At 38.9% G+C, this 123,705-nt stretch overlaps 1 protein-coding gene across 1 annotated transcript; it reads right to left on the reverse strand.

Moving 5' to 3' along the window:
- Nucleotides 1-26,164: 26,164 nt before the first annotated feature.
- Nucleotides 26,165-120,088, reverse strand: SYT1 (synaptotagmin I). Its single transcript, XM_010189687.1, has 8 exons — nt 120,082-120,088; nt 119,542-119,768; nt 106,087-106,209; nt 102,255-102,422; nt 99,001-99,168; nt 76,424-76,541; nt 32,137-32,270; nt 26,165-27,624 (listed from the first exon to the last, which is right to left on the reverse strand). Exons 1-8 carry the CDS (start codon nt 120,086-120,088, stop codon nt 27,418-27,420), a joined length of 1,152 nt encoding a protein of 383 aa, XP_010187989.1. The 3' UTR covers nt 26,165-27,417.
- Nucleotides 120,089-123,705: the final 3,617 nt, after the last annotated feature.

Raw genomic sequence — 123,705 nt, forward strand, 5'->3', positions numbered from 1 at the left:
ACAGAGAATTAGCTGTGGACATATTTATGATTGCCATAAGCATTACAAAAGATACTGGGGTTTCAATATGTTGGAAACAACTGATTAACCTACATCAAAACTCTTTTCAACTTGTCTGGTATCATTGCAGCTTGGAAACTTGCTACCATGAAAGAAAACAAAAGGAATACAGGAGATAAAATTACTTTTAACATCACTTAGATCATCATTTCCATCTTGAATTAAAACAAAACAGTATTAGTAGCCAAGGGGAAAGGTAATAACTGTGGATACCTTTAATATATGTCAGTATTTCTTGGGCTCAGACCCTTTACGAAAATGTCAGTTGAATCAGTCCGTTTGCATCAGTATTAATGTTCATAAAAATCTAACATTTTTAATAAGAAACAACTATTTTTATTGGAGAAATTACCATTACAAGCCATGCCTTAAAACCTTATACACTAAAAAAAATTCTTCCAGGTACTGTAGCTGCTGAAACTAAGCAGCTAAGGATTATCCTTAAAAGTTTTGTTAAAAGTGAAACAAATGAATTCTGGATCTTGTCATTTAATCTGGTAGAGAAGTTCACTACAGATCTGTTCCATGCCACCATTTCTAGAAGCATTTTTACTTCTGTTATTAAGCATTTATTCAGGACTGCTTAAAATATATGAAGGGCAAAAAGGACTTCAATATGTGTTTTAGTAGCATTCATGATCTTCTAAGCATGTTGGCTTACTGTAGCAAATCTCTGTCTACCATTTCTCCTTGTTCTGTAGCAGATATGTTTTACCTTGTTAATTTAATTCTTTTGCTTTTATTTCTGGTGTAACTGTTCTTGTTCAGGGCTAGCTGTGGTTTTTCTGTTCTGGAAAAATTGTGATAGTTGAGTGTTCCTCTGAAAATAGTCTCATAATCATAATGCAGAGTAATTTTTTTAAAATATCCATTTTATGCATTTAAAAAGTTGAAGCCTCATTAAGCTATAAATGACTAAATATCCATTTTAGTATTGAAGATTGACTAGTTGTGATATTATTTGTGATATCAGCTTAAAAATTATGTTGGTTCTTACTATTGCAGGTAAAAGATACATGTTTAACAATAAAGAACTGTGTGCCTGTGTCCAAATAAAACTTTTTTTTTTTTTTAAATCCAGGCTGACTATTTATTGTGTTTAAAGAAGAATTAATATTATCTGACTAAAATTCTAACTGGATTTGTCACCCATACTGGGAAGCTCCCAGCCTGAACTGCTACAATTATTTTTACATTCAGCTTCAGTTCAAGTGTGCATGTGTTTGCACACACACAAGAGAGAAATCTGCATCTTTCCACTATACTAATGTTCTGCTTCAGGAATTTAGTTAATATCTTTCCATCAGTGAGATGGAAATAACCTTTTCCCATAGCCCTTCCCAGGAAAAGGTAATGAAGTAACAGTGCTGCTTCCACTCAAAGTGAATTGACTTCACAGTAGATTCAGTTCCTGAGATTTCTATATGAATACATGCTCTCTTCTCCTGCACAGGCAGATTCATTAAGGACAACCTCCTTTTCATTCATTGCTGCAAACTGAACATAAAGATGCATGTCTCACAGTCCCAAATAGCACAGTTCTGTATGAGGTCTAGTGGTTTTCCACCTACATCTACAGGTTTGCAGCTGAGAGCCCTTCAAGTATCAAACCTGATGCTTACATTTCATTAGTTTTCCTTGAGCACGCAGGACTGATTACACACCCAATATCCATGTGTCTCTTGAGATAGTACCTCAGTAGGGATTGCAGTTTAAGTAAACCTGACAGCAAAATTGCTGGATTCACTCAAGACTTGAAGTAGATTAAGCATGTGACATTTGGATATTTGATTAGGAAATGGCTGGAGTCCTCTATACCATGTAAAAAGACAGCACTTTGTTTTCTTGGGCAATGTCAAGTCTCCTAGGCCTTTTCTTTAAGGGAAAGTTGCTCTCTCCAGAGAAGACTTTTAAATCTTACCACCTTTAACTGAGGCTCAAAGAATAACAGCAGTGTTCTAGAAAAGCTTGGGTCTAACAGTGCAAAACATGGTTAGTAATTAGTGATGGGATTGTAGTGGATGTTGCTAATGAAAAAGAAGGAAAAGTAGGATTATCTTTTTTTTGTATTTTAGGCTTTCTTCAAGAAATGTGTTAGTGATGGTAGTTGCCTAAAGGTTAAACAGTAAACTTCAGCAATAATTGTCTAAGTTTTAGAATCTTTGAGGTAAAAGATGCCATCTTTGATATTTTTAATTAGTACCTTTGGCTCATAGGCATTTGCGGTAAAGCTCTGTTGAAAGATAAAAGCCCTGTCTATAGTGTAGAGATAATAATCCAAGTCTATGCCTGAGTTTTAATCAATGTGCTATACATTTTAAAGAATGTTAAATAGCATAGGTATCAAACTTTGTTTTGAGATCTGGAATTTCTTTAGTAAGGGAGGTAATGAAAACATACATATACTTGATAATACTCTGCCGCCTTCTTCTGGTAAGCAGAAATGCTGTTGAAGATGAATCAGCTTTATAATTGATCTTCTCATTGCTGACTTCTTGAGGTGTTACAGCTAATAAGATCCATGCTTGCTAAATAGCATAAGGATGCACTTATACTGTGGTGACAGCAAAAATGAGAATTTAATCTCTGCTTAGTCTTTTAGGGCAGGAACTCAAGCCATTTTTATGGGTTTCCCTTGATTAAATGATATGAAGATATTGGGTATTACAGGCACATTCAACAAGCTATTGTGTAATCTCATGCAACAAAGCAGCATTAACTCTTGTCCTTTCTTTGTACCAGGGTATTTTCTAAGAAACCAAAGCATAATTTTAAAGAAAAACAGTGTTTTTCTGTTGCACAAGATTATATTTGAGAAAACTGCAGCTTGATAATTGGCATCTTGACGCATTCTCCATTAGTATTTATCTCTGGAAATCGGATTTTGTAGACGGAGAGCCTGTGGAATTAAATCTTTGTTTTTCTGTTTCTCAGAAATGTTAATCTCTGCTTTTGCCTGAAGGCTCATTACAGCAATGATGCATTTTAGAGTTTAAAAGTTTGATTGCAACAGTGTTAAGTGTGGTTACAGCCAGCTACCAAATATATTTAATGGGTGGGGACAATAAAAACCACTGAAGCTTTGCAAGTTGAGACTCTCTAGAAATAGCTCTCATATTTCTCTGTGCACCAGTTACGTAGAAAATGCTAATTGTTCCCAACTGAGTCGCTCTTTCTTCCCATTTAACTGCTGCTGCTCACTATAGTTAGTAATAAAATATCACTTAAAACTCCTGTAATTTTGTATGAGAAGTGACATTGAAAAAGACTGGTCACTTGCAATTTTCACTGTCCAGATTCTAGTATTCATAAAGATGTTAAAAAAGCAGGAAGAAAATAAGGAAAAAAAAAAGAAAATGTATGGGTTGAGACTGTGCAGGGTTGAATATTAGGAGAGGAATAGGTGTGTAAGGATGAAGAGAATGTACATTTACTCCAGCATTTTTTTCCACATAGTTTTCAACAGGTAAAGGATGACAAACTGGATAATTTATTTTATAAGGATCACATTTATAAGAATGCAAATTGCTATCTAAAATCACCACTTTGATCATGTCTTCCCTAGACCATGCTAGGCTGTAGGTGAGTAGACAGACATTTTGAACATTATTTTCCAAGTATTACCTAATTTGTGGCAGTACTGCAGTAGTGTGAGGTAGCACATTTGATGTTTGATTTGGGAATGTGTCGGGCTGGCCCCAGGTATTTAGATCTCTAGAAGAAATGTGAGAGAGCTGGTTCTCAGGATTTGGTGGGATTTCTTTGCTAAAGCATCGTTACCTTATGAGGGGCTTCAGATTTGATTGTGTTGGGAGCCCTGTTGCTGCACCCTGCAGATTTAAATATAACAAAATCTTCAGCAACTGCTAAGAGATTTGTGAGAAGCAAAAGACTGCTGCCTTTGCAGCATGCCACAGTGTAGTATGCAAGGGTTACAGAACAACAAAAAAAAGTGAAAAGCACATTGAATATAATATTACTGAGTGAAGTAATTTAATACATTTTCATGTATTAAATGAAATAAATGCTGTGCCTATTCTAAAGTGGTGGTGCTTGTATGATTTTAAAATAATTACAAATATTGGTATCATACGTTTATGTTTATGAGGTTAGAATGATAATTTATGTAACTGAAAACCTCTGTATTCAGGTGCTTCCTTTACATCCATTTAAATAGCTTAATAGTTTGTAAAATTTACTGTTTTGTTGCAGGAAATGCTAACTAGAATTAGCGGTTTGCTCTGCTGTAGTGATCCATCATTTTTTAATACTAAAAATTTTAATGCAGAAATTGATGGCTCAAAAGTCATGTTCCTGTAAGAACTGCAGTGGTTATTAACTGTATTATAAGTAATACCTAAGACTACTTAAAAATGAGGTAAAAGTAAACATTTACATTTTCCTACTTTCTTTAGTATTCAGTAACATTCGCTACTCTCTCAACTTAGTCCTGTTTCACTGAGGTTTCACATGTGTATTTTTGGTCGATCTGCATAGCAGCAGGAGAAAGATTGCTCCTCTGAGTGCACTTGATTGTAAAAACTCAGAACTGGATAAGGATCTTGAGAAAGGTGCTTCATATTTTGAAAGTGGCAGGTGAGGCTCTGAGCGTGTTCTTCACTCAGATGCCTTCTGTCAGCGGTTTCCACTGAGAAACTCTCTGTGCAGGAATCGCATCCTTTTCATTTGACAACCTGTCCACTGAGTTTACACAGCTTTTTGAATGCTGTTAATATTTTAGTGGAGGCAGTTGGGAGCAGATGGAATTGCACTGGCTTCCTTCTGTGGGAGTGCATTCCAGTACTTGGAAGCTGCTCCTGGCAGTAACTCTGTAACTTACTCCAGCAGTAGCAGAAAGCGGATTGCTCTTTGGGATTTGTAAGAATGGGTGGAAATGTTCACTGCCTCAGAGGCAGCGGTGGCTGGCAGGTGTTCACAGGGCTACCTCTAATGCAGACCATTAGAGATCCACAGGAAGGTTGTAAATTGGGTGTTAGCTCAGATGAGAGGTCAAAGAAGTATTTCAAGTAGAAATTAAACTCCTGTATCCAAAAGGGCAATGTATTACTGAAAGGGATGAATAAAGCTAATGTCTCTGGACTGTGTATTTTGTAGGTAAGTGATGGTGATGCTGACTTGGGTGTTTCGCTTTGATGCCTCTGTCTATGGGTAAGCAAAGACTCAGGCTTTTCAGGTATGTCAGTTCACTATCCTTTTTTCTTCAACAGCGTTGGATTATTTCTTAGGACACTTTAAACAAAGAGATGTTGATCTCATTTGACTACTTCAGGATACTACAGTAGAAGGGTGTAATTGTCATTTTTCTCAGTTTCATTTTCTTATTGCCTTACTGATACCTCCTGAGACTTTTAGTGCTTAAGCTGACATGCACAGTTCAGTTTACATTCTAAATCTAAGGAAGGTTATCCCAGCAGATTACTATTTACCTCTGCAATTGGAGTGTTCTGTGTATTTTATTCATTTTTTTTAATGTCCTGGATACAAAAACACTACACTGAAGGGTTCAGGAAATGCCTGTGTCGATGCTGCCAAATCCTGAATATTTTTATCTATTAGCAGTCTTTTCTGGCCCTGTGCTGCAGTCAGAGCTGTGCGATTGCAGAAAGTAAAGAGCTGCAGTACCTGTGCAGGGAGCAGGAGTTATAGGTAAGCACTTTCTGTTGGATTTTTTCCTCTCTGGGGCCATGCGATGGCTGATGCACTGTGCTGTCCACCAAGCTGCTGCAGCGAGACAGCTGAACCAACATATTTCAGGGCAGCATCATTAACTGCGAGTGCCGATACGAAAACCCACTGGACAGGATGAATCATCTTCCATTTATTTGCAAATTGGCAAAATGTCACGTTCCTCCTCTGCTCTTCTTCTGTGAAATTTGTACCTGGCTTTCCCACTGCTCTTTTGCGAATAACAGTGTGTCCTGGTACTCAGAAACAGGAAGGTTTTAAAGAAAGTCACCTATTGAATTGGCAGCTGCCTCGTACAGCACCGAGGCAGTGAGACACAGGATGCAGTTTTTACTAGGCGTTGGCACCAAGGAGAATTTTCCTCCTTGTAATTTGGCAAAATGCCATCAAAGAGATTGAAACAAAACATATTTTTCCTCATCATTATGCAAGAATTAAAATAACAAACTGCTCTGAGATCTTGGCAAGCGTTACTTTGGATTTTAATGAACTTTAGTCACCTTTTAAGGAAAGTAATAATTAAATTACTTTGAATAAAGCATCCAAATCTGAATTCACGAGCAGAACTTTCTCTCCCCCGTTTTGTCCCCTGCATAACGTTATGTTATTTAGCTTGTTAAACATTCTTGGCACATGGAAGAAGAGAGAAAATGACATTCTGAAGAGTGTTTCTTTTGGTGCTTAAGAAATCAGATCTCTATAAAATAATACCCTGGTGAGCACAGAATATAACTAAATGTTAAACCTTTTTCCAAACCAGGAAACACTTCTATTTAGCACAACTTCTGAGCAAGTTGTGTTCTGCCTGCAGCATTGCAAAGACCGAATACACAAGTACTGCTACGCTTCCTACTGACATGGCTCCAGGGTGCCAAACCAAGGGTGGGGAAGCGGCAAGGCCAGGGAAAGCTCCAAATTCAGTGTCATACGGTTGGGAAATGGCTGGGTGTGTTATATCGCCTTTTCTCTTTCTAACTGCACTTTTTATGATGCTCGACTTCATTGCATGTCTGCTATGGTATTTTTTGTTGGTGTGTGTCACGGTGAGAATTTAGGGTGTGTCGGCGAGAGACGGGGCCGCGAGCAAAGGTCAGGCTGGATGGCAGGTAGGGATGGAGGTGCTGGGAGGTACGCCTGCAAGGCGTATATTTGTACGAGATGATGATATTTGGCTTGGGAGGGGAAAAGACAGTGCTGTTTGGTTGATGTGTTGGCATGGAAATAGTTATCACAGTAGCTAGGCTGTGCTGAACCTGCGGAAAACGCTGTCATTTGAAAAGAAGTCCCCGTGCATACTGATTTTATCTTTTATTTCTTTAGTGCAGGAGAGAGCAATAGCTATGGGGTGCAAAGGAAGTGGAAAGGGACAGAAGAGGGGTCAGCATGTAAAAGAACAGGACATTGCAATGAGGCTTTAAAACAAAATGGGCACAGTGAGTCAAATGCGAGAGGAGGGTGGCTGGAGTCCTTCTGCCAGCAGACAGCCTGTCCCAGCACTCAGCAAAATAATAGCAGTCAACCAGAAAGGCATCCAGTCAACTTAGAAAGGCATCCAGACTATGGGCTATGAAAGGTGAGAGCTGGGAGATTCTTCCTTTTCAGGCAGATAAGCTTTTAAAGGCTTCAGCTTTTGTCGGTTTTCAGCTGATAAATCTACATGCTGTTATCAAGCCTGTATGATCTTTGGTAAACATTGCAGTACAAGGCTTAAAACATTACATATTTTGAGATGTATTTTGAACGTGTGTTTGGCACATGTAAGTTAAAAAATTGTCTCAGTGATTTGCTGAAAAATGAGAAAGTACGCACAGGCGATGAGGGCGGCTCAGCAGCAGCAGTAAATTGTGAGCTGTGAGTGTGTGTGCTGTTGTGTGCTCTGTCAGGTCTTTCCTTGAAGTCACCGTGTGGGTGAGTCTCTGATGCCGGCTGACAGCAGCTGCAGTTCGGGGGAGCTGCAGAGAAAAATGGGAGTTTGCAAACTTTGCAAGAGCCAGCCAGGATTCAAAAGGCAGTTCCTGAGGAGAGAACAGAGTGGCTGGGGTGGGATTTCCTTCACTGAAGAAAGGGGGAGTTTGGCTATGAGCAGCAGTAAGAACCCAGCACTGCAGACCGGTGTCAGTAGCAGTGATAACCTGCTCCTTTGAATCACAGCAAAGTAAGAGAGATACTAAAGATGAGCACGGGATGATCTTAGCAAGGAGTGGTTACTGTGCTCCGTGTTAAAAAAACCAAAAACCTGGGTAGCATCTAGTCCTTTGAAAAGATCCTTTAAAAGCAGGGAGAGATGCCATCATTCATGGCACCAGGTGCACTTGAGGGAAGCGGAGCTTTCCTTTCCCATCTCATCTGCTGTAGAAGGATTCTGATTTTATTTAAGAGGGACTTGTTTTTTCTATGAAGGGGATAGATCTGCTACTGTAAGGTTTTCCACAAGAACTCCTCAACTCTGGACTTCTCTGTGCTTTTTAACTCATGTTTGGTATTCAGAAAAATTAATGTTTTAGCTATGTAGACACTGTAAACACTTCTCATTCCTTCCCCTTTCTTCCAAATAGGGTAAAATGCTAGGGGACAGATTTGAAATAGTTATTTATTAGAAAGGGAGAGATGGGTTTAATGATCATTGCTAAGACTGTGGTTTAATGGCTTTTAGTGTTACTAGAGAGCTGGCTATTTTGGAAAACATGCCCAGAACTTTGGAAGGCCATTCTAGAGTCTGTTTTTAATGTATTTCTAAATTAGGAATTAAAACCAGATGCAACACAAGATTAATTAGTCTCCATGTACTTTCCCTTGTCACCATGCAGTCCTCCTGTGAGAGCTGTATGCCAGAAAGCCAGGAAGAGGGCAGTCTCACCACAAGTAATTTCATTGTACGAGAACAAAAACTAATTCCCAAGTTTCCTCCCAGATATAATGATGTTAAATAGAGGATCTGTTCAGGATTGTGTGACTACTTCTGTAGCAATTACACAAAATGCCTACATGGAAAAGCAACAGTGGGAAAGTGCCTGTGTTTCTAGCTTGTCTCTCTAGAAGCTTTCCTTTCCTTTTCTGTTAATTTAATAGAGATACAACTGTACAATTCATTTTTCTCTTCAGTACATTTTTTTCCCATTTGTTGTTTTTCTTTCTGAGTGAAATGAGTGGAGTCAGCTTGACAGAGCTAGCCAGCTTTCTGTAGACCAAGGCCGTGTGATTTGTGGCCCGCAGTTGGGAAACCACTGCCATTAAGTTGTTTATGAAATGTACTTGGGCAGCACGGTGACCAGAGAAGGATGCCAGCCCTCAGGAGGGACCAGGCTGGTTGTGGTGCTAAAGAGTGGGCAAGAGAGAAATCTCATGGCCTGCTTGACCACAGGCTGCTCGAATCACTCAAATTTTGGTTGAAACACTGACCTCTCTGGACGATTAATGATAGCTTCTTTCTGATAACTCTCTTTGCCCCCCTCAGTGGCTTGCTACTGAAGAAACAGGACCTCTATTCAGTTTATTACTGGATTGTATACCACAGGTGATACGAACTCCATCCTAAACCAGCATTTTTGTTTTCAGTAGCCTAGTTACTCTTTAGGTAGAGATATTTAGATATCTAGAGTTGATCTAATAGAGGTTGTCCCTACTCACTGCAGGAGGGTTGGACTAGATAAGAGTCCCTCTCAACCCAACACATTCTATGAGTCTCTATCTCAGTCCAGACTTTTCAGTCAGCTGTGGGGAGCAGCAGCTGGGGAATGAAATCAGGACCCAGTTCAACAATCCACTTTTTCACAAGAAAACAAATGAGATGGCTGAGAGCTTTCTGAGGGAGCTGAAGCAGAGGCCTGGGCAAGGAAGAAGAAAATCTGGTGGCAAGCTGCTGCCTGCATGTAAGATCCCATGGCTGAAAGGGACATAGCACAGTGGGGTGGTGGTGTGAAAAGCCCTGTCCAAATTAAGGGAAAAGAGGTCCCCCAGATGACTCTGATGGCCCTTGATGCAAGGTTAGGTAAAAAGGGAGCTGTGTGCTGAGTGTGAAGGGCCTCCCTACCTTGGCACAGTGAGAGACCAAGGCACCTGGTGAGATCCAGATGTCCAGCTCTGTGTGTAGTAAGGTTTTCTATTTGGAATAAGGTATTCCATTTGAATTTTTATTTTGAAATAGGAAAGGAAGACTTCTTTTGCTGGAGGCCAGGGCATTTCACAAGGCTTAGAGAGACCAAGATATCCTGGATGGAAACTTCTGTTTGGTGGCTCTAGGTGTTGGCAAGTTACTTTCTTACATGTATTGCGGTCTCTCTTGGGATTGCTGTTCAGGATCATCTGCTGTATCTCTCATCTGTATTTTTGCAGGCATAAGAGCTACTCTAACATCTATACAACTACTAGAGCTATGTAAATATGAAAAAATAGCAAAACAAACAGAACAATAAAGCCCCCCAAACCTAAGGGAGCCTAGTGTTATCTTCATTAAATATAGCAGACCGCTTGTTAGTTGAGGGACTTTGCAAGTTTTTCTCAGAAGGATGAAGTGGGGCTCACATTGTTTTGCCCAGATGATGACTCATGTGCCAGTTTAATTTAACGGGAATAAAAATTCATCATCTGTCTTCCCTCCTATACAGAACATTTTGTTGTATTTTCATTTCACAGAATATATTTCATAAACCAAAGTTGAACAGTTCTACCTAGTTCTTAGAAATGGAGCCATGAAGGTGTGCGAGGACACCATGTGCTGTTCTCCCAGCCGCCAAAATCCTCGAGATCCAGAGTTTGGATGAAGTCGCATCTCTTGGCTGGTCTGTTTGCTGTCTCCCATTTTCAACATTCTTCCCTTGACCTGCAGTGTTAGTTTATGAACTCCATCACAAATTCCAGTACTGCAGGTCAGTAGATGGGACAGAGGTTTTAAGTAATTTCAGGCTGGTTTGGCATGAGGTAGATATGGGTGTGTGATTGAACCAGATTCAAGTTAGGTGTGGTTTATCTTGAGTTTACTCAATTGAAGTGAAACAAAATGGCAAGGAGAAACATCCTAAAGTAATTGTAATCAACTTCTGGACAGTATGGACAATAAGTGCCAAACTTATGGTCACAGGAAACTAAAACGTTAATGAAGTTGCAGTATTGGAGCAGCATCTGTTCTCGACCTTACAGTGAACAGTAATTTCCAAGATAATTGAATTAGTATACATTTGTAAATAATTCTCATAATTCATTGCTGAAGAGTAACTATTGTTTATTTCTAAGGCTGTGAGCATTTTCAGGACAGTATTTTCTTACTGTAAACTTGGCTTTGATTGTGGTTTTAATGTTGGAGATGATAGAACTCTTCAGATCTACATTCATAAAGAACAGTTGAACCTAAAAACTGTTCCCTCCCACCCTGCCTTTTGCTGAAGGCTGAGACAGCAAAACCCTTCTGTCCTGGGGAGCTGAAAAAGGGCACTGGCTCTTCATTTGAAACCCATACTGTTCTGTTTCTTGGTTTTGCGTGAACCTGAACCATTTGGGGGTTGCCAGCTAGAAGGCAAGGCAGTCTGTCCCATCACCTATTCTCAGATCTACAGGGGGTTACACCAGGTAAAGCATTTGCTGTTCTGCAGGACCACTTATGATTTAAAATTTTAAAAGAGTGACTTCCAATCTGGTACCTGAAAATTGGCAGATTACTTTTGTTCAGAATGTTTTTGGACAGACGACTGGTTGCTGCTTGCCTGGCACTGGCCACTGGGAAGAAGTGAATCTACAGGAGTGCATTGTTATTGCTCCATTTGTCATCCCAGTGCTCCATGAAGATTATGGATGGGTATAAGGGAATAGGAAAGAAGTAATAAAAACCTACCAGAGTAAAATCTTTTGTAGCAGAAGCAGAAGCCAAAGAGTAGATAAACACTGTAATCTGAAATGTCATAAACCTTTAGGTCTACAATATACTGAACTCAGTTCTATTCTTAGCAATCAATATCTTCTCTTGAGTACCCTCCAAGGGAACCTGCAGAAATAAAAAGGTGCAACAGTCAAACACAATTTGCTCTGTGTTTCTTGGAGAAATGTTTTAATGATTTGCTTTAAAATCTATTTAGTCATTACAGACTTTGTTCTATCTATTACACAAATTTTAGCTTCAGGAAGGTGCTGGATTACATATCAGACATATGTCATGCTTGATCCCAGAGTTTTGTGGGGGTTTCTGTGTGCATGCATGGGTGTACAATGGCACACCTGCAGGTGTGTTGGTTTGAAGCATTGAGGTCTTAGTGGAATTGCTCTTCTGAAGTATTAAAAGAGCGAGTAAAGTAGATGAGAAAGATATTTTTAATTTTGAGATAAAGCATCAGAAACTTCATTTTCTATTTTTCCCAAATTGGCATTTTCCTTAAGTATGAAGTAATGACACGGTATTAGCAATGACATCTGTGCCTGTCAAGTGCTTTTAGATTGAACGTTTATTTCTGGGAGTTTGCCTTGTTTAGGCATCACCCCTGCCGCCCCTCCATTCACAGTTCGTGCCTGACATCTTCTGGTGGCATTTCCATACTGCACAGTAGCCTGTACGGCAATTAATGAGGAACATCATAGAGCCATAGAGCTTAAAAAAAGAAGCATAACTGCTTTTGAGAAATTGTTATCCTAAGGTTTCATAACCCTCAGAAATGTTGGCGTTGTCTTCTGCTCCATCACTTTATTTACATATGCAAAATCTTACACAAATTCTGTATTTGAAGTTATTCCTCTGGGTTTCCTTAGCACAATTCTTGATTTTTATGAATTTTTTTGAAAAATGTGGGAGGAGGGGAAGCATTGTTTAAAATAAGTATCAGATAGATACGATGCATTTCAAATGTATTGTGAACTCTAATGAACTTTTTAAATGCATTTGGCATCTAACTTGCAGCTTTGGGACTACTGTCACATAATAGCAGAGCCTCATAACAGTACAGGCTTTAGACCCATAAATTCCTTAAGTAAAGCTTAAAGAGATGGGGTTTTGGATGCTAGACCTCTGCCTCTCATATTTCCCTGGAACTTACCGAGATGCTATGTGTATATATACAAAGCAGTGCGAAGAGAGGTATGTGTTTAATTTAAAAGAAGCTGCTGGTTTTGTTTACAGGAATTACATTCTAGTCCTTCATCTCCATTCCTCTCTGCATTCCTTTCATTCAGAGGCTCAGACTGTTTACATGGTCCGCTTCCCTGGCGTTATGCTAAACCCTGGAAAGAAAGACGATTTCTCCAAAGAGATCTACTTGAGAAACTCCCCCCAAATGAATGGTCTGTGTGGAGAGCTGGGGGGAATTTAAAGCCCGAAACTGCCAGCATTAGCGTGGGGTGTTTGGCAGCAATCCTGAAACAAGGGCTGCTGCTCGTGCTCCAGATGCCTACTTCTTAACATGTTTGAGGTTATGGCATCCTTGGGCCTGAATGCACCCTAGCCACTTACTGGCTGTGTTTGTTCCTTGAATTTCCTTAAAGTAAACAAAGTATTTTCAAACACTTTCTCCTTTCAACAATGATTTCTTCAGCAGGCAGTCCAAGCCAGAGCTGCATGTGGTTCCCTGTTTCCATCAGCACTAATGCTGTCTTGCTGTAGGCCACAGCTACAGTCCTACTTGCACCATCCTTCAAGATTGTGTGTTTCCCTAAATTGTATGGATATACAGGAGGCATGCAGTTCTTCCTTTGGGTCACCGTTGGTTTTTCAGTGCTCTCCCTGCATGTGTTAGCCTGAGCCGACAGAGTTTTGTGTGTTACACTGCTGCAAGGTGTCCATCCCTTGATGCTACGTGCAGTCTTCAGAGCTCCATGTGGTAGAAGTTGAAGTACTCTTCTCAGCACTTTCCATGTCACATCAAAAATCTTGTTACTTCTTCCCCTTGCTGTTTGACTTTCTGAAAAGCCCTCAAGTGCCTTGTGATCTTGTCCAGAACATGTCTGTCTCCTGCTGCTCACAGAGCCTGGGCTTTCTCCTCAGACAAGGACATCCCTGAGATGAAATTACTGAGACAACAGAGTGATGGGTGAGCATTTCCAAGCACCTTAGCTGCTTTCATTTTTTTGTGCTGCATCTGGTTTGAGCACAGCCTACAAAGCATTAAAAGCATTGGCCCTAAAATCCAAAGCTGAGATAATGCCCTCACCTACTGAAAGGATAATCCAGCTCCCCTCTCTTCCTATTATTCTGACGTGGTTTTGATCAAATTGACGTGACCAGCACTTAGGGAGGCTTTACAGCTCTTGCCACAGTCTGACGTGACATGACCTTGCAATTAAGTGAGCATGCTCTGCTGAAGCACAGAATGGGGCCTGCACTGAGAGGGCTTCCTAAACCGCTTCACAGCCTCTTCAAAGCTAAGTGCCAAAATAACACTTTGTCCAACTTGTCAGAGGGCACGGCTTTGGGTGGTTTGAGAGAGATTTATTTTGTAACTGGCGTTAAACTGAGGTGCTCACTTACAGGTCTCTGCATGAGCACTGAGTGCCTGAACTCCCAGTGTAGTCACTGAAGCTCAGAGAGCGATGCTGTTCCGTAATGCACGCACCTGCTGCCTTATGCGTGAAATTGCTGTTCCATTGACCAAATCTCTGCTGTCTATACTTGAAATTATGCATCAGGTACAATGGTAGACACATGTATGTGGATACCTATAGTCAGGCATCTTAAGCCGAATCCTCACCCTCATTACAAAGTGAACTTGATATTGCAGCATCCAGAAGTACCATCATTTTTAAAAGTCAGTCTATTCCAAATTACCTGCCTTGAAAAATCATTTCAATTCTGTGCGGTCATGAGGTAGGCCTGTCAGAAATCCAGTCGTCTTCCACTGTATGGAAAACAGATTTTAAAAAGGATTTGTAAATATAATTTTTCTTATTAATTATATATTACCTTTAAAAGCATTCATAACTGTAGTCTCTGGACCCTCTAAACCATGCCATTTCAGCTCCAGCATTAACCCTAGAACTAGAGACTTTCCTGAGAGATGGAATGCATTATTTTCTATCAGAATATTCAATAGGGTACAGAACAGGTTGAAAAATCTTCCTCCTCCTTTATGAAAAATGAATCTGTGGTCAGGCAGTTTCCATGGCTGCATATGTAGATATATAGGAAATACATTTCCCTTCAGTTTTTTGCTTGCTATATTTTACAGTTGCCTTTTGTATATTTACAGCAAGGTAGGAGGAAGAAATACAGCAAGGTGTTGGGAAATATTTGAGTGCCTTTCAAATTGAAAAAGCATGAACAATGGTCTTGGTCCTTGCTGATCGTTGTTGGTTGATTCTGAAGGCCCACAGCTTTTATACATCTGCCAAGTTCAGACGCTACACAATCCAGCAGTGAACACACCTGGGTCACTCTCTGCTTTCCTCATCTTCCACAAAGTGGAGCTACAGCTGCACTAAGAGACAGGATTTTGGAAAAACAATTGAAGCATAAAGAAATAATATTCTGCACTGAAAAAAGTTGAAGCTTGACAGCTGAAAGTGAAGGAGAGATAATTCATCAATCTAGCTTTGCAGTGCTCTAGATCCAGAAATCATAGAGGCTTCTCATCTTAATCCATCTTGAGCGAGCAGTGAAGTGCATGTGCTGCTTGCACATGGCATACCCTCTCCTTGTCTTGGCACAGCTCTTACTGGGGGTGGTGGGTGGTGTCAGGACTGAAATGCTTATCACTGCTGCAGCCCTGTGTGTCGTATTGCTGACCTGAGGTCAGAAAACTGGTGCTCAGTTTCTGCCTACAGAGGAAGAGTAGTAACGCTTACCAGCTCATTAGTGAAATAATTCTTTAGATATGATGAAAAAAACACCAAAAGAGTTATTTAAGTTCCTAATTATGGACTTAATGGTACTGTTAATACATAACTCTGTTACATACTGCCTCTTCCTCAAAATCTCCAAGAGATAAAGACTCTTGTTTCTTAGTTACATACGTGGAAACAGAGGTAGCAGAAACACAAAGTAAATTACATAAGATTCTCTGACAAGAAAAGCCAGTCAGGAGTAAAACCTGATTGTCACAATGTAGCATTCTGCCAGTCAAGCCAGCAATTACTTAATTAGCTCCTAAGCACACAAGAGTTTAATTAACTGGGATGGTAAACCCAACAAAAAAAACAGCTGCAGCTGTGGCTGGGATTAGAGAAGGTTTGGAAAGTGCAGCCCTGGACTATAGAGCAGAAAAGAAAATAGACAGTACATCCAACTATGGGGTACATACACAGCCAGTGCTTTGCCCAATTTTTATTGTCAGAATCAGCACAGAACATGGATCAGCCATGCCTGAGCATGAACTGATGCTGACTGGTGTGTAGGTGAGAAGTCTGGGGAGGCTGAGCTAACACTCTGATGCAGCTGACAGGTGAGAGATGGTGGCTGATGGGGTCATGGGAATGGTGGGACTAATGCTGGACATCCCTGAAGTATGCATATTCTGGGTCTTTGCTGTTAAGTTTACCAGTAAACATACCAACTCCCTTGTGTGCCTTTTACGGCAAGTAGAGAGGAAGGGGAAGCAAAAGGGGCTGGTGCAAAATTCACTTCTGCCCAAGCTGAAGTCCTTAGCTGCCTCTTGGCAGGACCTTCTTCATTTCACCCTGCAGTTCTGGTGAAGACCTGACCTTAAGTCTTTGCTACATGAACTACACAAAACATGGGAAGACTGCCTGCGTGTATCCAGAAACCAAGCAAATAGCTCACTGGTCCTTATTAACTCCTTGGGTTGATGCTGTTCTGCACCTCCTGCCTGTCTCCAGGAGCCATGTGTTAGGAATCAGAATAATTTAGGTTGGAAAATTGACCTTTAAGATCATCAAGTCTAACCATTAACCTAACACTGCCAAGTCCACCACTAAACCACGTCCCTAAGCACCACATCTACACATCTTTTAAGTACCTCCAGGGATGGTGGCTCAGCCACTTCTCTGGGCAGCCTGTTCCAGTGCTTGACAACCCTTCAGTGAAGAAATTTTTCCTAATATCTAAGCTAAACCTCCCCTGCATTAAGCTCTAGACCCTTCACCAGCTTTGTTGCCCTTGAGATAACTGATTTTGTGCCCTTCTTGTGACACAGAATCAGTTATTTCATGGTATTATCCAGATCAGTAATTTCCAAAGTGCTGGGATGTTATTTTCCCCCCTGTGGCTGTGTTACCAGGCATGTGTTGAATCGTGTTGCATTGCAAGGCAGGCATCATGTTTCTGCTAATAAGACCAAATACACTCCACAGATAACTGTTCTAGAAAATTAACAAGATCAGATGTTTTTCATATGTTCTAAGTAGTTCAGATGAAAAGGATACAATTCTTGCAGGGTTTTGAAAACTGATCTAACACTGCAAACCCATGTCACAATAAGTGGCTGTTCTACAATGTGGAAATACATTGTTAATGAGATGGTTGGGAAATGGCATTGATCTCTTTTTTTTTCTTTTTCACTCTAAGGAAGAGTACAGCAACCTTTAAGGATATTGAAAATCCAGACAGCTTTTGAGTAAGATGAGGTGGCTCATGATAATATGATTGTTTAGCAGATTGTGTCAATGGTAACTTCACGTTTGCAGTGTTACAAGCTAGAGATCTTGAAGCCTTTTGCTGTGGCTTTGAAATGGGTATGGCTAGCATTTGCAGGATGGTAATGCCCAGATGCCCGAATTGTGGATCAGAAGTCTGCTGCAAACTCTAGGAAAAGATGTCAAACATGGAAACAGTGTGAGTGTAAATGAAGTGGGAAAGCGTGGTGTGTGCCTTGTAATATGCTCAACAAGGAATGGTGCATTGCTGCTTTCGTGTGAAGGCAACCTACTCTTTTCAAGGTGCTGAGGAACACAGTGTGCTGCTGTGTATTTGTATGTCATGGCTGCTAGTTGAGGAATATGCTGTGTAATTGTGCGGAGACATGAAATATTCTGTCATGAAGGACCTCCTCATCTATCCTTGAACGTATCAAGAGAGTGAGAGGATTTATGGAGCTGTCACCCAGGAGATAATGAATGCACACACATACCAAAGAAAGTGAAGAGACTATAAAACCGTTACCCTGGCTAGTGAGAAAATGAAAGACTTCCCTGGTAGTTAATGCTTTTAACTTGCTTATTCTTTCAATGCATTTTAAAATCTAGATTCCAGTGAAGTTTACTTTTATTTCACCTGCATTGACAGGTTTAGCATTTGCCATCTACTCTGTATCATGTAAATTTTGCCTTTTCAGATAACTGGAAGTAGGTATGAGGCAGTGGTGTGACCAAAAGTTTGCTACCCATGAGATACCTTAGAGAGAGAACGTGAGTCAAACCAGCCTAAGTTGGCTTGAGTAGAGGTAGTCCTCTCAGTGCGTGATCAGAGGAGAAGTATTTGTGCTGCCAATTTCAAACAAGGCTGGGAGGAGACTGACAGAGGCTAATGTGCAGTTCGTGTTGTGTTCAGCTACCTTCGTTATAATGAAATGGGCTTGTATTATGGTGAAAGGCAGAGAGAGCGGTTGCTCTCTCTTAGGAAAAGGGTTGCCAGAGATTTGATGAAGGCACTTGAGATGATGAGTGTTATTGTGGGAACTGATTTAGTATTTTTGGTGCAGGGAAAAAGAAGCCCTCAGTGTTGCCCAGTCCAACACATTTCTCCTCCATCAAAAGTGCTACTACACTTCAAAGAAGTGCTGGTGTGACTCATGGTTGCTGATAAGGTACTGAGTAAGATAATGATAAAAAGTATACTTTACATGGCAGGTGCACAGAGAGGTATTATGTTGTGGGAAACGATTAAACACTGTAGCATCTCTGTAATTTATATTCTGAAACAAGTACTAACTGGTTGCAAAGGCTTTTGCAGCTTCTGAACCCATGTTCCTAAGAGATTGTTAGGCACCAGTTGTCGCAGAGTGGCTGAATAAACTTTCAAAAGGAAAGTTGGCTAAGCAGAAGTGGAGCAAGGGAAGCATGAGAAGAACCAACAACAGAACAGATTGTGCTTAGCTGGATTAGGGAACACAGTAAATACAACATGAACAGTAGCAAACATGGGATCAGAAGTTTAGTTAGAAGAGATTTTGTGGCTCTGTTGACATAAAAGTGACATGGGGAAAGAGAAAAACATGTCAAACTGTGTGGGCTGGGGCAGTATGGCAAGAGACAAAGATTTAGTCCCCTGCTCTGCAAGGGATTTCTCTTTTTTTCCTCCATTTTTGCCAATTTATTCCCCTGCGTTATCTCTACTTTAAAATATGTCAGCTGGAGAAGCTTGCTTGCTGTTGTTGCATTACTAATTACTGCAGATTTAATTATGGTCATGGTGCTCAAACCTTTCAGGCAGCTATTTGTTTGTGTTAAATGCAAGGAGTGAGAACCAATTCGCCTCATGACGAGGCTCGAGTGGGAAATGTAATTCTTTGTGTGGGGAAAAGGGCTTTTTTTGGAAGCATGGAGCAAAGCAGCAGTGATAAGCTCAATCTTCTCAGGTTTGTATTCTGAAGGCTTGGAAGGCTCAAACACAAGGCAATATGTGGCCTAGGTCAGACTCATCTTGTCTCTGGTACAAATCTGTAGCTAGGTACTTTTTCTCTAGTATAGTAGAGCTCTGTAGCTAGGATACATATTTATTCATTTGGCCCACATTTATTTTTCTGTTCATTTATATAATATCCATAAATGTCTTACGTTTCTCTCGAGATAGGCTCTTTTTAGATTTACTTTTCACAACTTTTTCCTGCCAAGGACTCTCTCAGTTTCTGTTTATATCTTGTGTTTTAGCTACAAAGACTTACCTGATTCAGCTGCCATGGAGAGCTTTTTACTCGCTACCAGACCATATGACAGCTTCTACTGGGGAAGTATTTGCCAGTTTTCCAGTAGGTATTTCTGAAGGGTTAGTTTGATCTTTGAAAAGCACTTTTAGACATTTGTGTGGAGGGTGCTGTGTCCGGTGGCAGTAGTCACTGTAATGGAGAAATGCCCTCACTGAGGTCGGGCCGCATCCTGGCATCTGTACACAGTGCTGCACTGGGACACATGGACATGTTCTGTGAATATACCATGTATGTCTACAAATAAACATATTCCAAGTAACGTATATGAGGTCTAAGTATGGTTGTGAGGATTGTAATTTGAACATTCTTTGTGTACGCCCATTTAATCATAAGCTTTCGTTACATTTTTAGCGGCTACTGAGAAGACAAATCCGAGTTTCTGTCAGCAATTCCCGTAAAAAAAGAGGTTTTGCCTTCGTTTTCCTTAATGGCTTGACCAGCTCTCCTACTTTCTCTTCTCATTTGAAATCATCTTTACAGACATTTTTGTACTACTCTTCACAAATCTCTCCAGAATATCTGGGTGATCAATATCATTTCAGTTGAAGTGCCTGTCTGGGTACTTGATTCTCAATATATGAAATTACAAATGTCCTCATAATTTAGATCTGTTCCAGCTGAAACAATTTTATGTCACAGATAAATTTTGTCAACTCATTCATCTGTTTTCTAGATCATTAATAAATATTCATTTGCAACAATGAACCTCTTAGCACCCCACCCTTAATCTTACACTATGTTGAAATTTGGCCATTTAATCGTCATTTAATCCATGAAAAGGACTCTATCAGTCATTCTGATTACTTAATTTCCTTGATTGCTTTCTCTCAGGGCTTTTGTGTATCAATCAGTGTCAGAGCATGGTGTATGGTTGGAGAGGAGTGAGTGAAACGCTAAGGAGTTTGATGAAGCAAGAAGTTAAAGCCAATGAATTTTGCCACTTATTAATTTTGAAGTATTAGCTTAGAAATTATTAATGGAGTTTAACAATAGAGGCAACCTTATATTTGAAAGAAAGAAAATATATGAAAGCTGTTTTGACTCTGTGAATGTCACAGAAACTATCTCAAAAAGAATTGGTTGAATAATATTGTCAGTTTCATGAAGAAAAAAGCCATCTTGAGCGGGATGCAAGTTACCAAGCCTCAGAGTCTGTCTTTCCCCAGAAGGAGTGGATGACAATGTTTCTGACTAAGTGTGAGATAATTGCCTACAGAGTTGCAGTCCAGCGTCCAGCCTGTCACACTTTGAATCAGGATTTACAGCCAGAGATCCTCCTCCTTGTGATGAATGGTCCAAGGGAGAAGGAAAATACAGCTTAAACCCAATCTGGAAGTCTTCAATGACAGATCCACATCAGGGTTTTGGAACAACCTCTGGGTGTCAGTGAGTGCTGCTGCTTCTTAGGAAAGAGTCATGAAATCTTCAGGTACAAGTATGTGAATACAATAAATACAAGGAGAGAACTGTCCCTGGGCTCTGAGAGAATGTGAGCAAGATTAGGGAGATTTGTCCAGGATTGTAGGATAATCTTGATTAGCAGAGCAGATAATATTTTGCCACTTTTGTGCATTGGTCTTTTGGTATGAGAAAAAATGATGTTGGCTTTATTTGGTGTATAACATCAGTGCATCGCCTACTGCCTGCTCTCCTTGTTGTAAGTAATAAGAGGGTGTATGAAGATAGATATGAAATGGTTGACAAAGTAAATATGAGCTGTCAAACTGATGAGACTGGTTCTGTCAGAAGATGAAAGTCTTTTGGTTTGGGCTGGGGTTTTTTTGGGGGCTAAATGGCTGTTCAAAATCTCAGTATGTTATTGCACAGTGCATGCACACAACAAAAAGACTATACTATCTGCCCCCTCCACCTTCACTTCAAGAGCCTGGAAGAGCTGTCTTCACTTCTCCAACCTATTTATTTGGCCTCTTCATAAGCTCCATTAAGGATGTTTAGATCATTCCCTAGTTTGTAGAACTTCACTTTTTATGTTGAATACAACATAATCCTGAAATAATTATCTTCATATGGCTCTTGAAAATAGTCTGAAAATAGTGCTGCCAGTGTCAGTTACAAAGTACCACAGAGTTAAAGTTGTCTCTGTACTACTTTGTCAGATACTTTTGGAACTATGTTTTGGTGCAATTTTAAAAGTATCCTTTATATACAAAAGGATTTATAATCATAGAATCATTTAGGTTGGAAAGGATGTTTAAGAACATCAAGTCCAACCATTAAGCTAACACTGCCAAGTCTACTACCAAACCATGTCCCTAAGCGCCATATCTACACGTCTTTTAAATCCCTACAGGGCTGGTGACTCCACCACTTCCCTGGGCAGCCTGCTCCAGTGCTTGGCAACCCTTTCCGTGAATAAATTTTTCCTAATATGTAATCTAGACCTTCCCTGGTGCAGCTTGAGGCCATTTCCTCTTGTCCTATTGCTTGTTACTTGGGAGAAGAGACTGACCCCCACCTTGCTACACCTTCCTTTCAGGCAGTTGTAGAGAGTGATAAGGTCTCCCCTGAGCTGCCTTTTCTCCAGGCTAACCAACCCCAGCTCCCTCAGCTGCTCCTCATAAGACTTGTACTCTAGGCCCTTCACTAACTTTGCTGTCTTTCTTTGGATGTGCTCCAGTGCCTCAATGTCTTTCTTATAGTGAGGGGCCCAAAAGTGAAGACAGTATTCAAGGTGTGGCCTCACTGGTGCCAAGTACAGGGGAAAGATCACTTCCCTGCTCCTGCTGGCCACACTACTCCTGATATAAGCCAGGATGCCATTGGCCTTCTTGGCCACCTGAGCACACTGCTGGCTCATATTCAGTTGGCTGTCAACCAGCACCCCCAGATCACTCTCTAGCAAGCAGCTTTCCAGCCACTCATCTCCAATCCTGTAGCATTGTATGGGGTTGTTGTGACCCAAGTGCAAGATCCAACACTTAGCCTTGTTAAACCTCATGCAATTGGTCTCAGCCCATCGATCCAGCCTGTCCAGATCCCTCTTTAGAGTCCTCCTACTCTCAGGCAGATCAACACTCCCACTTGGTACCATCTGCAAACTTACTGAGAGTGCACTTGATCTCCTTGTCCATATCATTGATAAAGATATTAAACAGAACTGGAATTTACTGCATTTAAGATACATGTAACTAAGACTGGGTAAAAATTGTTGTGGTATGTACAGAAAACTCCTTTCCCATACTTACTTTAATGTCTGGATGAACAACAGTGTCTGAGGTGACACTGAAAATAGGGACATGAATTTGGTAGATGTATATATGTTCTGAAAAGCGGGACAGTATGTGTATAAGATACTAAACTGGCAGCCTGAAGTGAAAATGCTAATGTATAAAGAAATAAGGGAATTGACTGTTAGAGTAATCAGAAAATAAAATGTTCTAATTCTTGCTTTGCATAACTAACAGGCAATTAACTTTCATTGACTCATGATGTGAATAGAGATTGAGAGATGTAGATCCTTTGCTTTGGTAACAGTCTGTCAGCTGGGAAGAATGTTTTCCTTGACAGTTGATTAGGGGTTAAATGAGCTGAATAAAATTGGTAACTTTTTACTTAGTATAACAGCTATTATATGAAGCATTTTTCCTTACATTAGTTGTAACGACTGACTTTAACTGATTAGCCCTGTTGGAAGAACTGGTTTTGATTGACAAAGATGTCATTTTGGTATTCTCAAGATCTGAAAAAAACCCCCAGCTGATTCATATAGAACCTGGATCAAACTGTTTTTATTTATTGACTTGGATAGGTTTGGATCTGCTCTTAAGCAAACTACTTCTCCTAGGGAAGTACGTGCCTGGTCATGCAATGGCTTAGATGGTGAAGAAAGGAGCAAGAGCATCTCATACCTCCATAAAATGGTACCTGTTTGTATCTATGGGGAACTACATTGCACCCCAGGAGTGTTACCTCAGCTCCTGCAGACCAAGCAGGCATCACCTCACAGCAGATCTGTAAAGCCACAGGCTCCAGTCATTCCATTTTGTAAGAGTTAATGCTCCCCAAGTCACCAGGCCCACCAGGGGATGTTGGCCTGCTCCTGCTCCCTGAGAGTGGCATCAGTCCATTTGGTACTTACTGACTCTGTAAAAAAAAAGTAGCTGGGAGAAGAGAGCAGTGGGAACAGGGAAAAGGATCAACCCTGAAAACCCTTGCACTGAGCTCTAACTCTTAGTAAGGCCTTGTGTAAGCAACAGATGTGGTTAAACTGGTGCATATGCATAACTGCCACAGTGTGGTTCCCGAAAGGACTGGGCCTATTTCTTTTCAGAGGAGGTAAAAGCAAAGGTGAGGGGGATTGCTGTGGAAAATGGTTACATCAAACAAATATGGTTATAGGTTTGGGGTGCATTTTGGTTTGTTTTATTTTTGAGCTGTTTCTCCTTATATGCTTAGGAACTTAAATTGTTTCATAGCATAATGTTTTTTCATTTGTGGATTTACTTCCTCTCACACCTTCTTCCTCTCCCCACGCTATACAGTTTAAGGTCTTATTTAATGATCTTTAGTCTACAAGAGGCTTGATTTTATGGCCAGCTTAGAAGTAGCTCATGAATGTAAAGTTAAAGTATACCTTCTCTCTCCAAATGAAAACTTGAACCATGGCTCTAACACAACTGGCTTGAAGACTACTGATGTGTAGGTAACTACTTGGAGTCTTTGCCATGGCATAGAAACTAGTCCATGTTTTGTCAGAGAATGTTGTTTTTGAAGATAAATTATCAGTCTCCTTGGGAAAGCAGGGTAATAGTTCATCTAGAGGTGGAGAATTCATCTACTGGAGCACTGCTGGCTGTGACTATCTTACAGCAGACCACACTGATGAAAGCAGCTTTTCACAGCCCCTCAAAAAGTGCTGTGCTATTACACTTGCAATACTCTGAAGTTTATGACTGTGCTGAAGTCCTAGAGGGAAATGTCTTTCCAAAATTTTAGATCAAAAGAGAAACACTAGAACATCAACAGGAAATAAAACATTTTTATTGAATATCTGTGTAATATGTATGTTATTTTTAACGACAATTGGAAAACTCTACTGTGGGAAGTCACTACACAAAGTGAAACAAAATATAAACCACCTCATCAAAAATGAAGGTAAAATACGGCTAAAGTTGTCAGCTCGCGGGCCACGAGCGATATGGCAGGATAAAACACCCCAAACATTTCTACAAGATACAGAGAAAACCCACACAGAGAAACACTCAAGCAGGCAGTAAATATACACAAAGGCAACTAGGATCTTTCTACAGCATCAGATTCTAATACTTCACACAGCTTTGTCAGAAAGGTACATGTGGCTTCTTTGAGGATGAAATGTCATCTTGGTCACACGGCAGGTTCAGTCTCTGAGAATCATTGTGCCTTACAGATCAGCTCTAGGGTGACGGTCAGTCTGGCAGTGTAGGAAGAGAAAGCATTAAGAATACCTTAACATGACGAGTTAGTCCTGGCAGTTTGAACCTGCACCTATCCTGAATGAACAACTGAAAGTTGGAGACCATGAAGCTCTTACGCTGGAAAGCTGACTCTCTACTTTTTCTCTTTGGTGGTGTTTGGTCCTTAAGATTTTAAAGTATTCCAGCTTGATGCTTTGCATGTATGCGCCTGTCTCTGTCAGAAAATGTCTCACTTGTGTTTTTTCCATGTTTCGTGTAAAAAAGAAAAAAAAATGGGTCTTGCTACTCTCACTTTTGGAGGTGGAGAGAGATCCGGACTTTTATTCTCCTCCCACTTCTCTCCTGCTTCTTTTAACCCTAGTGTACTGAACTCACTGGTGGTTGGCCATGGCTGCACTGCGGTGGGGTTTAGGTTTCAGTACACAGTTCTCTCATTATATTCATCTTTGCTTTTAGTTTTCAGTAATTTCTGTTAGGCGCAGTTGCTAAGAACCCTAATGGTCAATTCTCATGCCTCCCTCCAAAAGGTATAGCATTTCCACATTTCTGGGGTTGCTTGCATTGCTGAAAATAATGAACTCTTCAAAGCATTATAAATATATTCACAGCTTGGAAAGGTAAGCAAGGGGCCTCGAAGGACGGTATATGAGATAGAAGTGATGCCCTAAATGACTTGATGAGATGGTACAAGCTGAGATGACATGCTGGCTAGCCATAAGATGACTATCTACAGTAAAGCAGCGGGGGGCGAGGGCGAGGGAGGGTGGAAATGTTGAGTATTGCACAGGGCTTGACAAAATGCTGCGTGGTCATCCCATTCAATATAGCATCCTTGTCCCCTGCATAGCTCTTCAGTTCTAAATTGGTCCGTAATAACTAGAACTGCTTGTGCTATGCGTTCCTTCGGCAGTGCAGTAGAAGGGAATGGCAGTATTATTACAATATCACTACGGAATAAATTGATTGCTATCCACTGAGAAAACTACATTTCTAAGCACACACGGCAGTCACAGTGATACACAGAGCAGTCTTTCAAGACTCTTATGGAATGACTAATAGCTTCATAATAGTGCCATTTACTACATAATAACATTGAAAACATTTAAAAACTCCTCCTGAAACGAGCATCTAGTATACAGAAGAGGTTGCTTCAGTTTTTCTAGAACTTGTTCTTTGTTTTCACTTTTTTTTTTTAAAGGACAAATTAAAACTTAAGTATAAATAGTATATAAAAGGTCACTAGCTGTTCTCTTTTGGCTTACTTTGAAGTGCATTTAGAACTATGGCTAAATTTTGTCATCTTCTGATGGGATTACAATACTGTCTGTTTACCATGAAACTATTTTGTATAATAAACTCACACGGCTGTGTCTAAAAAATATTCTGCATTCCTTCTAATCTGAGTTAGTATAATAAAATATTTTGTTACAAAGTCTAATGTGCAAACTCATTATAATGTGAAATCGTGGATGGAATTCACAGTATGCAAATTTTGTATAAAGGTGATAATGGAGAGCTACTCCTGTTTTCATGGCAGCATTTCGCTACTGCTGCGTCTCCCCCCTCCCTTCCCCCCCTCCCTGCACAACCTCTGCAACGCTCTTACTTTGTGTGTTAGCTGACAGCGTTGCCTCCTATGGAACTGCTTCCTCAACTTTCAATCTAAAGCCATTTCAGTCTGTTATGTGTTTGCTTTGGAATATATACAAAAAAATTATATCCTGGCTTCTGGCTACGTCTCCTTGAGGTCAGCCATGGAGCTGCTCAGATCATGCTAAGTTGCCTGTGAAAGAAGTCTACCCAATTGGATTTGCCCCTCCAAGATTCACTGTGGACGCGTAGCGTGTCATTAGGATGGTCCGGTTGAAAGCTCAGATTTAAGTTGTCCTTTAAGATGTCAGTGTAACACTACTAGTGCCTTACAAGTTGGAATTTTTTTTTTTTCTGGAATGCAGACGATACAATAGTTACCCTATAATATATTATCAGCTCTCCTATATCTCAGTCAATTTACATAATTTAAAATAGAACATCTTATTAAAAACATCTAGATATACACAGATTAGGAAACGCTTACAACATACAAATACACAAACTAGAAATAAATTCTCAGCATACTGGTGTATATATACAACTGTGTGATACAATAAATAATTTCTGTCATGCTCTATCTACACATCATATTGCTTAAAAGAAGAGTAGATCTGGGGGGGGCAGTGGTGAAATGAAGCGCCTTTAGAGGGCTCTCTACATTTAAATTTGTGCAAATTAAAATGGGAATTTAAAAGTACAACTGATCTGTGTCAGGAACACATGGCTGGAAATGAAAGGACCCATATTACTGAGGTATTTACAGATACTGACTAAAGAGCACTATGTGGGCAAATGCAGAAAGGCTTCTTCTTCTTCTTCTTCTTTTTCTTCTTCATAATTTAATTGAATTTAATTTACTTCTTGACTGCCAGCATGGCATCTACCTCCTCCTCAGGCTGTAAAGTGTGCCACTGTGCGATGGGCCGCCGAGGGTTGGCCAGCATGTCTGACCAATGCCGCAGCTCTGCGCCGGTGCTGTTGTAGCCCACAAAGACTTTCCCGATGGCATCGTTCTTGCCAATCTTGTCATAGTCCAAAACAGTCACAACAATTTGCACTTTCTACAATGAGAGAGAGAGAGAGAAAGACCAGTGACTGTTATAGCAAGGAGAAGGTGGGCATGGATAAATCTTGGGACAGACAATGCCAGTGGGGACTCCATGTACATGAAGAGGGGTCAGTGTGTGGCAGCCAGAGTAGGTTCTCCCAGCAAAAAAAAAAATTAAAAACTTTTGTCTTTGCTTCTTGTGAGCCTTCCAAATAAAATGAAGTTCACAACCCCCCTGCTGACTTGAAATTTGCCCCGTTTCATCAAAGAGCTTCATATGGGAATTGAGGTTGACTTTTTTCCTTTAACAGATTAACAACCTATGGATTATTTTGTTGTTGTTAATGAAGAATCAGACTGCTAGAAGTCTGTAGGGCTAAAAGTGAGATCTTAAGGTAAGCTAAGTCAAAAGTAGTGCAATTGAACACATCACTATTCTTTAAGTAAATAAGTAAAAAATAGCTAAAATTCAGATATGGTTCTACTCCAAGTTAATGTTTGCAATGTCATAATTCTATTAATTGCTTTTCTGCTGCTAAACAACTCTTACCCATCCATCCAGCATGCTAATCAGTTATTTTCAGATAAATTCAGAAGACAGCCTTGCAGTTGCTATATACATATATGCATGTGGACTCATCTGCATGTGTGTGTTTGCATGCCCACATCTAAGTATGTATATACTGTGTGTATTATATAAGTTTATACAGGAGCCAAGAAAACCAGCTGCGTGTTCAGGGGAGCTGGAAAGAAATATAAATACCCCCCTGTCTTGGGGCTCTGACACACCGGTGCTGCCTGTGATTGAGCCGGTGTTGAAGTGCCACTTCTGCTGTAGGAATGGTGACCTCTGGCAAACAGGGCTCACCTACTCCCACAAAATCTGCACGGGCCCATCTGTCACAGCTGGTAGACAATTTCCCATTCACTTCAACTGGGGCACACTGGGAGGTGATGTTCAAGCCAGGCATTTGCGTATGCACTTGCATGCACATGCCCACATTCCTCTCCATCAGGTCATTAATATTTGTCAGAACAGCTGTTCCTTCAGTGGAGTGGTGTTCTTCCCCAGTAGCACTTAAGACATTAACAGCCTTGGGCTGATTTTACTAAACTGTAAATACTTCTCCTTAGGGAGCTTTATTTTTGAAGATGAGCATACAGTTCTTGTCTTGATTCCTTTCCAGCCCATGGTAAATACACACAGCCCCTCATTCCAGTGTGAGTTTCCTGACCTGTAAGAAGAAAGGCCCTGAAACATATTTCTTCCAGAAATATCTTTTATTCTCAAGCATCAGGTTTTTTAAATTTAAGGCTTGTACAATGTACAATCTGGATTTCTTACTGGAATGATTAGTTTCAGTGCTTATCTTTTAAAAGTAACTAACACTTTTAAGCAACACCAGACTCATGTGGTCTATTTTATAGAGTCCATACCCTTACAAGACTGTACAATTCACTGAGCCAGAGAAAAAGATGATGCCAACAGGCACTAAAGTATTTATATAGTTGCTGATGACAAAAGTGTACATCAAACTCAACACTCTCTCTCCCCAGAGCACTCATGATAAAAGGCAATATCCTGAAGCAAGTATTTCTAGATGCCAAAAAATCACATTTCAGTGTTGCTGTTTCCAATATACTCACTTTTAATGTTGATGGTACCTCCCCAAATGAACATTTACGTTTTAGATGCGTGGTACAATCACAGATATAAAAAGTAAGCGTGAGACTATTATTTTACAGTATAAAAAGAAGTTGCTTGCTCTACCTAGAAGCTTGGGGGTAGTTACTATTGGCTTTTTTTTGGTGTTAATCATAAGACAACAATGAGCATGGTAAACAAAAGGGCCTTTTCCTGGCTCAGTAAAGATGTAAGAACAGCTAGCTCAGATGATTAACTCTGAAATTATTTTCACCTCATGAACTCTGGCTTAAACCTACAGAGAAATGCGAGCATCTCTTTGCCTTTATACCATGTATCAAAGGAAGACCTGCACTGCAAAACCCAACAGGTGCTAGTAGAAAGCACCACCTTTGCTAATAAACACTTGGATTAGCAGTTTCATTACGATTAGGCACTCTTTGAACTGAAAGGGCCTGGAGATGCTGCCACCTACAGAGACTATCTGTCTTGAAAACAGCAAAACACATGCTTGCTCTGTCTGTAGCAACAGAATTTGACTTCCTCATGGTTTTCTTCCACTACCTTTCAAGACTTTCTTCCCCTTAAGAGCCAGAACTCATATTCACTATTTAGTTTTTGAAAATGTTAATGTTTGGCCTATTTTAAGCTAGATAGGTGTGCTGCTATTGAGCTGCTTACCCTTCATGATCTCCCTTGTTTTTCCTCTCTAACCATCATGAAATATGTATAATCATTATTTTTTATTTGATTGTGAAAGTTTGCTTACTGGCTTTTACATAAATTACCCAAAAGTCACAGTGATTCTTACCCCATTAAGTCTAAATAACATTTAAAATGTGCTTTGCTAATGATGAAATCACTTCCGTAACTGTAATGAAATAATCTCTAATTATAGTCTTTTATAACTACAAAATACATTGGCATATGACCAAAGTCCATAATTACAGATTTTTTAATTGAGGCTATATATTGAAGTAAATAGCTATAAAGTCATTCTAATAAACTTATCAAAAAAGTGCAAAATACTAAACTGCTTTTAAAGGGTCTATATCCACCTTACAAAACTGACTTGGGATTAGAAGACAAAATAGCCAAGTAGCTTGATAATGTGCCCAATTCAGTTCCCCAGTCCTGTCCCTATTTGGAAATCAAGACATTCGGTGCCCAAATTGCCAGAAAGGCTCGATTTGATTGATTTTTTTTTTGCCTCTGGGTCTTTGATGCTTGTTATGAGATTTTTCACAAACAGACAGACTAGCTTTCATTAAAATCAATGGGAATTAGGCCCCACAGGATTTCCTCCTTTTTGATTCCCAGAGTCCACAGACACCAGTACACGCTGTGGGGCATGAAGAAACTCCTAAATGGGCTAGTCATACATCCAAGTTACTATTCCTACTGCCTCACCCTGTCTAGGTTTTATTATCTTTGTGGGTACCAAGATCATAAAAGCCAAGCACATAGTGTTAGTTGAAATGTAGGCCTTGGCTCCTGGGCTTCTCTCCAGTATAGTTGCTATCAAAATCCAAGACACAGAGGCTCAAACCCTATAACATGCTCTCATCTAATCAAGAGGTGTCTGTGTGTCCCTATTGCCTGGGTTTTTTTCCTGGCAGTGTCTTTTGGCTCCAAATTTGGCCCAAACTATTTAAAGCCTCATAGAAGCAATGCACCTAACTCCTACTTAGAGATCTCTTAGAAGCCGATGAATGCTCTAACAAGTGAGCAAAAGAACAAAATGGTTTAACACTAATAGTAAAGGATAAAAGGAAATGGAGGTGGCCTGTACCAACCGATCTTTATGTGGTTTACATTACCTAAATCAGACCAGAGACCAAAGCCACTCCATTTCCAAGCAAACCACCCAACAAACAGATGATCTTATGCTCTGTGGCCAAACATATAGTTATTATTAATGCAGAAATGATGTTGCACTCCCAGCACAAGCTATAGGCAGAGGTGACAAGAGTATTTGCTTAAGACATTAAAGAAATTCACTTATGGAGGGGAGTGAATTGGATGCAGGTTTCCCCTGCCCTGAGATGCCTTCTGAGATGGTTAAGAAGACCTCTCTTGTGAAAAAAAGCTAGTTAACATCAGAAGACATTAAATCTCACTCCCATGAGTGACAGATGATTTGCTTCCCAGTAGCCCAAAGGCAGGTAACTGAGTCCCCCAAAAAAATGTCATGATGCCTTGTCCTGGTATTTTCCATATAGGTGACTTCCAGCTCACTATGCTGACCTCTGAGGCCCCTAATTTTAGGCACTGAACTCTCTCGAGGAGTAGCACCTAGAGAACTGCTGGAGCTCCCTTGAGGTGCCAAGAAAACAGGCACTGCAGTACTGACCCCTGAGATTCTCAGATTTCTTTTTCCAAGGAACATAGGAATCACCAAAAATGTTTTCATGGTGTGGTGTATAACTGAAAGAAACTGACTGAATTATGCATGTGTTTCACTTAAGAGGGATGCTGCAGTACCTTCAACAAACAGGACCGATAAATGCACAGGGAACACAAATGTGCCTGATAATTTGGGGAAAATTGCTAGATAAGCCTTTTCTTTTATCTCTGTACTTTTTTTTCCTAGCACATTCCTTTGCTACCTCCCTGTGGATTTTTTTTTTGTCAAAATCCATTTCTGTTAACAGAAAATGTCAGTTATCCATTTCTCACTGATGAATCAAAGCTTCATAAGTACTGTGCATTTTATAATCTCTCTCTTGAAGCAGTCACACTCATCTCATGTAGCACAGGGCAGACACCCAGGTGCTAATGAAGGCATGCACACGTGATAATTAACAAGATTCCTGTTAAATATTTATAAGGGCTGAGAAATGGAATGCATAGGGAAGACAAAACACTGTTTGACATTACCTGAATTTGCTCGAATGGTACTTCAAAGCTGAAAGACTCATTGTAGTAGGGATTCAGAGTGTTCTTTTTAATTGTAGTCTTTTTCTTCTTCAGCCTCTTACCGTTCTGCATCAGATGGATCTTCACATAGGGATCTACGTAATCAAGAGAAGAAGTAGAGCTAAGCAACGCATTATCTACAGATTTTAATCCCTGAGATTGAAGACTCAGTAAGAAAAATAAAAATCTTTAGCAACAAACAGCTTGCATTTAAACAAAGTCCTAATTTCCACTATAGAGAAACGCCAGTATGATTGCAAAGTGTTTCCAATGGAAAAAGGTACAAAACATTTATTGCATTATCTCCTTAACACTGCGAGGGAGGGGTAAATTCTCACCTAACTCTGAAGCTCAATAACCATCCTGGAAACATTTTTACTTTAACATAATTATTTACTGCCAAAATTTCTTGGCAACAGGGCAGTAATACAAAGCGCCTGCCAGCCACAAGTCATCTGTGGCAAAAATTAAGAGAGCCTGAATGGGCTTCTCCTTTCTCTCCTGAGAAAAGGATGGGGCTACGGAAGAATGACAAATTAACACTGAAATTAAATATTATCACTATGAGCAAGCCATGCTTTATGACTCTGCAATGAAATTCATGCTTGGAGCGCCGAGAAGAGTAATTGCATTCTGCTACAGTCAAAATATGCTTTGCTGTGGAAGACCTAGGAGTTTGGGACAGTCACTATGATGTGATCACTGTCTACAGTACCTCTGAAGGGAGCACAATTTTGGTAGCGGACTCTTCAAGCCAGTAGACAAGGGTATAATAAAATCCAATGGCTGTGAGAAGGAACTAGACAAATCCTAACTTAGAAATAGGCAGATACTTTAGTAGTAAGACTACTGAAGCTGCTGGAGTAGCCCCTCAGTGTCTGTGGTGAACACTCTGTTACAGAGGGTTAAGATTCCTTCTCCCTCAAAAGACTCAAGTTCAAACAGAAATTAAATCTGGGTAGGTTTATGCTTGAGGCTAGACAGGGGGTTGCAAGGGTTCCTTTTGGCTGCACAATGTATGTGAGGAACAGAAATGCTCACAAAAATCCAACAGGGTTCTATTTCTTTTTAAATACTGAGTTCAACATCACTGCATACAGGGTTTTGAAGGTGGAAAACAGGTAAATCTGGACTTCTTCAACATTAGATGATAACTGAGAAAATGTAATCTACCTTACTATATTTGCTGAGGCTCCATGCTGAATGCCCAATTGTTTTGACATGGAAAATGATGGTTTAGGTATAGCTAATAGATAGTAAGAAAGTTCAGTAGTCAAGAAGCCATTGGCAGAGTGTTAAGATATGGAAGGGAGATAAGATGCTGTTAAAATATAATTTGAGTAACTAGAGTGAGCTGGGAGGCTAAACAGTGCAGTAATACATTATTATTAAGTGGATTAGAACTGAAGAATTCTATTAAAATAAATGCAGTTGATATAAGTCAATCTTTTACTGACCTGTGCTTGTGCACAGACAATATACATAGATTTGATGATTATTCATATGCCCATAAGGAAGCATATAGTAATGATTTATATAGTGATGCAGATATATTCCTATCTTGATAAACATTTCATATTTTGGAGTTTAACTAGATTTTAACCTAGAACTCAAGTGTATGTGAATGCTTGTGGTCTACATGTACATTCACTTCATGTGATTTGCTTCTATTTACCTTCTAGATTTTCTATCTTCGTGCTGGTATTGAAGCAAAATCTGACCCCAAATAACTCAAGGTCATGAGACAAGGCCCAGAAGCTAGCTCTCTGTGGTTTATTTTTTCATGTTTGTCTCTCTGGGGATTTGAGCTAGGCTCAGACAAATGCCAGGTTTTTAGTAGGAAAGATCCCAGTGGAACCGGATTGCCATGGTAGCACAGAACTGTCAGTGGCAGAGGTCCCAAACTGAGCACAGAAGAGGACACATCATATGATACAATATCCTATTTTTTTTTCTTCTAAGTGTAAAATTGTCATGCCAAACCACAAACAAATTGAGTGTCACCTAACTGAATTCATGTTCCCACTTTTCTAGTTTCAGAGGAAAGTATTAAATAAGTTTAGTCATCACAAAACCACTGCTGATCAGAACGGGTATCCAGCTCAAGTAACTGAGCTTCTCCTCATTAGACTACACATCCACTTCCTATTTCTTGAATATATCCTGGTCTTACCCAGTTTTCCCCTCTCTTCATTCTTCTGTGTCCCATATATGACCACCTCCACCACTGCATTATCTTCAGTTATGCTCTCCCGTATCTCATGCCATTATCCCTAACTCCCTCAACTCTCCAGTAATTTATTTGCTTGCAATCTATACAGACAACCTGATACCCAAGCACAGGTTATCTCATGACTCAATTAATAAATCTCTGAAAAAGACAGACTCTGTTTCAACAAATAACAGAAGCTGAACTGCTTTGAGTCAATTATTAGAAGAAGGGAGGATAATCAAAAGAAAGCAGAACTTCTGGGAAGTGTCAGTCTCCAGTGATTTTTTCCAAGATGAGGTTTAGTGCCAATGGAAACATCTCTTCTCTCTACTTGCAACATAACCTCAGTGCTGGCACCATTACTCATGTTGAGTAATACTTTAATATGCAAATAGTCTTACTTAATAAGAAAGACTAGTAAGGATGACAGGACTGATATTATGGCCTAGCAATGATAAATTGTCTGTTAAGTGCATAGCCTGGGCATAAGGGGCAGAATTCTTTTGACCAAGTAGAAACGTCTACATCTGACACCAATGAAAATATATAAGAACTTTTCTTTATATCTTTTCTGGATAGTTATCTCATTCCAGAGTAAATATCTCTCTTTGATCAAATAAATTGCACCCCAAAATATTTATTTCTGTCCACTGATAGAAGACAGCCTATTTTCTTTCACGTAATCAGACACACTGAAGAGATTTCAAGATAGAAGAGGTGAACATCACTCTGTTTTTTCCTCAAGTTTTATTGCTTTGAGGTAAACAGGGACTTAGAGCCACATCACATCCACAGGTATCTGTGGATGGACCTTGCCCATCTATCTGGAAGAAGGGATGTTGCATCCAGAGCACTGGGGATGTCCCTTCGCCAAAGGGGATAGAATGGCTGTGTGTCCTCTTGCTTAACAATTCATGTTAAGCAACATGTGGGATTAAATAAAATTCTGCTATTTATTCCCTCATTAACGCTCTAGCCATGAATGCTAAAAAGATGTGAAATTCATAACTAATTGTGCATTGTAGATTTAACAACAACATCTCAAGGGAGGCTGGCTGAACAGCTTTAAAAGCACTGGGGGACTGGCTGACACATTTTGTTTTCCTGACATTTGCAGTAAGATGCCAATACATTATTTAAAGGATAATTGAAATGGTATGTAATAGCAGGTAAAGACTTCTGGAGTCATTTGGACTGTGAAGCTTATATATACAACTAGAATCCTCTTAAAATAATGACTAGTTCATCATCATCATGTTGTAGGCAAGATGCACTTCATTATTGGAGGCTTTAAAAAAGCAAATTTACAGCTGAAAGAAAATACTGCAACTCAGAAGAATAAATTTGTGGCTAATTACAATATCTGATAAAAAAGTGGAACTTGAGAATGACTGCTTGTCAGTGGATTTTAAGATGAAATATTTGTTACGAGGATCAGTAGTTAATGAAAAATCATTTTCCGCCTTGGCAGGAGAGAATTCCACACAAAAATTTCCAACTGCATGGATCTTCAGCAGAAAAGTGTCAACACAGTGCTCCTCTTCGAATGGTTTTACTAAAGCGGTTTATTCTGAATGCAAACATACTGCTGGTGCCAAACTTTGACAAATATTTGTAAGGCTTCTGTAACCTAATCAAAATACGAAAAGCAAGTGCCTAGAAATTTGACAAATTCGAAAAATTATGAAAAAGGGATAACACTGGACTTGACTGGGTGTGCAATCACAGACCTGAGCCTGCAGGAAGGGGGAGCATAACAGTCTAAAGAAAAAAATCCCACACTGCTCTGTGCGGTGGGATCAAAGAAAACCCTCTGCAAGCCTTGCATAAGCCTAACATGATTAATAGTAAAAAAATTGAGCCAGTACAAACTAATCATAGATACAAGCTGAATAAAGTTTCACATGACAAAACACTGTAGTAAGAAGATGTTCTCAACTCAAATGCAGAAACCGAGAAGAAATACAGTGCCAGAACTGCCTCCAGCTGAATTTTTGTCTTCAAAATGTTCAGGATAACTGGCTGCTAATTAGCATGTTCTTCCCCATCAGAAGAAAATTTATGCCAAACCCGTGCCAAGGCACACATCACTGACATTCAGAGCAAAGGTGTCAGCAGACAGGAGAGTCTCCATTCCAGGAAGCAGAACGAGTTCCTGAAGAGCTCGGCAATTGATCCAATAACTGAAGAAAATCAGGTTTGGAAATGCAGCCTTATAAAAGGCTCAGAAAGCACGGTCAGGACAGAAGTGACTCGCAGGGTGGATCGTTAGTTCCATGCTAAAGAACCATAATCACTCTCATCCTGCAACAGTGCAGCAGGGTGGAAAGCCAAGGAAAGGCCAAGCCAGAGCCTTAGACAGGAGCAGAGGCAGTGCTAGATTCAATATCACACCCTAACCTGTTCCTATTCTGTGCAAACACCCTTCAGACAAAGCTTTTTTGGCTTTCCAGAGTGGCAGGGGGAAGAAGAGCAATTTTATACAGCAAACAACTTGATTTTCTATAGAGGTTGTGCCAGGGATGAAGGCTGAGAGCATCACCAGTACCTGCACACTTGCTTCTGCTTTTGGAGAGCGGCAGGCGACACAGCTGCACTATGGAAAGCAGCAGGGTCCCGAGAGCAGAGCAAAACAGCATGAACTTTCCTGGGAGTTCCCATGGATTTGCTGATTTTTCCCAAGGATCATGGGACATGCTCCCTCCGTGGGCACATAAACTCTTCTCTCCCAAGAGGGGGATGATTCACATGATGCCTGTGGCGTCCGGGCCATGGATAATTTGCCTTTTTTTTTTAACTTCTGTTTATTCATGTATGGATGAGAGGGGCCAATTAAAGTCTCTGAAATAATGAGTTTAGAGTGATATTGTGCCTGGATTGTCTAAACTAGTATTTTTCAGATGAACAGAAAGCTTCAAATGGGAAGGAAAGCCAGAGGGGAAAAATGTATTATCTGGGGAAGAAACAATCTAAGGTACAATTACTAAGAAAGAGTGCAAGTGCTATAGTACATTCTAGATTGCATAAAAGTTATAGTTTATATTCACTGAGACAAGCTGTTGGGTCTTCTACTTTCCTCCACAAATGAGCAAATTAAGGTTGGGACATTATTTTTATGGAGCAGCTGATGTCTCCATGTATTACAAAACATTCTCGTTAGAGACAATCCCCTTGGAATAAAATAGAGGGTTTGCTGTTTTTTCTTCTATTTTAAAAAAAGTTCATTTGTTACATAATGTCCACTCCTCAGCTAATGTTCATATTTAGCTACTTGGGACCTCATCATAGCTTCCATAACCCCACTGGGCTGTAGATTACTTGATGTTATGGACCAAATCTTTAGCTGTAGCCAATACTTGATCAATACACAAGGGAACGGTGGGCAGAAAAGTATTTGCTGTAGATTCCTGTATAGCCAGTACTGACTCCAGCAAAACACTTTTAAAAATCACTTTCATAAGTGGCCTGAGGATCGAGCAGTGTGCTTGGGAGATCCTCCCAACACCACCCAGTAGCATACTGGCCATGAATGGTGTTGAGAAATTACAAGCAGTCCAGATGGACTGCCAGAACAGCCCTGATAGCTGCAAACAGTTTAATTAAGAAGACTCGTATTACACTTGCTAATGTCTAGCTATGCCCCATGAGTGAATTGCTCCAGATGCAGCACACGCGCACACAGTGTACAATGCCCATCAGGCCCTTTCTTGCTCATATTATATGTCATAATGTATCAAGTTAAGATGACTTTGGATTACATATTTCCATCAGCATCTTCAAAAGAAGATGCTGTAAGACTGGATAATTTATAAATGAAAACATTTGTAACTTCATGTTCAATAGTATTAGACAGATTCTCATAGGAATAATAGAGTCCAATAATCCATTTATAGTGGAGAACAAGGAGTTGGCATTTATAAGAACTAATGATAGTCTACCTATAACAAAAAAAAGTTAACTGGAGAATGCAGCAACGCAGTTGCTTGAACATCAAGTTGCTATTGAAACACTGAATTTGGAGAACCAGGGAACCTTGAGAAGGAGGAGGTGCTGTAAAACCGACAGTGAGCCAAGGACCCCCTCACCCGAGAATCCCAACCCAGCTGAACACATAGAGGTGACTGTGGAAACAGAAATGTTCACAGTGGCCTCAGGGCTATTCAGCCAGCACTTGAGTCTGCAATTCCACCCACAGTGCTTCCAACTGGAACACAACAACAAACGCTACAGCGCCAGATGGGGAAAGTAGCAGAAAACTGAAAAAAAAAAAAAAAGAAGCCGTCAAAACTCTTATTTAAAAGCAGCACAACAGTGCTTATGAGATTATGATGAAGTTTACTGCCAGAGCAAGGGCAGCTGATCCGTCTCTGTTGCATCCAAGCAGTTCATTTCAGCATAGTTACACACAGGCAAAACAAATAGCTTCATAAAGCACAGCAAATGTGGGTTGAACTAACAGGAAAATGCACCTTGAGTTTTGGCTGTGAGTAAACACAGAATAGTCTTGTGGAAAAGCAAAACAACTCAACCAAGCACTTCATAAATGTGATTACACGGAAATTACGAGCATCAAAGCAGTAAACCTTGCTCCCCTGTATTTGCACCAAAAGGGGAGGAACTGACTGCTCATGAAACTTGAATGTAGTTAGGAGAAGGAAAGACAGCATGGCATTTTAAAACTTTAACATGCTGGAGAAGGGCAGGTGCAATCTTGGATAACAAATACAGAAATTAAAAAGCATATTGTAGTAGGTCATGTTTGTATACAAATAGAAAGAAAACAATAGCTACTAAGATGAGGGAGGCACTAACATCAAATGGTGGAAAGGTATTAATCGAGGCTGCTGATACAGGCAGACTCTCCAGTACAGGAATTCAGTCAGAAACCAAAGCAAACTGGGAATACTTCAGGCAGCAAATTCCAGCAGACTGTTGAGTCTGAATTCATGTAATGCCTTTTGATGATATAGAGAAAAAATAATTAAATTTGTATTTATTAAATTGGTGGTGCCGAAAATACCAGAAGATAATACATAGAGGCTTAGAGAGATTCAAAATAGTGTCCTCAAGTGAACTGAGGAGGAGGGAGGGGGAATACACAGTGACTGAGGAATAATGACAGGCAGAAGAGTGGAGAGAGAGGCAGAAGCCCACAATACAGAAAAACCCAAACAACCCAAGGTTAAAGAGCAGACCATGTGGGATGTTTTAGCAGAAAACAGCAGGAGCTGGGTACATAATGATGTACTGCACTGGCCTGTTAGTGAGTACCTTGAAGTCCTCCAGATCTGTGCTGGCTGTCTATCTAACAAGGGCATGCAGAGAGGAGTATCAATATTTGGGAAGGAGGCAGAGCCGCCCTACCTCACTCTGAGGCACATGCTGTTCAAAAACCAGGCTGAAAAAGCAGTCATATGAGCAGCATCAGGTGGCAAAGGCCGGGGATTTGGAAGGGCCAGACACCTGGGTGGAGAGCTGCCTTAACATGCCTGGAAAAAGTGTGATGAACAGGATTTACACGTCACCTTTTCAGGTCTCCACTGTTTTCCTACAGCTGTGCTAGCTTAGGGGCTTTTGGGTTTATCTGTTTTGCTTTACAAAATAAAGCAATTAAACACTGGCTTTTTCTCTTCACTCCTCTCTTTTGGTGGTTGCCAAGTTGTTAAACTGCTAATTGCTGACTTAGGAATTGTTCTTCAGACCTCTCTGTTGGCTGAAGAGATCTGAACTTACAATGTTGTAAGACATGAGAAACAGGTTCTCAGTCTGCTCTGCTGAGAAGAACGTATTGTTTTGTTCCTTTCAATTACTCAGTGCAGCAAAGGCTGGCCTCCTTTCTCTGAGTGCCCTTGTCCACCTTGCTTATGTGATCTTCATCTTTCAGCCTCTGCTCCTGTAGATATTTACTGCATGTAGCAATTTGCCTGTGTCCTGGCTGATGGTGGAAAGGCACCTACTTTAGGAATCCTGGTAGGTGGTGCTGCTGGGTGGTGGTGCGACCATCAAGATTTTAGGGAACTTGACTGAAAGAAACCCAGGGGGATTTTACAAAGTCAAGAATATCTGTTTGCATTGTGATGTTTCTTTGTGCTTCCAGGCTTAAATAGCTTGGATGAGCATCCCAAGGAAAACTACCATTCCACACAGAGACAAGGACGAGGGCAGACTCACAAAAATAACTGGAATAAAGCAAAAAGAGGGATTTATTTCATGTAGTGAAAGGCTGTGCTCATAGAAAGAACTAACTGAAAGGAAGTAATGCCAGTCAGAAAGAAGTATAGATGATACCTATTCAAAAGGAATATTTTTGCCAAGCACTGAGAGACCTTTACCTAGGACAGATGTCATGGACACTGTGGTGCAGTAGGAAGCAACCTTCCATGTCCCTTTTCTTTCTCTGAAAACAGTCCACACAATTTTTTTTCCTTCATAAACTGCTGACTGATAACAAACATATTCCTCTTTTGGTTACTCCCCTCCTCCCCAAAAACCCATCACAAAACCCGAAAAATGCAAACATAGCAGCTGTGAGGCAAAACAAGTCCTAATTTCAAACTGCACAGGGGACAGATAGGAGTTCCAGTATTACTGGGTAATAAAGTAAATCACATCAGAGTTAGTGGTAGTACTCATTCAAAGGAATCACTCAACCCTGAAACATAGAGAAATGCTATTAAAAACAAAAACTGGTCTAACTAGCGTATTAGCAATTTACTGTAGCAAGAATATACATTTCATGCTACAGACTCTTCATGTCAGCATTACCACAGTGAGATTTTATAGCTTGACTGCACACCAGCATGGTACCACTCTGTTGTGATTGTTTTTACATGGAAAAAAGCTAATATACCCTGCTTAAGGGTAACCTGCATCCCCTCCTCCAGAAGGTTAGAAGCCACACATTCAAAAGAAGACAAAGGCAGTGATAAAGGCTGCCTCACATAAAAAATGCTGAATTACAATGTTGTTTATGTGTGAGAGTTTTTTTCAAATGCAGCAAACCCAGTTGTGATGGTGTATTTCATACCCCCACAGTCCAAAATAATGTCAGGTGAATGGAGAGGAGAAGCAAAGGACAGGAAAAACTGAAGCAAAGCAGCAGGATGTTTTTTCTAGATATGATAGAAAGGGTAGGAAACACCCAATTACCTTAGCTCATATAAATGAGTCACCACAAAAATGCAAATCAATATGCTGCAAAATAATTCTGACATTTTAAATAAAAACCTATTGCTTCTACTTTATAAATGGCTTTTCTCATTCAGGTAAGCTTTCAGTCTTAGACAACATGAAAGAGACACGTTTTTGGATTCAGATGATTGAACTAGAAATAGCACTGAGAGCTAATACTGCAGGAACGCTGCAGTACAGAAGGAATTAAAAAAATAGTCTTACAACATCAATGACTACCAGTAAAGCAGCCTGACCCAAACTCTTTGCAGCTCAGAAACCAATGCTATTTATGCTTTATCAGGTTGATATTTATTTTTAGAGCATATCAAGAGTTTCAAACTACATTTCATTCATCAGTGGATGCATATAAAGGGAGTCCATCAGCATCTGGTTTTCAGTCTCAATTTGAAATAATACTCCTAGTGCTTTTTCTACCTGAGAAGTGTATCCTTATATAAATATCAGTTCTCATTCTGTTTTTGTTATTTTTCTTTCAGATTTGAGCTTTAAGGAAAAAATACAAATGGAAGGAGGTAACTCCATGATTGCAGTCCTGCTTTCAGCCTACAAAACATGCATTCAGAATTACTTGGAGAAAATACTTAATGGCTCTCTTTCTCCCCACCTCTCCTGCTTCCCAACACACTCCATGTCTGTTAAGCAGGATTTTGGAAACTATTCTGGGTATTCATGTAGGGTATCCATGGCACCTCATTTTAGTGTGTTCAGTGCCTCAGCGTGGCCAGCAGATCAAGAGGGGTGATTGTGCCCCTCTACTCTGCTCTGGCGAGACCCCACCTGGAGTACAGCGTCCAGCTCTGGAGCCCCCAATATAAGGACATGGAGCTGTTGGAGTGGGTCCAGAGGAGGGCCACAAAGATGCTCAGAGGGCTGGAGCACCTCTCCTATGAGGACAGGTTGAGAGAGTTGGGATTGTTCAGCCTGGAGAAGAGAAGGCTCCAAGGAGATCTATATTGACCTTCCAGTACCTGAAGGGGGTTTACAAGAAAGCTGGGGAGGAACATTTTACAAGGGTGTGTAGCTACAGGACAAGGGGCAATGGTTTTAAGCTAGAGCAGGGTATATTTGGATTTAGAAGGTCCAGAAGCACTGGAACAGGTTGCCCAGAGAGGTGGTGGAGGTCTCATCCCTGGAGATATTCAAGGTCAGTCCTGATGGGGCTCTGAGCAGCCTGATCTAGTTAAAGATGTCCCTGCTTACTGCAGGGGTTTTAGACTAGATGATTTTTTAAGGTCCCTTCCAAACCAACACATTCTATGATTCAACACATACACCACCAATCCCATATGTGAAATCTAATGCAACCCGTGATACAGTTGTTTATTTGTGCCCGTTTAGACACAGAGGCCACATGGAACCTTTCGCTACTCTCTGCTTAGAGCAAAGGCCATGGACAAGCCCAGCTGATGTGCTTCCTGGCGGTGAGGAGAAGACCCCTGCAGTACTGCAAGTCAAGAACCGCATCTGCTCTGGGAGTGGAAGTGGCCATTCAGGATGGTGTTTCCCAACACCAGTTGGGAAGACTGGCTTTGTTTTGGATTAAATTTAGCCACAGTAAGGAAAAGAAGATCAAAAGCAGATTTTTCTTGAGATGGGCAACCTCCTCATCTCAATCTCAGCACAAGAAGTTACGACGTAGGCTAAATTTACCAGCAGTTTCAGCTGAGTTCAGCTACATTATATCTGTTCTTAAAGATGACAGCTGAGTGAAATCCTATTTTGCAGTATCACAAAAAAAAATAGTTTTGAAAAGCCTGAAGGTCAGATTTTTAACTTGAGTACTTGCAGAGGAACGTCTGGGAGGCTGCATGCCTGTTCACATTCCTGTCAATTCCACATAATGAGAAGCAGTGACCTGAAACTTAAGGCAAATTCTTACTTAGACAAGAGTACCATCTAGATTATGCCCACTGAAGAGTTACGGAAGTGCTTTAGTCCTTAGTAGAACTAACAACTTACCTTGTTTGTTTACCCCAGACAAGTTACAAAAAAGAACAAGACCAAGAGGTATTCAAGGGCTAACATTCAAGGTAGACTAAAGAACAAGTGTTCAAGGCCAACAGCATCTGCAGTAAGAACATTCCGCTGCCAAGAACATTAGTCCTGCTATAGGATAAGAAGACAGACAACTTGACAAATGGCATCATTAAGTGAAAGATGGAAGTATTTCTGATAACACAACCAATAGCTAATGTCCCAGTCTACCCAAATTCTTCTTCAAATTGTCCCAGCCATTTAATGGCACAAATGGATATTTGACTGACACGTTCAGCATTTACTGTACACTTTAGCTTAAAAGGCAGTCAAACGCGATGCAACCTATCAGACATCCAAAGGTACATGATAATTTTCAGCTTGGATACCTACTACAAATTTATACAGCAGATATCCAATTTGGTACAAAAGTGGTGGTGCAATCTGATCTTGTGCTTCACTGACAAACCAGATTGAATCTGGGCAGCTCAGCATATTTCTGTGCGCTACTCCACTGAAACAAGATTTTGACGTAGTCTGGTCAAGGGATCGTGATCTGCAATAAAATCAAATAACCCAGGAATCCAAAAAGCACATATGGATTTCAGAAACCCTTTGGCTCTTTGGAATTCAAAGTAGGAATATTTGAAAAGACAAGCCTGAGTGTTTGTGGTTATTAGATGAGGAGGAGGAGGAAGAAGATGACAGAGAAGTGAAATTGGTAAGTGTTTTTATTTGGAATTGATAGATTGAAACCACAGTAAAGGAAAGGTGGATGACACTGCTTCCGAGCCAAGGCAGTACTTGTGTATAACAGAGAATATAAATAATTTCAGTGAAACTAAGCTCGAAAAGTAATACTGTTTTCAAGCAATGTTTGCCACATTTAGAATAGATTTTCAAATATATTATGTATTTGAAGTTGTAGATGGGTCCATTTTCAAAGGCACCTACTCCTGCTAAAAATCACTGGTAAGAATGTGAAGCAACCCATTCACCTGGAGTCCCAGGCTTCAGCTTTCCTCTGGGAACTCCTGTTGAACATTTCCCTGCACTAGTCAGTACTTAGGTGACAATAAGCCTCTTTTTTTTTGCCTGTGAACAATGTCAAGACAGTCACTCAACAGCAAGAAGAAAAATGTAAATTCTTTTTGTTTAATGTACATGCCAGTAATGGCAATCAGCAAGTAATATTATTACATTCGTGGATTTCAGAAAGACAAAAAATTGTCAGAAATGAAGATCACAAATGTTAAAAAGAATGACCTAGGGAGAACTGAGGTTTTAATTAAAAAAAAGAAGCCAGATTTAGCAAACAATAAACTTGCCTTTCTGATACCCTCAGGAAAGAGAGTGAAAGATGGGGGGGGAGAGAGAGAGGGAGCGCCTCTGGTTAGCTTGCCATTAGCACAAAGGAAAACAATTGCAGGGCTTAGGGAGGATTTAGCTTTAACAAATGCTTATCACAAAGTCATGTCACTGCACACTATTGTTCTGTATTTTGGAATGAAATTAATTTCCAACTCCATATTAACCTTTTAGAGACCTGGCTTGGTGGAGGAACTTAATCCTTTGGATTTTGGTAAGCCACCAGCAAAGGCCATTTCTAGATTTGGTGAGTTTGAGAGCTTATTACCTGAAGAACACTTTATTAAAAGGAAAAAAATAATATAGAAAATCAGTTTCCTTCCCTAATGGGCAGCAGATATTTCAGAGCACTGAGGAGTGGAGTGTATTGAATCAGACAGGTAAGAAAAACAAAACAAAAGGGGACATTTTTTTCAATTCCCGTAACATATTATTCCTCTGTGCTACAATTAATCCACTGATACTGCAACAGCATGCATTCAAAGCCATACACTAGAATAAAAAAAACCTTATTGTGATGGAGTAGGCATTTTCCAAACTTATTGAAAAATATGTTTTCTGATGTGATCAAGAGAGACCATTTCAGCTGGGTAATGGGAAACAATTCATAGCCTTACCATAAAGTAAGACAAAAGCCGTGATTTAGAGAGCAGTGAAAGCAGGAATTTCAGTGCATGTGGGGAAGCCCATTTTCTGGTCTTTATTAGTCTTAGTGCAACAACTGTCTTTGTTAGTCTCTGCAGGGCTCCTTCCCTGCTGCATTCCTGGAGCTGAGAGGAGCCCTCTGGAAGGCAGACAAAATCTGCTGGCGCTACCATATTAGGAATCAAACCGAGTAGCAAAAGCCCCTGGCTGAGCAGAGAGAAATCAACAGGGAACGCGTTTGCCTTCCAGCTAAATGAGTAAAGCAAAGTGACTGAGGAAACAAAATAAATAATAATTAAAAAACAAATCCTAAGCAGTGGGACTGACTGCTTCTTTATCTGTTTTTACTTTTATCATGCTTCCTACTGAAGTGTCCTTAGAAAGTAGATTTGCAGATATGAGCAGACCCCCATTCCTTACATTTTTTTTGCTGTGGAGTGAAATAATTCCAAGATATATATCAATAATGAGCTTCAAATGTTTTTAACACATTCTTTTTAGCTGGAAAGGCATCATTATACTGCAACAGAGCCAGTGTAAACTGCTCTCACTCTATTAACATAAACTGCAGTTTACAGCCAATCTAACCCTTCCACCAAGATTTCCCCTAATCGTAGATGTAGTCACTCTTTCAGTGGTGATCAGCCTTGTAGTCTATGGGAAATCTCCTTTGAAATATAAGCTTTTAAATGATTCAGCTCTTTCTGTGCAGGGGCAGAACACAGGACTTGTTATTACACTTGTGCATGGATGTTTTTTGAGCAATCTTTATTAGAGAGGGTCTGTAAGAGAACTAATTCATGATGCCATTGGTGAAAGGATGCAATTCCATGTAGATGCAATTGAAATCGATAGGTTTTGTATCTGCTGTGCATGAGCAAGGGCCAGATCTGCAAGGCATGTCAGTGGATAGCCTGTAACACGTGGGAAAGTCTTACTCTTATTGCATAGCATTTGGCCTTGGTAACCTTGCGTGTCACTTGTGATGGTCATCATTGGTTTCAGTGGGTAGGGAACTGTCATAGCCACACAATTTTCTAACCTTCAGGCATTAGGATCCTATGGTGTCCCTTGTCTCACTCAACCAAAGTGAATAGTGTGGTTTTCCCACAGAATTTAATTCAAAGGGTTGTAAAGACAGTGGCAGAAATAATATTCAGCCCATGGAAATATTGCCACCTCTTCTGAGAGGAGAGGTGTTTTGTGGAAGATGGTAGACTAACAATAAAAAAGAAGACAGAATGTACGTCTCGTGTTTGTTCAAGGTAAGAAAATCAGTAGGATTCTGTCAACCAGCATGCTGTCTTGGTATAAAAATAAGCAATGGCTGAGGGAATGCAGAAATAGGATGGTAGTCATGGCTTTCTATAGCTTTTGAGACAAAAATAATGTTGCGGTTTCCTAATTATATAGTTCTCACCCTCTAGCATACTGATTTCATTGTTATCTTTCCCTCTTTCTTGCTAAGGCATTGTAGTTGCATATCGTTGTTGTCAGCTTCAAGTGTGTTGATTTTCTGAAAGCCAGTCTTAACTACTCAAATATCCACAAACTACACAAATATTAGCAAATGAAAACTGTGTATAATACAGCTGAAGTTGCATCAAGACACTCCTATCCACTTCCAAAGGAAGATAAAACAGAAGCTCACAGGTCATGACACCAACCAGTGGTGGAAGATCCGAAAATGTACTTTCATAGGGTGTCACATCATTAAGCACTCATCACCAGTGGGAACCTGGAAACTGAATTCCACCCGGGGGCCTGGGGCACCCCTCTGTTCAAAGTTAAATTCAGACTAATTCACTCTGAAAGGCAATGGCACCCAGAGGATGCAACTGGATAACTCATCCTGCAACCAACTTGCTGCTAATTTGAGTTCGTTTTTCTCTTTTTAGCTGGAGTCAACCAGAAAGTTGCATCCTGTTTTTAGAAGTTCAAATAATCAAGGCTTAAAGTGCCTTTAAAGATTTAAAGTGAGCTCTGTTATATAAATTTGCCTACAACAAGTTACACATTGCACTGCACCGCAGCATTTGAGACTGATTTTTCATAGTGTCCCTCTCATTCTAACCATAGCAAATTCCAGACAGGGCTGTAAGCAAAACCCACAGAAGCTTTTCTAAGGCTCTGCATTTTCCTGCTTCTCTTGGAATTTTCAGTGCCTTTGTTTCATAAACTTTTGAACTTGCCATAAACATGTCTCGGTATGTTAAAGTATTGTCCTTCACCCAGCCCCAGACTGTGAAAATACAGTAGAATACAAAAAGATTTGACATTTATTTAAAAAAAATATACCCATATACCCCAACTTTATATGTTTTACTTTTTGTAAGTAAAGAGGTGACTTTGCCAACCATTTCTAAAGGATTAAAGAGCCTGCTGTGTCATCTCATATATCTTCGTTCAGTTTCTAATGCAGCCAGAGAGCACAAAGGCTGAGAGAAAACCTTTTATCATTTGCAGTTATCGACTGGGCCAGAATACAGTATTAGGTACCTTAGAAACTTCTAGTTAAAACTTCTTTGCTTTGAAAAATGGCTGATCTCCTAAGTGAAGGAAAGCAAGCAGTCTAACTTCAAAATAATCGTTATTATCCAGAAACCTAACACATTTTAGGGAAAAATTGCTGGGGGTACTTTAAATAACAACCTATTTTCTACTGCATTGCTACAATAGTCCAAAAGTTTCTGAATGTTCTAAATCACTTTATACACCAGGATGAAAGTTGCTTTGGGAGAGTTTTAGCTGCCTTCAATGATAAGGTCTTTTATTTTAAAAAATATATATCAGAAGGCAAAGGCAATTTAAAAAATTGTTGTTTCAATAAGAGTGAAAGTTAGTGTTTTGTCCTGAGGCTCTTTATCCAAGATGCAGCTCATCTTAATGTTACGAGTTGCCAGCAAAATGTAGGCGGAATCCTTTTCTCCTGACAGCCTCTTGCAACTGCCAGTGCATCGTGGCATTCACAGACCAGAAAGTCAGAGGTAGAGGCTGATACTAAACAATCATATAAAATTCTATAATTTTGTATATAAATTTGTGACTTTTATATATAAAAATGTATTTTTAAAATCTTGCTTATGACTCCTGGGATTAGGTTTGCTCTTGCGTATGTTTTCTCTCTCAGTATGGATCAGAATCTGGACCTTATTCTAAGGCATCAGTCTATTTTCTGGCCAGAAATAATCCACTGAAGAGCTCTGGCACTGATATTCATACCAGCAACCATGTCCTGTAAGTACTGTATCATTAGAGAAGTGATACTGCAAAATCAACTGCATGTAAACTTTAAGAATATTCACTGCTGCCAACTCTTGTGATTTTATCACAATCCCTGAGATATAGGGTATATTTCTGAAAGTCTCAATTTCTTGGCATTATGTTATCATGAGAGATTCTCAGCTCATGTTTCAAATGAAAAATAACTTCTCTAACCCTCATGGCTAGAAATAAAGTCGGAAAGCATAGAATACAAAGCTTCAAATCAGTAAGAATTTATTTCTTACTACTTAAAACATATCTATTTTTAAGCCAACAGCAAGAATTTTGAGAACCTGGGTTTGGCAATATCACTACTGTCCTCTACTTACCAATAGCATGTTCTGAAACTGAGCCACCTGTGACTTTTTTTCTTACGTCATCTCTTAGTTCCCATTTCCACCATTGTCAACAAGGCACCAATAAAAGCTTTAAAAGTATCACTGGGATGGCCTTTTAGTGGTAGTTTTACCCAACATTTCTCTCAGGAAATTTTCAAAAATAAGTGAAGTCAGAATCAGTCAAAATAAAGTCTTCAGACAATTCTTGTTGGCATCTTGCTTGGAGCTAGGATGGAGGCATTTCTAACACACTGGACTGGGTAAAACATCAAAGCAGACACGGGAAAATAACCAGAACTGTACTGGTTGACTCGCTATCAGGTCAGCATGAGCTCATCCACACAGGTGTTCTCACCATTTTGATAAATATTTTTCTAACTGCTGTAGTCTGTATTACACTGTTTTCACTGTGGGGAGAAGATTTATCACCAAATTTCCCATAGCCCTCTCCCAGCTTTAAGTGTGACAGAAAGCTCCTTTCTCAATTATTATTTAGGTTTTCTCCTGAGGAGAAAATAAAGCAATTTAGAAGACTAATCAGACAAAAGTAGGGTTTTTGAAGTGCTGGACACAAAAATCCCTCCCTGCAGTTTCCACAGCAAAATAGCAGTGCCATGTAATTGTCAGATAGTGAATCTTTATTTTGCTCTAGTTTTGTCAAAAATCAAACTTTGAGCTCTGGCAAGCAAGAAAGAAGGGTGGCACGCAAGAGGAACAGATACAGGAGAGCAATGACTGAGTGCATGATGGGTGGCTCCTCAGGCTGCTGGTCTCACACAGCACCTGAGTTATGCTCTTCCTCTGAATCACTTGGAAAGAATCTCTGCTTCTTACAAAGAGAGATAAGGGAGGAAAAAAAGGCTCTGTGCGTAGTTTAACTATTATCCTAAAGATTCCTGACTAGTCTGGTATCCCTCACCCTGATGTGCAGTGCTCATGGGACCTCTGCATTTTATCATGCTCAATTACAAACACCAAGTTTCTTGCCCCAGTTTGTTAACATGGATTAAAGATTTGGATCGCTTTAACCACATATGTTCTGGCTGTAGAAGGTAACTGTCTCATATCTGTTTGTATTGTGCTCTACAAAATTGGATCTACCTCTTAAAAAGACTTTGAGGGAGCAGTAAATATTGAGATCATCATTTTATTGTCTCGATTCACAGCACAGAACATCTGACTTCCATGGATGGTTGCCCATGACTGCAACCTGAATCAAGACATTTCCTTCTAGAATTCAGAGCACAAGTTCCCTTGTTGTTTATTTTTCACTGGATTTTATTTGTACATGTAAAAGAAAAGCTGGGGAACACTGCGACCAGCCAATCTGAGCTTTAGCACACACGTGCACTATTTCACCAAATGATTACTTCATCGGGATAATATCTTCTGGCCAAGCTAAAGCTGATCTTTCAGAAAGACACCAAACCAGATTTATGGACTTCAGGCTGCTTTGTTAGCTCATATTCTCTGTCTTTAGTTGCTTTCACATGAAATCTCTTGGGATCACTCTCTTATTACTTATATTATCAACCATCCTCATTGCTCTGAGGTGCTTTGATAGAATTTAAAGATATCCAGCAAACTCAAAAACCTCTTAATAGTTATGAGTATCTCTGAAACTGATATAGTCTTTTATTTCTTCATGTATTGATTCTGGAAGTTTTAGCTTATGTAGTAGTAATGACTTGTTTTTTTTTCTTGATGACACCATTTCATGTTAAGAATTGAAATAGCACAGTAATATAGCTATTGTAGAACACAAAAATCTGATTGAGTAATGGAGATCAATTATATAGTTGAGCTACATTACATAAAGTAACACCTTACAGAAGTATTCACAGCTATTACAAGCTACTCATGTAGCTACTCAGTACCTTTTTCTAAATAATAATTAGAAGAAGAACTGGAAAACTTCTGTCTTTGTGGTGCGCTGTATGTCTTCCAAAGGATTAGATGAAAGCATGGTTTAAGTCCTGGCAGAATTAATCAAATACAATTGGAAGAACTACAACCCATTCATATCCAGGCCCAGAGCCAATAAAACCTGTTGACTGGTTTCAAATGTGATGTTTCTTAAGAAGTGGAAGAGGCCAGCTAGCTGGTCTTTGCATCATCATTCCCTTTAGATTTTTTTTAAAAATAATTTAAAGAGGCCATAGAGTCAGGTGCCACAACCTGTTTAGCCTTTTCTTACCAAAAAACCCCAACAAACCAGAGTGAGAGAGAGACAGAAAGAGGAGGTAAGGAAGGAGCATTGAACCGAACAGTTAAGATGTTTACCTGAAAGGTGGGTGAAAGGGGTTGAATTCCCTCCTCCAATTAATATTTAATTATTTATAAGAGTGGAATAATTTGGGCATGGTTACAGTGTAGTAGCTAATAACCTAGTGTAGAGAGGTCTCCTCTGGGAAGGAGATCTGGTTCCCTGCTTCAAATGGTGTTTACCCTTTCCAAATGCCAAGTTCCTGGCTGCGTGCATTCCCAGGAGTGGGAACCTTGGTACTGTCAAGTTTTGAGGAACCTAAAACTAGCCCTTTTTCTAAACAGTTGTCTTGATTTCCTAAACACTTCTCTAAACATTTTTATTTTCATGCTGTTCTCTCTTATAATGGAAATAAAGATTTCCTTTCCACAGGCAGTGTTTGACAGTCCTCCTCTGGCATGACAAAGTAACTCTGTGTTTTGCACAAAAAAGGCATCCCAGATTGGATTTACTGGCAATTAAAAAAGCTGCATACAAAAACTTAGATAAACTGAGCAAGAAGAATTGGCTGAGCCCGTTGCAGACGGCAAAGGGAGCACACGGGCAGCACGCATGAGGTGAGTCAGTGGGATTTTTGTTTGACTATCAGCTCTGCGTGACACACATAAAGTAAAGGCAGGCACAATTATAGCATTTATGGTCATGGAAACACAATTCCCCAGCTAGCGTTCGATAGACAAAGACGGCTGATCAGTGAAACTTATGTGGTGCTCCCCTGCAAAAGAAGAACAAGGATCACATTGTGTTACATATTTAGATGCTTGCCAGCACCCTGCTAGGTCCCGATCCCGGGCCAGTCCCTATGCCACAAAACCAATTGTGCTGCCCAAAACTGCCTTTGAAGCAACCCCAGTGAGAAAGTGGTGAGAAAATGATTCTAACAAAGCAGAGACAAGGAGGCACTTCAGACAACATCAGATAATTTAAAACTGTATGCAGCTCCCTGCTAGAATAAATGGGAACATCACTGTCATCGCTGGTGAAATTTTATCTGTTCAGATAAGCAGGGAATTAGGCCAATAATGCCCTACCAGACTAAATTATGTAACTACTTATCTGTAAAGGTTACCTTTGTTTTCTTTATAATGGAATTATCTCCACAAAAACAGTTATTTAGCCACTTACTTAGTTATAAAACCACGTAGGAACACTACAATTTCTATCATCAGTTTACGATTGTCTTTCATTATTATTAATTCCAATAGTGCTATATAGTGATAATGAACCACAACGGGGGTACTGCTTCAGATATTGTAGCACAGTATATCCACCAGACTAGAACAACTACTTGCTGCATTAGGGTAATTCTGAACAGGTTTTCTTTTGTCCTATTTTTTTTCCCTGTTTATTTGCTCTGCTCTGAGCTTCCTTATCTAAGCAAAACCAATGATAATATTTTCCTCTTTGATGAACACCCTAGTGACATCTCAATTTATTTTTGAATCAGTCTGCCTGTTTCAATTCAGATCAATAGTCAGGTCCACTAGACATGTCAAGACCAGCAAGTGAAAAGGCATACTTGTCCAAACTTGAAAAGTCAACCCTAAACACACCATCCAACATTTAAAATACCAGGAACACTCTTTGAACAAGTGACATGACACACTCAGTTGTCCAAAATAATGGGATTATATTTTTTTTTTTTGACGTGATTGCACTGCTTTGCATCTTGCTAAATTATTTACATCTGTGCTGAATGAGTGTAGAGCCATGCCTGTACAGTCTGGTAGCACTCTACATCATCTTTCACACACAGCTACATGATTGAACAAGTCTTTTGTTGAACTAGAAAATCAAGTTCATGCTCATCCCTAGACCAATTCCCTAATAATGATTTTTCCATCTTGCAATCTGAAGTTCAATTTAAGGACTGAGGAGAGATGAAAACTGTATTTTCTCTCATGAGAATTTGTCTTGTTCAGAACTAAACATCAACAAAAAGCATGTTAGGAATGTGCTGTCTTCATTTATATGTGAATAAGTTTTTACTTGTTCCTTCTTTCTTTCTCTCTTGAGGAGGATAGTCCATGTTCCCTTCTGGCATCTAAAACCCCTACTTTATCTTGCACCAGCGAAGTAATTTACTTTTGAGACCACAACTTCTTTTTTTGCAGTCTACTGCTCATGCATATTAAGCACGATAGATCCTGCATACATTTTTCAGACCCTTACAGCCCCAGGTTCAAGTCCATAAGAAGGCTGACTTAAAGCCAGTACTGCTTTCCAAAAGAATACAATCTATGGATATAAATCTTCTTCAGTATGTAACATATACTGCAAATCCATAGAGAAAGGCACTCTGCCTCCATTTACTGTTGTAGGCATTTAAAAAAAAATTACGGCAACTTGTCTTTGTAAGAGAATCTGCAAATACATTACTGCCTGAATTTCATACAGTCCTAATTTTCTTAACATGTACTCTATCAGAAATAATGCTCATACAACTATGATCATAAAATGCTAAATTAAAAAAATATGTTCTATGAACACTGTTTCATTTCTCTTAAACTTGAATACTAAAGGATGCTGAAATTTAACAATCAAAATACTCAAAAAGCCCTTGCTTTTAGCAGAAACAAAGAAAACAAATATCAGCGGTTGTTTTCTACACTTCCACAATATGTTGGTTACAGCTTAATGAGCATGTTCATAGCCATTTAAAATGCTTAAGTAGAGTAGAGTATGATAATATTTTTGGAATGGTTAAAATACTTGTTATTTCATGAGAGGTCTCAACACCAGAGCACATCAGTCCAATGACTGTGGTCATCTCAGCTGTCCTTGTGCTCTGCTGCCCTGTTCCTAGCTTCAGCAAGCTGCCATACGCAGGCTCAGGTTGTTGCCTTGCATTTTCTAACACATTTTGCACTCCCAAGTGTAGGACCTGCTGGGCACAACAAGCAGAGCACCCTGAACAAAAAAAAGAATCTTCAGCTCTTTCCAAATCTAATTTCTCTCAGTCATGTAATAATGTGAAATCCTTATTCCCTATACTTGCAGGTTAAGTAAAGACTGCAATAATTCTGAAAGATGAAGTCTATCTCTTCTCTTGGAAATCTTACCAATGTACAGAAATAATGACAAGAGCCCATTTTGGCTGTTGGCCATCTTCTTGATATAGGTAATGACCTGCGTATTTTGCCTTTTTCTATATTTTTTTCCTTTTCAAATTACTAGCACCAAACTCTCAAGTTTTCCTTACATAAATCTAGAAAAAAATGTGTTTCCCTTGGTTTTAGGATTCTTCTTTTGCAGCATATGATTAGCTGGAACAATGCTCTGTTCAAACTGATGTTCAGAAATCTGCTTGGAGGCTCATTTTGAGACCAATACAATTCTAGAAAGGGATTGCCTATATTTTAGTATTAGTCATTCTTATATAGTAATGTCTTTTTCATTAGGTTTCTTTCAATAGATCTCATTTTCTATGCACGCACAAACAGAATAAGAGATAATCCCTGCCTCAAACAGCCAGCAAGACAAATACAGCCTAAAACTATGAATGTTATATGTATATACCTTTTCTCTTCCATCTCACAAGCTGCAATCAGAATATCAGTTTAGATAATTTCTCTGAAAATATTCATTTTTTCCTTCCGTGGTGGAATAAATAAAATCTAGCAATCGGCAGCACTCTGCCACAAGCGAAACAGGTAGGTAGAAAGGACAAATTTGAGTTAATCAATCCTCTTCCTTTAAACCAAACCTGAAAATTCCTACTGCCTTTATTTCATTTGATTGATACTTCAACTAGCACAGCAATATTTACATGACATAAAAGTCAGAATTTACTGGCAGCTGGAGGCTAGTGTTCACAACACTGCTAGTTTACCATCATAAACTGTCTCTTTACACAGTCTAACCGAGTTGGAGCCTGATCCATGACTGAGACTACTGTGCACAAATAAACAGTAACAACATGATTGCTCTATTGAAGAATTATAGGCTGAACTGTCAGGATAATGTCAACTACTATTGCATTGCAGATTTGGGGTTTTTTTGTATAAGGAAGACAAGATGTTTTTATATTGTATTCTTGAAAAAAAGTGTTCATTAGCAGCTCTCAGTTATGCTTATCTTAATCCAAGTTGGGCATACAATACCCATCTTTCATACTGACTGTCATCAATCACTTTCTGAGGGTAAGAATCAGTTGTAAAAGGAGAACAGCCTAACAATATTTCAGAATTTTGGTATTAAACATCCTTAAACAAAATAATAGAAATATTATCTGCAGGAGTCAGGAGAATGTCATTTAGGTGTATCAGATTAAAAGTAACATATTTCTTTTACATGCCATGTAAATAGAATAAACATGATAAGGGTATTTGTTACTCTTTCAGTTCTGTGATGTTACTGTATGGTGGGCTATAGTACGCTAGCGGTATAAAAGGTGGAGATAAAGATCTTAAAAAACTAAGTATTTTTATTTAAAAAAATTTTTATTCTTTCATTCACAAAGTAATTTGTAAAGTTATAAAAGCAGGAGTCATCCAAAATAATTGAACTGCATATAAAGTGGCATCATTACTGGAGACACAATAAAAATGAGAATAGAAGGAAAACATGCAAAAAGCATTACAAAAATGGTTTGCCCGAATTTTCATAAAGCATGCCACATAGACAAAATAGGTGAGAAAGCATTCGCAATTACTGGCAGTAGGCAAGTTTTCTTAGCATCCCTATAAATACCTGAAATCAGCCACAGTCCAAGTTTCTACCGGATGCAAGTTACTGTTGCTCAGAGTAAGTTTCCTGTATAAACGTAACAATACACTGAGCTATTGAGCAGTTTTAAGCTATTGAGCAGTTTCACTTTCCATACCTCCAACCCAATCCTGTCGTTTATCACGTAAGAGGCAACCATGTAGAGCCATTTTTAAAATGTTGTGTAATGATACAGCATGGTACCAAGTATGTGAGTATAGATGTGATTTTCAGTACTGTTTTCCTCCAACTCATGAGCCCCAAGCATCCATGGACCAGTGACATTCTTCAGACTATAAAGTGTGACACAAATCTCACATAAATCTTATAGTGCTCTGGTAATATAGTCATAGTCTTATTTTTTTTTTAAATTCTAAATCAGAAATCTCCAGTTGTTAAGTTAAAATACTGTCAGTACTTGACAAAACTCTGCATCCCTGTTTATTAATTCAACGTATAAATGCAGTTATCCCATACACACATACACATGCATATGCCCTGTAGGATTGGCTGCATATGATGCAGAATGCTAATTCAATATTGTACGGGGGAATATTTACTCATTTCTTCCAGGGTGTCTTGGCTATAAGAACTACAAATTATTCTGACTTGGAAACGGCGTGGGAGTGAGGGAGGATGACACCTGTTCAGCACCACTCCTGCAGGGGCCTTACTCCCACACAAGGGATTTGCATAGTAATAGAAAAGCAGTATTTGCAGGTTTTTATTTACTGCACAAATATCTGCACACTACAGATTATTGACCAAAGCAGTGAGTGTCACAAACTGGAACATATGTCTGCTCACGTCTTCATTTTTCATAACTATGAATTCCAGTTCCTCTAGCATTATTTTTCCATTATACTCACTCTTTTATGTTCACTTCCATTACTACCGTAACCACGACAGGTATGCTGCCACATACATATTCTAAAAAAATTTTACACATTACATGATCAATCATTTAAATAATGAAATTATCAGCTTCACTGTATTATCAGTATTCACAGTAGTAGGAACCTACTACCTACGTGAAGTTGTGTGTATTCTCAGGTACCCATGACTGACCAAAACACTGTCCTGGTTATATCTAGTGTGATTCAGTGACATTTGACCAACTGAAAAGTTTCTGCAAAAAATTTCCTAGTCATTTGGCTAGGCACCTGTTTGGCTGATGCCCTTTACCACTATGGGGTGATTCATAGCTTCCTACCTCTGACAATCAATTCAGTAGAAATTGCTGTTGCTTTTCTAAATCAAAGAGATAGGTTGGCAACGGATTTCTCTGGAAATGCAAGCCCATTTAACACTATTTCAAAAAGCAGTGGCACTATCTACTCTTAAAATAATATATTTCTTTTAAATCTAAACTTACTCTAAGGCAAAGGACTCCCTCCCCAAAATAAATGGCCATCTTGCATAATCAGATCAATGCAGCTCTAATGCTTCCAGCTTGAAAGAGCCAAGGTTTTTACACAGGACACTGTTAAAGGACTATTCTTTGCAGAATAAAAATCAACCAGAAAGCTGAAAAGCTATTCTGTAGTTTGGGGAGTGCCTGGATTGAACCCTCCAGGAAATCCATGGCTCAGCAGCCTGGACTGCAAGGTCTTCTCTACGTGTCCTCTGAGAAGGATGGGAGCAGGGCAAGGGCTGCAGGAACTGCATGCCATCTCTCGTGTTATTCATTTTTCTGTGGGCTTACAGAGCTCCTCTACTGCCTGACCACCAGCACATTCATCCTATGACCAAAGTGTTTTCTGTCTGAAGTTCACAAACAAAGAGGAAGGGGTAACAGCTCTTTGGTTGTGTGTGAGCAGATTTTCAGTTGCATGATGGGAGAAAGATTGGAGAATTTAAGCCCTGCTGTGCTCCCATACCAGGTGAATAGTTCCTCATTGCTGCTTTAAATTACAGACTTCAAGCTTTTTGGAAAGGCTGTGAATATGTGAAAGCTGCAATGCGGTTACTTCTTAGTTTCCCACCTATTTTTGTATTTCACTTTCTAAATTATCTTGTTACGTAAAATGAGCTTATCCTCACCCACCATTCAGCATTCTTAATTTCATATCTGATTTTTTTCCCCCAACTTGTTACTGAATCCTCTCTCAACATACTTTTGCCATTTTTGTAACTTTGGGCTATTTTATTTTGGGGACTTTCAAATCATTGATCTTCTGAATGATTTCAATTCTCTCTAAAGCTATGCTGTTAATTTTACTCATCTTAAATATTCTGGCTGATTTCAAATAATTAACAACTAACAGCTTGTACTGCTGTACAAAGTATTCTTCTCCATACATGTACATCAGTTTGCTCCATGCTTCCACAGAACTAATAATACACGTCTAAAAAATATATGGATTTGAGATTAATGTGATCGATCCATTTATGTAATCCAATCAATCTGCTTATGCTTAAATGTGTTTGCATGTTGTTATGGCATTTGGGTACCTCCCACGACTAAAATCTAGCACTAAATTAATGATACCCAGAGAGAATTGTCAGGCCCCAATTACCTGTGTGCTGCCGCTGTCACTAAACTGAGTAAATAGCTTGTCTGTGTTGCGGTACAGAGAGTAGAGATGATGTATTGTAATGCAGATCCCAGTCCTGTGCATTAACATAGCAGCTGAGCGTAGGAAGCGTTTATACTGTGTGCTAACTTAAAAGAACCGGCTTCATTCCCATGTAATACACAACTAATAATTATATTGAAAAGCCTCCAATTAAAGCCCTATCTGAAAGCTTTCCAGACCTGCAGAAGCCCAAACAAGGAACGGTCAACGTCAAGTGAAAATTAAATTAAAAAGAATTTGATAAAAACCTTAATTAAAAGTGTGTCAGAACAAATACCCCTCACTTTATGTCCTGAAGCCCATTAGATTTCAGTATGACAAAATGCCACTGGGCGTGAAAGTCAGTGATTCAGTGCTGCTTTCCCCAGAGCCCTTTTTTTTTGGCCTGTCAACTTCCCCTTTTGCATCCTGATTATCTCTGCAGCCAGCAGGAAAAGTGGCATCTCAGAAAAAAAACTTATCTTACCACCAAAACTGGCCTTGGTTCTTATCTTATCTCCAAAAAACTTATCTTACCACCAAAACTGGCCTTGGTTCTGCTCCGGACAAAAAGGAGAGCAACCTTAAATTGAACCAGCAACAACCAGGACAACTCCAAACTGTCTTGAGAAGAGTGGAAGGGAAACAGAATAAATCCCTGCAAATTTCTCCACAAATTTCCCCCCAGTGATAAGATTCTTTTCTTATCTCAGCCTAATCTTAGATGGGACACACTTTTTCTGACCTATATTTTGGCTACTGAGGTGGAAGACAGGAGGATCATAGAACCTATTTGCAAAACACATGATGCAAAAACTCAAGCCACGTTAGCCACAAAGTTAAAAAAACCCCCGAAACCTATCAAAGAAAAGTGCAGATTGGTTTTATTCAGCTATTGTTCAAAATTAATAGACTAACACTACTGAAAATCACTGCCATTTCCATACATTGGTATTTTTCATAAACATAGGGGGTTATCTTGATAATTTTTTGATATAAAAATGTTGACAAATACACTTTCCTATTATAAAAATCTACCAGAGATGGAATATCCAAACCAGTGGAATCTCCAAACCCTCAGAGAAGAAACCCAAAAATCATAATAGCACTATATAATTACTTTATGATTTTATCAGTGTGTGTGTCAGCAGGAGCAAGAAAGAGACTGCTCTTCACAGAGACAATTCTCTCACAACAAGGCTTACAAAGATATTAATGTAAAAGCTTCTCATTGTCTGAAAATCCTTTGCCATGGCAACTCAAAATCAGCTGCTTCCAAGTGATTTTAAAGCTTAACCATCTCCCCTGACCCTTGAGCTTCAGGCCTGGTATTTCAACCACAAATACTAAATCTTCCAAACAGGTGTATACACTATCTCTACAAAGACCTGCATAATGAGCAGGTCCATTTATCCTACAGGGACAATTAATCATTTCGGGTCTCATGCGTGGCAGAAATTATTGTATCAGGAATCCTGTATTCAAATCACTCAAACTCTTGCACATGCGCTCCCAGAATGGCTGGGGTGCTGAGATGTTTCTTGCATTACAATTAAGCTGCTTTTCACAGAACTGTATTTTTGTGCTGTTTTGCACTTGCTGACAGCATTGATCCTCTTATCATCTTCAAGGATATCTGATAAGAATTATCTGATTCAAGGGGAACTTGAGACAGTTTCGGCTACAGATGTACCAAAATTTGCTTTGAAATCTACAGATGCTCCTCCATTCAGTCAGTGAGACTGAGCACACAGATAAGTTGAAAAAGAACCTGTTACAAATTTGAACAGGAGAACTGTGTACCTCAGTTCCTGTGAATATGAAAACTGCATAGTACATTTTCAGCTGTGACTTTTTAAACTGTGTTGGGCTAATGGTTCTCAGGCTTGTGTACCACAGAGACTGCAAATAAGTTAACTCCCTTGAGAAAATACCCAACTCCATGCATTTCATAAAGAGTGCTTACCCCTTCCTATTCATCCATTATATTTCTGATTCATGTTCAGGCAATGGCAAGGAAGAAGAATATTTAAAATTCTGCTATGTGGCTTTTGGGGTAATGCTTTTAATGGCATGAGCATGATCAACCTGACTGGAGATCTTAATTAACTACAGTCATGATACAAAGAATATACAAGTCTCAGGGAAGAAAGGGATCTGAGCACAGATGGAAGGAGGAGGGGAAAATCAGTAAATTCCGGATGTAGAATTGTTACTACTGCCACAGTAGTACTCAAGAGGCCCCTTTCAGTCGGACATTGGCTCTATACAATAAGAAGCAGTCCTGTCCCACACCAGAGATGATAGAGTGCAAACAAAGGCATAAAGAAATGCTCTCCAAGTTCCAACTGGGAAGAGTTAACTTTAAGGCTCAGAATGGCATTTAGGTGCATACAGAACATTGGCACATCTTGGGTACTGAAAAGAGAAAACCTAACAAGACCTTACACATGCACGTGAGAGGACATGGATGTCAGTGTTTTATGGAAAAAAATATTTATTTTTTCATAAGTGTTCAACATCCCATCACTGCACCTCCTGGAGAACATGTTCATATGGTCACCCAATATGTGGAGATGCCCTCACTCTCCTACACATTTAGGATATGGAAAACTGTACACTTCAGGTCCCTCTGGGATGCGCCCTGGTTGGCTCAGCTCATGCTTAGCAGAGACAGACTGCAAGGTTGTGACTGACCTCTGCAGGAAGCACAGCCTTTGCATGCCTGGTAAAAAAAATGTAGCTGTCTCTGGAAACAGAGAAGGTTGTTGTGAGGAATGGGTTTTCATGAGCAGAATGTGCACCAGGGAAGCAGGAACTCTACTTATGTCTACTCAATATGAGGGAATTTAATCCTCCAACTTCTCTGAACATTTCCTGTCCAGCAAAGTATAGTCCTGGCTGGTAGTCAGGAAGTAAAACTCTCTTCTTGAATCTGGACACAAGCGAATGAGAAGGAACAGCTCTTGGGACAAGAAGAACATCTGGTGGGAAACGTCTTGACTTTGCAAACCACTGGTTAAGGCACTTAGGTGGAGGAGGACAGAAGAAAGTTTCTAGTTTATGAGATTTTACTTTACTGGGATAATTCAAGCATTTTATGTCAGGATGCCATGAGTTAAAGCCCACCCACAAAGCATACACCAAAGTGGGAACCAGAAAATAAGATTTCCCCGACAGTTCAGAGCCCAAGCTAATATTAAATTAGTCCCGTTCCCATGCCACCCATATCTCCCCTGCCTCATGCAACTGCATTTGCAGAGCCATGGGGAATACTAACATTCAGAAACTCCCTGAGAAATGCTAAAGACACCTCCCCAATACAGTTCAACTTTTTCTCTTTTGGTTTTGTTTTGATGCCTTAAATTTAAGAGTCTAAGCTCTACTTTAAATATTTTTATCACCTAGCACTATAAGGTTCATTGACATCCAGGAATCAGCTTTTGGACAACAGAGCTCAAGGGAATGAGCAATACGCACATTTTTCTTCTGAGTGCTCCTTTTCAAATTTAGCTATTCAAGTCACCTGATAAATGGTTAAATTCACATGTACTCTGTAATTTCCCTATTGACTACACACCTAAGAGACTCAGGTAAGCATTAGCTTAAGCCCTAAAAATCTATAAAGCCTCAAGTAATAGAAAACAGTTTTTGAATTTAATTCTTCCTAATTATTTGAAAAAACCATTAACAGTTTCTCTGTGCTGTCAGAACTGTGAAAAAGAGTTTCGATATAACTGATAACTGCTTTTCAGTTTATCAAGACTTGGCCCTGAACTGCTGATCCAGGGAAAATTTGGTTACTCTGACTGACTGAATCAGGAAAATTTGGTAAAAGTAAAGCTTACAAAGTATTTAAAAGCCTAAGTATGGATCGGATTTTCAAAAGTATATAGCTAAGCACTCTTCAGAGGACTACTGAAAATCCCACCTGACTTCTAATTCTGTATCTCAAGATACATAAATGACTTTTAAAATGTGGCCGAATTTCTATGCTCCTGTTTTTAAAAACAAATGTAGATTTTACTTAGTAATTCACTTCCACAGTTAAGTGGGAAGTTGTTTGCATATGGTTATTAATTTTGTCTATTAACACTAATCTGCCTCATAAGAATAATTAAATGCTACTCTTTTGGTTTTTTTTTTTCATATGCAAGGGGACAAATAAAGATGTACCATTGATCTATTCATGCTTGGAAAAGAAAGAAATCCGAAATTCCTGTCACTCACTGGGGTTCATATTAATGAATTGTCCTTATTTGAAATAAAAATGTTAGCAGAAGTTTCTGGTCATTTTAAGTAAGGCTTGCCTTTAATTCATTTGTATGTTATCTCTTGAGCTTCATGCCCATAACAGAGCAGAACTGGAGGTCTGATGTCAGCATATGCTGTCAAATCTGTTGATGTGAAGTTTGAAAATATGCATTTGAACCAATTTTAATGCTTCAGTTACCAGGACTTCGGAGAGGAAAAGGCAAGCTTTATGTGCATTTAGTGCGGCTATTGAAAACCTCATGCTGTTCTACAGTGGTTTATGTTTTATGAGCACTGTCAAAACCGTGATGTTACCATGTTAGCTTGCCCAGTTGTTGGTGATGCACAAAAGGCAACTCTCTGTGTCTTTTATGAACCCCAAATTTTTGTCTTCCTGGCAGCTTGCATGCAATTTCTTTCAAATACTTTTCACTGTAATTTTTTAGGGTTTTTTCCCATCTTGTCAAGTATCTTTATTTATCATGCTAACCTGATTAAGTCATTGAGTGATTTACGGTTGCTTATATACTTTATTTCTTTCATTCTGATTAGTTTGTGAGACACACTCTAATTGTCGCGGTTTTTCTCTTTAATATGGCTTGCAGATCATTTCGGAATATGTGCTACTAAGACTATTTTATTATTCCCATATAAAATTCACATAGAAATTGTTGACAAGAAATAAAAAACCACAGACAACGTTCCTTGATTCCTAGAGGCAAAAAAGGTGGCATTAATTTCTGCACAAGCAGAACAAACATGCAGTCAACAGAGAGTACTTCAGCAATAGCCAAAGCCTTTACTAATTCTGTGGCCATGTACAAGTTTAAACAAAATAGCACTAAAAGAATCCAAAATCTGAGTTCCATCACCCTTTATGTGATACAATAGAAGCTTCCCCTGATGGTAATCAGTAGGAGAATCTGAAAATATGTCTTATCAGTACATTGTGGAATGGCAGAATCTAACTCTGTGTTACAGCCGGTTTTCACGTCTTAAGATATGTCTGCAATTTGAGAGACAAGGAGGAAAATAAACATTCAGTGTGCACGGAAAGATGAAACTGGCAGATGGAGAAGATGACTTCTATGCTTCTGAGAATAAATAAAAATTAACAGAGAAAAACAAAGGTAAAAACATAAAACTGAGCATGAACGTTTTGCATTTGACCAGAACGTTATCTTTCAATGAAACAACACTGGAATTAATACCAAACACTATTGTACCATATGGATGCCTGGATCTCTGCCAGAAAAACTGCAGCATCTGTCCTTTTATGAAACATGGACCGAAATGCTACGTGCTACAGGAAGGCTTGCATTCTTTTCAGTACACCAGACTTGATCCTGACTAACAAGATACGCTTCTCCGTTCAGAAAGATAAGCAATGGCCCTAAGACAGTGCTTGTAACTGAGTTTGACCCAAAGATACTGAAGGACTGTTTAGCCATGGTGTTTTACGTCAAAAAATCCAGGCTTGTGACATAAAATTTGATCACCATTAATGATGAATTGTCACTAATCATATCAAGAAGCAGCTTAGAACTTTTCAGTATTCTCTTTGGTTACAATATAACCATATTAACAAAATTTCAAACAAAAAGTCCAAGTTCCTCCAGCTTTCCCGCCAAACTGAGTACAATAAGTTTCTTTTGTCTGTAGATGGCAGCACTATCAATTTACTTCATCCTGTTAAACACATGAGATAAACAGCCATAAACAACACACAGAACACGCGTTTATACAATGCATCTCATTTAGTATCTCTGCTAGAATATAAGTCAAGTAAACAAAAAAAACTGACATTCCCCTAGGGTTCTTCCCATTTGAAGCAGATTTCATGGAAATTTAACTCAATTTCAGAAATATAATTGAACTAACAATCTGTTCTCTCAGACAGGATGTCCCCTGCTTGACATTATGCAGGGCTGGAGAGATGCCAAAGCAGATTTGAATGTACCTCAAAGTGCCGGTGAAAAATGACTGGGCTTTTCTAAAAGCAAGACTCATGTGCTGGGTAGGTCAGGCAGCACCACTGCGGATGATGCTAGTCTTCCTTTCCATTTAACCTATCTGGCTGGGATTGTAAACAAAGAGAAAATACAACAAACAGCATGTAAACAAGAAAAGCCAAAGTGCTTATCCTGCAAATGCTGTGCAGAAAGCAAACCTGTATGCAAATGCACAGCAATGGAATGCTTGGGGACCATGCTCTTTGCTGAAGTACGATGCCAACAGCCACCAGTGCCAACATTTGTTTTCTAAAATCAGGGTATGGCTCAGGTTATTCAGATTCTGGGTCTCCTATGCATAGAAAGCAGTTAAAACTAGAAAGGAATTAATGGAATGATTTTGAGCAGCTATATAGTTTTTTTTTTTAAAGTAGTATTCATTTGCTTTGTCTGGAGATCAGAAAGAAAGAGATAAAAAACACCACACAGCAAGACAATGAGAATAGATTTAGATATGAATCATCGAAGCTTGTTTATCACTAGATTTGCAATAAAATAAAGTACATTTTTTTTGTTTAGGTTCCCAAGGAAACACAGTGTAGGTAATCATTCTGTCTTTGTGTGCAAGTACCAGCCCGGTGACTGTCCTTTTCCATACCTTTTTAGTATATTGGCCAGTGTCAATCAAACTTGACAGGATCACAGGCCTCTCAAGGATATTAAATTCCTACATGCTTTTTGAAAGTAGGCAACCAGGTGGAACAGAGAGAGCCTACTAAGTATCTCTATATGAGGTGAAAGCTGCAACTTGGCCTCACCTCTTATTACACACCAGAAAATACATGTGTGAAAGAGATATTATGGATGTTCAAACTGCGGAAAAAAGTTTCAATTGAAGCACGTATTTTATTAGACATCGGCATACCCAGTCACTCTCTGAAATTTAAAGGAAATCACGCCTTATAATTCCACTTCTCACAGAACTGTATTATAAATTACTAGAGGACTACTGTTGGCCTTGGGCTTTTGCCAACTCTTTAATGCAATGGAACATTTCTTCAGTGAGAAACCTACCTCAAGGTTGAAAAGCTATCAAGTCCATATCCCCTGCTACCTCACGGAATCTGAAGCTGAGGACCACAGTACCTAGACACTACAGCAATTGATATTTTATAATATCGTAGATATATTAGTTACACAAAAGGAAGTGTGCAGTGGTGCACATGGAAGATTTGCCTGTCTGAAAAATTTAATTCAGAAAACATAAATGTCCGTCTATGCTTTGGTGTGGATTCTTTTATACTACACCATTTTGCTGAGAGAAGAATTCAAACCCTGATTAAAAAGATGCAATCCATGCCCAGATTAGACAAAAACAACATCTATCTCGTATTTCAGTCTTTCTTGACTAATTCAGGTCAAATAACTCAATCAAATTAGGAAATCAGTCACTTGGTCTCCTGCAGGGACTAACAGACACAAAAACTGAGCAGCAGATGGAAAGATTGCTCTTGTCAAGTGCTGGCTTCCCAACCAGAAGCAAGACAGTAATTTCATGAAGTGGATGTTCCTCAGCAATGGGGCCCTATGGACATTCTCTGGGAATGGCTGAGCCAGTCCTCAACTTCCACTGTCCAGGAAGGAGTTTGACCTGATACCCTTTAAGCTTGCTTAGCCCCAGTGAAAGTGACTTCCAATGACAACAGCAGAAACCTTTCCCAGAAACACCTTTGTTCCCACAGCTTTCCAGATCTAGATCCTAAATACCTTATTTGTAAAGTAACATGCACTTCTTTTAAATTAAACATTCTCCTCTCTGTATTTTTAGCCGTGAGGGAGCAGCCTGAATTAACTCAGCTCCCAACCAGCTGAAAAAATTTGCAGCGCAAGACTTGCTGATGCTGTCATATCCTTACATAAGCATTTCCTCACATCCCACATAGCCTGGGTCCTTGAACTTAAAAAACCCGTTATGTTGCTCTCATAATCACTACTTTTAGCATCCCTCAAATGTTGACAAGCATGTGATGGTTTGCTGATGAGAAGCAACCGATATAGCTGAGTACTTCAACTCCGCTTCCTGGAACTTACTGCAGGAACGCATCCCCTCTCAACAGCATGGTAATGAGACTGGCCCTGCAGCCAGCTGTACTGCAGAGATTTCTGGCGAGGCTCAAACAGAATTTCAGATGCTTTCTGACTAGGGCTCAGCCAGGACATTATCATCTTCTCTTCCCTGGAAAGCTGGATTTAACCTGTAGATCTGTACATGTAATGTGTTCTGTGATACCAACGGGAATCTGAAGAAAAAGAGGTCCCACGAACTGGGCTTGATAGCCAAGATTAAGCAGAACCCCTTACTTCTCAGACCTGAAGCAATTCCCACAGAGATGCTGCTGAGCTGCAGAGATTACATTTGGATCCTGAAATCCTCATGTGTCACTACTTTATGGACAAGAATTAAAATTTGGTTCTGCCTACTGATACTGCATTTTATAACGTTTATCTGTATCTTTATTTGGTTTTCAACAATCTCAAATCTGAGAGAGATTATGTTGTGACAAAGCTCACAATACAGACCTTAAAATCCTCCTTCCTGCCTTCACAAAAAAAAGTAGAAACAGCTGAGCTTTGCAGTGGGTGGGATTCTTTATGAGAGATTTTCTTTTAGGCATGTTTTGCCAGAAAAACTCTAAATGTTACCTATTGCACACTTGTCAATTACGTTACATAATATTTGAATTTTACACTCAAATAACGAAGTCTATGCCTGTTGGCATGCATACTGGATGCTTTGTGATCTGTGCTTTACTTGTGTCTTTGCTTAATGAGAGTTATATATTTTACTCTTTAATTATTATTACATTAATATCTAATGTGATGGGATGCAGTTAAGAAACCCTTGCACATGAATTTTATTTTGATTTAAAGAGAGTAGAAGATGTTGCTATTTGTGAACTTGAAGAGAGCTCAGCAAAAAGGAAAGGAATTCATGTAGGGAATAAGCAATAACTTATTCATCAACAAGACAGATAAAAGATAGCTTAATAAACAAGAGAGGAAGAAAATCTCAATCTACTCCTGTGGACAAAAGTCACTGCACTTAACAACCATAAAATGTCAGGAGATGTTCCCTCCATATTACCAGTTTTACTATTGCATTATATTGGTGATAGATGCATCAGTTGAGAGAAACACATCTGGCACCAACAAGACTAGATAATGGAAAAACCCCCATAGTTTTTAGTTTAAAACCAATCGTATTGTTAAGGAGGAAAGGACAGACCAGAGTCCTCTCTTACATTTACCTTTGTAAAACAATTGCCTAGCACCTTAGCTGTGCTAAATAAACTAAATATCTAAATGAAGGTGTTGCTGGTGTAGACAATTCACTCAGCCTTGTTTTCTCCTTCAATACATCTGAAAGTTTCACAAACTGACACATACACTTTACAATAATATGTTGGAAGAGCTCAGTTATTCAGTTTATTACAAAGACAACATAAAGACACCTTAATGATGATACAGAAGACCCTCATGATGACAGGACATCTGCTGTATTGACTTACACCATTAAGAAACAAAAGCACAAGAAAAGATAGCTAGGAGTTAAACCCAGATAAATTCTCACCTCCACGATACAGGAACTTTTTTACAGGAGAGAAGTGGCATTTCTAGGCTTCACTTTTCCACTGTGTTGGCAGGTAATCTGCAGTTAATCAAAGCCCCCTGAATGACTCAACTAAAACAAGGTGGCTCTAAGGCAACATGGCCTGTGCTGGAAGGAAGAACCAAACCCCAAATGCTGACTTTTCTACCTCATTGATAGCATCATGGAAGTAAAGTGAGGGATAAAATATTTGGAAGGAGAATCCCACTGAGATTCATATCAGTCTCCTGAGACACACAAGAGGCACAACAAGAATAACTGAATGTTGGCACCTGAATCTCAATCACCAACAAGATTATATTTCTCTCCTGCTACCTCAAGTAGGGTAATGGGACCATTCTGGGGAACTGCAACAACAGAAGAGAGGGCAAGACTTGACTTCCACCTGCAGTTAGAAAGGTTTTGAAAAAGGTAATGGGAAAACTTCTATTTTTGTTGAATGATAAGAATCTCACAGCTGCCAGCAGAGAGCTTCCCTTGCCAAATGCATGGACAGATCTGAACCACTATCACCCATAAAACATACGTGCAAAGTAACAATACCAACAAAGAATGAGGAACATCCATTTTCCTATCTCTCTCCTTACACTGAAGTATACATGACCTCTGTCATCACAGATGTATTTTCAGCACAGTGTACTGGAGGAGATGTGCAGTTCCCTCCTCAGTATACAACCCCTGCTCTCTTCAGGGATAATTCAGAATTAGGATCAAGGGTCTAATTTGTGAAATGTTTCCATTGAGATGTGTACACAAAGGAGTTACATGTTGGAAACAGAGTCAGGAGGCCTATAAGAAGTAATCACATAAAGACCTAGCAGAAACTAATCATCTTTCTTGCCCAGATGGAATTAAATGAACAAAAAAAAATGCATGTGGGATTTAAAGTAATGTAAAAAATTGAATTTAAAGTTGTTTCTTCAGAAAGTCCTATAAACTTCATTAAACCTCAACTGCATTAGCAGTGCTAATAAAATGTTCATCATGCTGTCTTTAAAACCTGTATGACACACAGTCCTGAAAAGGAAATCCCCTCAATTATACTTTCCTCACTTTCTGTGAACATTTAAGCACTGATCTAAACTGTATTTATAGAGATGAAAAAAGACATTTTCTTTTTGAGTTCATATTTTAATTTTGTCTTCAAACCCATTAAAAGAAAAGACATAGGCTGCAATTTTCAGAGAGAAAAAATAAATTAAACTTACTTGTAAAAGAACTGACTAATTTCCCTAAGGACTCCAGAATCTATCTACAGTATTTCTACATCCATTTTACAGCCACTCACATTGCTATGAAACTCTTGTAGAGCTTGGAAACCTAAAGTATTAACCATCTCATTGTCATATAAGTAATTAACACACACATCTTCACACTTGCTTTGGGACTGAATAACCAAATAAAAACACACTATAATTTAATCAGGAAGAAGCACGCATACAAACACACATACAAAATGCATTATTTAGATGTGGCTATTCAAATAAATAAGAAGTCTTTCTGCTCTCTGTTTTGGGGAGAAGAGGGTGAGGGGAAATCAATAGCAATGCCAGAAAATTACGACTATTGCCTGGCAGAGTCCGCACAACTGGGTGCTGCTCTCCTGTCCCTCTGGTCAGCGTGTACGATTAAGGAGATGTACACACACAATAAGGTTTCTTTCCTTTCTCAAATCAAGAAGCTGCTCAAACAACTCCTAAGCCCAGCCGCTTTTTTCCGCACAGCATTTGTCGCAAGGTTTCTCAGAGAAATGCCTACAGGTTTTGCACAACTTCGCTGGTAATCAGCAGGTGCAATCTCTTTTCCCTCATTTTAAGCATAGGAGGAAAAAAAGAGCAGATCAATTTGACTCTGCTTCTTTGTAGGAATCACCACATTTGATGGTTCATCTAATACAATATATTATTGTGTGCAATAGCCTGTAGCGCATGATTCAGTGGAAATTGTGTACTCACTCTAAAATGGACAATTACCTGACAGCTTCCTCGTAAGACCATCTGAAATGCCCTGGAATAGATGAGTCTATGTATCCTTTAACAAGGCTTCTATGATAAATACATTGTAATTCGGCATATATTTTGATTTTGGAATTGTCTTCTACAGCTTTTAAATTGAGGAAGAAGTTGGTTTGATGTCAAATGCTTGAGTTGGGATTATAAGAAACAACCCCCTAAGACCTTATTTACCCATTGAAAGAGAACCATTTCAGACAAGCCTCCATCTCCTCACTACACAATCTCAGGGAAGATGTCATCAACAGGAATGTTCTTCCAGGCAGAAGAGGAAGATTTTAACATGGAGATTTGGTGACCAATCCCATCACCACTGTAGGATCCCACAGTGAATTTACTGCAATGCTATGAGACCGCTTTGCAAGCGTTCGAGAGATGTACTTCTGTATCCATCTACTGTTGGAAGTTCTGTCAGTGTATTACGGCAGAGATAACTGGGATATTAGATGTTGTAGGAATCCTCACAGTAAGGAGAGAGCTTAAAATATTAGTACTAATCTCTGTTGGATTCTTCAGGATGAGGCTAGTTGCAAATGCAGCTGTTGTGGTTGTTGTTTATTTTTACTTTTGTCTTTTAATAAGGCTGTTTTCTCTTCCCTTAATATTCACTGAGTTATGCTTACAATATGGCTTATAGCAAGGCCATAGCACGAATGGTGTATTTCTCTTCCTATAATACTGCATTTGTGTTAGCTAGCTTTTAAGGTTTCTTATGTTTTAATGAAGTTATTAAAGTGAATGCTCTGTCTGCATAATACATGAGCATTCACTCTATCTTCAAAGAGCTGGTCTCTAAACAATTTTTAATTTTTTAATTCTTTTCTAAGACATCCAACGAAGCCTTTGGAATTTGAATGCATTATTTAAAATAAATGTCTAATTGTAGAAAACTAGCTTTATTTCTACTATAGTACCATTTGGTCCCCAGAGATGGTTCTGATTTATAGTATTTGCTTGGCAGATACAAAGAGGTGCTGCGTATTTTCTATTTATTACTCATAAATATTGAGATTAGCTTTCAAAGATAATGGACTGGATTACAGGCTGCTTTCTCTTCAGGGCTGCATCTGCAGCTTTCTGCAGAAGGAAGAGCACATGGATGCAGTGACAATCCTCTTCTCCTTGCAGTGTTTCCTAAGCATTAATTTGGCATACATAGGCACAGTTTAGGGTCTGCTATAATATAATATAAGGTAATACCTGAGCCTATGTCAGCTAGGCCATCTCCTCCCCGTTGAAACTGCGGGTCTGATCGGGGAGAGTAGTGAGAGGCAGCAGTGCTGAGGAGATAAGGGGAGGGTACACTGCTTGCTACTAGGATACATTCCTGGTAATTAGAGCGACTATAAGCTAAGCATACTGATATAAATACACAGGGAAAGAAGCCACGTTAGCTTTCAAAGATTTTTAGAAGGAATAAACCATATTGAAATTAATCTTGAAAAGATGTGTTAAGGTTTAGACTTATTATCAGCTACTAAGAGATAACTTTTTGATACAAGGCAATTATTTCACCAATAATACCTAAAGCCATTGAAGTTCTTGGGGCAAAAAAAAGGCATTTAAGCTGAAAGGCTTGGGTAGCTAAACACCCATAACAACAGTCTGTCCAGGTGCCAGCCCCAGCCTCTTCTGAAGGTTCAGTGGGAAAATGCTTTTCAACATATTCAGGTAATTTATTTCAACAATTGGCCTGGTCAAACCAGGGAAAGCTGCTGGAAGTTGAAATGCAAGCTTTTATTTCATGTTAGGAGCAAAAATGAATACAAATGGAGGGTATGACTAAATACATGGAAATCTATAGAACTGCCTGCATAAATATGTATTAACATTGGTAAACTTGCTATGTAATAAAAAGAAGCACCATATTTATTGCACAGACCACATTCAGCTGCTAGTCAGATGTGCTAAGGGTTAAACAATCTTTTTTTCTTCAGAAAATAAGTAAAAAATACAAATAAAATACAAGATTAAAATTAATTTAGATAAAAGTTTTTTACTCATTTAAATCCATATCTGAAGTCACTACCACTGTTATTTAAATGAATATCTCATAGAGGAGCTGCAGATAATTCCTGCCCTCTTTCTGCAGAAGAAGGGATTGTAAATCTGAATAAAATATCATAATTCATAGATGACCCTTGTGAACTGAGCAGCATTGCTGAGCTGCACTGTATCCTTAACATGGAATTAGTCAGACTATGTCTCCATGGCCTGTTTGGAGAGTTTAAACTGCAAACTGGTTTTGAAGTATTTCAATTTTTTTCAAATAATCTAAATGCAATTAAAAAAAACCTGACACAATGGTGTTGATTTGCAACAAGACTGCTTCCAAGTTCCTTAGCCATTTTGGCTGGAGGATACCTATAAAGTGAGGCAACACAAGTTTCCCAAATTCAGACAAATGCAAATAATCTCTTTACAGCTTACATTCCTACGTATCACCTGCCACATGTCAGATTAATTAAAAATGCATTTGAATATAATTCAAAGAATTTAAATGCAATTTTAAAACATGCACAAAAGTTTGCCAGAGGCCCTTGCTCACCAGAAGTAATAATTTCCACTTGTTGTGGTGACTTGATGAGCTGAGGCTGAGCATTTTCAGTGTTTGAGCCAAGGTTTGCTTTAGTCACAGCCTGACATTGCAATTAGGTTTAGGACTTGGGAGTTTATTGCTCAGATGGGTGATCTGGTTTTGTTACAAGGAGTTTAATGAATTTGATGATTAGTCTGCTGTCTTTTATTGTATGTTTCCAAAGTAATTTGTGCTTGGCTTTTGACTGCTAATAAAATTTATGGAAAAGTTCAAAATGCAAGAGAAAAAGGCTTTTTTTTTTCCCACAACTGTTTTAACTATTAAATAGGATATATATACTGACTAGCATGACTAAGGTTTCACCAGAAGAAGCCCTGTAGAAATGCTAGGAAAGGTAGTACTCTTAATATACTTTGATCAATCTCTTGCTTTTGATAAGTACTTTTGTAACTGTGCTCTCTGTCTGCACAACATAAATATACATGTTAAAAATCAAGTATGTTTTTAAGTCCAGCTGACCAGAATTACGGATTTAATAAATTTCTAAATAGAAGTCCAAAAGACCACTGAGCCACAGCGACTTGTTCTTTGTACTGGCACTAAAGATAACATAAATGCTAAAGCTTTCCATGTCATTGAGATGCAAAGGTGTAGCAGATATGCACTAGGCAAAGGTGTAGCAGATCTGCACTAGCAGCAGTAATACTTAAGATGTGGAGGAAGGCAGCCAGAAGGAAACTGCAAGGTCACCCGCCGCTGTGCAGTGAATGCTTGGCAGGGCTATGCCAGATCTTCTGCAGGAGCCAGGGCCTGCTCCTCCTTTCTGCAAGACATTAAAACTCCACAGAGAGGCATAAAGGCTGGAGGCATGAGAAAGCAGAGCCCTTTCCAAATGTCTGTCTTCTGCTTTTCCAGCATCTTCTCCAAAATAGGAGAAAATAACAAACCCACATATTCTGAACTCAAAAACCAGATACTTTTTGCCTATTTTTGACAAACTTCTAAGCTTTTTTTTTTCCCCCGTCTGTGACAACTACATAATTTTCACCTCTTGCTAATGGCTTTCTCCTGGTGACAGTAAGTGCTGTTGAATATATAGGTAACATTCATTTTGAGATCACATTTGATTGTTAACATTTTCCCACCAGCACTGCAATGCAAGACTTTCAGTTCTGCAAAACGAAAAGCCATTTCTAGAGAAATCTAGAGAAAATAACAAAACTAGTGGGGAAAGCATTTGCTAATCGAGACAAAATTCTGTCACCCTCATTACCACTTAGCAGTGCTGTACTTTGAGAGTAGGTATTATTTAGTGTGAATAATGACAATAGAATCTCAGCTTGATTTCAAAAGTTATTTCTGCATAATTTATTCAAAAGATAAATTCCCTAATGAAAGATACTGGATCCACTTTAAACCAACATTATTTCATCTATAATTACTACCTCAGAAATACCATACTAACTGCCATTTATCACTGTCAGTGACTTTTGAATTCCTGCTACAATCATGGTATCCCATTGGGTTTGTTTGTCTCCAAGAGAACATGATGTTTCTAGTTTGGCATGGCCCTAAAAAAAAGAACAAAACCTGTCATCCTCTAGAAATATATTTAAATGTCCTCTATGCGCTTCAGTAGAGAGGAAGCCCATTCATTTCCTTGTAGTTATTTCCAACACAATGCACTATATTTTCCATCTGAAGTCTGTAGAAGGTCTTCAGTTCATTAGTGCTTCCCTTGACCCTTTCTTTCTTTCTTTTCTTATGAGCTGAGTACCCATTATCCATCACATTTCTCACAAACCTTAGAAAAGAATATAGATGCTCCACTTCAGTCAAATAACCCCACATTATGAGAATCTAATCCTTCACTAGGGCACAATTAGGAAGTAAATGTGCTCAAGAACATTAATTTGCAATTGGTTCAGTACAAGCATTAGGGAAACTATTAGTGGTGTGTCCTAATCCAGTGATCTTTTTAGACAAGAAAAAACTAGACTGATTCAGGTAATGACTGTAGCAATATTTTGATGTCTTTTAGTTCAATAAGTCTGTTGCTGTACAGTGGAAGACTTTAGAAGCAAGGAAAAAAAACCAGGTAACTGGTTACTGGTAGGAGGCTTTGTTTCACCTTACTTTGTGAAGGTCCTCCTGCTATTGTTCATCAAAAGTTGTAAATAAAACCTTCAGGCTTCCTTTTAGCAGGCCCCCATTTATCTGTGTATTTTGTATATAACTGTTACCTTGTGCTAGGATTCTGAGAAAATAAAAGCAAAACACTTCGCAGTTGGTAATTCAAATTCAGCAATTAAATAATCCGTGTGTTAGTGACAGCTATAAAACTTACCAGTTCTAGAGCTGTGCTGGAAATACCCTCATTCTCAATGGTCAGTAGCAACTGTCTCTTTTAAACAGAAGGTATATAAAATAAAATTCTCTTGGAAATACCTCTTCTTATAAAGCATCTTGTTATTTAATTTGGTCTCAGCTAATTGGCAATTTAGACAGTAATTTATGTCCAAGCATTCCAGACGCAGCAGAGAACAGGAGCCTACGCAGAGCTCTCCCAGGTCCCTGGGGCACAGCCCCGATGTCACATGTGCTGTCTGCTCCCTCCCTTACAGACGGCATACATCAGCTCACTCACCATGTGTTGACCCTTACTACCAGGAAAGACCAGGAGGACTGTTTGTAGGTACTGAGCATGTTGGAGATAGCAGACTCACTGACTACCACCACAAGTGCAAGACTGTCATTTTGATTTCTAGCATACATGCAGAGCACTCCCAACTCTGCACGTGGGAGCAGTAACACCTGAGCCCTTCAAATGCTGAAACAATTATCCTAGCACCTCAACCAGCACAGTGACCTGTGGTGAGTTCCTCTAATATGTATTATCAGTAACACTGCAGGGAAATGCTCACGTTTTGTCAGATTAAACAGACAATAGGAATTGTAGAGAGATTTTGTTTCTGTTGCCTGAGTAGTCCGTATTTATCTCCAGGCAACAGGAGAGAAGGAAAGTACAGAGAGCTTGCACTGCCATCTGACTGTTTTAACTCTTCAGACCTCATCTTGGCGTGGCATGCAATGTGTAATGAAATTATTTTCTTTAAGCCGGAATGAGTTCTGATATACTCAGTCATGCCCTCACTTTCAGAAAACACAAATGACATTTTTCAGACAGTGAAGAAGAGCTCCTACCTTCTCAACCAAGGGATCTCCAATAGAAAATGAGTTGATTTTCTGTCTTTACAAGCCAGCAAAATGTACAAGCAGAATTTCATGCATGTACCTGATAGTCCACCGACATCCATCTTCTTCAGGTTCTTTGCCTCCAGAATGACGACAGTCAGTTTGCCAGCAGTAGGCACATAACGGAGGGAGAAGCAGATATCACCCAGTTTCTCTTGCTGTGAAAGCAAACAGGACATGGCATTATATTTTATTAATTTTTTGGTACCTTCTAAAGATGTAATTTTGAAAGCCCCGCAGAAAATCAACAGGACTACATCTAAAACTCCTACTGTCAAACAAAACATTCAAATGAACAATGTAAGATATCTGCCACAAGTTGCCCAGCTTAAATCCATTATAACTTCAAGTCTGGTGCAGCAACTGGAGCCCACAGCAACTATCCTGTGTGGAGCCAAACGGCAAGATATGTACAGGCTGTAAAATAAGTTATACTGTTCAGCATTTCACCTCTTCCAATCAGGGTCCCACAAATACTGTTTGTCCTTTAAACCAAGTCACGACTGGATTTTTTTTCAGGTTGTACTTCAGCTGAAATCAATTAACACATTTGCATACACAACTACTAGACTGTTTTCCATTAAACAGTAACATGGGTCTTTCTCACCACATTTTGTCACAAAATCAAAAAGTATAAAAACCACAAAGCACAAACCACTCAGTATATAAAAAAAAGACTTGTGTCCTATGTGACAGGCAAAACAAAAAAAAGGCAGATATAGACCACGAGAGCACACAATGCATCCCTCCTCACATCCAGAATGGTTGGAAGGATTTGGTTTTTCCTTCAGTTTTGCATATTATCATCTGAGATCCTGCCAAATGCAACCTTTTGCTATTCATTGCTTAGTACCTTCCTAGCAGTCCTGGCAAATAGGGAAAGGCTGAATTATGTTCAGAATCACAGGAACTTTGTTTCAAAAGGAGGAATAATAGATTTGAACTTGCAGATACAGGAGAAAGAGAGAAAAAGAGGAGAACACTGCTTAGAAATGATCACTACGATGATCCAAGCTGCCTTCCTCCTTCCTTTAAGGCACAATGGCATCTCTAGGGGGATAACAAGGTTGCTTTCGAGACAAGAGAATCAGGTTACACTGAACAGCCCAATAAGGCATTGCAGACAGCAATGTTTCTTTTTCAAAGACAGTAGTTCTTATGGCATATGTCTGTTTCCACAATTTATTCTGTCAGTAAAGTACAAAGTACATTTCTATGAAGATCTATCTCTCCGGTTCTAGTGTTTTGTTAGAATAAATTGGAAGGTTGGTTGTTGAAAAGTTTTGGGAGTGTATCCAAGCTTTTTGTTAAGACAGTAGGCAATTTTTCGCAGGAATTACACGTTATCTATTTTCCCCATACTACAAATGCAGAAAGAATGTGGCAATTTAACAGGTTCAAAGACCCAAGGGGGAAGAGGCAAAGTCAGAACCTTACCTAAAAAGCTGGGAGAACACTACTGAGAGTAACTGGCTCACATATTCATGGATGTAGTGGGTATTTCCTAGAGAAAAGGCAATCCGTCTCTTAAGGGCTTTACTATCCATGTTAAAGGAATCAAAATGTTCCTTTCCAACTGGGAGCTCAAGCTTCCAAGTCATTTAAGAGAAACTGAACTTAATCCACTAAGCCAAATTTTCAGCATCAGTGGCAGTTCTGCTCTCAATAGCTCTTACACACAACCACTTTTATCCAGGTTTAGATACGCATCTGCAGTATATCCATCTGAAGGATGTGTGCCAGATGCTCAGCTACAACTCAAAGTTTACATCTTCTTCCTTATCAAAAGGTGTGTTGGCTTCTGTCAGAACTTCCTTGGGGATGCAGGATACTTTGTTGTTCCCAACAATGGACTGGAGTGATATATTAATATCACACATATATCAAGAATGGCATTGTGCAGTTATAGTTCCTACTAATTTTAGAGAACTTAGAGGATGCAATAATAATGCAATACTTATAAAGTGACAGACTCTGAATTGATTATTACAAGTTGGGAATGAGACCCACGTGTTGTGATAGATAGTTCCCTGCAAAACATGAACTCAGTGATCACCAGTCATCAGAAAACATACAGAATAAACACAATTATATATACTTAGGAAATACTCAGAGAGAATACAGCAAAATAGCTCACGATGTTAATTGTGTGTATCTCGTATAAAAATGCTGTCAGAACGCACACATGCCAGCATCTTGAAAACTGGTGCAGTTATGGTGTCCTCCCTGCCTCAAAAAGGATATGATGGAATTGGGAAAGATTCCAGGAAAAGCAGCAGGAACAATCAGAAATATGACACAACTTCTGCAGAAGGAACAGCTAAGTAGATTAGGACTCTTCAGGCTGGAAAGGGGCTGGCTGGGGAGCAGTATCTTAGAGACCTCTATCTGACCCAGGAGGGCTATAATTATATGAACTTGCTCAAAAGAAGATATCTTAGTATCAGAAAATCTACATTTTTAACTCATATCTAGAGTAACTTAAGATGTCTTTCACAGCATGGACTGCACTTCTATGGAAGGACTTACTATTTCTGCATACGCTGCTGTAAATCCCAGCACAGATTCAGATCATGGAAATGTGGATTTCAGCTGTGCAATCTGCATAGCTCATGCTTGGCTCTAACTGAGCCTGCAATGGCATAGTGACAGCAAAACACACTCCTGGTCCCCCTGACATGTGGTTTTGGAAGTCCGTATTGGCTAGGCTAATGGTGAAGTTGATCTATCACTTGTAGCTTGTTCAGAATGGAAAAAATCAATTGCTTATTGATTTGTGTTACCATGATCACAGCTCACCCAGCTGCCCAGTCTTCTCAGCAGTCGCTGTTCTATTACATGGTAGACTTGGTTTAAATTAGCCTGATTGATTCACGTGGCTGCGAGTGAGACCAAAACAGGGTATACTCGAATACTCATTTTAGTCCCCCATCTTGGAGAGCTCTGCACTTGCATATCACCCCACATCCAAGGGCTCTGCCCTCACCTCTAGATTCGCTAAGTTGAGCTTTGGTTGTAGCAGCACGGGAACTTGGATTCCCTGCTGTATTTCTCAGAAATGTACCTCATTGACAGACTATGTAAACATCTATTTTGGAAGGTACTTTTGAATCAATACCATGCTTCTAATCGTTCCTTTGATTGGGGTTTGGTTGGTTGGTTGGGTTTTTTTTTGTACTTGTGTTGAGACTACAGCATGTTTAGCAAGCATAAAATGGTGTTAGGATTGTTGTTTCTGATCTGAGCACTTCAGCAGAGGCTGGAGGAGGTACTTTACAAACACAGTTATTGCTACAGAGACCATCATGTCTCACCAGCCTTTCTCCATCTGCAATCATGTTATGCTTCTGTGCAAATACACCACAATTGTCTACACAGAAGAGTAATTTTATGAGAGCATTTAATGCATTTTTAGCCTCTTTTAATGTAATTTTAGCTGCAGGAAGCATGGAGAAGAAGCCAGCACCATGTAAACAGCCAGTTTTCCATAGATCACCAGGAAGCCATGGGAAGTGGCAGCAGATGATGATCTCATTCCAGTGAATAACTTGGAAAAAAAAAGCATTGGTACCTCTTTAGAGAATCATGTTTAGTACCTTTTGTGGTTATTGCAATCCATATTAACTGCATTTCTTCAATATTTCTTGTATTTTTAACATCTTCTCTTTGCATGACTGCCACAAGTTTTCTATTCCTAAGCTGGTTTGTATTTTTTATTTTTAATTTCAAAAATATTTGTCAGGCAAAATACTGCAAGTGGCAGCACTGCAATGAAGCAACAAAAAGCAATCACTAGAGGTGTGGTTTGCAGGAGATAATTACAAACCCCTGCAGGGCTATGAGGTACAGATGAGTGCTTCTGGTATGGTGATTATCTCATGGAGGTGCCTTATTGTTATTATGAATTTCTTTCAGCCCCATGTATAAATAATTTATGTTAGTAAATTACTTTGATCTCTGATGGAAACTGTAAGTTAGTGTTAGAAACTTCCAGCTGGGATGTTCACAGATATTAACCTATTCATGTATAATGCCTAAACACCAATCAAAAGACTCTCTCCATCTAAGCAACTTCATAACTTCATTACATTTAAAGAGGATGCAGTGGAGCAGAACATAAATGACATAGACAGCACCGCTAACACTTCTTCAGCTTAGAAAAGGCTATTTGAAGTCCTATTGAGAACCTCACTTTTTAGAGATGACTCTAAGTGGCTCCTGCCTGTCTCATGTTTCTTCTTGTGTTTGTCAGTAGTCACTTTTGCCTTGACAGTACACTCTCCTAATGAGCTACAGAGAAAAATGCTATTTATGCAGATTACTCTCATTTGCTCCACAGAATCTCTAACAGCGATATCTATCTTCTTAATATAAACATTCTCCACAATTCTGTGGAAGATATTACAAGGAAGTTGATGCTTGCAGCTCTCCTGGTAAAACAATACCAAAATAATGAGCTACAGCACTATGTGCTTTTTCCTAATTGGATCTAAGACTCCAAAACAGTCAGTAGAGGAAGGATATAAACACAGTGAGATGGGTCTCCAACTACAATACCTGGTTTTGATAGTGCATATTTGCATAAACTAGAGAGAAACACAATAGGATGTCGTTTGTAGGTGAAGACCCAACTTAAAATCTTCCACAAATAATTTTCAGTAGAAGCTCATAATATTCACTGTATAGTTTTTGCACCAACCAAAATGTTTTAAAACTCTGTGGAGAAAAGAGGAACAGCACAAAGGTGGCTTATAAGCTAAATTAGTCTTTCAAATTCAGGGAACCTGAGTAAACTGCAATTGTAGGATCTCTAATGCTAATTCCCACATCCACAGGCCTCAGACAGTTGTGTAGGCCATTGTATTTTCTACACATGGAAATCTCAAATCCAACAAATTCCTTTTCTTGGCACGTAAATCATGAATAAGCCATAAAGGTCACACCATAATACTAGCAACACAATCACACGAGTGCAGAAATGGATGACATGGTCTGGCCACAACTTCAATTAAACCACCACGGCAAGCAGGCAGGACTAGCAACCCATACACACAGCTGGGACCTACAGTTGGGAAAATAATTCTCCTTCACATCCCCCAGGACAAATAGGGATCATACTGGGAAAAGGAAATACTGTTTGTTGGGATCTCCCTTTTTCTTTAAACCTGAGATTGCATTGCCACAGCAGCTGTCCTTAGCATTACCAGTTTCAAAGACACAAAAATCTTGGTAAATACATGGTTAAAGAATGAAGCAGAAAATTTTAAACCTGCAATAGATACAACCAGGAAACAAAAATAATATTTGTCTCCTATGCTTGCAAATCAGGAACCAGATGACCCCACAATATGCAGACGGTTCTGCCAGAATTAGGCAAAGAAAGATGTGGGAAGTGAGCAAGAAACTCCTAAAACTCAGTTTGCATAAATAGGCTAGAAATAGATGGTGCAGCAGGGAAAGATAAAGGAGAACCTGAAAGAAAAAAAGCTGTAGCTAATGTGTCAGCCCATTATTATAGCACTTCAGAGACTATCACGTGAGTATGCATGCATACCAAGTACCACTCTACCCCAAAGTCTATGAACTACTTTTGGGATAAAGCACTGGCAGCGAATAGGAGAGACAAAGTTCTCCCCAGCCTTTTCAATCAGAAGGCTGATTACAGAAGCAGTTATTTCAGACTTGTGAAAAGTTAACTATAAACCCAGTCAATATAAACTTAAGGTCTTTAACAACTAAACCAGTAATCTGACAAGCAGAGTAATTCCTTTGCTGTCTAAAAGGATTTCATGCCCACGAATGGTGCAGCCATTCCGTTATACAACTAGCAGTAAATATGTGCCAAATGCCTCTGGAGAGAAGGAGGAAACTTCCTCATGGCTGTACCTACTCCACTTTGGAAGAAAATATTTTAAAACAATGAAATATGAACAGACAGTGCCCTATTGCATGTTCCTTATTCAATTAGGGCTGATCCTTTGCAGGAATAACCCACTTGTCTTACAAAATGGAAGTACAGAGTGTCTGTGATCAAAAGTGTCTCCTGTTTGCTTTTACTAACATTATTTCAGAAGTATCTTAATAGGCTATACCCTCTTCAAATGTGCAAACTTGGCCACTAAAGAAAGTTCCTGTTAATGCTAAGTGTTCAGTTACAAGCCACAAAACAAGTAAGTTAAGAACCAAAGCAAAGTGACACAGGACATCTCGGGAGAAACAGAAGGTTCTTGATGCAAAGATCCAGCGGGCTCGTTACGGATGCTGTAGAAAAGGGATTAGCAGTGACAACAGGCTAAAGAAGAGATGGAAAAAGAGGCTGATGCCAGGTGATCAGAGAACAGAAATAGAAGCAAAGGTCCATGGGGTAAGTTTTTAAAGGATGAAGTTTTAGGGCAGACAGGGAACAATCTTTCAAATGAAGTGAATTTATTAAAGGTATCAGGAGGTGGTATCGGTAGGCATAGAGTCATGGTATAAAGTAGGAGTGAGGATGAGCCATAAGAAAGAGTCTAATTGCTATTCCTTTTGACTGATTTTTCTAATACAGTCCTACTCTCTGTCTCCTTTGTGATACGACTTCTGTAGGCCAGCACTACTTTTTACCTTTGCTTAAAGGGAACAGACCTGGCAGGATCTTTCTGTAGAAACAGAACCTACCTTTTTTTTTTTAACTCTCTCTCTCTCCCTTTTTTTTTTCCTCCTTTTTCTGAACAGCACTACTGGACATCGAAATTCTTCCAAAAATCTGTCTTCTTATTGCAATACATATATAGAAAGGTAGTGGATTGCATTTCTTTTAACTGCCCTAATTATATAATATTCTCCAACACAGTGGTAAATTGGACTTGACAGTAAGTTGGGCAGTAATTTGAACCGGCCAATGTCATTAAAAAATTAACAAGTCAAGTTTAGTCAGCTTCCGCCTTTTAGTCTACTTCATTACATTTTTAACTGTTTAGAGAAAGCACTTCTATTACTGCTTTCTAAAAAGCAGAGGAAATGAAAAGAGAAAACACTGTTACTATTAGTAGAAAATGACACTTCATGGTCATCAGTTTAAAAGCATTACAATCAGCTGCCTCTTGCAAAATGAGAAATGCTGTGGCTGAAGGCACTTGAAATCAAAGATTAGCAGAAACAAACTCTTTGATTTCCAAACAAGAGACCATGGTACCAAATATACCGAGTTCCTAATTAAACAAGAAGAAAATGAATTTCTTAAATAAATTAGAAAGCGAGGAATGAATTAAAAGACATATATATGCCTGAACATCATAGCCTGGTTTTCTGTAACTCTTTGCCTACCCACAAATGCAGCTGGCTGCTCTGCTGTAATGATTGAATCTCACTTTATTTTGCCACTTGGCTTCTCCTCAGCTCCTGCCTGATCATATTTCTAGATGTCACTCACGTTTATGCAGGCCAGTGCACAAAACAAAATTAATTTAACTGAATGGCACATTAATATTACTACTTTTGACAGCATGGAAAACTTATTAACTATAGCATGTCATAAGTCTAGTCTTCTAGCGAGTCGTCCAAGTATAACACTGAAAGGAAATGTAATACATTTGAAACATTTTTTTGGCTTCTCAGACACTGTGAGAAGCCAAATCACAAAGCTTTTTCATAATTATTAGAATATTATGTGTGCATTGCAGTCACTTTACAGAAAATCATTGTTCTTCTGTGATAGGTTACAGAGAGCCCCCAGTACAGTGCGCTTGCTTGCTTTGAAAACATCTCTTGTAGTAAGTATGGGCGCCTTCATGTTTATTTAATGTAGTTTCTATTACCAAGAGTGTCTTAGTTTCCAAAAGTGACTGACTCCAAAACTTTAGAATATGGATTGAAATTACAGTATACATGAAAAATATACAGGATAGGTAGACAGCAGAGAAATGTAATTAAAAATCAAATAAATTATCAATTTCTTACTTGTAAGATGTGACACTGGATGTGGCAGTGTATTAAAAACCTGGCATAAACAGAGTCCTTGCAACAATGACCATACATTATCGATTAATGAAAGACAGAACAAACAGATTAAACAAACCAGCAGGTGGGAATGACTGGCATGATGGAATGAGTAATCCTCTATGGCTGCTGGTAAATTCTGCTGAAATTCAACAGTCCCAGGGAAAGACTATCAGGTGAATTCAGTGCCTCCATTACTGAAGATATACAGTATATTTCTATTTGATCTGCAAGAACCACAAAGAGAAATTCAATGGAATTGTGGATTGCCTTTGTAGCCAGCTATCTTCTTCCCTTTCCTCTGTAAAACTACCAAGACAAAAAGACCTTGCACCTCGTACCAGTCCCAGCTACGTTATAAATAAATGGTTCCTTTTGCAGTGACACAGCCTGGTTCACTCAGCTCCTGCAGATATGTGTCCTCCTTTCTCTCATCTCTTGCTTGCTGTAACACCAGTTCAGCTTTCATGTTCCGCCATAATATTCCCCAGTACTACCTCCAGCTCCCCTCCAGGACCCCAGTCACAAATACCACACAGTACAGCAGCCTCCTCTAAATCTTCTAAATTGGCAATTAGACAGGAGGCAGTACCTGATGTCGTTGTTTTAAAACTAGAAGCTTGGTGGTTAGTTAGCCAGAGGCCAAAGAGAACATGTGAGGATGTGGCACATGTTCAAGGGTTTTCTTGAACAGGGCAAGAATCTGACCATCCTTCCTCCTTAAGGTATTGCTTTCCATTAAATTTACAGGAGCTGTCTTACCATGCTCTTCAGCTTCCAAAGCAGCATACAACACAATCCTGCTCCAAAACCAGCCTGCCCTTTATTTTCACAAGGAGAAAACTCAGGCACACAGGCAGATCAGGATCTCCACTGCACTGAAGCCCCAGTGATGACCTGGAAAGGGGGCCATAGAGTAAGCTGAAAAGGAGTATGAAGAGCTAATGGGAAAACTACAGACAGATGAAGTAAGTAAACAGCTGATAGGTGAAGTCTTATGATGAGACAGTTCTCTACCTATAATTAATCAAGATGAAGAAGACTTTCCTTCATGGATAATTTCACCCAAATCAATGTCATCTTTTATTTCCATCCACGGCTTCTGTGCTACAAGCACAGGCAGGATTTGAAATCTCTTTCTGTATCATTGCCCTTCATTTGGAAAGTTTTCTTCCATGGTCCTCTTTGACTAATGTTTGTACTGGAGTTTTTCTCAGAGCATCCAAACTGCCTAAAAATATAACACAGGGTAAAGGACAGGCAGCTGGAAAAGAGGCAAGCTGAAAACCCTCAGAAAAGCTCAAAGCCACTCTTCTAGTGCTTCCTTAATTTCAGGGAAGTCAGAAATATGTCAAATACTCTCTCAAATAATTTCAGTATTTTTGTCTTTGCTTCCAGTTTAAATGAAGAAAAGAATATATGCCTCCTTCTACAACTCCTTGCATTATAAACTTTAAGTTCAGCTTGTTAAAAATTCCTTCTAACTAGTGCTATGTATGCAAATCTATTGACTTGCCCCTACCAGGCTCAAATCCACTTCTTAAACTAAGCATTCAAAAATATATTTTTATGAAACTACTGAAATATAGTCAAGTTTTTTGGATAATACAAGACAAAAAACCTCATTTATTACTCCACTTCCCCTGACCATTTCACTTTGAAAAATTCTCTTAACACATTCTTTAGGAAGACAAGACAGCTCATCAAAGGTCATCATAGCAATCTCTATCACACACCGAATTTCATTAATCTTTTCAGTAAAAAGAAAGAGGTCACTGCAGTCATCTATAAAAATCTAGAAAAGAAGACTGTACTTATCATAAGATCTCTGGCTCGATGATGTTCATTTTTAATAAATCTTAGACCACAAGGGAAATTCCAGAAGACTGGAGCAGTGCTAATGTTATGCCCATCTTACTCAAAAAAGGCCAAATGGGATGAAGGCCGTATCTATCAGCCATTTGCCTTTTATAATACCCAGATGAAACAAAGGAAGAACTCATAAAAGTTTGCATTAACGATGGTTTAAAGGCTATAGAATATAATGAATGTGAAGTCACATGGTTTTATGGAAAACAGGTCTTTTCAACTAAAACCAGATTCATCCTTTGATAAGATTGTAAATTTGGTTGATGAAGGAAACATGTAAATTTTTTTTGTACTGTTCAAGGTCTACTGCTGTTTTTACAGATGTGGAAGACACTTCTGCTGATAAAGTAAGCAGGTGATACAAGAATTAACACAATGGCAAATAGTAATGCAACAGGTTGGTCAGAAAGAAAGTGCTAAATCATTTAGCTGTAACCAGTCACACAGAGTACACCAAAAGCAAAAATTCTACATCCTAAGACAAAGAACTAAAGACTGCTGCTAAGTATTTACTGAATCAGGAAATATATCTTACAAAGCAGTGCCTCCTGCTGAGGATTTAGGGTCATAAGCTACAGACCACAAAGTGCTAGCATAATGCTGTGCAAAACGCTCAACAGTAGGAGTGAGCAGAAGCAGCTGGTGACTTTGCCTGTCTGGCAGGGATATCAAGTATTCTGCACACAGTTCTTGCCTACATATGTCTTTTTAAGACGGTGAAAACTACAAAGAAGGTAAAAAGTCACAACTCTTACTGGAAAAATGGAGAAAAACATCTTGATCTTGAAAAACATAAAAGGTGAATTTCTGCAGCTTTCTGAAAAGAGGACTGGAAGTGACTTGATTACAGTGCATAAGTACTGTCGAGAAGAGGAAGCATCACGTATTAAATGGCTTGAATCTACTGAAGAAGGACATAACAACAATCAATGACTTGGAGTAGAATCCAGTAACGTCCAAATAACAAATAAAGTACACATTTTAACAGAGAGAGAGTAACTGCTGAAGCTATAAGGGATGTGTTATTTTCTCCACCTACTGATCTCTTAAAATCAGTAACCTGCAACCTCTTTGGGTTTGAAGACCATCTAAGAGTTTTCCAGCAGAGGTACAAAGCTGTTTATAATGAATGCTGGCCTACTGTCAGCAGCTTTCTCTTTGTAACCTTTGTCAGTAAGGCCTCGCGTGGAATTTTCCAGTGGAACTTCCACAAAATTCTGATTAGTCAATATTAAAATGTGTCATGGGAGACTTGGTTTTGGTGAACTTCCATTAAAAACATGCATGATAATGCTAAAAGTCAGGATGTCATAAGGAAATCTGAGCTTTCGGAGTTTGCAGTCCATGGCCATGCAGCCAGGATGAAATGCTATGGGCTGAGACTCAGAGGGTTTCCAGCTCCTTGCTCCAAAACCAAGCAAGGTCTAAATGTCAAGCTTGTAAGGGGGTTTCCTTGTGCCACCTTCCTCCCAACTTGTCACAGAGGGAACTTTAACTCTCTCCTGGATACTGCCCATTTCCTAGATTGAGTTAGACTATACAAGGTTCTTTAAAATGTTCCTTGAAGATCTAGGAGCCCTCCAGACTTAGGACAGTTAACCTCACCTCATTTAGAAAAATAACCAAATCGATAGGAAATAGTAGTATTTCTAAACAAAGCAAAGGTTTTTGAAATGGGAGATTTTTCCACAGGAAAAAAAATAAGTTAATGTTAGCTAATCTAGGCTCAATGCAAACAAAACCAGAACAGATTTAAAGACCTGTTATCCTCAGCGAGTTGTAAGAGCTCACATAAGGGTGCCTTCTGGCAATAAACCCAAAGCTGAAAGCCTAAGGAGCATGTCCCAGTGTTAATACACAACATATTCAAGCTTTCTATGTAGTGATTGTGCTTGAGGCTGATTAACAGCCAGTTTTCATGATAGGGAACATATAAACAGGGATGTTCCAGAATCTTAAATTCTTACGTAATGTGACTGGTGTTTGTGCTGGCAGGTACTTATATCAACTCTAGAACACTACAGCTGAAATTCAAACAGGAAGCCAATATTCTCAAGTCATTCTGAAACATGTGATTGTTGCCGCAAACCTAGTGGAGCTTAATTAAAATATCTTCTCCTTTACAATTATCATAAATCAAAAAATATTAATGTTTGGATTTTATATTTTTAAATGTAAAAGTTGTAACTTCCAATACACTAAATGTGCATATATTTCCTTTAGGATAATGGATAAAACTAGAAGTATATAGTTCTCTGTTAAGAAATCAACTAATAGTTCACTATCACAGACAGACATTCTGAAGAAGTAACCATGTCTAAGAGATTTTAAACTATTTAATGATTTACAGGATATGTAGAAAAGTATGATTCTACATCTAGAGAAACTTAATCATTTGCTGTATTAAATTACAATGAGACAAATTGGTCCTCATTGTAAAAAAACACAGAGAATGGGGAAGCATGCGCATATTTGGATGGCACATGAAGTTACAGGTGGGTTTTTTTGGAGGGCTCTGATGTATTGTCTATACAAGTTAATGTTTAAGAGTGTTATAAAACGAAAATGCAGGAATGAAAACCTACTATGACAAAAAAGAAATCAGGTGTTACAGAGATGTGGAATAGAATAGAATATTTCAGCTGGAAGGTGCCTACAATGATCATGTAGTTCAACTGCCTGACCACTTCAGGGCTGACCAAAAGTTAGAGCATGTTGTTAAGGGCACTGTCCAAATGCCTCTTAAACACTGACAGGCTTGGGGCATCAACCACCTCTCTAGGAAGCCTGTTCCAGTGTTGGACTACCTTCTCAGTAAGGAAATAGTTCCTAATGTCCAGCTTAAAACTCCTCTGGTGCAGCTTTGGATCATTTCCATGCATCCTATCCCTGAATACCAGAGATCAGCACCTCCCTCTCCACATCCCTTCCACAGGCAGCTATAGAGAGCAATGAGGTTGCCCCTCAGATTCCTTTTCTCCAAACGTGACAAGCCCAAAGTCCTGGTTATGCTGTGTTCAATGCACCCCAGGATGCAGTTTGTCCTCTTGTGCTGTGGAAGAACTGCAGCTCACACTTAGTGTCACAGAATTGAAATAGCTGTACCTATTTGCTGTACAATAAGTAGAAGCTAAAAGTTAGAGTAATCAAAATTCATCCAAATGACCCATGTCTCCTGGAAAACATGCCTGCTCTAAAACATCACAGAAAATTAATGCTCAGCTTGACTTAATGTGAAAGCCTGAACGAATAAAAACACTTTCACCATAATCCACTGCTATATAGTTCTGGGCTGGGCACTAACAGACAGGGAATGTTAGCTGCAGACCTCAAGGCACTCACACAAAAATGAGCTGCTGCCAGTTTTGAGCTCCATTCACCAACAGATATCCTCCTGTTAATTTTCACAGTTACTGAAGATGATATGGAAAAACAAAGGTAAAATAACTGGGTTCCAGACAATCCAGTAGCTCTGAAGATTACCAGAAGTTATTTAAGTAGTACCTAAAACTGGTTAAGGATCTAACGGGAAGCTCAGGCACTGTCTGCTCACTGCCGTCTATGCCACTGAGAAGCTGCAGTGCCATGTTCTGTGCCAATGGCATCAAAAGCAACTTGTAAACCCCACATAATGGTAATCGTCCAGGGAATTACTTAGGTTAGAATTTTATGGCAAGGTGTCTATCTCAGAAGAAAAGGTTTGAACTCAAGGTCAGCCACAAGTTGAAAAAGGCACTAGAGAAGGGTTCTCAAATTTAGTTGCCATTATCAGTGATGGTGGAAGTAGCCGTAACTCCTAATTCTGTCCCATTGTAAGCAAATGCACCCAGCCCATCAAGCAGCAGTAATATACCACTTTGAACTCTCTTTCTCACTCCTGGTTTGGAAACTCCTGCCTTTGGCACTATGTCTGTAATTGTAACTGCAGATGTAATGCTCAAGGAAAATGACCTGGCCTCCACGTCACTGGATGCAGTTTCAGGCATTTCTCTTCATCTAGTGGTTGGCCAGCAAGAAGCACATACAGAATCTGGGTTCATAAAGGAGATCAGAAATGAATTCCATCTGCGCGCTGACAATTGTAGCTCAAAGTGAATTGTGTTCTGCTCTAAGCAGACAGCAGGACTTGTAGTTCTGTGGCAGTGACCACATTCAAGCCCTCCACAGAAGATCCTACTCTGGAAACTCTGTCAGTAGAAATGACAGAACAACTACAGCACCGCTTCATCCATCTAGCGAGTGAGTCTGCCAGGCAGTCATCTGAAACAAAAATTCCCAGTTAATGTAATTAAAAGCTGCTCACAAAACTACTTAAGTCTGCACAAAAGCTTCCATCACAGAAGATGCATTATAAAAGAAAGATGTATTTCTGCTCCATACTCAGGTCTTTATCTTATACGCACACATACACATGGAGTGAGAATATGCTGAGAAGTGAGGAGGCGGAGTGATTCACAGCAGTCTGATCTCTGGTCAACAGAGACACAAAGAAGCAACGCCAACTTTAGACTGCGGAGGCTAAAAAGTGCAGTTGAATTATTAACTGTCTCACTCAGGTGTATAGAATGATGGTTATAAAAAGTTTAAAAAAAGTTTAAAAAATGAAAAAGAAAAAAACTAAAAGAATAAGGAACTGAGAGAACAGTCAGTATTTTATTATTTTCTCCCTTTGTGTAGCCAGTGCTATGGAAGTCTGGAGAGACCGGAGAAATGGTTTGATCTTTAGAGAGTGGCATCATTCTTGGAGCAAAATTCCTCACTATTAGAATTCTAGAAAATAGGTTAAAAAAATTTGAAATGTATAGCACCAACATTATAAATGTTCATGCTCAAATAAGGTACAGAAAAGCACCTACATCTATCTTGTTAATCTCTTTAAAACTTATGTATGATGTAGTTACCTATGAACATCCAAGAATAATAATATATGCTTTGATCTGTGTGATTGAAAGACTAGCCCTAATCAGTCCTTCAAAAAGAACTGTGTGTATGCCATAGACTGCAAGATCTTAAAAACTGCAAGTGCCAGTTCTCTCATTAACCTACAAGGGGAGGATGCACAAAAAAGCAGAAACAGAGATGTGCTATGAAAAGGTTTCTTTCTACAAGTTGTTACTTTGCACAACAGCATCCAGCCCAGACTGAATTAGACACGAACAAGAAAAAAAGGCTATGCTATTACAAAGGTTTTTAGAATCTAATTTAAATTATCATGTCCTGAGTGTTTCCCTAGCTATGTTGATAACAATCACTGCAGAAGACCACAGAAAAGAAAGAGGAAAGAAGTACAGGGTTTACTGCATTAAAACCACCCAGCTGCATCACCTGTGACACACCAACACCACATCAGCCAATGTGAGGAATTGCTTCAGCCTTTGACTGGAGGCTGAGTTTTATGATACAATCGAACAGGTAACTGTAGAAATGAGTTATTGCTGTTTGTCATCTATTTAGCCTAAAAATAAGACCTGGTAATACATCCTAAATTCACGTACTCAACCTCCAAAAAATACTAGCATAAAACAGTGAAAGCCTAATACCACCAAATTGCAAATACAGTATTATTTTCCAGATTCTAACTGTGATTTTTCTAAAATAAGGGCATTTGGTGTTAATTCCTGTCACAAGTACAATGCAAAGTGCTTCAAATGCCAGTTAAGCTCGTTGTTAAACTAAACTGAAACACAACAGGCTCTGAGAAGAGGTTAAATGGTTACTATGGTAATCCCTGACATGGTCTAAACTGGTGTTTAAGAGCTCACAAAGGAAAAAAATGAAGAAAATGGCTAATATCTTTTCTTTCTCGGACCATTATTCCTAAATTTTTGTCTTTAACCCTTTAACAAATACATTTTTCTCTTATGCTTCTGGAAACTGAGATCTTGTAGTTCTTCATGGAGTGGGCACAACAAAATGGGGAGACTGGAGTGGCATGCTATGCCTCAACATTTTAGGGAAAAAGCTGTCATCTTTGCGAGAGCTGCTCCTTCCTTGTGACTGTTAAAATGCTGGTCTCTGTTCTGAAGGTCCTTCTAATGACACTTATGATGGAGTATTTTGATGCAGTCATCTCACAGCTCCCTTTCACTCCTGATCCTGGTTTGTAACAGCAATCCAAGAATGATTTTTGTCACTGTCAGTTTGCAAAGGGAGGGGAGAAAGGGAAATAAAGTATCACCCTGGACGACTGCAAAGCTCCCCCTTAGAATTCCAGTGGAAAATGCATTCTTTGCCTCTGGATAATGCATTCACTGATGCTGGTAGTCAGAAAAATGACGAAGTACATGAAAGTACATGAAGGCAGGAAAATTTAATATATAGCATGTTCTGTGGCCCTTTCAAACCAATCAGCTGACTCTGCAGGTGCATTTGCAATCCCTCCCAGATTGCAGAGCTTTCTAACTGAGAGTACTCCATGATTCTCTCTTAATTCCCTGGGATTCCTTCTGCAGCTTCCATCCAAAACACCTCTTTGTAGAGCAGCTTTAGCACCTTCCACTTGCAATGTACTTCAACCCTTGCAAATGACTGATACAGCAGCTATCTGAATGAATCACTCACAGGTGATACTTCCAGCATCTGAGTGATACAAATTCTGCTTAAGCCTTCTAAGAACTCTGAGATGATTTTTATCCCTCTCAGCATCTTTCTCAAAAGCCTAGAAAAACACCATTTGGAACATTACTTCCCAAATACCACTGTATGATTAACATCCAAGTCCAGTGCTTTCAAACTCCTTGGCTGGCCTGGCCTCTCTCCTCTATTAAGATTTTAAAATATCCTATACTTGAGCAATAAAACCCCACACAATAACATTAAGAGGCAGAGAGAAGGAATTGCCCACTGTTTCTTCCTTCGACCTTTTAACTTTCTACAAGGTCTTTAGGAATTTGCCTTGTCTAGAATCAACATTAATATAATTATTATTGTTATTTTGTGTATCATTAGATGCTTAGGACCAAGTGTAGGATCTATGTTGTCAGCACTGTTTAACCTCAAGATGCCCTTCCATACTTGAAAATAAAATGGTAATAAGTATATTTTTGACAAATAAGCAATGTAGGTTTTTCTGATCTCAGAATGAATACTGTCCAGAAACAGAAGGGCACTTTAACACTATCAAGGAACTTCTCCTTCTTGTCTACTGTCCCCTGTATTTGAATTTAATATCTGTAAAGCCAGACAGTCTGAGATGAATCAAGACAAGCTCCCTTTTGATTTCAAGTAAGCCAATTACATTCTTTTTGTAATAACACAAGAATGCCTCTGACCTCCTAAGGTAGATGTCTCTTCCAGAGAGGGAGTTAATAAAGAGAATACTCAACAAAGGTATATAGTAGGATTGTCAGCAGTTTGAGTATGAAAGACAAGAAATGAAATGCATTATTCTAATAGCCTGAAACAGTACCATAACTGCCCTACTTGAGTTTGAGGTTTTACCTTTAAAATCACAACATTTAAACATCTTCAATTTCAAGATGAAAAGCAACTTATTAGGTGCTGAAGAATTTCAAATCAGGGTTGACTATTCTCAAACTTAAGAACCTCTGTTTTGTTCCCTGTCTCACTATCAACTTCAGTTCCCTTGCAGAACAGATTTGTTCAACATTGTCCAGTTACTGCATGTAACTCTGCCACAAAACCTGGAAATTAAAACCCTCTTAGATTTAACATTTCAAAATTTTAATGGGGTGCAAGAAGAAGTGAACTTGAGAAAACTTGAACACCATGCAGAAAACAGTGGTCCAATATAATATGCAGCTAAATAAAGGAGACCTCACATTTCAAAATTTGTCTGACACTCTGACAGTATCTCCATAGGGATAATGATACTTTCTTTTACAAAGCACTGTGCTATCTGCAAAGCTGTATAAGAACTAAGTATTATTATTGGAGATGGGAAAGGCCTATTATATCATCTGTCCATCTCAGATATAACAGAAAATGACAGTGATTTGTTGCTGAGATTTGACATTTGTAAAAATGTCCTTTCTTCTTAACTATCTGCAAGTTTCAGCACTGAGGATTCAATAAGCTAGATGTCAGGCTCCAACTTCTATGAAGCATACCAAGGTATTAAATATACCCATTTCAGGCCCACTTTTCCATCTCCTACTTTCAGTTTTTATTTTTTGAAGAGGAAAGAGAGAACAATCCTCATGAACAGCACACGCCAAGCTTCAAAGAACTGTTCTTCCACTCCCCAGCTGCTGATGCTGGAGCACCTCTCCTGGTTGGGATCATGCACCATGTAGGAGGGAAGCTGTTGTGCATCTTGCCAGTGTTTTTCAGCAGACTTCCAACTCAAAAGCTATGTACGAAATACACCCATCACCACCCACTGTGATACGAGCATGCATTCATGATCTAACCTATCCATGGTGGATGTCTGACTGTATAGGACATAGAGGTCTTATGTGCCATCTTATGTAACGGCAGTCGTAAGAGGTCTGCAGAACTCTTGGCGGTGGACGCTGGCCGGTTGAAGATCCTTCTCCTCACGGAATAAGGCTCTGCTTCTCTACTGCTTTCAAGGGAAAGAATTGTTCCTGCTTTTTCTCACATTCCATAAAATTTCTCGGAACTTTTGCTACAACAGGTTTTCAGTTTAAGTGCCAATATAACAAAATGTCTGGAGGGAAATCAGTTGAAGTATTCAGAAGATGGCTCTCAGTATGATTCACACTGCTGTGAGCAAAGAAGAGGTCTGTCTGGCCTTCTGTACTGGAGTGATAACAGATATTGGATGCAGTGTGTACTCAGATAAAGTTAATGGCAGTGACATCTGGTAGATGACACAGAGGAGCAAACTCCTATCGTCTGTTTTTTAACACTCTGTGCCCAAACCATTATATGTCAGACTTGGTAAAAGTGAATAATCTTTCAGTATCTACCACTCTTCCCTCCCATGCTCTCGGTCATATGAGACTGAAGGACTACTAGATTAATCACCTCCATACATTCAGAAGGACAGCAGAGATAAAAGCAGCCAGGGAAAAAGGATTCAAGGTGTGCAGCTCATTAGTAGGGGCCTCCCCACTATTTAGCAGTCATTGTACAGACTCACACACTCCCAAAGCCCTCTCACAGTCATAACAAGTGCTTACATAAAGCCCTGTACCTTCAAAGCGCTTCACCAACATAAATATATTAATAAGACCTTTTCCAGAAGAGAATGCAGTGTCAGAGAGATGCCATTCAAATGGCTGGGCTGTGAGAGGTAGAGTTTCAAATATTTCATTAAACCCTCAGCCTTTGCCATCAATTTCAGGCCCATTTAGAAAAAAGGATGGAAAGTAAAGTGGAGCTTTATGAGCAAATAAGAAAAGTAACTGCTCGTAAAATGATTTTGCCTTCTATGATTGCAGTGTTAATTAAACTGTATATTCTGTGATGTGCATCAACTGAATTCACCATAAAGTGAAATGAAAATAAGATTTTTATACTCAGTTTGACTCATGACACCTAGATGGTTCTTTTAAAGTGACTGGTGACAATTGCCACTGATGTGCTTTGGTATACATCTTGTTTAGAGGACACAGTTAAAACATTAAGAACAGTTTGGCATCTGATACCTAATTGCAAATGTATTTAGAATTGTCGTTAGCGTTAGGTTGTTAAGAACTGACAAACACCTAAGTGCCATAAGGGCGAAAAAGGAAATAAAATATGTCATTTGTCAAATATCACAGACCATGTACAAATGTGCTTTTAAAGGACAAAATCATTATGCAATTATAACATGTAGAATAGTCTACAAAAGACATTTTGGTATTAATAGAATTACATTTGTCATACATTTTTGGATGAAATCCAGTTGCTTAGGTTTTAATTTGGTTTTTATCATGTTTTCTTAAAATTAGTAAGCCAGACCGCTATACCATGTTCATGACTGCTACCAGGAGACAAGCGTGTGTCTGTCACTACACATCTGGCACAGGCAAATCATGTTAGCATTTGTATGCGCAGTACTGTATTTGCTAATTCTGAAGCCAGAGTATGCCTTGGTCGCAGCTGTATCTGCTGTGAATTCTGCAACATCTGCTGCATCAGCTGATAACGGGTTTATGGCAACAGCACCTCTCTTTGTCCCCTACTTATTACCTCCTAATATCTACTAGAATTTGTATGGCATCTTTGCTGCTGAGCAGAGGTTGGAGTAGCAAAGCTGGTGAGGTACGTGGCAGTAGTCAAATATGGAAATATGAATGACATTTCCTGGGAAACACATCTCCCAAACCACTGACAAATGTAACTCTGTTGGTTCGTGGGAGAGATTTCTTTTCCAAATTGGGCTAAGCAATTCTTTCAATCAGGGCCACCACATATATGACAGAAGAAGAGGTTCCATAACAGAGCAAAAATTAGTAAGGACCTTTGGGATTAAATACACTTGGCTGACCTACATCTTGAGCAACTGGTTTCTGTGGGGTCACTTTTTATTTTACACTAAGCTCAGGAACTGTTGTAAGAAAGCTACAACTAATATATAGAAAACTAAGATTAATAAAGTCTCCAACTAACCTAAGTTATGATATTTTTCCATATTTATTAGACACGTGAGTATAGCATGCAGAAATGGAATAGAAGACCTCCTGTATTATGAAAAAAAAAAATTATGGAGTTGATGCAAGCACAGGTTTTCAGGATGTTTTCATAGGATGATATTGCCTAGCTTCTTCTAAGTAAAAAAGCCGTGCATCAGTAGTAGCTTCAAAAAGGCCCTATCAAAAATCTTTACAAAAATGACAATTATTTTTTCTGTATATATAATCCCTGAAATTTGAAGAAAGGTGAAGGCAGAGTCTTAAATAAGAACTAAGGAAAGTTAGTTTCTTTTAGTTAACACAACTCTCATGCAAAAGTATTTACATAGACAAATGACAAACACATATAAAAATATACATCTGTCAGTTCACTTGGGCTCTGAAAGCACAAATAAGGTAAAACCTAGGTTTTGTCCCTACTTCAAACTATTCAAAGTTCTGGTAATAGTCTAATATCCAAATACTTTAAAAATTACTACTTTTAATCACCTTCTTTTATTATAATAAAAAGCTCTTTCTAAGTCAGAATGCATTTTTGGAAGTAGCTCTCACTCTATTTCAAATAAGTTTAACATTGTTTAGTAATAGCAAGATATAAACTTTATTAAGCAACCAAGGGACTGAGTCAGATCTTACCGTAGAAGTGAGCTGGAAAACTCAAGAGGCAGTGCTGTATGCCACAAGACAGCTGAAACCCCACACTAATCTATCTTTGTTATCTGTCACCTGTGTATGGGGATACCACTGTTTATGTTCTAAAAGCTTGAAGTTATACCAAAAAGGTGAAGGTTCAATTCCTCTTTGTGTAGTATTTGGCTTCTTTTATGTGTTTTGCAACAGAAAAGCATGAAACTCTTTGATATCACACACAATAGTGCAATAAAAGTCCAGTTTGATACTTAATAAAGTTTGGAAAGGTTAATACACTCTGATTTCACATTTCCAGATTTCCAGTATGCTGAGGCTTTAAAGGAACAGGGCCCTTGAATTGCAAACTTGCTTTTTATCTTTTTTTTTTCTCTTTAGCTCTAAGACTGAAAGAAAAATGCCCCATATAGCATGGGTACCAATGTCACAAGCAATAAGAGAGCCCTGCAAATGCTGTCACTATGAAACAATGTCACGCAGAACAGTCTCAATGTCACAGTGGCTTTTGAATCAATAAGCAGTAGAAGAAAGATATCTGAAAACACAGTCTTTAAAAACAAACACTCAAAAAGGCAAGACTGAAATTTACCCCTTTTGAAAATCTGAGAAGGCTGCATGGCTCAGCATCTGCTGTATTTTTCACAACTTGCAGTCTAAATGCGATATTCAGGTTTTTGTCACTTATATTAAAGAAAGATTTCATCTAGAGATTGTCTCTTTAATTACAGAAACTAAGGTTTGAATCCAAAGGAGCTTATTAGCGAAATTAGACAACAAGGAACTCAGACTCAGATTCCTTCTCCTACCAGAGAATTGAAGCACATTGTGCACTCTGACTGTTATGAGTGGGCACATACTATCTAGCAATCAAAAGGCAAAATAATGTAAAATTGAGTACAACATGGTCTCATAATAAGTAAAAGGCGGATGTGCCAGTATGAAGAACTTCACAGGATCCACAATTTAGTGATGAAATATTTCCAAAAAATGTCTTGTGCACATGTGGCACTATACCTACTAAATAATGAACACAGGATGTTGGCACAGACAGGAAAATAAAAAAAGTGATTAATATCTGAGTGAGATGCTGTTCCAAGGTTTTTGTCAAATGCATAATTCTAATCAATGGATATTATTGCACAGCAGCTCAATAGAACCGTAAGATATTTCAATGAAAACCTACCATTATCTTCATGCACAATAAGATGCCTTGAGATGCAAACATTGAGAATGATTAGGGCCACAAAGAAGCCTAAATGCACACCACTCTTATAATTCAAATGCAAATTCTATGTACCCAAACTGCATAAATTCAGGAAAAAGTCAAACTCATGAAAACTTTCTTAATATGTTGCGTAAAGTATCAAAAAGATTGAAAATAGGATTAGCAAAGGAGAATGTACCATTCAATAAGTATTGGAAAAGATGCTTATCAAAAATTTATCAGGCAAAGTAAGTCTGAGAAATGCTGATAACAGATGGGAGCTGTCTCGGCAAAATAACGTTGCTAGTTTGACTGTTTCTCTAGCTGAGGATAGAAGCGTCCTGGGGGAAAAAAAAGTCAGACTTTTCTTACCTCTTCCTTTTCTGCACTTTGCAAGTCCCTCCACTCCTCAGTGACGTGACCAAAGTCCACTGTGTTCATCGCAACCTTATATTCCCCAATGATATCATGTTTGGAGAAGCGATCGAAGTCATAAACTGCCATCACTAAAGTTTTTCCACCCAGCTCAGAGTATGGCACCTGCAAAGAAGAGAAAATGAAAAACTTCATATCTGAGACAATAAAGATCAGTCCACTACAATGCAAATCTATTTCTTTGGTTTATCAGCTGTCATTTCAGCTAAATTGAACTGCAGAGAAAATTATGAGGTGTATTTGTTTCAGAGTCACCAGACTCAGTATTTTTTGAGACCAGGCTCTGGCACTCGTTAGAACAGTGTGGCAGCTCACTTATCACTCCCTGGGTTTTTCTCATTCTACTTCAAATAATTTTGTGGGTGATGAAACTGAAACAGGAAGCCCAATTATTTGCACTGAAGACACATGAACTTTTCACACAATGGTGTCTTTTCCTCAATAAATCAACTGTCATCACTCAGCAATGGGTAGCTCCCAGACTGATGAAAAAAACTGCATTGGCTTACTGTATCTGACACAAAGTAATTAGACACTAAACAGTTCTCTTACAGTACCACTACCTATTACTTACCGAGGCATATTTTTCATTATTATACCTTTCACACTGTATGCACTAAGGTGCTTTCTAAGTCACAGTGTGCTGTTAGAAATTGTGGTGGCAGAAGGCCAAGTTCTGACTAATTCTCCAGCTGTTCTGATGTGTTTCGGACAGATGCTGTGGGTTAGGATGCTTATGAGTCACATTTTTAATATTCAGATGAAGATGTGCTGTTCAGGTAAGCTACACTTGAGTGCCTGTCTGGAGAGGCCTGCTTTAGAAATTGTTTGGATTTACACACTTGGTCAATTTGAATATATTCTGCAAGTATAAATGATTTCCACAGGCTTCAGTAAACATTTCTCTATTAATTGTCTATATAGAAAGAGAAAAGAAAGCGTGGCATTGTCATTGGCCTTGTTAACTGCTGTATGTTCCGGGCTGTTTAAACCCTAGGACTGTTGTCTTTTGTCACTGTTTGGCTTTCACTTGCTTTTAAAAATACTTACTAATAACATGTGGAGTTTTCCTTTTTTATAACATGTTATATAATGTTTAAAAGGAGCTTTTCAAGTTGAGAGCCAGCTCCAGCCTCTATTAGTGGATACAATAGTTTCAGCGGGTACAGGGTTGCATATTGTACATATTGTGTTATACTAGAGCAAAATCTACTTTGGTTCTGTAAATGTGTAGCTTCTAAAAATCTATAGAAGGCAAATGTATGTGGAAAGCAAAATTCTAAATAATTTCACTTTTATTTTTACTCAGTCTCAAAACCAGAAGAAAAATGTTCTAAAGTGTCTTTTTCTCCATCAGTTTGCAATACCACTTAATGGATCGTGGTCATTTGGAAAGCATGAAAAGGCTGCATTTATCATTATTTAGGGTTTTTTTATCATTAACTTGACCTTAGTAAGGCACATTTTAGCTACCTTCCCTTTTAAAGAAGATCTAATGACAGTTCTTCCTCCATTTATTACCTTTAAAGTAGCCTCAGCCTCCAGCTTTGTTCAGGACTACCAAGGATGTCTTCAGCTCCTGTGAAGGCTTGCTCCCTTGCCCTGGTTTCTGCTCTGCTCAGAGATATTCAGCCTCTTGACTTAATGCAGGTGAGACCTTGGTAGGAGGACGCATAGGAGTGCTTTTCTGGCATAGACATGTCACTGCTCTAAACATGAACCCTTTTCCCACTTTGGGCCTGAGCAGGAACACCTTCCTCTGTCAAACTGGTGAAGTCCAGCTAGAATTTCTCAGTTTCCTTTTGGCAGTGCTGTGCGGGTATACAATTCCCACCCAAAGAAAAGAAGGAATGAGGTCCAGAGCTCAAGATATTGCCAGTAGTTCCCACATAAGTTATTTATTACAGTTGCAGCACCAGTTAAATGGTCGCTTGCCTTTTTCACTGTGGTCCCCAGAACAATGACAGTACTTGGCATGCCCTGTTGGTTTTCTCTTGAGTATAGACCACAGTATTCATGGGACGATCAGTACCATACTGAGATGCACCTAAACACTCTGTCAGGTCTTGTGTGGAAAGCAAGCTTTCTTCTGGAGCATAAAATGTGTATATTAAAAATGTGACTTAAAACAAGTGGACATTACAGTCCAGAAATGGATGATCTGGTTTATAATTTGTGCCTTCATTTAAGATGACACTGTTATTGGTTCTTTCTTTTCTTTTGTGAGCTACATGGGAATCTCTAATTTATAACTCTGTTTTCTTTTAAATACTCTCTTAGGAAAGCTCAAGAAAAAAATAACTCCCTGCAAAAGATTATTTGTATGAATATCTTCAAGGGAAAAAATAAGCTTATATATGCAGTAGTAGTTCTGGCCTCCAGGGATATCTTTCTTATTGAATGATTACATAGCCTGAGTCTTTCACTGTTCCTGTTTTCAATCTGTAGCTGTCATTGTAAGATTGGGCAGAGAGAGAAAGGCATAAAGTAACAGCAGAATGTATATTAGGAGAAGCCCTACGAAACATGCTGTGTAGTATTCCTTTATTGTATGTAACTGGGGTCTAGGCACAGCTACAGTTTTAGAAAAACACTATTGATAGATACTATTGGAATAACTTAAATACTGCAACATAAGGCTTAGCTACATTTATTTAATTCATGTTATTAAACCTGAGACATGATTTCTTTTCATATGTAAAGTAGCAAGGCAAAGAATTGCCATGACAAAGTCTAGCAAGATTAATCTGCCATATTTTCCTTTATCCATTTACCTTCCTTGAGTATGAATTTATTTTTGAGAGGAAAAAGAAATGGTATACTGAAATTCATAAATCAGACTACAAAGATATTCAAAGAAAATGCTGGTCTAGTGAAATTTACCTGAGATTTGTCAAAGTGTCCCTGTTTTCTGACTTTCTTCTAAGTTTTGTCCAGCCATAAAATATGGATCAGATTGTCATACATCAGGATAACTGAAGTGCCTAAAATCAAACTGTGTCTTTTACATCAACTGATGTCTGATTCTATGTTATACCATTTTCATGATAAGACTGAATATAACAGGTTTCTACAACATAAAAAATCACTATGCAGCAGTTACTAATTACATAAGAAGTTTAACTTTGTAGCAAAATATAAGGTACACAGTGGTAAATAAAAAAGTTTCAGTAATTATTTAAAAAAAATACCTTGAATGTAAATTGCTCATTGAAAACAGGGTTAAGGGTCTTTCTGTGGACTTTTGTCTCATATTTCTTCTTTTTATCAGGCAGCAGGAAAACTTTCACATAGGGATCAGATGTACCACCCATATCTAATGCAGGCAGCTCAGCTGCTTGAATAATCCCAACCAGAAGCTGAAAAGACAGAAAAGCAGAAGAATGAAATTTCAAATAGATATTTATAAAAAAAACCAGAGAAATACACATGCAGACAATATTTCTGGTCTATGAAAAACTATTCCCCCCCTTCAGGGAAGGCAACACTATAGACTTTCGAAAACCAATTATGGCAGATGCAGACTGTAAAAAGGCTGTTTTTAAGCAGAAGAGAGGTTTTCAAAGGGCAGCTGATTACAGCTAAATACAGACTTCATCTTTTTAAAGACTGCAATCAAATAACTTTCAATTGCTCTCTCCTCTTGTGCATTATTTTTCTATGCTGGGCACCATGAATAGAAATCACATTATTAAACAATCAAGAATGTCTAAATTTGACTACAAAATTTGTATTCTACATCCCCAACATGTAACCTTCCCCCAACCGAATACGAAAAGGTGATATATCAAATCCTTAGGCAGAGCTTGATTGAAAACAAATAGATCTTGCAGTCTTCCTTATATTTAACTTCTCTTGCTATGTATTACAAATGGGTTTAGGTGGTATACTAAGGAGAGCGTTTTAAAAAAATACGTCATGAAAACTAACCTTTGGTAACTAAATCCCAATAACAATTCATAATCTCATTGCAAAACAGAAAAATGAGTTTCTTAAATATCTTACACACTTTTAAAAATAATACTAAAGCACATTTGAAACTTCTAAAAAGCCTTAGCAATTTTGTAAGTATTACAAATGAAGGCTTATGTTATATTATGCTGTTATGTTACTTTATCTAGACATCCCAGCCTGTTCTAGGCCTCATAAGCATAATGGAATTCAGAGAAAGAAAATACTTTTAATCTTGTTTTATAGATATAGAACTAAGGTAAACATTTAAGTGACTCTTCAAGGTCAATCTGGATACAAGATATTAAGAACTGGGAATGAAATCTGAGAATATTTTCTCCTGAATCAGTGCTTCAGTCACAGTATATTTGCTTCTCTCCTGGATGAATTGTTTAAAAGTGGAAACAGAAGCTCTAACAACTGGAATACAGAACAACATGGTCAATCTAGGAAAGAAGCTTCTTGCTTCTGAGAGATTCCTCAAAGGTGGAGTTATTTTTATTAGTTTTAAATTCACAGTATGGCTTGCATGCTTTCACACCTATAGGACTCTTAAGCTCCATGAAACATTTTCCTTTACCTGTAAGAAACACCTCTCCTTTTCTGTCTTTATTCTTATTCTAGATGCATAACAGTTCATAATACATGGCTGTGCTCAGAATCTACATAAAGTCCTTCACACCAAGGAGTGAAAAACAAGTCTACAAGTTTTAGTTAACAGAGTGGAAAAACAATCCAATTCCCTTTTAAAAATTCTCTCTCTAAAGCTGAGGTATTGCGCTCTGGAGAGTATATTGGTCATCTTGTCTTCATCCTTAACCCTGTGCAATATAGTAGCTAGATTTTTGGTCTGTAGTTTCATGTCACTGTGCTATACTAACCTAACTAAATCCTCTCTTCTACTCTTTTTATATCATCTATGCTCTGACAAATTCCAAGCTGCAATATAATTTAGAGCAGCAAAATAAAATAGGAATTCATAACTCAAATAATTTAATAACGTAATTAAATACTACATACTTTTACAAATTTGTTGCTCTTCCATCCTATTTCCCTTTGTAAAATGTAGTTCACAAAACCAACATTTCCTTTAATAAAATGTGCATAGAAAGTTTGTTTTCATATTCTAAGGAAACTGAAACCCATTTGTCAGAACAGATTTGCAGCTTTTCCTTTCTCTCTCTTTAGATCTTCTGCTTCTGAAGGGTCTAATGCTTCATACTGATTTCATACTGATTTCAAGAGGGATCAGTGTGACTCATCACGTGGCCAGGGAATTTGCTCTGGGAGTCAAAGAAAAACTCCTTTAACCACGGGTTCTTGAAAGGCTTCAGAATTATTTTTGTCTCTTGTATTGAAAAACAAACACTGGTAGTCAGAATATAGTTGAAAAGACCCATAAATAATATGTATTATGCCAGGTCATAGCTGTGCGTAAATACCCTGCTGCTGACACTGAAATTTTTCTTAATTTCTCTTATTTTTCTTTGTCATTCAACAAGTAAGTGTACTGTGTTCTCTGAATAGCATCAAATAAAGAATCTGAATGCGGAAATAAATCACAAGTACATGTGAAAGTCTGTTTAGATGAAGAACAGGAATTAACAGGGATTTAAGTTCCATAGTCATTACTTAGATAGGAATAATGATTTTTTGACTGAAGTTGTCAAAAATGAAATGCAAGATATATATTCTCAAGTTCACTGAAAGACACACAGTAGAAGTGAAGAAAGATGTGTTGGTCTACTTCGGTCCAAAGCCACGCACAGTGAGTCTTAATGTGAGGCTGAGAATTGGTATAACTCACAAAAGTGATCCCAACCACACAGCACAAAGGCAGGGAGGGGAATTAAGTATGAGGTAGTTCAAGAAGTGGGCAGATCTGTTAAGTAGGTTGATATTAGGTCTACATCACGGTACAGCGTCTCTTCCTTCTGAAGACTTGGGTATGTATGCCAAAGTTTGGTCTTACCAGCTTCAGAGTAGGGCACTGAAGGAGCATCAGTCCTTGACTGGAAAGATTTTTATTGTTTGACTTTCCAGGTTTTTTTGGGTACAGAGCTTTTTATTTGGACTATTGCTCCAACCTAAAATTTTCTTGCCTAGTAGGTGTACTTTCATGGAGAGCAACAGAACCTGATGCAGCTGGTTAATAAGGCAAAGGGCACTCTTGATGAAGTGAGAGAAAGCTTGAAAGAGTCCAGCACAGAGCCACAAAAATGATTGAGGGAGCAGAGCATCTCCCTTATGAGGAGCAGCTGAGGGAGCTGGGTCTCTTTAGCTTGGAGGAGACTGAGGGGTAACCTCATCAATGTTTATAAACTTGTAAAGGGCAAGTGTCAGGAGGAAGGAGCTAGGCTCTTCTCTCTGATGTCAAATGATAGGACAAGGGGAATGGGAGCAAGCTGGAGCATAGGAGGTTCCATGTGAACATGAGGAAAAACTTCTTTACTGCGAGGGTGACAGAGCACTGTACCAGGCTGCCCAAAGAGGTTGTGGAGTCTCCTTCTCTGGAGATATTCAAAACCCGCCTGGACGTGTTCCTGCGTGACCTGGTCTAGGTGATCCTGCTCTGGCAGGGGGGTTGGACTGGATGATATTTCAAGGTCCCTTCCAACTCCTAATATTCTGTGAAAGCTAATCCTAACAACCTTATCACCATCCTAAAAGACTCACAATGAATCAACTTACTTTCATGTCCCTTTTTTTTTTCCTCCCATCTTTTGTTTGCTTAGATTTTAAATACCTGAAGGCTCAAGCTATCTCTTACTGTCTGCATGCAGACTCCATAATATAATGTGGGTTGACATTGATTGGTGATGCCTTAATATAAGTTATTAATAACCATTAGATAAAACTGTGTCTTCAATTTTGATTAAAGTTGTAATATAAACTCCAAGTACATTGAATACCAATTTAGTAGTACCTCTGTCATGAATCTTCAGTCTTTCTTTCTCTCTTTACTCTGTGCAAACAGTAAGGATTTCAGAAATATCTACCGTAACTAAATGTATTACTTCATTCTCCCCTTGCACATACAAAATGAAATGTTACAGATTGGTTGTTTCAAACCTGATTGTTCTGGAAGTCATAATCCAAAGAATATTGGATTTTCCCTAGTTTCTCCACTTCTTTGGGTTCTTCTTTCTCTTCCCCATCAGTCAGTCCAGTCTCAGCATCATCATCCTTCAGAGCCTAGAATGAAGGAATGTAATATTCATAAATAAGACAAACTCTTAAGTACCAGTTGAAAAGAGACACTGTCCTCAAATCTATTTTAAAGCCATTAAAAGCAAGCATGACAGCAGAAATTCAAATATGCATTTTATGTATATATTTATACTATTTAAGTTGCTCAGGAAGATGTTATCAATCAGCAAGCAAGCAATGGAAGTAGGAACAAAGCTTCTTGGACTATTACAAGCAAAGATTGTTATAAAACCTGAAAGTAGAAACAAAATATCAACTCCATATCAAAAAATTCTTCTGGACTCACGTGGGCTCTTAAAGAGGCACAGGGAGGCAAACATGCTATTAAATAAGCAAAGTCACACATTCATTCAACTTAAGACTATCTTGGCAATGTCAAACCTGGTTGTGCATGCTGTGAATTGTTCGCAATTGGCAACCCATTTCTGTAGGATTACTATGATAAAGAGCATGTGCCGTGGATGAGTTCTTCCTATGATCATATGCCAAACATTTTTCATGTTTATTTAGAATGAATATGGAAGCAAAGTTTTCACCATGCCATTAGCAAATGCATGTTTCTCCTTTTCCCTCCCTCCCAAGACCAATTTCCTTTTTATTCATTCCTGCTATAAAGCTTGGCTGAACGAAATTGATTGAAACTTGATTTTAGTTTGCTTAGAAAGTAACACAAAAATAAAAAACTACAGAACTGCTTACAGCTTTGTCTATTGCATAAAACCGGCTATTTTTAAAGGACACAGTAGTTATTTTAGATTTTATACATAATTAGAATACTAAATGATGTAATAATTTTTTTTTGCTGTACCAGAAAGCAGAAGTTTTTGCACGGTGGAAAAGAGAAGTAATACAATTATTAAACCATATGAACCATAACTAACTATGTAGATTTTATTCCAGCAGATCTTATCTGAGTAGGAACTGAAAAATGGGCAAAAGTTATAAGTCAAATAGTGAAAAAGTGTGGAAAATGTGAAAATAAAGTTGAATGTGAAAACAAGCAATCAATACTGAGCATTCATCTGGAACTGTTATTTGCATGTTAGAGTAAACAGTATGCTTATCTATAAGAGTCCCATTTGGATGAAAGTTCATTCTATATGCAGCTTCTGCCTGCAGAAACAGATTTTTAAGTGCAAGAATAAGATTTGTTCTTTCTTTTTGCACTATGTGAGGTGGTCTGAAGAACCCTACAGTAACATATAAACAAGAGGTCGCAGCTGGAGCGCTCTATCCACAGAGATAGCAAGGCTGGAAAGTAGCTATACCCACACTTGATGGTGGTTGATGAAAAAAGAACGTGAAAGCATCCACATTCTCACTCAGCCATGAAGGCAGTGCAGGCCATACAACAGTTGCATGGGTGTGGTAGGAGGAAAGATTGATCTCCAAGGTAGAAAATGTTATTTTTCAGAAGCCAGACCTAAATTCAAAAGGTCAGACTCAAAACTGTATGGTATTAAGCAATTATTTCTCTACTTTTTGAAATAAGATAGAAATTCAGCTAGCATAGCTCAACTGAAATCAATGTACCAACATTGATTTATGCAAGCTGAGGAGCTGGGTTAGAGTTAAATATCTAAATGTTAGTGAATGATGAACTCTACTGGGAACACAAATTACACTGTATCTGAATGAGATTGGTGTGAAAGGTTGATAGTGGACGAGAATCACCTGTGATGTTGGAAAAGTAATACTTTCTGAACTAAATCATTTCTATTTAGAGGGGCTGAGCTGCCTGAAATTAAAAGTATTTTGAGTCATTTTAATCATCAAGCTGCTAGTGAGTTCCCTGGCTGCAGCACGACATTTTTGCTATTACAGCAACAAGTATGACACTTAATTAGTGACAAGTTCAAAGGCAAGAGGACAGTCTTGGAGCAAACCAGTCTGAGGCACAGCCCCTGCAGTACCATATGAGGGACTTTTAGGATATGGGGTGATGTGATTAGGCTAAAAACCTTGCTTTCATTGGTAATAAAAATAAGATTGAAGTTTTGTGATCAAGAAAAGAAACAAGATGTGACTCAATCCAACCAAAGGAACCACATTTATCTGAGCCTGAAGACAACAGGAAGCAATAACTCAGAGTGGGATGTTAACTCCGAGACCCACTGCTCTGAATCATCTCAGTATTACCCTAGCAGAGGACTCCATGATAGGAGAGTGATAAACAGCTCCAGTATATCACCGTTCCTGGGATAAGTACTGAACTTTCTGCCATTCCATCTACTTTTGACTGGAATTTTTTTTTAAGGAACTATCCTACAGCCATTCCTAAGGGATAAAAGGGGAAATGCAAAAAGAATCTTCTATGTTAATTTCCAGGTATGAGGAATTTGTAAATACTGCATGAAGGTGATAGTTACATATCCAAACTCTCTGTAGGAAAAAAAAGAAAAATACCCTTCTGCACAGCTGATCAATCCAAGAGATGCCAAAGCTGTGGGTAACTCATTGTGAAAAAGTTCTTGCTATGACTATGGAAAATACAATGCAAAGCTAATGTCCCTCTTGCAAGGAAGTTTTGAAGTGCAGGCAGAAAACATTGCATGGTTGGGAAACTCTTCTTCACAGGTTATGAGAGGCCTATTGGAAGGTGAAAACTATTTCCCAGGAGAGATGGAAAACATTGCCCGTTCCTCACATCAGCTGAGGACCTATATGATTCTTTTTGACCTATTATCAGAAACACTGAAGCACTAAGAGACACTAAGAATGACGGTGTTTGGATTTGGTCAAGGTCATGGCATTGGGGGAGGAAAGAAATGACAGATTATTATCTCTACAGCAGTTTGTACATAATAGTTTTTACCATCAAGAGAGGTATTTGCTTTCAAACCAGAGGCCAAACCTCCAAGAAGCAGCTGGGTCAAAGGAAGCACAGAAGTTTCTCATGTTTGATGCAGCTGCCGAGTTCCAAAGAGGAAGAAGAATTGGATTGCTTCAAAGTACATGAAGCACCCTGCAGGGATTTTCATTTTGTATTGAGATTCTTTGAAAGATCAATATTTAATGGAAAAGTACCGCAACCCTCAATTTATAGCACACTGTATCACACTATATTGGATTTTACTGTTGTATTGCTACAATCAATTAAAATAAGCAGCTATATTTTATTTGTTTTAGAAACAATAAAATATTTTTAATTATAAACCAGCTTTTTCCTCAAGCCTCTTCAATTGACACAACTGTGAATAGAAAACCTAGATTTAGATGCAGAGGAATATATGCCTTTTTCTTTTACTAACATTTCTTCTAATTCCATGACATTTTAAATGCCTTTTCTGTGAAATATGCAGCATAGAAATGCATTATTACATTGTGCTGGAGACCAGATTTATTTTTTCTAATTTGGGATGACTATGTATTTCATTCAAGTGGTTTCTTCCTTTCTGCATAACATAGGCAGAAACACATAACAATGAAACTTCTATTCTCTCTTACATTTGTATAAGTATCTGAAAAATGCAGACTTGTAACTAAGAAGGCGTAGGAATGTACAAAAAAAGGTGCTAATCCCATACAACCATTACAAGGAGTTACCTCCATATCTAACAAATCAGCAAGTGGGAAAAGTTATGTTGTGACCTTAACAGAGACACACAATACACAATGTATTTTTTTTCTTAGACCTTAGAATTTTTTAGCAACCTCTCATTTAATCCATATTTGAATGACCTCTCTAACTAGTTCTATCCAAGGGTGCAGACGTAACTGTACATAGGGCATTAGGATTTTCTTTTCTGTGCCATGTTTAGTTAATAGTTTTCAAGCTCATCTACTCTGTAGTGGTTCCTACAACAAACAGGGCTAAATTACAGCAATCTGGGATCCACAGTTCAATCTGCTGGTTGTTTCTTCACTTCTGTAACATAATTAAAAGTCGTTTTACAGTCTCCTCTTTTCTTCTGGGTTGTTAAAGAAAACGCTTCATTTTCATTCTTTTTGCAGTTACATCTTTTGCATTAAAAAAGGTTAGAAAACCCAAAACTGCTTGTAACTGCAGTTCTACAAACTCTACACCTTGCAGTTGGTTTCTGTATTTCTGGGCTTCCTCCCCCTGTCATTCCACTGGGTGGCAAAAGCCTCTCTGCAGTGACACTGATTCCTGACGCTGCGAACACCCCTTGCTTCCAGCTCAGTTCCACCAAAAGCCCTGCTCCGCATCACTGGGTTTACCCCACTACAATCCACCACAAGCCAGAAGAGAGATTCTGGGGATTAAAGCAGCTTTGTGGACACTTCCATTTAATCCCTCCCAGAACTATGTGTAGAAATCAAGAAGGTCTGCAAGAGATTTGGAACAGTTGGTCTGCTGGTTGCCTCCAGATTCCCCATGTGCAGAAGCTCCAGGAAAGTAAACTGATATGAGACTCGAGTACCAAAGCTACTGGGGGACTAAGTGTATTTCCTTATCTCCTGGATGGTGAGGCAGAGGCCACAACCATGTCTGAGTCACCAGGAGGATGCAAAGACCCATGAAGGTGTATTTTGCTCTTCGATTCTGGTCTCAGTTATCTTTAGGTCTCATCATTAATGCCTAGTTCACGTCATAAGCTATTTAAGACTGCAAGAAAAGTGTTGTATATAAAGAAACACTTTAATTAATACAGGTTTTAGAGTTCTTTCCATTCATGGGGTGGCCTATGACTTCACTTTTAAGGAGACAAGTTACCAGTAAGCAAGAAGAAGAGATGATAGGAAGGGAAACATAACACTGACTGTAGCCTGTAAGTTTATTTGCTGCACAGTGTGTGCTGCTGTCCTGAGTTCCATCCCCACCTGCCCCATCAATCATTTATTTTGTTCACACGGTGAAGGGGATATTTTTTTAACGTGTGAATGATGCCCAGTCCTCAGGCTTGTGCAATGCCTGCTGATCTGAATGGAGGAAAACAATATTATTTTGTACCGAGAATATTCTGTGCCATATCCAACAATTAATTTATCAGAAAGGCAATTTTTCCTCCACACCTAGGAATGGCTGGATTTCTACTCATGGTGATGCTCCTCTTATCAATTTCTTTCACATTCAAGAACACCATAATTCTGACCTGGCTAATATTTATCCCACGGGAAAAGAAAATCCTTTAAAAATTCCTGTCCGATTCCCTATCACAAAGCAAAAAAGCCTGCAACTGTAACATATTCTCTATCAGAGTCACTCAGAAGGAAATGCAACATTTCATTCATTCAGCATCTGCTTTCTCTCCATGAATTAATTTAAAGAGCATGTTGTGCATGGGTTTCCAGTGGCTGAGCCAGGCTTTGGCCATTGTGAAATCTACTTTGTGATTACTGGTGTAAGCGTGCTGGCCTCACACACCAGCAGTGGGCCACACCAATGCACAGAATGAGCAAGTCCCTGCTGTGTTCAGCATGCGATGCCTTGACATTACTTCCTTGCTTGTTATCCAGGTTTTCAATGGCCTGATGGGTTATTCAAAAGGCTTGCTTTCTTTAGGAGTTCAATGACATGAGGTCATCATGTGCAACTTAAGAGCTTGCTGGATTCTCTGAGTACTGAAATATAAACTTATTCTGGTGCCACAGAAGAATACAGCAAATGCTGGGGGTGTTCAATGCAAAATATTAATGCATACATTCAGGTACACATTCAGGGTAGCTGTTAAGCCCCCAGACCAACCTGTTTGTCTTGTAGCCAGTGTCTATATGCTGAAAACAGATGCAACCTGGGGGCCTATTTCGGAAGTTCAGCCTGAGGGTCAGGGCTGTGCTTTGAATGCAGGGCCCATGCACATGAACTACAAGAAGTAAGCACTCCTGCAAGTAGACTCACGTGCTCTGCCCCCACTTCCCATATGGCAGAGTCTGGTTGCACTGAGCAGCAGGCTGTGAGTAGGAGGCAGCTTCAGGCTGCTTGGGCAGTGCATGCTGCTCAATCAGTTGTTCTCCATCCTCCCCAGATGAATGGCAGCCGGCCAGATGGACGTGTGCTTTGGGACAGAGCTGGCTTCTCGACATGGGAGGACCACTCTGAGTACTACATTTATTTCTGTTTGAAAAATCTGTCATGCTACATAATTAGGTCTACATCTATTTAACAGTGAAAATTAACCTAAATATAGACAGACATGATTTATTTGGTGCCACATTGATATATGGAGAAAAAGTTGACAAAGACCTGTTCTTTTGGCTCAGTTGCTTAAAAAGAGATATCTCCCATCATCCTCTAAATAGGATTTTATCAAGTATTTGATATTCTCATGCTTGAAGGTTATTTTGCTATTCATATTTATTGTTTATCATTTTGTAAAGAATAAATGCCTTTGCTTAAAAACAAATATGAATATTCCCAATGGACTTTGAAATGTATACGTTGTTGAAATAAACTGCTGTTCCTGTTGTAGGTTATTCATACCCACTAACTTCAGGCACTTAGTGGAAGAGTTTAGCTCTCCATATAATCAGTGGATACAGGTAAATGTCTCGAGAGTGTGATTCAAATCACTTAATTTAGGTAATAATTGCATACTTCCTAGACACCACTCATTAGGAACTTCCAGACTGTGGTCTTGAATAAAGAATTCAAAATTTGGCCTGTTAATCAAGAGAACACAGGAAAGAAATGTCCTTGACAATGGAAGCTTCCAGTGGCAAGACCTTTAGGATAGAAAACAAGACAAGAAAATGACTAGGATCTGTATCTTCATATCAGCCTATGAGTACAACAGGTTACAATAAAAGCAATAAATGAATTACTTTACAGGAAAAATATTTTTAAAAGAGAAGGAAAAAGAAACTCAGGAAGCTCGCAAGGCAAGCTCCTATGTCTTCTTGGGAGTGACTGAGAGGAAGAGACAGGAATGCAAATAAGCCCAGCCTTGTGGCTCACAGCTGTTGCTTCCATATTTTCAGGGTCCTGAAGTCTACTATAAATCTAAGTTAGAAAAGAGTTTTGTGGAAAACCCAGCAGAACACAAACCCTCACCTATAACATTGTATCTTCATAAACATGTTATTGTCGCATTTTTCAGGAAGTTTTATGCACCCTGCACAGCTGGCTTCTGAGGCAGGTGAAAAAGTAGGACGATTGGTCAAGCCTGTGGTTGAATTAATGTACAAATGGGACTCAGTCAATCCATTTTGACTGCCACAGCGTACTTATTGGGCTTGTTTTTAAAGAAAGACTTGTGCCCATTGTTTCTGACTAATTTTCTGCACTGTAATGCCTCCGCAGCACATGCTGCCTGTCTGAGTGTGAATTAGGATGTCTCACTGAGCTGTGGATAAGCCACGGCGAGCATTTACGTCACCATGGGCTGAAGATGCCAACAAATGGGAACTGTCATGCTGAGACCAAGACAGGTGGAACCATAGAATAAAGACACTCGCTATTCTCTAGGCATTCAACTGGGAAACCAAACAAGCACACAAGCAAACATTGCAGAAGTAAAGACCACTGCCATCACAGAGCTCCTGTCCCTCAAAAAGATCCTCTTGAAATATTTCTGGCAATAACAGCTTGGGTTCCTTTGAGTGAAAACAAGGCTGTCTGGATGTTAGTGTGGATTTTATTGACTTCATTTTGGCTGTTGTTCTCATGCTGCCAGGTCAGCACACACTACTTTGAAAAATTTCAGGATATCTAATATTAAAAAGCTTCTTCCTTCAATATTTTGTCTCCATGAGGGCCAGGGTGTTTACTGTTCAGCAGCTAAAATCATAAGTTTTCAGTCTAAGAAAACCATTACAGGTTGAAGTTTGGCGGGGTGCAATTGCAGCTCTCAATATCACGTTACTTTAAAATGCCCTGATATTTCACTGCTATTAATACATGAACATTGATCAGAATATTTTGATTAGGTTAGTTCATAGCCCCAATGTAAAAGGAAGGCCTACATAAAGTAAAAACATACAGAGAAGCCAGGTGGCTAACTGAAGGCCGCAGTAAGTCAGCAGCAGAGCCAAGAATATATTCCTCGTACTCCAGGGTGTAAAACATATACCTGATCCCAAATCTCCTGTTTCCCTTAGCAGACACATTCATTGTAAGACCAGAATCTTTCACTAGTGACAGTGTTTTAGCCTGATGCAATGAGAAAGGACTGAGCTATTAAATCTCCTTCTCCACAAATGCTTTGTGACCTAATAAAATGTTCAGACCACCACAACAATTATTCTCCAAGCAATAGGGCTAAATTTTAGTAATTTTTCAGTGCTGCTGTTCATGACTGAAATGATTATGTCTATTCCTTTCCTCAGCCCACAGGCTGAGCTTAAGCAGGAATTTTGCTGTACCAATGCATTACATTCAGACACAATAAATCAGCAGCTATTAGTCCAGTCTCTGGAGAAGGGTGTCTGGGGGCCTTTTTTTTCTTTTTTTCCCCCTACCTAAAGAAAAAGGTAGTGAAAGCCACCAGGAGCATTAGCAGAGACTGGAAAGTTATAAAGATGAAAACTCTGATGGGAACATCTCATAAAAACAGTGGTGCTAGTTGTCATTTAGTTACACCAGCAGAAATCTGGAGTAAAAACCACTTAAAAGAGTTTGGTATGGAGCACTAAGAACTTAAAGCGTGGGCACTGTACTGACACGATGTGAGAGCCCACAGCAAGTTTTATGAGGTATGAGGTACCAATCAATTTAGCAACACTTAGAAACTAAGACATTAAAAATACAGGCTGCTTTCATCTACTTTTGATATGGTGACATTTATACAAAAAGGAAATAAAATTAGCAAGTTATTTTTATCTGCCCATCAATTTTAAGCTTGAGCTTTCTTGTACAGTTTGACTTAATATTTTAGCTACAGAAAGAACCTTTTTTCTTTCTCCCTCCTCTAGCCTCCCCTCAAATATGTGCCCAACCAAAGAAATACCCAATCAATTTAGTTCAGCCTCTTGATGTGTGTATCAAAGCTACTACATATAAATCTCAGCTGAGGAGCCAGAGCTGTCAGAAGACTATATGTATCAGAGCTTTAGACTAGGTGCGTCCAAATAGCAAAATAAACCTACCGCAAGTGACAATCCAGAACAGTCATGAGACATAACATAGACAAGGAGGACATAGAAGGAAGAAATAAAAATTAAAACATCCACACACAAACATTAGTAAAAACCATGGAGAAATGACCTTTCTACAGCAGTATATTCATTAACAATTTGCCTCCCCTTAGAAGGAATCTAATCCTCCTAGGGACCCTTGGTGGAGTTGCATACTCTACTTGAAAAAGTAAACATTGCCTGCAACGAAAATGGGTTTCATGACTGAAAATCTGATCTTATTTTCAACTCATATCCCACTTTACCTCAACTACAGTTGCTCATAATCTATAGTATTTCATAAACAGCTTCTAATTTGAAGTTGTGTTCAGGAGAGTGGACACCTTGAAGCACAAACATTCTAACACAGACCAAAATTTTATTCCACTTTCTGTAATAGCTAGCTATCATGTGTGACTGTCGAGCTGACTGAGACTCTATGTCAAGGGGATCTTAAACTATGTCAAGCTATATGGCCCTATAATGATTTGGCACGGATGTGCAGGTCAGCATCAGTACACATAAGTCAGAAGTTCTCTTAGACAAACAAAACCAGACTAAGATGAAAATTGTATTTCCAGAAGGTGATACTTGGAATTTACCAAATGCTGCTCCCTTTCAAGTTTTGTGTGCCTAAGAAACCAGGATCTTGCAAGATGCCAAGTGCCCATCAACTGCTATTGTGGACTCTCAGCAGAAGGCAGAAGTTAATTACCAATTGCAGGTTCAGGTCCAACAATGACTGAACTAAGCTTTTTGGTTTTTTGACATTTCAGATCCTTGGTACTGTACGTTGCCTTTTGTATTGGCATTAGATTTACATCTTGATCTTCAATTATTTTTCTTTTACATTAAAATTTGCTTCTTTCAAGAGCTAAAAGGCATTCTTGTTATTCCTCTTTCTATTTTATGTCACAGCCTCTAAAATAATTCAATTCTCGTTAACTGAAACATTCTACATTTAGCATTGCATTGAGTTCTGCTAGGTATATTAAAATTTGGACTGATAATTCAAGATTAAACTGCTAAAAGAAACAATCATACAGTAAAAAAAAGACAAGACAGCTAAAATTTAATGAATTAGGAATTAAGTTGGGAAAAGTTATTGAATGCAAAGAACTTAAAATCTGTACACTACCGGACTGCTAGGTATGAATTTAAGTGGCAAATTTAAGTAGTCTGTTTTTGAAAACTGACTTATTAAAGGTTTGACCTTTACATCAACTGCGAATCTACCTTCCTTAGGTTTAACTGTGCAAACCAAAACAGTTAAATCAGTTTTGGTTAAATCCCAAATTCTTTGAGCAAAAGTATGTTTAAATAGTTACACAGGATATTTTGAATGTAATCATACTTATCTGTGCAACATTTCAAATTTTGAGCTCTCTTTGTGGACAAGAGATGTATGATTCTGCTTTTTATCAAATTTTCCCATGAAAAAGATAGAAATGAAACCCAATATTAATCCCATAATGTAATTTTGCATTTAAAATATTTATTTTCCAAGAATCCATGGTCATTTATCCAGGTCCTAATGAATATAATTAAAACCACGTAGTAATATATTGTAAATACAACAATGGCCTTACATGACATGGAACAAATTCCACATAAATATCAATCAACAAATTGCATGTTACTTGTCCTACAACAAAGTATTAGGTTTGTTATCATTGGTAGAACATAACAAACATCTCAAGAAATTTTTCCACAAACATAATCAAACAGTTCTTCCAAATTATTCCTGGTTCAATGAGAGGAGTGGGCTAACAGTAGCCCAGGGTAACCCAACAATTGATGATCTGATTTTCCGTGCATTGCTGAAGGTAAAATATCTCACAATTATTTAATATTAATAGCTCAGAACAAAGTCTATAAATCAAATACAGGGAATCTACGAATGCTAAATTAACATGCTTAAAAGAAAATGGGTGTGTTTCACATTCATCATATGGAGAAAACAAAATCATCATAAAATCTTTTTCAAGATAGAACTCAAAATTTCTGCTCTGACATTTTTTGAGCTGGGCCTCACTACTCTTCCTAACCTTGGAATAACTGTACATTAGTGATTTCGTGTATTGACAAGATTGTTTTCAGGTGTGGATTTTTGCCTTGTGCTGGTTTAATGCGCTCCAGTACACCAGTGCAGCACATGAAGCATCTTCTCTCCAGGTGGAACCAAGGTTGAAGCTGCACACCAGGGCACTACCTGAAGTGCTCCACTTGCAATGTGGATGCAAGGGTTTCCAGCCATTCATCCTTTGTGCCTGTGCAGGACTCTGTTAGTTGTGGTAAGGCGACAAGGGATGGCTGCAGAGAAATCATCTTTGTATTGCCTACTAGCACGTAGACACATGAGTACACCTAGGAAGGGCAACTGGTGTGAACTTCATTAGCTGTAAGCATGGAATATGTACTTATGGCCTGAGAACTAAAATAGATTGTGTCAGATCAAGCATCACTCTTTTCTTCATCACTCATACAATGACAAAGTGTACAGTGGTCACTATACAATGCTGATACATACAGCTTGAAATTAATGGATTTGCCAAGGTTTACTTTGTTCATGTAGTGTATAGACTAGAAAAGTTAACTACTGTCTAATGAATCAACATTTTAGTAGTGGCTTCTGCAACTGAGTAGCATGAACAGGAATAAAACAACTGGATCTCCAGTTATCTTCTTTCCATACTGTCTACTGAGCAAGAACAAAAACCGTCCTCCTGTCTGATAATGGAAACTGGAAAGAGCTCTCATAGCTCTGTACCTTTGAAGCTTATCCATTATTTTCCTCTTCTTATTTGAGCTCCTTTCAGACTTCACTCATGTGATCCAGTTGCAGCCAGTCATCAGACCTGTAGGGCCTCCTCATCCAATCTCCTGATTCTGTTATTCCCCTATCACATCTTACATGTCTGGAGAAGCCTGCTAGCCTGTTCCAGGGCTCTTAAGACTAGCTGATGAGCCACATTGGTGGCTGCTCCATCACTGTATAGAGGCATCTCACCACTTGTTCTGGGCTGCTCCATGAGCCTCTTAGCTACAGTGCTCTAGGCTTCTCTTCTTGGATCCTGTTCCTGATCAGCTGGCCCTAGTCCTCAGGTTCCCAGCTTTGCCTTGTACTTCTAATCAGCCTGCCTTCAGCCCAGCTTGCTTCTACACTAGATCCTAACATGTGGAAAGAGCTGCTCATTCCTGACCATGCTTTTATCCTCTCTCTTTGGCTGGATAAGCACTCCTGGACTGCTCTGACTCAACCTTACCTGGGGTCTTAAGAGCACAGACTTGACCATGCAATATCTTTACAGTTATTGGCTCCTACTGAAGAGGTTTTGTGAAGCAATTCTCTAAATATCTTCAGCACTTTCTGTTTGAAAAATATAGCCCTTTGTCTTCTTAGCCTAGGAAATCTGGCAACATATCGAGGACATATGGATACTTCACATTTATTTCCCCATTATTCTGCTTATTCTCAACAGTTTGCTCCAGGAAGGACAATACTAAAACCCCATTAAAAAACATCTTTATTTTCTTTCAGAAGCATATTAATCAAGTCCATGTCCCTGAGGATTAGGTCCTGCAACCTTCAGCTTCTCTTGCATGAAGTGGATCTGGAGGACAAGTTTTTCTGCCCTTACGAAAATGATGCTGCTCAAAGGGCATTAAGCCAATCTTTTCTTCCAAGTTACTTGGTTGACTTACAGCTACAAGTATAGCCTGTTATCTTTATCTCTTCTCTAGTACAGAATGAATTCTCCCAGCATCATTGTGTTGAATGCCTCTGTGCTCATCCTTTTTGGTAATCTTCCCTTATTTCCATGCTCTCATTTTTTCTTCCATACTGTTTCTTTCTCTGTTGAGATTTTGCTTTTGTGTAAAAAGAGATTTAGAGTTCAGAGCTACTTATTTTTTTAATCATGCAAGCTCAGAAATACTTCTAGAAAGAGATACAAACACTGTACTAGGTCCTAGACAAAGTATTGAAAAAGGACAATGAAAATTGCGCACATTTGCTTAATTTTGGGGACAACCAAGATACTCTCAATAAACTTGCCCCTTTCAGATGAGTCATTATATACCTGTTCATCTTTTTTTAGCAGAGCAAGGAAATTGGCTGATTGCTTTATCAGTGGTGCCGCACCCAGATTCATCTTTTGTGATACCACTGAGAAGATGCTGCCAATCAGACCTCTATTCAGAGAACCACTGCTGAGGCAACAAGCAGAACTTTTTGCAGACAAATCAAACAGAAACTTTCAAATGCAACTCAAGAGTTCAAGAAAAGGAGAGGTACTTTACCTGGTCTTTCATGGTTTTCCCTAAATCTTTAACATCTTTCATGTTAATAGCATTCTTCCCTCCCTTCTCCTTTCCCTTCTTCTTGTTCTTCTTTTTGAACAAGCATTTCTTACAGAGACAAAAGCAGCAGGTAAGGATTAATAGGACTGCAACTATGGCTATGGCTATTAAGGCCCAAGGTGGCACTGGAAGAGAAAAAGAAACACACACAAAAAGAAGATGGTAAACTGTTAGTAGGGTTAAATTTAGAAACAAGCACATTTCTCTCACAGCTAAGCCTTTTTCAATGAAAATGCCTTGCAGAAATACCTTAAATCCTTTCTAAAATATCCTGTCATCATTTCTATATTTCTCCCAACTGAACATTTACGCACACAATGTCAGTTTAACACATCTATCTGTTTTCATGCCTAGTGACACATATCAAACTCACCATCTGAAAACAATATGTCCAAGATATTTATGCTGTGCAAATCTGTAAAATGCTGGGCACATTTAGGTAATTACTTGCTTCTTTCTTTAATCACCTCCCCAACCCACCTGGCATTGTGGCTGAATCGGGTAGAACTGACTGGGAATTTCCCTTTTCCGGAACAGCATCTGAGCCAAGCAGTCAGTTTTAATGAAGAGCCCTTCTCCTCCGCCCACTGCTGTTCTAGACAGCCTCGCAGGCTCCTCGCAACAGAGGCAGGTCAAGGTCGCCAGTGAAGACTGACCAAGGACAAAGCACTGTCCAATCCAAGGGCATTTGCCTTCTTCGTCATCATGCCCTAATGCTAGCAAAGTTTCAAGTACATAGCTATATTCTCACCTGTACTTTCCTATAAAGAAAAGCATATATTCTGTTTATTCAGTCAGTCTAGGATACTGGATGCTGAAGCATGAATAAATAACAGAGAACACTTACTGTAATAAAATGGTCTTGTTAGAGATCAGAATTTTTGGGAAAAAGGAATTAAGATGACACCTAAACGTAAGTACTCCAGAAGAGAACTATCTTCACACAGATCAACTTTAATGGGCACTGATCCCTGCATTTAACAGGGACACTGGTAATTGTCTAAAAATCTTGGAATGCATGCAGTCTATCAGGTCTGCAAGATACTCTCTCAGTGCAGGACCTGAAGGTCTCTAACATGATACAGAGCAAAACCGAAGAGTGAATCGAATTTGACATGTTGACTTCAGTGAATCACAAAAGCGAATGGACAGCATAAGTAGAGAAAATTAACTGCTTAAAGGAGCTAAGCAGAGTGTGAAGCATGGTCACAGGAACTTCCACTACAAATTAGCAGTTCAGGAAGAGGACAGAGCACCTAAACCTTTGTTACTCTAAATATAATGACAGATTTTTCTAATCTTTATTCAAATGCCCTTGGTGACAGACACAAAAATAATGCAGGAGAGTAAACAATTTCTGTAATACTTTTGTGCCTCCAAACGTTCATTAAATGCAGCTGCTATAAAAGGGAAGCTGTACCATATGTAGAATAAATGAGAACTGATTACTAAACAAATGAATGTTAAAAGATAAACACTGAACAGATTAACAGCTGTTTATGGGATGTATTTTATGGAGTCAGCAGCAGCAATTCTGCAGTTAAAGTTGCATTAGATCTGCACTTATCACAACCTAAAATCTGTATTTCATGCATTAATGATTTCATTCTGTCTTCAAATCTTGTGTGGTAACACTTTGTAGCACAACTGACTCTCCTCCAATTTTTTTTTTTTCATGCATCACTGACAAATGTAAAACCATCGCCTTTCACATGCAATGTGTGTTCTTCTCAAATTCTAAACTTCACATGTGCACTTAGTCTGTTAGACACTTAGCATCTGAAATGGTATTTACATAACACTATACTTTTTATCTGAGCTAATCTAGAGGAGTTATGACAATATGAAATGAAATGCGCAAATTTATCAGCTATTTGTTTTGCTCCCTTGTCAGCAGTGCCTGAAGCATAATGCCAGTGAATATAGGGAGCAGCAAGAATACGGGATAGGGTTCTGCCAGCAGGACGGCACCATGGGAGGAAAGAGAGGAGGGACACATTAAATGCAGGTAAGCTGGGAGAACCAATGAATTAAGGAGACAGGGAATGTGGGTGTTAATAGGATACATACATATGCATCCTACAGATGAAAAAGCTTGTGTAGGTAGTGAAGTCAGGTGCCTTTGTGCTGAAACTGTTGTGAAAAGTGGTATTCTGGCACTGCCGCCTTGGTTCTCTGGAGCATAAACAATGTAGGGTGCCTTGGGGAACATTTGAAACTCTTGCAGATACCTCAGCTTCTTTTTTATAATACACTGTCTGTTCTCATCTGTTTGTAATTTAATTTCACCCAATAGCTCTTGTGATGCAATTAAATGATCATCACATTAATATCTGAAACACCAAGAATTATGCAGACTTTCTTATTTATATCTTCAAAGAAGATACCCTTCCTTTTTTATTAAACAAAGCATACGTAATAAAGGGAAAAAAATTGGCGTAACCCAAAATTTGGATATATCCAAAACAACTTCAACATTCAAGTCTGAAAAAGCAAAAAGGAATGAATTTTTTTTCCCAATAGAAGTGTACTATCGCTGTAAAGGAGATGGCTCCTGCGAACATTGCCACTGACAGACATTGCCCCATCAGTGGATGTACATGTTAAGACTTAAGACAAGCGAAACATTCAGTTATCACTGGGTTTGAAATTATGCTTCCTTTCAAAGGCATTATTTAAATAATTTTATATGTTAATCATTTTACATAATATGAACAAGATTTTCCAAAATTACTGAAGACCTTGAGGGTTTGCATTTTTGTCTTTCCCAATTCATGACACTGCCAGAGGAGCTTGAATTCCAGAAAAAGTTCAGTTTTTAAAAATTAATTTTCTATAAAGTTGTCTTAAGGTGGGCAGGCAAGAATAAAATGACTGAAGTCACTGGTTACTTTGGAAGACTCACATCTACAGCATTCAATTTTTCAGCCTTTTCATCAACTGTGAATAATACGTACAAAAACCTTACAAACAGTATATCCACTTTCTTGTTTTTGCACAGTGGCTTACTTTGGAGATTCATATTGGTTAATTCCAGTTGGACTTTACCCACACTTGTGCAAGATTTTCAAAGAGTTTAATTTTTCCAGTATTTAAATGGACACCAAAGGGAATCTACAGTCTGAAGACTACCTCCATAGATATTAAACCAGTTTGATCAAGTTCAGTAAGGCAGTTTGAAACCTCAGATCTTCAGACATGATCCATCGAACAAAAGACCTCTGTGGCAGATGAAGCAGGGTGGATTACATGAAAAATGCAGATCCTGACCAAATGACTGAGGTGTCAGCAAGCCAGAAGCTTCTTGTACAACTTGTCTTACCCAGTGCCTGCACAAGGGGGTGCTTTGAAACAAGCAATACTTACCTGCACGATCAAGGAAAAGTTATTGGTTTAAGAATAATTAATATGTGTGTAAACTTTCTCGTGTCTCAGTGCTATTTTCTTTGTTCTGCTCCTGTGGGCAATAACAGAATATTTATTTTGAAGAAGCTGTCATGAATCGCAATGTGATTTGGTGATTCTATGAGGCTCTTAAAGACAAATCTATAGGAGGGGATCTGCTGAGTAGCATAGTTAGTAAATAAAGTCTCGATTTAGTCTTATTGATCCAATCCAAACAGGGTATGCTCTAGGACTTTACTCAGAAATGCAGGGATGAAGCTCATCTGTAAAAGGCAAATGTAGAGAAAATGAACCGCATGGCTTATTCCTGAGCAATAGCAGAGCACTGATATCAGTAAGCTTTAGGATTCTGTTGATAGTTGAGGCATTTTGGGTACTGATTTTTCATCCTTCACTCATCTTGAACATCAGTCAGTCATGAACGCAGCCAAAGGAATTGTGAGGTCTCTTATCCCTCTCTGTCACTTCCTACCACTAATGCCAGCCAGTGTTGTGTGCACATTTGATTCATTTGTAGCATTTCACAAATACAGCAGCTGTGATGCACTTACTTTATCATTTTAGTTTGGGCTTAGGAGTGCATCCATGAGGCAGATATCCAGACCTCATCCATATACCATGCCTGGACTCATGCTGTGCAGTGGACTGGGAGGGCATGAGGGGCCTTCAGCTCCCTCAGTAAGTTTGCAGATGACACTA

This window comes from Mesitornis unicolor, unplaced genomic scaffold (genome assembly GCF_000695765.1).
Source record: "Mesitornis unicolor isolate BGI_N332 unplaced genomic scaffold, ASM69576v1 scaffold11270, whole genome shotgun sequence".
NCBI lineage: Eukaryota > Metazoa > Chordata > Aves > Mesitornithiformes > Mesitornithidae > Mesitornis > Mesitornis unicolor.

Coding starts and splice junctions, on each gene's coding strand:
- SYT1 (XM_010189687.1), bottom strand. Junction 76,542..99,000: donor AAAGTGCAGAAAAGGAAGAG/GTAAGAAAAGTC, acceptor TTGCTTTCACAG/CAAGAGAAACTGGGTGATAT. Junction 32,271..76,423: donor GGATGTCGGTGGACTATCAG/GTACATGCATGA, acceptor TTGATTACGTAG/ATCCCTATGTGAAGATCCAT.